The 121896-nt window shown below is 39.3% G+C and overlaps 2 protein-coding genes across 2 annotated transcripts; both read left to right on the forward strand.

The window, feature by feature from the left end:
• Positions 1–52315: 52315 nt before the first annotated feature.
• Positions 52316–74510, forward strand: LOC149300336 (neprilysin-like). The gene is made up of 23 exons (XM_089485297.1): positions 52316–52410; positions 53747–53904; positions 54643–54678; positions 55635–55796; positions 56276–56356; positions 56446–56541; positions 56852–56967; positions 58035–58100; positions 60441–60575; positions 62104–62205; positions 63664–63800; positions 63885–63978; positions 64773–64901; positions 65055–65153; positions 65423–65500; positions 66878–66981; positions 67822–67880; positions 68635–68754; positions 68931–69064; positions 69495–69560; positions 70525–70620; positions 71765–71841; positions 74312–74510. Exons 1-23 carry the CDS (start codon positions 52316–52318, stop codon positions 74508–74510), a joined length of 2439 nt encoding a protein of 812 aa, XP_089341423.1.
• A 20339-nt stretch (positions 74511–94849) lies between these two features.
• On the forward strand, positions 94850–116119 carry LOC149300337 (extracellular calcium-sensing receptor-like). Its single transcript, XM_089485298.1, has 7 exons — positions 94850–94935; positions 107132–107305; positions 109184–109469; positions 110145–110951; positions 111622–111834; positions 113291–113414; positions 115209–116119. Exons 1-7 carry the CDS (start codon positions 94850–94852, stop codon positions 116117–116119), a joined length of 2601 nt encoding a protein of 866 aa, XP_089341424.1.
• The last annotated feature ends 5777 nt before the right edge of the window (positions 116120–121896 follow it).

The raw sequence follows: 121896 nt of genomic DNA on the forward strand, positions 1-121896 counted from the left end.
CCGTATATAGGCCGCACCCTAAAAGTTTGGTGCTTTTTTAAAGAAAAAGTTTTTTTCTTTAAAAAAGCACCAAAAAAACATGCTGCCACTCTGCCCCCCCCCCCGAGATATGCTGTCACTGTCCTCCCTCCCCGAGATATGCTACCACTGTCCCCCCCCCGAGATATGCTGCCACTTTCCCCCCCCCGAGATATGCTGCCACTGTCCTCCTCCCTCCCCGAGATATGCTGCCACTGTCCTCCTCTGCCCCCCGACTTACCGGAGCTCACTCCCGGGTGTCTTGCGAGGCCGGCGGGGGACATCTATGCAATACGCGTATACAACTTCCGGTGCCGGATGTGCTCCGGTAAGTCAGGCGGGGGGCCAGAGTAAAACGCATCGTGCGGTTAGACAACCGCACGATGCACTTAGACAACCTCCCGTGCCGGCACCCCCCCCGTGGGAAGTGCTGGCAGGGGAGGCTGTCTGAGCGTATCGGGGAGTAGGATGCAGGTCCCCTGCACCGCTGCGGGGGATCTGTATCCTAACCCTGCTGCCTGCCCGGCGTCTGGGACTGCATGTCCCGGGCGTCGGGCGCTAGACCCCGAATATAGGCCGCACCCCCACTTTAAAGACTTAAAGTGGGGGAAAAAAGTGCGGCCTATATCCGAGCCAATACGGTATATACCATATTGGCTTGAATATAGGCCGCACCCGATTATAGGCCGCACCCTTATAGTTTGGTGCTATTTTAAAGAAAATGTTGGGGTTTTTTTTTTACATTTAATGTATGGTAGGAGGCTCCCACCCTCCTTACCTAACTTTAGTTTTGAAACGTTTATGTAGATGCGGCAGACGTGACCTCCACTTCCTGCACCAGTCTGCCTCATCTACATGAACTTTGAGAATCAAGAATCAGGGCGGATTTTTTGCTTGCGTTGTCGGGGGACTTGGTTTGAATGTGATTGGTTAATTCTGAACACAGCCCCAGTTATAAGAGGGTGTGCACACTTATGCAACCAGGGTATTGTGAGGTTTTTTTTAATTATTTTTCCCCCTCAAAGATTTCAGCTTGTTTTGCAATTGAATTGCTTACGTTATAGGTCACATTAAAGGTGGAAAAAGTTGTGACATGATTTATCTTTGTCTCATTCTTTAAAATCACAAGAACCTGGCATTTTAACAGGGGTGTGTGGTCTTTTTATAGCCACTGTGTATGTATATATATTAGTCAAACTATTCATAGATACCTAGTTCATGGCAAACTGTATATCTCATTCTGTTACTGATCCCTAACTTCTCTGTAAATGGGCATTTGACTATAAACTTGAGGTGTTTCCTCTTTAACGGAATTCTCATGTGAACAAAACATACAAGACTATGAGCTGATCAGCATTCTCTGGTGGGCTTCAAAAACAATGTTTCCAAAATGTCTTTACTTGATCACAGAATAATGGCATCCTGGCTCTTTTTTGCCAACCACTTAGTTGGTGCCCAGACCTTGATTAGCAGATAGAGTGCTGCATAAAAACATAACGTGCAGCCAAGGGTGACTACATGTCATGGCCATGTTTTCCAGGACACACACATAATTTTTACATATTGCCGACCAGCCCATATAAAATGCTGCCCTGCAGTATGAGGGATGTATAGACTTATGGAAGGGGACCAATTAGTTAGTTATACATCCCCATTCTGCAGGGGAGCATTTTATTTGGGCTAGTCGTCAATTTGTGTAACTTATCCGTGTCCTGGAAAACATGGCAGATGTGGTCACGCTAGTGTAGCCGTGTATATCTAGCCAACGGCTGCACCTACGTCATCAGACTTGCCCTACTAGGGTTAGTACACTAGTTGGGCCCATTGGTTCTTTGTGCTTTCTCTATCAATGTATCCATTTATCTTTTTCATCAGACAGTATTAAGCATTTAAATAACTTCTTTGTTACTGTATATAATGGAATTCCTAGATTATTTCAGAGGCAATATACAGCCACATTACTGTTTACATGACCATGTAAACATACAGGGAAGCTTTAGCTGAAACTGGAAATCATTGTAACAATGCAACCATCTTTGTGTGTATATATTCTCCTATAATTTCTACATATATATATATAATATAGCAAAAGACTCTAGAACAAAATATGTACAGTAATCAGCCTTGAGATAACATGGTAAATGTTAATTTCAGACAACGTCCTTGGTCCACTTAATCTTCATCTTTCTTACGCAAGGATTCTACTTTTAGCTATCAAGATCAGTGACAGTTCCTATTTCTTATACTATAAGTCTTATTATAATGCAAATTCTGAACATGAGAATGGATTTTGTCATATTGGTGCCAGAGAAAATAATCTTTAATTCTGAAAAAGGTAATTTTGATTCACGGAAATTTTATGTTTCTTTGATGAGCATGTCAACAGGCTAAGTTTCACAAATTGTACACATTTTGTATTACATCCCAAACTGAGCCCAATATGTACAGTTATGTGAAAAAAGAAAGTACACCCCTCATAAATTCTATGTTTTTACATCTGTTCCTTAGCAGGTGTAAAAATCAGGAAAATACTATAATTTATTTCCCAAAAATAAAGCCAAAATGGAGAAGCCATGTGTGAATAACTGAGTACACCTTATGATTCAATAGCTCATAGAACCACCTTTTAGCAGCAATAACTTGAAGTTATCATTTTCTGTATGACTATCCGTCTCTTAAGGTCCTGTCAGCATTTCAATCAGGTTGAGGTCTGGACTTTGACTGGGCCATTGCAACACTTTGATTCTTTTCTTTTTTCAGCCATTCTGTTGTAAATTTGCTGGAGTGCTTGGGATCATTGTCATGTTTCCTGACCCAATTTCGGCCAAGCTTTAAGTGTTAGACAAATGATCTCACATTAGAATACTTTGGTATACAGAGGAGTTCGACTTAATGACTGCAAGGTTCTCAGGACCTATGGTTGCAAAACAAGCCCAAATCAGCACCCCTCCACCACCGTGCTTGACAGTTGGTAAGTGTTTGGCATACTAACTGAGGCCTGTAGAGTCTGAGATGTTTACAATTTCTCTGAGTATTTTACAGTATGACTTTGAGGGGCAGCAAATTGCTTCTCTAAGATCATTTCATATGTCTTTCCTCCTTGGCATAGTGTTAACACCAGCAAACTACTAAAACTTTGGCTTTTATAGGGATAGTCACGCATTTTAATGATCAATGAATCAAGGACATTTGATTATCAGCGCATGTCTGCTGCTTAGCATCCTAATTCCTATGGAAGCAGTAAGGGTGTACTTAGTTTTTCACACATGGCTTCTCAATTTTGGCTTTATATTTGTTGAATAAATCATGACACGGTGGAATACATCACAGGTTGTTGTTCATCTGAGGTTGTATTTACCTAATGATTGCTATTATGCCCTGATATGTAAAACCATAGAATTCAAAGAGGATGTACTGTCTTTTTCACACAACTGTATGTTCTGCAAGAGCACAGATCTCCACCTATTTTACACAGCATTTTCCCAGTGACAATGAATTCACTGAGCTCTTCAGAAAGACCCAAATGTTAGTAAATACAGACTCCATGGCTAGGTAATTGACTTTATACACCTGTGCAATGAGTCTGATTGAAACACCTGAATTCAATAATTAAGAGGTGTGTCCCAATACTTTTGTCCATATAGTGTACATTTGGTTTCTAGGTTTCTAATACATATGTATTGTAATAATTAAACACTATTATTCAGTAATATATAATTTGGGAAAACTTTTATTGAATTATGATAAGCTAATTCTTCTAAAAAGGGGACAATAAAAACCTTTGTCCATATCGTTACCACACTTGCACATTTCTTGACACCTATAAGAGTTAAGCACTTTCATGTTCTTAGCTTAAAATAAACATCTTGAAGCATTATCGCACACTAACCATAAAATCCCTATAACTTGTCTTTATACCTTTGGATCTTTTTAATGGCATTTGCTTAAAAACGACAATTATATCACAGATATAAAGTGCACACTTAATGCTGCGTTCAAACAAAAGGAAGAATAATCTTGCATACAATTAACCCTATGAGTGATTTGTGTAATAGCTGTTTTATGCTAATCACTAGCTCAGAGGTTTTTGTAACATCACCTGACATTTCTTCAATACCGCTGAGCATTTTGATTGAATAATTTGACATATAATGGATGTAACATTTTCATCTTTGGTTGTAACAGTAATAATGTAGGGATAAAACATCAGAATATATTTCTTGGCCTGACATGAAACACAAGATACATTAAGCTTGTAAGATGTTTTCCATAAAATTCTGCATTTGGCCCCCTTTTTATAATATGTTTGTATACATTTTGCTTCATTAATAATGTGTGTATTGTTGTGCACTTAGTCACATTGTTGGCATTTTGCCAGACAATGTAAATTTTAGACATTTTTGTGTATCAAGGGGTATGTTGTGTACTACCAAATTTCAGAACCCAAGATTTCTTAATTATTTTAGAATATGACATTAGAGGAGGAAGATATTTAGACGTTACTTGGAGGTGGCTTACACAAAAGTAGTCATGTTTTATATGTTACAAACATCATTTTACATTTGGTTCTTGAATAAAGGGGAAGCTAAGAAAGAGAGGAGCATATGTGAGAACTTCCCAGGGAAGGCTACTGGAGTTCTCCCCTTTCAGGGAGAATGGTTTCTTGAAGAGGTCGGGCTAGATAGTGTTTTGGGGCTGGGCTGGACTAGACATTATAACCAGCCCCTGAAATAATAGAAAACCAAGCCTATATTTCATGATGCTATTTTGGGCATGTATGTGTATGATGTTGGAATGGTGTGTATATGTACAATATAGGTAAGTATATGATGTTTGCCATGATTCCAACATCACGCCAGAACTCTGTTAGATGTTATATCTCTTGCAACCTCTAGAGGCCACTCTTCTGAGTGTAGAATCTGAAACTACGTATTATGGCAGCTGAACCTGATTATCGTGGTGTAGGTTTGCTGTTAACTACCTGCTGTGCCTTCCAGTCTAGTCTAGGCCTTTGCATTGTAGTGTATAAAGCTCTGCTCTCACTCTGGGTTTGATTCCTGTGTCCTGTTTGCGTCCAGCCCATTGTGACCTGGCATGTTCCAACTCTGCTCTTTGATTCCTGGTTTGGCCTGCTCTTTGTGATTTGTCCCGGCTTCTCGATTACATATTCTCATTCCCTAGCTGAGGGCTTCCAGATGTGTAGCTTGCCTGAGGGCTTCCAGCCATGTACCCTGTTCTTGCCTAACCAACCACAATGTCCTGTCAGTGGGCTGTTTGGCCACAGAGAGTGGGCCCTCGTCAGCACGACCACAGTACCCCTCACATTATGGTCACAGCTGTCTGTCTATAGACTTTCCAAACTATTGTTCTTGTTTGAGGTCTGTGTCCTTATCCTGCCAAGGTGTCTGTCTAATGTCAATATCAAGGTCTTAATCCAAAGTCTTTATCCTGCCTGAGTAAACCAATACAACAAATGTAAAAACACACAAATTACACACACACTTACTCATACTCACTAACACACATACCATCTCACCCCACTTACACATACATGCTCACACACACCCACACCCAAATATGTACATGTGCATGCTCAAACACACAAGTACACATACGTGCTCACACCACACACACAAGTACACATGCATGTTCACACCCACACAAGTACACACCCATGCACACACCTATATACATATATATATATACATATACAAATACACACATATATATGTGTATATATATATATATATATATATATATATATATATATATATATATATATATATATATACACATCATGCCCCCACTTACCTCTCACCGCTCCGCAGCTTCCTCTCTGGCAGCTCACACACAGTGCAGCCTCAGTTTCGCCACCCCGTGCCGTTCAAAATAGTTTAGAAAGGGCTCTTTCTAAACAATTTTGGAAAGGCACAGAGAGACAGGAAAAAAGGGTCCCACCGGGCCCCCTAAAGGCATGGGCCCCCTGTAGTTATGCCAATGTGTCAAGCAATAACAGGATTGCCTAGAGAAAAAGAACAAAATGGGCGTAGTCATGATTAAATTGCATCAAATGATCTCTCCATACGGTCAAACCTGGCATAAAAAAAATATAAAAATAGCTCCCCTTTATCCAATTGCTGCTCTTCTTGCTGGCCTTTCTCTGTCATACCATTGTATATATAATACACAGATGTCTGTTATGGTGAGTTCAGCAAATGTTCTTAGTTTCACCTCCTAGTCAAGTTCTGTCCAGTTATAATAAATCATTGTGTATATACCATTCACTGGGTATGTATTTAGGAATTATCACAGACGATGTGCACAAATAGACGTAGTCAGCTTAGTATGCATAGGCAGGAAGAATAATGTGACAATAATAATGTCAGATTGATGCAACTAACAAGTAAGATGTATGCAAGCACATGTAATAGCTATTGCATACACAATAATTTAATTGCAGACCTTATGATATGAAGCTAACACTGTATATTGTACAAGCCTTAGTGCTTATATCAGACTCATTCTGACAAAGTACTGGGCCTTGGGTATAGTTATCGCCTCGCTAAGGTGCTTTTAACAGATACCTAAAAATAATGTGTTTTACCAGGGAAGCCCATTTATGAGCTAAATAAAACATTCTCTTTGAACTTTATTAAACCTCTGTAAAGTTGGGATGTCATTTCCCACTTACGTGTGTTATTTTGAATGTATGTTCACGCATGGCTGGCTCTCCTACATTAATTAGGAATTGAGCTTTCAAATTATTTGATAAGATGAAAGGATGTAGTAGATTATAAATAGATCAAAGGCAGCTGATGGTCTGCTCTCCAGTCATACTACCACATATTCCTTGACAATTTTCTTCCTTTCTGGCATTTTGTTCTGAAATCCCTGATGACAAGATAATTTCCATGAAAGTGATGACCAAATGTTTGCTTTAAGAAAAATGTTCTATATCTTTTTTGAAATACCATTGTTAAATAAAATTAAATTGGTTGTTTAAAGTTTTTAAATAGGAATTATACTGCATCTTCTAGCATTGATATAAAACCAGTTCCAAACTTCCTCTGCACAAGCACTGTTGGGAGCTTCATGAAATTAGTTTCCATGCCAGAACAGGTGCATATACTTCCCGAAGATCACTATGCGCATCGGCTAGAGTTGTGTAAAGCACACACACCACTGGATCTTGGAGCAGTGGAAACACGTTCCCTGGAGTGATTAATCACACTTCATTAAACGTATGATAGTCAAATCTGGGTCTGACGGATGCCAGAAGAACACTACCTATCGAAATAGTGCCTACTAGACTTTTTCAGAACGTTTTGGACAAATCTTTTGTTTCGTTTTTGGTCACTTAGTTTTTAGACAACACATTTCGTTTCCTGATGTTTCGGTTAGGATAAAGATTAAAAACGGCATTTTACATTCAGAAACAAAATTTGTTTCTTGGTGCAAAAAAAGGACTGAACATCCAGGCCCAAGCTCTTTCCCATTCCTCCAGTTGGGGGTTTCCCCAGAAGCTCCGCTATTTTGCGGAAAGCAAATGAAGCAAAAACAAAACAATAGTCTGAATTGCTTTTGGTCCATTTGCACAAGTCTAATAAAAACATCAATATAAAATGGACATCTTTTTATACATAAGCTATCATATAAAATATTTTTTCCCTTTATTTTAGCAATGAATAAAGTGCAGAAAATTCTTGTGGTGTACAAATGGCAGATGCACACATAAAAATAAAATAACAAATGTGATAGGTTCCTTCCTTTAATTCTCAAAATGAATCAAACTCCATATTTTTGACACCTTCTTTTATTCTATTTTGATTTTAATAACAATATAAATGTTCTGAGGTATGCAGTCATTAGATTAAATTTTAGAGAATTGTTGTTTAGAACTGGATTTCATACATATTTCATTGTACCAAACTACCTCATCATTCTGAAAGCCATTATGGATACAATTACAGCTGTAACAATTAGTTTCCTTGACAAAATGCACTTTTCAGTCATTTCTGAGTACTTGTCCATACAAGCATTTTGGTTGAGACATTGAATTACATTAGATAGTTATAATAATACACATTAAAAGCAGAAGTGATATAGAAATATTTGGATGATGACAGTAAAATACAATTTGGCTTACTTTTAAAGTGTGCTCATATGGGCTTTCTATAGCTTCACCATCAGGATCTTAGCATTTGGGAAAGAAGTTCTATATTAAGTTTAATATTATATCTCAACAGACATATTATTGCATAGTGAGATACCTTTGTGCTAGTTGTGGAGGTGGCCTTAAAGTCGACAATAAGGATTGTGTTAGCGGGCACCATATCAGTGGTAAATTTAGTTAGGGACTGCCCTTGTCTGACCCAGGGCAGAACCTACCAGACCGTTTCCTTTTCCTCATGCTCAGTTTATTAATTTCTTTATATTCTTGGTGATAGGTTTCTAGATGAACCAGAGAGCGATTTTATATTAGCTTTAATTAACACATGATTTGTATCAACATGAATGTCTGTTTTAGGTATTTGTATCTGGAATATATGTATAAAAAGTAGTTTTGAATGATGATAGTGATCAAATATTCATTACAGTCAGCTTCACTTGTTTGCACTAAATCATACAAGAATTGCTTTTTATACTGAACCTTTGAATGTTTACCATCACAGGCTTAGCTTGCAATGTAACATTGATGAATATGATTTGGGTGAGGCTACATGATGCATTTCTACACTTAGGGCATACTAATAGGGGTGTTAAATTGTACCCCAGGCCCAGGTAGATGATATGCAATCTGTGTCACACCAGTGCATAGTTAGAGAGTAATAGACAATTTACTTTGAATGAAAAGTGAGGATTCAGGTCCTGCACATTTTTAAAGCTCATGAATTATTAATAGTGCAGATTTTACTTTTACTTGCAAATCAATATTTTAAATGCAGCTGTTCATCTTCAAAGTTAGTGTAAAATTAAACTCTTGTGTGCCGTTCAATGCCGTTCAACAATGTTCTAGATGTAACTGTTGCTATGGTATCGCTGGTGCAATATTACATATTCTCCAAAAGTCACACAGTATAAGGCCCTATCTCCCAGTATAACGAAAGATAAGATAATACTTAAAGAAAGATTATTTTCATCAGCTGTACTGACCAATTCATTGGGTTATAGTAGCATTTGCTGTGAGACATATACGGCATGTCCACATTGCCTGTAGAGAGAAGATAGATTCCAGGTTTTCAAATTTTCTTCTTTAAAACGTGGAATAATGACAGGCTAACATTACCAAGGACTTACGTGCATCTATTCGCATATTTAGACAAGGAAGGGCAGGCACCTTGTGACCTAGGGGCAGGTAAAGCTGAGTGCTCTCGCCCTCCTCAGTAACTAACATATTCACTAACACACACACACACACACACACACACACACTTTTACACTAACACACACACATACATACTCACTGCATCACACCTTCCCTTAAACATCACACTCTTACTTTGCCTGGAACTCTTTCTTATATTTGCCTGTACACTCCTTACATGATCCCAATGCTTTCCTGCATACTAAGTGGGTCGGTCCATATTGAACGGCTCTGCTTAAAAGTTTTGGCTGGCCCCTGATAGTAGACATCTAACAATGATCCATGCTCTTTTTGAAGTTGTATTAGGAATTAAATTTAATGTGGAATGCTTGCCACATAAGGAAGGTAGAGCTTAACTGGGGGCATCACGATAATGTATTTAGATTAACTAGTTTGTGATAATATTTACATTGTTATAGCCAGGAATTAAACATTTTTTTCAGTGATTGCTATTTCCATTTTGTTGGTATTTTTTCTTTTGATAAACTGAATCAAAAGTTAAGTTTGTTTTATTTTGTTTTTTTCTTTTGATGGTAGTGTTATATATAGTTTTCAGATGTTACAACAAATACCTTTGTTCAAGGATGATTTTAAGGCCTTAAAGTATGACTCATTTTCTCTTCAGTTTCTTTTCAGGGTTTTATTCGTATCAAAGTGAGAGACTGTGGTTCTAAAAAAAACAGTCTACTGAGGATTAGCTGCCTGGACTGAAATAAAATGAATTGTAACTTGGGGAACATTTTTTTCATATATCAATCAGTCAGGCTTAAAAGAGTGATACACCAATTTATACCAAAATGTATTTAAGTTGAGCCAAATAAATACTGGTTATTACCATCCACAAAAGTCAACGTCTAATTCTTTGTTATACTTCATCCTATTGCCTGGAAGAATATAGGCACTATGAGTAAATGATGAATAATAGGAATTTGACAAATAATGTGAGAGAACATGCTTTTGTTTATAGTGCTCGCTATTTTTGCAGCCTTCCCTCCCAGTAAATGGTCCTGATAAGCAGGCGCTGTATTTCCTAACAAGCAGTATAAGTATATTAATTACCTAAAAGCCACAGAATTTATTCAATAAAGTAAGTTTTAAGTTTAAATTTACTAAACAGGAAGAGCTTGACTCGCCCTGTATATTGTTGCATTGGTTGAATATCTTGATTCACATCAATGGCCGAACTATGTATTATAAAGGGCCATCTTGTGAACAAGATTTGTACATGAGTTCACTTCAGCATATAATAAAGCCTCTTCCTCAGAGGATAACATAAACAAGAAAACATTTCCTATATGGATGTACAAGCTTAACTTTTAGTTAAATAAAATGACATTATAGTTAAAAAAAAAACCAAAAAACAAGGTGTCATGGTCCCTGTGAGAATTTACAGGAATTCTCAAATTACAGATAATGAATCGACATTGATTGCAGAAAATTTTCATATTGTACAAAGAAAGTATAACGAAAAACGTTGCTTCTCATTAATTTTTACTTTTTTGTCCCATTGCTCAGAGCAACTAATTCAAGAGGGATAAAATAATTTTCAAAGAGGCTCTTCTGAGAACAGGTTAATTACAATGCCCATCAAGCAGGCAGTGAACCACAAAGTGCTAAGATTGACAAGTATAAGGAGTTTCCTCTTTCATTTTAGTTCTAGATTTCTTCTCTGAGCTTAAGTCTTCAAAACTTTTTAAATACAAAACATATTATAGCGCAAAGAGAAATTAAACATGGCATACTACAGATTAATATGTTTAAGTGGTACAGAAAAAGTGGCATTTGTAGCTTAAAAATATATATTTTAAAGGAGAAATATATGAAGTATATTATGCCCATGGAATCACGCAGTATGCAGTAATTCTGAGCGTATATAGATGGACAATTTATATAAAATCTAAGCTATATACCCGCGGTGCTTATTTGATTCAAAAACAGACTAAATCTGTAAATTGCAATGAAAATATCATCAGCTCTTACAATATATACAGTATATATAATCCTATGAGCTTTCCCTCATCTGTCATAGTCATTACATCTGAGTAAGACTCTACATCTTACTCTGTGAAAGTATCAGAAACCTATTAGAATTCTATGTTCTTGGTGACCAACAGAGCAGAATCTAGTTTGTTCAAAAATACTTTACTGTATATCAAATACCCAGAAAAGTCCCAGGGTTGGCTACTTGGTGTCTTCCATCTCCTATGGCCTGGCTTCATTGAAGTGATGGGACTAGTCCCAGTTAGACTTCACTAGGCAGTAGTAGCAGGTGGTGGGTGATGAGTAGGCATAAACTGGGCAGTGGGGTGTAGGTGTTGCCTGCTGTTCTGCCTGGATATTCTGTGTAAGCTCCGTGTATAAGTATATCATACTCTATGACCGGTTGTCCACTAAAAGGTATCATAAACCTTAGTGTATATATACAACCTATAGAAGGAGTAACTCTCAAAGATGGTCCAACAGAAACTAAAGCGACATCTGAAGGGTATAACAGCTACAGTAAAACTTTGGACAGAGAGCTAAGAAAATGACAACAAACATTTGGATTCTTTACACAAACTATACCTTGCGTAAAGAACACTAAAAAAAACACTAGAACGGTTGAGTGAAGATTAAAATAAATATCATAAATAAATAAATAATTATTAATAAGAAATTAACAGGGAGCATGTTGTGATACTTATCCAGCCATAGTCACCAGTTTTTAATGTTTGCAATAAAAAAACAAGAAACAGAACAAGAACCATGATTTCTATAAGAAGGAAGAATGGATAAATAAATATATAATATGTGCTTAATAGAAAGACTGACTGCATCTGAATCACTGATAAAACTAATTAAAAGCGCCAAGAATATTCATTTCAGGAACCAGTGAAGTAAATATGTCACACACCTGCCTTTTCCGACAGCTGGGTATCTGTGCGTTCACAGACACCCGGTGCATCTCCCAATTACAGATTCATTCTGTTCAGTCAATACCAGTATAAGCAAATCTGATTTAAATACAAATTATTTAAATACAATATGACTGTTCTTTAAAGAAAACTAAAAAGAAAGGAAATAAATATTGTGGTAAAGTGTATGGGAAAGTGGTGGATGGGGTTATTACTCACCTGGTTTTCTCAGGCAGGCATGGTAGTAGACATCCAGGAGGATGCATGCTGCATTGGCAGAGTGTAGTCTGCTAGGGCTCTTTTGTTTAAAGGTACATGGGCTGGTTTTCTTGGACTGGAGGACAGGTTGGAAGTGGGAGAGCTCCAGTCCACACCCCAAGTCCACTACGGGTTTTCCTTACTCCCAGGGGTCCTCAGGTGAGGCTTGCTATGCTTATTACTGGGGAGGAAGCCTTAAAAGAGAGGGCTGTTAGGTTTGCAGTGGGTAGGAGAGACAGAGTCAAGGAGCAGCTACAGCCAGCGCTGCAGCCCACCAGGTATGAAGCTTTCCCCATGGACAGCTTGTTCTTTTGCTTGGTGCCAGACCTTAGGCCTGTAGTGGGATAATGAGGTATCCTGATGTTTAGTTAGAGCCGGGCAGGCTTCGAGTTTGTTTTGTTTGCATGGCGCTCTGTGCCTAAATCATTTAAATAACTTTTGAAACCTGCTGCCTGTGTGAATGCTGTTATTGCCGCCCCATGTGTGAGCTGTTCCCTACAATATGTATAAGTATTAATCCATATTTAAGGGGTTACAAGGAAGGTATTACATTTTTAGAATGCTACATAGCTAAGGTTTCTTTTTTATTCTCAATATCCCATACGAATAAAAAAAAAGGTGTCTGCATAGATTTGCATTTTAACGATACATACCAATCATGTAAAATTTTAATTAACCTATTTCAGCTCTCCATAGATAACAAGCTATATGGACATATCCAAAAATATTGCAGTAGAAAATTGTTTTGAGTGTACCCTCTGCTTTCTCTTTAGTGAGTATTCCACTGTTGCTCAATAATGAATCATTGAAAATTTGTTTCCATTTGCTGCTAACTACATATGACATAGTTTGTGAAATTGTTTTCTTGAGAACACATTCTAACATACTTTATCATCTGCAAGCTCCATCATGTTTTCTCCTAGAATTATAGTAATTACATACATTTTACTTTGATGAATAAAATATATTAACAATGTTGAGACTGAATCTTGCAGAACGACTTTTTGATATGGATTTGCATACTTTGGGAACTATCACAAAGAATTCTTGGCATAGATTTGCATTCTTCAAAATATCAGTCTGGTTTAAATGTTTAAAAAACAGTCTTTAGTGACTTTACTTTGAAAAAGTAAATATTGTAATTTTGTGGAGTTTAACCTTCTTTATGAAATTTACATTCCCTACAGGCTGTACCTTTTATGGCATTTTCACCAAATGTTTGTTCAGCCATAATTCCCCAGTAATTTATATATTTTTTTAAGGGCAGGTGGGGCTTTCTACTTTCATGTATACTCCAACAAACCATGCATTATATGTATAAATATGTGTAGATTGCATAAAAAGCCCATTGAGATGACAGTACAAAACATATCACAGAGTAAGTGCACATATGATAAGGTTAAATGCCATAAGTAAACTGAATAAATCACATCTAGAGAGACATTACAGTGTTACTTCAAGAGTACAAATATATGTATGTGTTCATATTTTTTGCAGAGAGATCGCAAAAAGATTGGGAATTTTACACATTTGGGAGGCACTTGGTATGGGACAATGAATGATCCCCACATGACGGCAGTGATCAGACAATTTTTTCTGCAAGTGAGCAGTTTCTTCCATGCTCCTCTTCACCAGGTACTATCACTTTTCTAAAGTCAGATCTTTTTTTGATAACCTTGTAATATTTTTTCATGACAATATGGAATGTCATTAATTTTTTCAAGGATTTAAAGTCCGTAACTAACACACATCTTGGACTTGGGTTTTGTGGACCTCAAGCTACTGCTACATGTTCCCACCTTTGAGATCTCCAGGCCACAGACGCCTCCACATGACGCTTGCTATCAAACCATCCTTGCCCAAACAGTCCATCACCTTCTGAGTCATCCACAATCAACCTCCAAATAAAATTTAGATTTCTTATCGAATATACTGTTATCGTCTTGATCAACAATGCATTGATCATTGATTGATTAAATTAGTGTGTTGTGGTTAGCAGGTATTGAGAACACAAAAAATATTGGAGAAGAAACCAGCTGGACTGTATAAGCAGAATGTGTAGCTTTTCTATGCTGGTGAGCACTAAGATCTGAACTAATTCCTTCTGCTGCCAGCTATTGCTTTGAAAAACAGTGATTAAAGCTTGATTTCATTTAATCAAACTCTAGGGTTCCAGGAAAAATGTGAGAAACAAAAAATAAGAAACTGTCAATTTATATAACATATATCTGAAAGAAAGCCATCAACTGAGATAATTCCATGCACAAAGTAAGCAGTGTTTTGCATATATTACTGGAAATTTGGTTTCAATGTTTAAATATACTTGGAAATTCTGTTGCAACAGCTCTCGGAAGACACGTTTTTTTAAGTGTGCTATTAACGATTCAGTAAATTAGCTAAGTATGGGCTTGTAATTTCAGATACAATATCAGAATCATGATGGATGTGGACTATGGTGGCATAAACACCAATTCTGGTAACACGTGGTAGAAGTGGTTCAATCACCATGGGGTCTGTTCACTAAAATCACAGGACTGGCTTTAGGACTAGGACATCATGAAGTTCTGAGCTTGCAATTTTTCCCCAGTCTTTGGTGCAAGACTAGGCACTGTGCATAGACTGTGTTGTGTGGCTTTACTTTTTATCTTGCACATGCCAGTAAGCACTTTTTCCACTTCGGACTCCTCTTGCAATTTTTATTTTTGTATTCACTAGCCTCAGCCTTACGGCTACTATACTGGATACATTTTTTATCACACAATTGCACTGATTTTTGCACAGAGCATGTGTGTTTCTTTTTTTTGTATTTTGAATTTTTTTATCAATACAAACAACCAATACAGTAGAAGGACATGGATTTTTGAACAAATGACACTGAAAAGCCGGGTCCCCTAATGCCTGGTTTTTCTGGTGATGAGCACCCCCCACTCCTCTAGTAATTGTTCCAGTAGTCCCGACCATTGCAGGAAGGAATCAAGAAGATCCGGCCCTCCTGCAGGCCTTATGGACGGTGAGGGAAGGAAGGGGCCGCATATTCTTTGTGGAGTGTGACCCCTGAAGAAAATTAACAAGGTGACCCGGTGTCCAGAGTAACCAATCGGTTGATGCCAGAAGAGGCCCCTCCAGGCGACCAATAGACTCACTCGCACGGCCATTTAACTCCTCACGGCGCAACTTGGCCTGGGGAGACCATGGCCTCCCCACTCCAACAGTTAAAGGTCCATATAAGCGAGTCTATTGGTCGTTTGTACGGACCTTAGAGTTTAAGGTGACCAGTGGTCTCTCCCAGCCAGGTTGCGGCACCAGGATCTTATAAGTCTGTACGAGCGACTCCATTGGTCACCAGCAGGGGGCTCGTCTGCCATTAACCAATGAAGTACAAGTATACTGCCGGCGACCAATAGAGTTGCTCGTACAGACATTTTAAATCCTGGCGCAAAAGCTGCTGCGTAGTGCGAAACATGTTAACTCTGTATTAACCCCTTCTACAAAAACGGCAAAAACCGAAGAAAAAAAAAAAAAAAACCCTAAAGAATGTACACAAATATTCGCCCGAACCGAACACAGGAACAGGTGAATATTTGTGGAATACGAAGATTTGTTTTTCCTCCATGAAGACAAACACGAACACTAAAACGAACACGAAGACAAACACGAAGAGTTGGCTGGAGCCCAAGTCTAGTTAACACATACACAATCATTATAACATACATACATACGTACTCACTTTTTCCGTTCACCCTTTTAACTTCCCGAAGGGTTCCTCCAGGTGCCCATACATTGTGTATGAGCAGCCATGCTTTCACTTCAGGGTCACATAACATAGCGTTATGTAACCATGCTGCATTCTTGCCTCCGCAAGTGGGTCAGTCCAAGTCGGACTTAAGATTTAAGAATCATTTAACAGTCCAGTGGTAATTGCTCCCCTCTTGCATGAACAAGACCGGCTCCAGGACAGGCCCAGGACTGGGATACTGGTAAATGTTCCAGTATCCTGGTAGGCTAGCCTGGCCCTGGTGTTAGAGTGAGCGTGTGCATATTAGTGTAAGCATGAGTGTGTGTGTGTGAGCATATGCTGTTACGGTGCCAGGTGACACCCTAGGTGAGCCTAGGGTTAGGGAGAGTATGTGTGTGTGTATATGCCATGTGCTATATGGTGTTAAAGCCCCTAGCATGCAATCACTCCCTCCGCTACCACACCAAAAAAAAATTGCCACACTGACTGCAGATTAGGGGAAGACTGAGAGTCAGTGCAGTCTTCCCTCCTCCTGACCCTGATTTTGAGAGGTCCTCTCCCCTGTAATTATCCCCAGAGTCCCTTTGTCCCCTCATTCACTAAGCATTACCTCTGTTTTCCTTCCTCCCTGTGAACTATAGATCAAATAAACAACACATATAAATAGCACTTGCATGCATAGATCTCATACAAAACAGAATCAACACAAAAACCTAGCTTTGCAGGTATAGATTAATTGAAAATCACATGTTAACTCAGCATTGAAGGTATAGATCAAATAAACAGAATCAGCTATACAATAATAATGTATGGAAACAGCATACCAGATACAGATCAACAGAATAACACACACCCAGCTTTGCAGGTATAAATCAAATGGAAATCACACTGTGCATGTGCCATATTTGCCTTTCCCCAAATCACTTAAACATCCATGATACACATTAACACTTACACACTCACTTATTCACTTTCATTCACACCAATCATTTACACATATTCACATTCTCACATCACATGATCTCAAATCATTCATGCGCACATTAATTAATTCATTCTCACTCACTCACTCTTTATTTATTTCAATATTCTTACTATCCCCTTTCTCACTATCTATTCCCCCTTCTCACTATTTACTCCCTCCCCCCTTCTCACTATCTACCCCCTCTCCCCCCTCTCACTATCTACCCCCTTTCCCCTTGTCACTATGTATCCCCTATCCCCACTATCTATCCCCTCTCCCCACTTCTCACTATGTACCAGCCTCTCCCCACTTCACACTATATACCCGCCTCTCCCCACTTCTCAATATCTACCCGCCTCTCCCCACTTCTCAATATCTACCCGTTCACTTACTTTGTTGTAGGAGTCCTGCGATGGGAGCGCGAGGCGTCTGTCTCCCTGCGGTGCACGATTCACTGCTGAGCGCTGGAATATGATATCATATTCCGGGGCTCAGCATGAAATGCCGGCACCGCAACCGAGCTAGATGCCTCGCAGGGGAGAGTGAGGGGCGCCGAGCGGTGGCTGAAAACTTCATGAGCGACCGGGTCAACCCTATGGCGCCCCTGCTGCCATGGCGCCCTGTGCAGCCGCACAGCTCGCACACCCCTAAGGCCGGCCCTGCGTGTATTTTTAGAAAAGAGTATGTTAGGACAGAGTTGCCGTTGCATTATAAAATATATACCCCACTTAATTTGTTTTTTTAAATGTAAAATTAACTATGTTTAGAAGTCTCTAGAATCATTCCACATTAAGATTTATATCAGATAATGACTATGCACTCTAAAAATACTGTCATCTCTTCATCTAATTAGATTTTGAAAAAACATAAAAGGATTTCTCTTGCCTTGTAAATTTATGCTAATAGATTCAGTGAATAATTACAGAAAAGGAGGTGTCATAAAGTTAAGCTAGTACACAAGAAAAGCTATGTAGTTGTTTTTGAGTGTTTGCCTCCAGGGCCTTTATATGTAATTATATTCTGCATTTAATTTATCTGGAAATTTTGTTTTACCCATGTGATAACCACATTTAAAAAATATTGTCTATAGTTTTTGTATTATTTGGTGCATGACAGAGCCATTCAGTAGTCCACTGGTTGTGGCATTGCATAATGTCAACCTATTGGAATTCACAGGCTATAAAAGTGCTTTTCCACCTATCCTGCTGACTGTAACACTTTTATACCTAAATGGAGCATTAGAAACACCAAACATTTCCCCAAAATAATATCATGTTTCCTCATTCATGTTTTTTTACTGGGTACATTTAATTGTTATGTGACATCAAAGTAGGCATTGATAGGTTATTGCCACAAAAAGTGAAAAGGCTTCTTAAAATTTTGGGTTTCTGTGATTAAACCTTCAGATGATTAAAATGTCAGATGTGCTTAGGTCTATTTGTTTAACATAAACGTTTAATGAATACTTTGAGTGGAATAGTACATTTAATTCAAGTTATCATAGGATAGTGCTTAAAATTTTGGAGCTGTAGTGCAACAGCTGGAAGGCTACTCTGGATTATATGATTTATTTCATGATATAATATTACCAAATGTGGTCGCTCTACAAATCCTGTTTTTGTAAAACTGTTGGTCCGCTTATACCTAATATACCGTATATATTTTTTGCTCTTGTAACACATGCATTGTTTTGAACCCAAATTATTTCTATAGAAGCAATTCTGTTTTAACCACTAAAGAGTTGTGCCAGCTACAAAGCAGATGCATAGCAGACAAACTGGGCTCAATAGGTCAGCCAGGGATCTCCTAAGTAATGGTACTCTCACTGCTGTAAAAAGCAATCAACTTCAGTTTTTGTAGGGTAGTGTAAAGGGGCCAGAGCAGCAGAGGGTGTGCACGGAAGCTCCACGATTTTACCTGAAGATAACCTCCTGTGAATATCCACAAAAATGGCAATCCTTCCCAATTGGAGGATGTCACCTGAAGCACAGCCATTTTTGTGGTCACCGTGAGATTATGTCTGCGGAGATGCAGATGAAGAAAATAAACCCTCCCCTGAAACTAATAGGCAGGAAACGGGATTCGTTGTCCAAAAACAAATGGGCAAAAACTGAATCATTTGTGTGTGTGTGTGTGTATGTGTGTGTGTGTGTATATATATATATAGATAGATAGATACATACAAGCAAGTCCAAAAGGGAAAATATATGTTAAGTGTAAGCTGTTCATAAGGTTTTCTCTAACTTTTATTATCAAGAATTAAATGCAATTAGACATTGGATTGTTTACTGGCAGGCAAACATACATATATTACTTACTACTAATCACATATTCTATTCTAATGATTTTTACAGTAAAACATTTTGAAAATCTACACATAGTTCATGATAATATGCTATTACTATGTCACCTGTAATCCAACTATACTGTTTTGTTTTGTTTTGCAGAATGTTTTGATCAATAAGTGAATGCTAATATTAACCTTTTTTAAGAATTCTGAGTCATTGACCTTTTAAAACATTCAGGATACAAGATCCTGTGTTAAAGATGAATAAACAACATGATGCAGTTAATGTGTTTCTATACATGTGTACCCAGAATCCTTTAAGCAGTTTGTTTATGGGATACTTTTTGTCATAACTCTTTTCTTTCTGAAACAAATGGGTTTTTAAGAATGCTTTATGAAGAGATATGCAAAAAATGTCTATGCTCATATACACCGATAACAGCCATGTCCACTTCAGGTTAAGGCTTTGGGTTTGCGTGGCCCCCCTGTGAGAAAATCTATCTACTACCACCAAAATTGTGGCGTTACCTGATCAGGGAGGAAAAGCTACAATAAAAATCAAGTGATGTGACCAAGGATGGTTGGGTACGGGAGGGGATGTAAAAAAACCCTGAGGATTCCCATGTACATGTTTGTTTCTAAGATAGGTGGCACATAACTCTACAAAATCGTTAACATCTTTTTCCAAGGTGGGCCACCAGAAATGCTCCTCCAGGAGTTTGAGTGACCCCCCACAAGAGAAGAATGGCCCCAATAAAGTATAGTTTTGCTATAATGAAAAGACACAAAGAGTTTACCTGTAGGGGGTGCATAGTGAGTAGACTAGTCCTCTGTGGGTCTTTAATCTGTTTTAAAATCTCAGTGTGGAGAACAGATATTATTTTATCTTTAGATAGAATGGATTCAGGCTCAGAAACTTTGCATGGGGTCCAAAGATCTGTATAGTTTGTCTAAGATTTAATTTTTTGGCTGACTCCGGGTATAATAGAGTCTTGTGATAAATTAAGATCAGAAAGGGAAAGGAAGCTCCCTCCAGCAATTGGTGCCATGCTTTTAATGCTAACTTAATGGCCAGTCGTTCTCTTTACGTTGTAATTCCTTTCATGGGGTGTGAGGTTCATAGAGAAGTAGAACATTCGTGAAGCTTGTTTCTGTATCTCTCTCCGATAATACAGTCCCCTCCTCAGAGGCATCAACTCCCACAATAAAGACACTATTAGTATGGGTGTTTTAGGATGGGGACGAGGTGAAAGCAATTTTATCCTCAGATTGAAAGCCTCTTGTGAAGACTTTGTGGTATTGGAACCCTTCTTTATAAAGGACGTAATACTCATAATGTCCAAATCGAGTACTGAACGCGGTGTTCTCTGACCCTAATCAGGTTATAGGCCCCTTAAAGATTACATATAGTGAACATTTAGCTCCTGTTAATGATTTGGAGATTAGGGAATTAGGGGGAAGAAACTGGCTGTGGTGCCATAGCAGGACCTGTAGTAGTAAACCTACTAAATAGCTCTTGTTTGACATATTTTCAGGCAAGAAACCTCTTCTGCATCTATTAGTATGGCCTGTTCTAATAAAACAAATGGGTTCAAGGAGTGGATGCTCTTTGAAGGGATATGCAAAACTTTCTATACCAGCTGGGGTCTGAATAGGGGGAGATGTGCACTGAGGGAAATATGGTGATGCTTGCGGTGATGTCCTCCTCCCGATCCTCCAATTGGCCTCCAAATGTTGTTTCCGAATTAAAAAGGCCTCCAAAATGAATGGCCCCAAAATGAGCGGGAAAAACGAAACAAAAAATTTAATCTTAATCGATTTGGCTTGCCGTGCACAAGTCTATTGTGTACTTCGTCTACATGGTAGCAGGTAAGTTTACATTTGTTAGATTATTAGAAATCTATTTTTTTGTATTTAACACCAGTGTTTTCTCAGGTGGGTAACCACATGTGTGCAATGTATCCCAATCGAGAATTAAATGCTCAATTTTTATTTGAAATATATCTACTAGATTTCTGTAGTTTTATTTGATTGCCGCAGATGGTGTGGTTACTATATTAGCAGAGGTCATGGTTTTTTGGGGGTAATATGATGGTCATACATCAAAATATTTGTAACTAGAATTTAAAATGGCCTTGCCTTCCACATCTACACTAATTAGGCAGACGCATTCATTCTGTTTAGAGAAAATTCAGATTCTACGAATGAATGTTTTGTTTTATTACAAGCTCACCCTTTTGACCGCATTAAGGACAAGCTGTGTATGTACACTATGACTCATGTAATTGCATTATTTTTCTGGCTGCATGATTTACTTTGTACTGTACCTTAAATATGTACAGAGTGGTTATATGACTGTGCTAGAAACACCTGACGTGTGTTACCGATGCATTATTGATTAAAAAGGAAACGAGGGTTTACATTTTACTCTGGAGAGAGATGGGATATGTGCACATATTCAGTAAACTAGAAAGGCGGAAGAAGACTTGACCCAGTCCTAGGCAATTATTATTTGCACACCATACTGTTCTTTTACAAATTGTGTTACTGACAGTTTGAAATAAACATGCTGTGTTTCTGTTTCATATTATGTTTCAACTAGAGAAGCAAAGTATACAGTCCCATGGATCCATAGCTTGTTAAATTATATTACCATCACTATTGAACGATGTTAGTAGGGGTCTCTGTCACCAAAGCAAAGCTTTATTACCTTAAATCAAAAGGATTTATTCACTAAACTCTGAGTCTCTGAGCTCCTGCATAATGTAGTAACATGCAGAAGAAGCTCGCTGAGGTTATGCCTTCATAAAGTATAGAGTATACAGTGACATTAAATGTTTATATATTCTGAAAACTCGTTGCTTAATGAATATACTGTTTGGTTTCCACTCCTAGTCAGAAGTATACACTTGTTATGGACAAGGTTCTGTACCGTTTATAACCAAGAAATGGGGTCATTTTTTTATTTATACAAAATTGATTCTGGTGTAAAACTTGAAAAGTGGTTTTATCATCATAGCAACCAATAATATGGTTTAAGTTGATTGCCATGATGATAAGACCGCTTTTTCCCACAACTACTCTTTAGAAATAAGAAACTTCATAAAATGTAGTCTTAAGTGGTTATTCATAAAGAGAAAATTTGGTACAATGTTTTAAAACTGGGTTAAAACCATTGCAACCAATGATATTATCTTGCTTATTAGACTAGTCCACTATGATGACAAGACAACTTTTCATTTTAAATATCATGTCATGTTTTACTGTCCCTAAACCTAAATAAAGTAAAGATGAATTAATAGATAGGGAGGTACAAAATCATTTTTTTATACTTTTAGTGGAAATGCACACATGAATTTGAATTTAAATTGAACTAAGCTATGACTTGGCAATGTGGCACTGAAGTTCTTTTCAATTCTTATATTTTGAAGCTTTGGACAGGAGGAAGGGAAAATGGGACAATTCCCTATATAGCCTTGTAGTACCAAGGGCATTTTGTGACAATTACACTACGTATGGTCATTTCTATGCCCTTTTACCTTCTATGCAGTCCCAACTGGTTAAAGTGTATTAACTAGACTTGTGCATTCGTCTTCGGGCGAACATGAAAACGAACACGAAGAGTGCGTTTTCGTGTTCGTTCCGAAGACATGAAGAAGAGAAGACAGTGCCGGTAAAACGTAGGCGTAGACGAAGACTCACACACGAAGAATCTTCGCCTTCGTCTACTATTCTCCCCGGTCCCTTCCCCATCTAACTTACCTTATCTTCACGGCATCGCGGGAGTTGACTGAAGTGGAAATCCGCAGGTTCGTCGTCAGGGGTTACAGGGCAGTGTGAGTGAGCCTATTGGTCACCTGCAGGGTCTTCCTCTGGCATCAACCAATTGGTTGATGCCAGAGGAAGACCCTGCAGGTGACCAATAGGGCTCACTCGCACGGCCTTTTTAACTCCTGATTTCCGCCCCCGTTAACCCCTGCGATGCTGCGTTGGATAACGGGAGCAGAAATCCGTAGGGTAAAGGGCTGTGCAAGCGACCAATAGGCTCACTCGCACGGCCCCTTACCACTAGTTGCTAGGCAGAAAAAAAAATCGACCTGGGACCCTGCTGCCACAGTTAAAAGTCCGTGCCAGTGACCAACAAAGTCGCCGGTACGGACATTTAACTTAGCATAAATAACTTACTATAACTTCGGACACAATGCTGCCCTCTGTTGGTTTTACATTAAGTAGCATTGTTCCATATGCTTGAAAGAAATCCAGTTATTATGCTACTTAATGTAAAACCAACAGAGGGCAGCATTCTGTCCGAACATATATTAGCCATATGTGGCAGTGTGCTCATTTGCATTTATTCAAATAAAATATATTCCCATGATCCTTTCGTGTAATGGTTTAATACAAAAAAACCCCCAAAATAAATAGAAAAAAAGAGTTTGCAAGTTCGACAGAATTAATGTCTGCGAGTGCGGACATTTAACTGTTGCAGCGGTGAGACCAGCGGATCATGGGGATATATTTTATTTAAATAATTAATAGATGAAAATGAACACACTGCCACATATGGCTAATATATCTTCGGACAGAATGCTGCCCTCTGTTGGTTTTACTCTGAGTAGCATAATATTCTGCCCGAGAATATATTAGCTATATATGGTAGTGAGCTCATTGGTCCCCAGCAGGAGGCCCCCTGCTGGCGACCAATAGAGTTGCAGCAGAGCTGCTGCGGTACGCGTTAACCCCGTATTAACCCCTTAACCGGAAAAAATGAAGAAAAAACGAATATTCGCCCGAAGAGAAGACAGGAACGGGCGAATATTCGTGGAATACGAAGATTTTTTTTTTGACGAAGACGAGCACGAAGACGAACACGAAGAGCCCCCTGGTGCCCAAGTCTAGTATTGACTACCAATTGTGCCTGTCAGGCCCCTAAATTACCGAGCCTCCTCTTAAAAGCCTCGATTAAAAAAAACAATGTATTTTATGCCAAAAGCCATGTCTCCGCTACAGTGAGCACAATCACTGGTATCATTTCATCAACATTTTTGGAGTAGGTCCAATACCGATGGAATGGAAAAACGTCCCTGTGTAATATTGGGAGCTAGCTAGTGACATGGATTAGTCACAGCTGGTGTGATAACAATAAATCAATCTGGTGCTGGTAACGATGATGATATGTATGGTGCGCATAGCCAGATGCCTGTCTGTCTACCAAACAAGACAAATTAGTTCACATTGTACACAAGAATATATTCAACAGGTAGAAGTGCTAAGTAGAGTAAATGAATATGTTCTTATCTAAAATCTGATTATCATATTTGTCAATAAAAACTGTCAAATTATTTACAATTGTAATTAAATCTTCGGTTAATATTCATAGTTTATGAATAAGAAATGCTTTGCCAGATTATCATGAACAATGTTTGTTCACTAAACAATGAGGACATTTTCAAATTTTGTGACAACAATGACTTGTTTTGCTTATGTTTAAGTATAAATATAAATTAAGAAAAAATTCTGACTCCTCATGTAAGCAAGTGTTAGTCAATTGTTCCTCCATGCCAATAAACTGATCTAATAACTTACAATTGCTATTTTTTTTGTATATGTTACTATGGTGTTCAGGTTTACGTGGACCGGCCTCTGGCTACAGCCCATTCACCTGGAGAAAAACTAATAGAGTTTGCCTTTTAATGTATAGTTATTGTAATGGGGTAAAGCTTTTCATCTTGTAGTAGCGTGTCTATCTTTTCTGTTCACAAGAGACAACAAAAACATAAATCCTTTGACTTGTAATAAACCCCTGGATTGTTGCAACTACTACAATGTCCTACTTAGTGGCCTCTGCCTAACCTGCTGTTTGCTAATCTAATCCAGTCTGAACACCCATGCCAGAGTAATTTTCTTACCCCATCACTCTTAATCTGCTGCTTCACAGTGCTAGTTCCTTCACTGGGCCCTCATACCATCCATTACATTATTTACCCTTACCTACAGAGCCCTTAACAATACCCCTCTCAATCTGAGCTCTTATCTCCAAAACTTCTTCTAACTTCCCTCTCCTCACTTCCCACAATTTGTCTCCTTTCATCCTAATTGTGCGTTTAGGGTTTGACTGTAATCTATCATACTCTTCCCTACTTAATCTAACTTTAAACTCTCACTAAAGACCCACCTATTCAGAGAAGCACACACTCCTGACATGCATTCTGAAACATTCAATCAAACCATCTGCTACAATCAAACCACCCTCACCCAAGCAGTCCCTCTACTTCTGTGTCATTCCCCCTCAACCCCCTAATTGATCTTAAGTTTGTAAGAACAGGGCCACCTTCTACTTCGATAGCAGTAAGTCTTACTGTAATTAATATACAAAATTGATGGTAACATTATCTGTTTTAAAGCTATTGTTCATTTTCACTCTTGCCCTAGGGCAATAGTGTTGCAGAAACTACTGTGGCTCTGTAAATAATGTAACTCAATATTAGGCTGTAAGGGTCACTATTGGGCTGTAAGGGTCAGACGCTTCCTAATCTCTAACTTCTTTTTATAACATACCTTAACAATACCTCCTCTTTATTATATTATAAACTGTAAAGTTCTATATATATCTGTTAGCACTAAGTAAAAACGTACATTCAGTAAACTACCATGTATTCAGAGTATGCATTAAAGCACTCATACTTAAGCATTTAAGAGATATTTAAGCACATAGTCAAACTGATATTTTTCCTACGAGAATACAGCACACATACAGCTCACAATAGCGATTAACTATGAAATGGGTTATTATAGGGAGTGATGGTTTTTAATTAGCTATCCGCAATTCATTTGATGTCTGCTTGTTTTCACACTTTGTAAATTTTCCTATTAATTCCTGCATTTCAATTCTAACAACCAGCTCATGATGCATGCTTTAGCTTTAAACGCTTGTAGTATTTAGTGTGCTTCTAGTAGCTCCAGCTGCCATCAAGTGAAAAGTTTAGCATATAATTGATGTCAGATCTCTTCCTGTGTGCCTCACAGTGACGCACACAGCTGTTATGAAAGGTAAGCCAGATCCGTTTTCTTTTACCGGCGCTGAAGTGATTCCTCTCTAATTGAAGACAATTTGTTCATTTTTTTTTTTTTTTAGTGGAGAGAATTTATTGCCCTTTTAATTAAAATGTGTACATTTGTCGCGCTCAACATTTCTGCTCCAAGCATCTGCTGTTTTATATACTATCATACATTCAGTGCTTTTTGGCAGACAATTTCTTCAATTTGTTACTCATTTGTGACATTTCACCTTCCTTAGGCTAGGTTTCCACTTGTTTTTTTTTTTTTGCAAAAACGCCCATCGTAACGCCAATTCGGCGTTTTATTAGTGAAAAAAGCTGCGGCCAGATGTTGGCTGTTCTTCAATAGGAAATCGCACAATGCCATATCCACTTGGCGTTTTTCTGTTTGGCGTTTTTTCAGTCCTCTTTGGCGTTTTTCTGCTTTTTTGGGCTCTGTGGCAGTTTTTCAAAATCGCAGCATGTTGAGACTCTGGCGTTTTTTGCAAGGAAATCTTGGCGTTTTTCTCCAATAGAAGTCTATGGGAGAGAAAAAACGCCATGAAAAAGCCATGTGGGTTTTGCCTTGGCGTTTTTTATGGCGTTTTTTTTCCACAGTTACAATGCAGAGGATGGACCCAGTATCTGTGTGTCCTACGAGAAACAAAGTTCATATTGAATTTTACACCATTTGGAACAAACATGCCATTACAAACAAACATACCCGACACATCAACTGGATCCTGTGTGCCAAAAGCAACAGCAAACAATTTGCACCATCATTTGGGTGTCACGACCGCTATCACCAGGGCACTCACCGCAGAAGTTCTTCCACCTGGAGTACCGTTCCCAAAGGAGACCCTCGAGAGCAGCAACCAGGACTTAGACGATCCCAACAGTGAGGAGGCCAGGTATAGCAGATATAGTAGATATGAGTTGAGAATGCAAGGTGTAGAAGTCGGCGTGGAACAGGATACACAGATGACTCAGCAATGCCGGGGTTAACACAATCAGGATGGTCAGGATAGCCAGGTCGGTAAACAAATCAGGTAGTCGTACAAGCCGGGGATCAAAACCAGAGCGGGTAGTCAGACGAGCCAAATCAATAACCGGGCAACACAGGCAGAGGTACAAAATCGCTAAGCAGAAGGGAAGTCAGGCGAGCAACTGGTCAAAATCACAGGAACAAACTCACAGCGATACTGAAGCACGAAGACCACAACAGGGTAACTAGAGAGAGCACTTCCTGGTTTTTAAATCCACTGCCTTACCAAAAGTCCACCCCTCCGATGACATCACTTCAGCAAGCCTCCTGCCCTGCCTAACCACGCCCCCTCTGATGTCAGCAGGACCAGAGGAAGGCCGTGCCCTGGTAAGCATAGGTTTCTGAGACTGGCGGTACGAGGAGTAACAATAGGTTTCTGAGACTGGCGGCTGCGAGGAGTAACATTGGGGCCAATCTTCCTAGAGGAGCAGACATTCGGAATAAAGCATGCCTTACAAACCACAGAAAAGAGACAAAAGGGTCCGCCAGGGCGTGTTTAAGTAGAACTCTACCAAGGAAATGACATCAGGAGGGGGCAGATACTTGCCATTTATCCTAATCCCTTTTAGCTGGGTGAAAATTCTAACTTGTAAAGGCTGGCACAACTGCCTAAGGTCAAAAAAGCAATTTCCACAGAAAGGCAAAAACGCCAGAAAAACCGCCAAAACGTAGGAAAATGCAGTGGCAGTTTTCCTGGCGTTTTTCATCAAGAAAATAACGCAGGAAAAAAACCCCACGTGAAAATCTAGCCTTAGTAAGTTAATTGGAAAAAAAAAACCTCTGTTGCAGTGATACAAAATATACATTACCACAGTTTTGTTACCTACAATAAGTTGCATGGTGGTTAAATTCAAGGAAAATAAATGAAAGTTGTTTTTACTGGAAATATAAGTAAAAAAAATGTAATTATAATTAAAACTATAACTGAAGCACGGTCTGTTCTTGAAGGGTTTAGTGTGTTATTGATGTTAAGGAACTGTCAATACTTTAGTCGGTTTTTTGTGCAAGAACAGACACTTTAAAGGGATATTCCAACCATCATATGCACTTTAATCCATATGATAGCTGCGTGGTCCTTTTAATTTTCATGGTGTTTCCTTTGCAAGTTCAGAATCCCCCACATATGCATTTGCACCTTTCCCTGACCCCAGTTATTTTTTTCAGTTGATATATACCTACCACCAGTCAGCTCCAGTGCTGGCTCGACGATTGCTGCAGGGGTGCATCAGACCCCCGTGCGTGGCAAGCGCTCCCACTGTTTTCAATAAAAGCTATTTCCTTCCACTGATTGGGTGGTTCAAGCAGATTGGGTGGCAAGCAATGTCAAACCACTGAAGCGGAGGGAAGCTGTAGCAACTATGCAACTTCTATGTCATTTAAGTCATTATTTTTTTTTTTTCATTTTGTTTTGACAAAAGCATATTAACCCCTAAGGACCAGGGCAATTTTAAAATATATAGGACTAAAGCAATTTCTATGTTATTCATGTCTTTGTTCAACCATAATTTCCTCTTTTACAATTAGTGTACCCATACAAATTATATATTGTGGGATATTTTTGTGGCTTTCTTTTGAAACTATATACATACTCAGTTATTGCAAATGGTAAAAATATACCAAAAATATATTCTTTAACTAGCCCTGATTTGGGAACCACCCTATATGCTTACACGTCGATCATGGGAAAGTGCCAAGACATGGGTTGAATAGGAAAACTTTCCTCAAGTCCTTTGTTACTCTATGAATTGTATGTACTAAAGGAATGATAGCTTACCTTTGACACTGTAGCTGCCTCTTCTGAAGTTACCTTCCTGATTCCTGAGTGCCTGGATATGATGTCATATCTTATGGCTCTATCTATTAATACGTGGAGCACCGTGTAAAGCACTAGATCAGGGGCCCAATGATTGGTGGCAGAGGGACTACATCACTGGTTGTAGTAGTCATTTGTTTTTTTTACTTTTTGCCTACAATCTACATGGAGACTGTCATATGTGATTTCAATTTCCTGGCTTATCTTTAAAACACTTTATCTTTTCAAGATAATTAAGTTTTCAGATTTACAGGGAAATGAATGTATTCAAAGATATGCCTATGTTTACAAAGTACCAGAGAGGTTATTGACACTCTCTGATGACTTGTTTATTAACCCCTTAAGGACAATGGGCGGTCCCTAAACCCATTGAAAACAATGCATTTTGAGCCCGTACATGTAAGTCATTAAGGGGTTAATATAATTGTAAAAAGAAGAAGAAGTCATCTATCCAGACAGAGCCGTAGCTAGCTCCTTTTGCGCCTGAGGCAAGAATGGAAAATTGTGCCCCCCCCCAGCTATTTTTTTACAGAGGTTGTTTTAATTACACTGCCTTTACACACACCTGTCCATAAACACACATACACACCTTTACACACACCTGCCCAATAACGCTCATATATGCATACACTGCCCTTACACACGACTGCCCATAAAGACACATACGCACACACCTGCCCATAAACACGCATATACACATACACTGCCCTTACACACATATATACACACACACACCAGCTTATAAATACAAATACCTACACTGCCCATGCACACACCAGCTTACAAACACATAGGTACATAAGTTATAACGACATGATTAGCTTTGGCTTGTTGATGATGTTTTGAAATCAGATTGCCTTTTTAGAGTCAAGAAGGAATTGTGTCTCATTTTTTGACGTTCATGAGGAAACTGTGGGCTTTTGTTGCCTTTCTCTGGATCAACAGAAAGGTTGAAACTTGATGTACTTCCATCTTTTTTAACCTAAATTACTGTGTTACTAACTTTGCTTGCAATGCCTGCTTAAACAACAATTTCAAGCTTTTCATTAGAAAAACAAAATGTTTAAAATGATATCAATTATACGTTCTTTTTCCTGTAGCTAAGTAAAATGCAATATTACATTTTGCTGTCTGTTTAAATTGAAATTGAATGCTTGTCATAAAAGTGATTTTACCATCTTCTAATGTATTTTCCTAAGCAATGCATGATACTTGATGGTCACAGGATATTGTGTTACCTTAAATGAGATCATAACATCATGTGTCATTTCTCTAGGCTGTCCAGGCAGGATCCAGAGTGAGCTTCCATCACAAGTAGTGCCTGTTTCATTTCTGCATTGCTTTCATTTCTATATTTGTTTCCAAGCAGGGAACTTGCTTGCAATAAAACAGCCCAAGCCCATTTCAAAGGCAGGATGCTTAAATTGCACTATTAGCCTTGTCTAAAGCACCTTTACAGAAATGGAATGTAAGCAAAAAGTCAGAACCACAGAAAGGATCCAATGAAGGGTAAATGTAAACTATACACTCTGGTTGCTATATATGAAAGTCAAACATGTCAGGTTACTAAGTCCTAAGGCGGACCTAAATTATTTGGCACCTGGGGCGGATCCTGTCTGTCCCCCCCCCCCTCCCCACAACAAAAAATTGTGTGAAAGAATATTTATTTCACAAATTTGTAAACTCTATGTCTACTGGAGAAAACTAGAGATAAAAAAAAAATTATGAACTTTTAAATAAATTAAATAAGTATTAATTACTATTTACTAAACAGCTTAACTCCTATCACTATATAATGAGCCAGACATTGATGGTAGTGCAGCATAACCCCTATCACTATACACTAAGACAGACATTGACGTAGTAGGCCTCAGCCCCTTTAGCAGTCTACCTGTGCCACCTCTGCCACTGAAACAGCCTGTCTGTGCCAACTCTGCCCTGAAACAGCCTGTCTGTGCCAACTTTGCCCCGAAACAGCTTGCCTGCGTCATCTCTGCCCCTTTAGCAACCTGCCTGTGCCACCTTTGCACCTTTAGTAGCCTGCCCATGCCGCCTCTGCCCCTTTAGCAACCTGTTTGTGCCACCTCTGCCCCCTTGCATGCTATAATATGTGTATTTATTGCCAGTTAATGCGAGTACCCATTACTTTCACTTGTGTTTTGCAGTTAAGTTTATGAAATTTATTCTAGAACCCACATGTTCAATTTAAACTTGAAGGTGTTACCCCAACATCTTAAAAAAAAAAAGTTAATTAAAAAAAATAATAAATAGAAAAATGAATATTCTCCGGTCTACTGTTAATAAATAGACTCTCTTATAGCTAAAGCAATATTGATCAGTTTCAAGTTTTTAATTAGCCCCTCATGTAGAGTTTAAGTTTTGCACACTTTTTATTTGTTACTCCAAAAAAACCCACTACTTCTACTCCATTTGGGGGAAAGAATTATACCACAACATACCAGAAGTTTGCTTTAAATGGAAATTGTATCCTAAAATGAATTGCACCAGTAGTTAATTCTCAGATTGAGATTAAAATCATAGTTGTATTACTAGGAATTGTATTGTGTCTTTTTTTTAACGATTTATATGCCTTGGAGTTAAAACACAGCAGTGTGTATCTAACATTCACATATTATTAGGATGTCCCCAGGAATATTCATTTGGAGGTGATGCAATTATCCAGACTTTAAAAACGTCTGCTGTTCATCGGGAACATTCTCGTATTTCTAGAAGCTCTATAAAATAATAATAAAAAAAGTTTGCTATTATTGGAAAATCCTAATATTGTCCAGGGTATCCAAAGTTTTGGGGGAGAAACAACTTCCAAAACGTTAAACAATATTTTAAAAGAAATTACGGTAAGTATGTCTGTGGCCGAGGATAACATCATGGAAGTTGCTCTACAGCAGCTCCCCGTTGGCTTCATTTGCAAATGATGCTGAGCCCATACCCCCAGAAAATAAGATATGATTGCTAAAAATAAAAAACAGTCTTATTTATAATGGCCCAGTGTACAAATTCTTTTTGATCTGATTGCTTTGATGTGTTCAACATACTTTATTAACGCGCTTTGCTTCTAAAATGTCATACATCAGTGATGTTCATTTTGATAGGCAGAAAGTTGATCTGATTTGGGCTTTTGAAGTTTCTTGCAGATCAGATAGAATAACATCAATTAGGATGAATCATCAGATTAGTTTTGTTCTTAGCATTTTACATTATGATGATTAAAAAATGTCCTAAAACAAATGATCTGTATATCCATTTGTGTGTATGTATGTATATATATATATATATATATATATATATATATATATATATATATATATATTATTATTTATTGTTTTATATAGAGCCATCAAATTTCCGTAGTGCTGTACAATGGGTGGACAGGACACAACAAGTAGTATGTAACATAACAATTGGACTTACAGAGACAACAGGTGAGGAGGGCCCTGCTCAAACAAGCTTACAATCTAGAGGTTATATATATATATATATATATATATATACACACACACAATGTTTATATAGGGATTCATGTTGCAAGAGCTGTATGGATCTAAATGTACAGCTTGTTTAGCTGTTCTTTCTTAAAATGTACGTAAAACCCTGGTTTTTAACAAGAAACGAAAAGAAAGAAGACAGCAAAGGTACCAGCCTTATGGACTTTGTTATTCTTATCTGGACCTTTCATTTGCATCAGTTCATTCAATAGCTGCTTATTTTATCAGGTTCTGAGATGGGATGTCTTTGCCACCCTTTCTCATCTATGGGGTCTATGAGTAGAACTCACCCTGCAAACTGACTATTGACAGAAGAGCATCTTCACAAACTAAAATACCGTATTGGCTCGGATATAGGCCGCCCCCGTATATAGGCCGCACCCTAAAAGTTTGGTGCTTTTTTAAAGAAAAAGGTTTTTTCTTTAAAAAAAGCACCAAAAAGACATGCTGCCACTCTGTCTCCCCCCCGAGATATGCTGCCACTGTCCTCCACCCCCCGAGATATGCTGCCACTGTCCTCCTCCCCCCCCGAGATATGCTGCCACTGTCTTCCTCCCCCCCGAGATATGCTGCCACTGTCCTCCTCCTCCTCCCCCGAGATATGCTGCCAGTCTGCCCCCCCCGACTTACCAGAGCAGACTCCCGGGTGTCTTGCGGGGCCGGCAGGGGGACATCTACGCAATACACGTATACAACTTCTGGTGCCGGCACTGGAAGTTGTATATGCGTATTGCGTAGATGTCCCCCGCCGGCCCCGCAAGACACCCGGGAATCTGCTCTGGTAAGTCTTGGGGGCAGAGGTAAAATGCATCGTGCGGACGGTCACCGGCTGCGGCGATGCGGGTAAACAACCTCCGCAGCCGGTGACCGTCCGCACGATGCGCTTAGACAACCTCCCGTGCCGGCACCCCCCCCTGTGGAAAGTGCTGGCAGGGGAGGCTGTCTGAGCGTATCAGAGAGTAGGATGCAGGTCCCCTGCACTGCATGTCCCGGGCGTCGGGCGCTAGACCCCGAATATAGGCCGCACCCCCACTTTAAAGACTTAAAGTGGGGGGAAAAAGTGCGGCCTATATTCAAGCCAATACGGTAACTGTGAGGCCAAAGTGATTTGCAAGGTGGGTCAATAAGCAATGTCATTGGGCCATGGGAGTAAATTGTTAAACATGTTAAAGTTCTTACAAAGTACATCACCATGAATTCTTTGTTCAGGACGTTGTCTGAAAAACATTGTTAGTATGTTTTTTTTTTTTTAGTTTTTTTTGTAGCAAACATCCAAAACCAAGCACCCCAGGAATATAGAAAATGTATTCAACCTCATTTGGACCATTATGCCAGATCTGCAAGCAAGTTTATTAATTCATATTTTGTATTATTATGCATGTTTTCATGTAGATATACTAAATATGTATTTAAGGGGAATTGCTTCTTTTTGGCTAAAAAATCCACATTCCTTTGTCCTTATCCTCTCACCCTCGGACCTCCTGCAGTCATAACTGCTCCCCTTTCTAACTTAAAAAACTTTCTTTCTCTTTCACGTTCTTTAGCTTCTCTGAACCACCATAAGCGGTCTGCTAGCAAACATCCAAAACCAAGCAGTAACTCACCCCTCTCTTCATGTATGTGTTAACTGCCTCACTTTGTTTCTACAGCACTGCGTAATTTCTCGGCGCTTAATAAATAAAAGGTAATAATAATGTTGTGTATGGGTGAATGAATACAAATCTGGAAATATCTGGTGTGTGATAGTTCCTCTTTGAGAACTGAAGCTATTGCTAATGCCTGTTTTACTTGTCCACCAGATGTCTTGCTATCACGTGTTGCTGCTTGAACCTGCATACATATACGGATAAAATGACTGAACTGTGTGTGTGGGCTGAGTGTCCATGGCATGAATTCTCATCTATGCTTTAACCATTAACCTTCACCTTGGGGAAATTCAAGGAAGACTGATCTGTTTTTTCAGTGCTGATACAATGTGTACCATGACTACAGATAAATGCTCAACAAAGAATAACGCACATGCTGGAATATTCAAAAAGAGGTTGCTCTGGAAACTTTATTGTAACTCTAATTATAATCTCTGTCTTGGCTAAAATAAGAGAGTCTGAGCATCTCTTGAGAAAAAGCAATTCATTGTAAGCATATAAACTTAGAACGTTTCTCTGCCTTGATGGAAGACAAGCAGTCTTTGCAAAAGGGTTGATTTTTAAACAAACCAGTTTCTTTCAGAAAATGTGTTTTATAAATTAAATTGTATGTATGCAATCAATTCAACTTCAGCTAGGTGAGAAAGTATTTGTAAGGCCCTGTCCCAAAACAACTTACGGTCTGTAACCACATCCCTGAAAGAAAAACCATTTCAGAAAAAATCTGAAAATTCACTATATGGAGAATTGAGGGTGTAGATGCTATAGATTTGTTTAAGAGTAAACTAGATTAGTTTTTTTCATGGAAAGCTAGATATTAATTTTTAGTTAGATTGCGGTTGAGTCATTCTTTAAACTGACTGTCCCCTGAATTGGCATGACATTTTAAAGGCGTGTTTTGCTTTGGACTTAGCAGAATTAGGTATATTGTTAAAAGGTTGAACTCAGTAAACTTATCGTGTTTATATTCCAAAAATATATAGCTATCTTTTATGTAATAAAAGTTATAAATTAAATAGGATTTGAATATCTTGTTATTGTTCCTTTCAAGAATGCGCTAGTCCATTTTGTTTGTCTATATCATTTCCCACAGAAATCGCTGGTCAGAAGAGGGAGAATAACACAAGCTTAATATTGATATACAATTTTTAACAAGAAAGACACAAAGTAATTTATATGCAAATTATTTTCCTTCCATATAAGACATTAAGATTTTAACAGGTTTGGTGTGTATTATTTTTAGATTACACATAAACTGGTCTGTTGAAGGTTTTCTATGCATTCTCTCCAACTATGTGTGACATCGTAGTTTTAAGAATTCTAGCTAATGCACATTTCTTGTTTATTTCTGAACTCCAAACCCTTAGCTGTTGTGAGACTTAAGAAGCTTTCTTGAAAATATTGTGGAATTGAAATGGAAGACATTGTTTACACATTGTTATGTACCACTATATAGCAAGAGAGGTTTGAAACTGGCTCCTAAAATAGACAAGTTGAAGATGCCAGTGATGTGAATGATAAGGAAGTTGAAAGCTGAGCCATATGTTTTTGTTTAATGAAAGTTACATCTGTCGCTGTATTGTGTACAGAAGGAAACAATATATATTCTTTTAGACACATAAAACACATCTGAGTGTTTGCTTACAGAGTATTCGCTACCATATTAGCCTTATTGTTGGTTCTAGCCTATAGATTATGGAACTGGAAAACCACACCTAATGCATGTGCAGAGAATTGCTGTGGAAAAGTATTTTTCCGTTCCCGATTTCTTCTATTTTTGCATATTTGCCACACTTAAATGTTTGAGATCCTCAAAGGAATTTTAATATTAGAAAAAGATAACCTGAGTAAACACAAAATGCAGTCTTAAAATGATGATTCCATGTCCTACCTGGCTCAATGTGAAAGTATTAAACCAAAGGATTAACCAAATTCAATTCATAATAGGGTTAAATTTCACTAGGCACACCCAGGCATGATTCTGCCAGCCATGATTTCACCATAAAAAAAGCGGAGTGGCAAGGCCAAAACCACTGCTAACCAACAAGAGCGCTAATGGCTCAACACACATTGGCCGATTTTTGGTAGACATGGGTTTTGTTGCATCTGACATATAGCTAACACACCATTCCACAATAAGATCATACCAATAGTAAAACACTTGGTAGTGGGCGCTGGGCACTTCCCTGTCAGGTGAGAAAGCAGTGTGGCCGGACCCAGTACAGGCATACCCTTCTAATGGCAGCCCTGTTATTGTATAGGGTACTTACAAATGCACAGGGTATTATATTATGCATGCACAGAGCAACATCCTTCATTTTCACAGGAATGGGGGGTAGGAATAGGACAGAAACTGGGACAATTTTACAATATATATATGTGATCAAGTACTGGCTTTAAAAATATCTTCAGATAGATTGAGAGATATAATATACCTGCTATCAAAAGCAATTGCTCACGTGGAAGCTTGTACAGCCATACAGTCATATTAAAAAAATATAAAAAGAAAAATCAGTAATCGATACTAACCCAACAAATAAGCCGGGTTGCTGGCATAATTGGGTTACACAATTTCTCAGGAACCAGTGGACTTGGTAGTACTACCAAGCGAGCCATTTTTTTTACATAAGCTCTGGAGTGATGGTAGTAATAGGGTGGTAGATAAATGAAACAGACTCACAGTAGAATATAGTTTAAACATGCATGGGATAGTCATAAAGCTACCTTCAAAGTAAGACAAGAACAAGGACTAATTATGATCTGAGTCTTAACATCAGGAAAAATGGGCAGACTAGATGGGCCAAATGGTTCTTGTCTGTTGTCAAGTTCTATGTTTCTATGAAATACCCCTTGTTTTCCCTTTTTTTCATTTTGCATTTTATCTTTGCTTTTTATTGATTATCACATATGTCGAGTTGCCAGTTAAGGAACATGTGAATTGGCCTTACAATAACATGGATGATAACATGCCCAACAACCATGCAGCTGCCCTTCAAATAAGTTCAATAAAATGTTTGATTACAGTATTGTTATACTTGGCAGGATAATTGTCACTGTCCCGGCTCCGGACGCAGCCGGGAGTGTCTCCGTCACGGCTCCGGACGCCGCCGGGAGGAGGTCTGGCCGCGGGTCCCGTACACCGGCCGTTCGGGACGGCGGTCGGTCCTCCGCTCGCGGCACTAGTAGCGGGCGAAGGGTTGTCCGCGGGTCCCGGGAAAACATCCTCCCGGACAGCGGACGACCCTCCGCCCGAGGTAGTGGGACACGGGGAGGCTTCGGCCCCGGGAACAGTAGTTCCCGGAGCCAGTATACTTACCCGTCCTCCGGTCGTCGGTCCGCCTCCCGGGCACGCTGCAGGAGGATTGATGGACGGCTGGGGGGCGTGGTTTTGGTCCTGGTCTGGGAGGGGCTTGTGGAATGGCGCCAGTTTTAAAAGCCGGCTGTGCCTTTCACAAGCACCCTGTTGTGGTCTTCAGTTCGTGTATCTAGCTCGTGCATCTTGTTTCCTGTTTTTGACCTTCGGCTTGCCTGACTCTCCCTTGCTCCACGATTCGGTACCTTTGCTTGTTTTCTCTGGTTTTGACCCCTGGCTCGTCCGACTACCTGCTCCGTGTATCAGACCCCTGGCTCGTCCGACTACCCGCTCCGTGTATCAGACCCCTGGCTCGTCCGACTATCCTGCTTTGTGCTCCTGTCTCGTGCTGTGCCTTGCCGCGGCTGCTGCCGCTCAGAGTCTATCTCCAGCTGGTGGGAGGTTGTCCACTGTTGGGATCATCTAAGTCCTGGACTGCTGCTGCTGGGAATTCCCCTCTCAGTAGCGGTAGTTTGGGCGGAAGAACTTCTGCGGGGACGACCTTCCTTAATAGTCCAGCGAAACAGTGACAATAATATTGACAATTGCGACATTATGGTTAGTTTTGTAGCACTAGCTGTCCCCCAACTGACAAGGAGTTGTGTTATAATGCATTAATAAAATGTTTATTTAATTGTGGATAGTTATTTGAATTGGATTTTACGTTTTCCATCAGGGGTCAGGATATTTCAACATATAGTTTTGGGATAAAGTTTTTGCTCTTGGATGGATACTCTAGTCAAAACTCAATAACAACAGTTGTGGTTTAATTGAGTTCAGTATTAATTGTTGCATTTACCAATAGCTTTGGACATATAAATGGCATTCCTATCCTATATGTCAAAGACAGTCTAGATTCCAGGATTTAAAATCATTACTGCTAAATAGCACTACCACCTTATTGTCTGTTGTAAAAGATGGTGCAATTAGAGCTGGAAGAAAAATTACATTTGTGGAACTTACTGGGAACACTGCTTACCCACATTCTCAGTAACTCATATTTCTCTTGAATGAGCTGCAATACATAATTTGAAGAAAATTACTCAGAATCATCTTCTGAATTGCATTGTTTCTATGCAAATGCAGTTTCTTTTGCCACCTAACTAGCTAAATTTATAGCTTGTTGTTACACAGCTTTTGCTCAGAATTAGCATTGTTTTGCACCCAAAGTGCATGTAGATAATGGGCAGCAGCTATTTTACTTTAGGAAAATAAATTAACTGAAACGGCCTCTCCCACTCTCTACATGTGTCCTACAAAAGAAGACATTAACGACCAAACTGGTGGAGAATTGCAAGAACTGAAAATACAAAGAGTTTAAAGAACAGCCAGATTCTTTCTCAGCTCAGCAGCTAGTACCAGGATCTTCTTTATGCCACACAGGGCTGTGAACAGAGTTAAAGGGCCGCGTGAACGACTCTATTGGTTGCCTGCAGGGGCCTCCTCTGGCATCAACCAATACAAACTGGCGGTTAAACGTATACGAAGACGAAGACACACAACACAAAGAATCTTCAACCAATTGGTTGATGCCAGAGGAGGCCCCTGAGACCAATAGAGTCGTTTGCACGGTCCTTTAACCCCTTCAGGACCGGGATTTTGATACTAATGTGTCGCTAAAGGACCGGAGCCGTTTTTGTGTTTTTGCCATGTCTTTCTTCAACTGTAATTTCTCTCCTATCAATTGGTGCACCCACACAAATCATATATTGTTTTTTTCAGCACAAGTAGGGCTTTCATTTGAAACCATAGTAAGCTGGGTAGTACATTGTTTTGTTTGAAATAAACTGGAAAAAGTGGGGAAAAAATGAAAAAAACGCATTTTTTTACAGTTTTGTATACATACAAATTGTACACACATTGAACCAATGGGAAAAAATTATCCCAAATATATTCATTAAGTTGTCCTGATTTGGAAACCACCCAACATGGCCAGGATCTTTATCTATTTTGACCAGTATAGGGCAAATATTGCAAGGCATGCATCACGTTTTTGAAATGTAATTTTTTTCAAATTTGGCATGGTAGTCTAATAACTGCAATAGTTGTCACAGATACTGATTATCCCCCCAAAATTATATGTTTATGAAAAGTAGATAAGTCAAGGTGTACAACTAGGGTCATTTTGACACTTTTCAAACAGGGATTTTATCGCCAATTGCTGCCAAATTTTGAGGTATTTTTATATTTTTTTGGTTTTTTTGCATATGTTGCAATGTTGCTTTAGATTTCATATTATATTTTGTATAGAATATGTGCAACTGCAGAAAAAAAACACCAAATTGTGTTCACCAACATCCCCCGGTTCCAACAAGGCCTCACATGCATGGTTCATGCATTTTTTGAGGAAGCTATGAGGGCAAAACTGGAACATGCGCATTTTCGTTTTCACATTTGGAATTTTCAGAAGTTGGTTTCCTGGGCCCATATCCCATTTGGGACATTTTTGAAGCCCCCCACTGTAAATTACCCCATAAAAGTATATATTTATGAACAGTAGACAAGTCAAGGTGTTCAACTAGGGTAGTTTTGACAGTTTTCCGCTAGCCATTTCTTCACTTATGTCTGCCAAACTTCACAGGGAAATTATTTTATTGCGTTTTTAACGCATACATTTCAATGTTGCACTGAATTTCTTGCACACCATAAGTGCAACAGTGGAAGAAAACACCACATTTTGTTCACCAAGATCCCCTGATTCCAACAAGACCTCACATGCAGCACTTTTTGAGGAAGCTATCAGGGCAAAACTGGAACATGTGCATTTACATTTTTTTAAATTTTGTTTTTCATCAGATTACTTGTAAGTGACAGGTTTAGGCCGCTGACATCAATCAGGGAGACCGATCCATAATCAGCGACTTAAAATGTCACCGACAAGTGATCAGGTAATAATTATGATTATTTCATTTATTAATAATTTGTGTTTTTTCATTATTACCCTAGATGACCCCTCTCTCTTTCAGGTCAGTGCTGTTATTTATTTTTTTTATTATTATTATTATTTTATAAATTTTTTTAATTAATTTTTTTAATTATTATTATTTTTTTTTACATTTTTTTTTAACTCTTTCAATGCTGATGCTCCATTGAAGCACAGCATTGACTGATATTTAGTCCCCACAAGCTTGTGGGGACTAATATTAACCCCTGCAATGCTGCGATGGGGGTCATACACAATCGCAGCATTGAAGGGGTTAATTGAGGAAGAGGTGGGGTAGGGGTTAACTGAGGAAGGGTGGGGGGGTCTGGTCTCCACATGAGACCAAAGAACCCTGTCTCCCTGTCCCTGAAGCTGCCTCTGGCAGCTGGGACACAATCTCCAATAGACTGGAGATTGTAGGGGAGGAGTCTCCTGATCAGAGGACTTCTGGGGGGTCGTTTTTGCTGTTGCTGGTCTGCCTGGGCTTCCAGGCAGACCACCAGCAGCAGAGCCTCCTACAAAACGGGAATTAACCCCTTCAATGCCGCGGCATTGAAGGGGTTAACGCTGCACTGACGCTCTCATGGAGCGATCAGGCAGCAGGGGGGTGTTGGATCAGGTCCCCACACTTGTGTGGTGACCCATTCAACACCCCCCCACTTCCCTGAAGCTGCCTGTGGCAGCTGAAACCGCGATTGCAGATTTTTCTGCAATCGCTGTCTCTGCCTACAAAATCACTCCGTGGGAGCGATCGTAGGCTTGGGGGCGGTCTTAGACAGGCAGACAGCAGCAGCAGCGCCCCCACGATCACCGCGATTGTGGTGATGTGGGGGCGTTTTTTGGAGGAGACGTACCTGGTACGTCCCGGTCTACCAGTGACTGTTAACCAGGAAGTACCAGGTACGTCCCGGTACTGAAGGGGTTAACTCCTGACGGATTTCTGCTCATGTTGCTCAGCCCCTGTGATGCTGTGTAGATAAGGTAGGGTAGATGGGGAAGGGGCCAGGGAGACATGCCGCTGCCATGCTCAAATGCCGTGTTCGTTTTCATGTTTACCCGAAAAAGAATGCACAAGTCTAATAAAAAAAAATACATGATATATGTTGTCCTTTTTCTACTTGCAGATGAAGGTGAAGGGGAGAAACTGGTGATTGAAGGTTGTGTCAACAGCATAGTACTATATTTCTATCATGCCTACAATGGATGGGATTCCAAGTGTTTTGCACCCTCTCTTAATTTGTTGGTAAAAGAAACGGCTTTTGTTTGTCTAGCACCTGTGCCTCGCATTATACAGACACCCATGCTCATAATAGTTTGATGTCTCCAAGGCAAGCTTCATAAAACCACCTTCTCTTACATTCAGTCAACGCACATAGAGAACTAAGGTTATGCCATCCTAACGAAGAGCTTCCTTAGTATCTCCTAATAAGCAGGCCACATGAACACTATAAAGAAAGGAACTTTGATTCATGACTCACAGAACCCTTTCACCAGATCATGGCCTATCCAGCTTCCTGGACCATCTATATGGTACTTGTACATACATTCTATAAACATCCAATGTTAACTGGGCTCTCTATACAAAGATTGTAATACTTTCTCATTGCTGTTGTGTTCATTTGTGCTGCTTCCATAGCCACCAATAAATCCACTTTTAGGTAAAGCCCCTCTTTGTTTGGTTATTGCCTTTGCCTTCCATTCTAATGGCATTTATACATGTCTCTGATTTTCTATGAAATCTAGCCTTTTTATTGCAAAAGATATACACTTTATACGTTATCAAAAGTGGCCTTGATGAAATATGTAAAATATATGTTTTCCCCAGTTCTAAGATAGACAGCTACCTCTCAGGAACTTGGAAGTTCTGACTAGAACCTGTTACTTGATGTGCAATATTGTCTACCTAACAAGTCGCCTAGAGATTTGTGTTCTTTTCTTTTTTGTCTTAGGTCTGCTTTTGATTTGGAGAACTCTAAGCTAATGTATACAATGTAAAATTTATCATTATTTTTTTCCCTTCCTAAAAATAGTTACTCTTATTAAGACAGTGTCTTTGGGGTATTAAATTATTGATGTTATCTGATGTCCTCTTGAGTTGAAATTCTGCCCAGCTGCTATGAGCGTTTACATTAGAAGGGTTACTTTAAAATGCGTATTCCCAATGGTAAGTTAAAAGAAAGCATTAAGAGCTGGTGAAGCACAGACAACTAAGAAAAATAAACAAACTGTGTTTCTTTGCATGCATTTCTCCAAAAAACATACCTCCATTTATTCCAGAACCATGGAGAGGTTTTCCAAACATTTAGAAAAGCATTACTCTGTACACACCATTACTGTGAGAGTTTCAGGTACTATCATACTTAGATACACTGTTTATATTTCTAATCAGCCAGATTTTTGGGATGGCTATAAATTCGATTTATAAATAAATTATATTCTGGTATGAAATTGTGTTTAAACATTTTTTTCAGCATGCTAGCTACCGATTAGATTTTGTTCCATACATTAGCAAATCTCGCTATATTGTATTTGAACTAATTACAATCCTGGTAACTTTCAGGGTTTGACCTAAAGTCATATGGTTTTCACACCTATCACAGGCTGAATGAGAAGATTCCCAGGGTCACACTCTCTGGAGCTGACACATTCATTTTCTACTCTAATATAATGATATCTGAACATCCCAGAGTTAATATTTTTCTCACCGGTGTATCATAGCTCAAATCCTTATGTGAATACAGATGACTTTAATCATTTTTTTTTACCTCCTGGCAAGTAATGGACTATATAGCTATAATAGAATATTTGTGATGGACTATGAAATGGCTAATGTTTTTCACTAATTTAGAAAGTTCCCATGTATTAATTAATTGTAATTTGTTTGGCTCCATTATTCATCCATAATTTGTTTTGAAATGCTCCCACACAGCTGTTATTTTATGTAATGTATGGCTTATTATTAGATTGTGGACCATTAGAAGTAGCTACCCAAATATACACCTGCAATACCTTGAACAAATTGCCACTGCAGTGAGGTCACTATCTCTATGGTTGCCTTGTTCCTATGACACCCGCAATAAACAGAACTAGACAATTACATGTAAGTAAAAGATGGATCTGGCTACTTGTAAGTTTCTTTTTTTTATCTAAAGCGTTATGTGATGTTAAAGGAACAAGCTAGACTGTGAACGTCATGTCCAGACACGCTGATATTTAGCAGTTAATACATATATATATAGTAAATCACATTTACACTTAATGTACTTCCTCCCAGTGTTGCTAGTGTCATTAGTCTACTTTCGACCATTTCTGTTATCCTCTTGTGATCTTACATTTATTGGCAGTCTATGCAACTGGATAGATAATAAAATCTTATTTTCCTCCATCTTAACTTTTGTAATAAATATAGCGGTATTACCAGGAAAACTGGTGCCCAGTGGTGTAAACTATAGGGGTTGCAGGCCCATGCCTCTAGGGGGCCTGGTGCAACCCCTACGACCCCTTGTTCTTGTCTCCCTGTATCGGTTCAAAATTGTTCACACACACAATTACACATCCAAGTTCACAAAATTGGTACTAATGCTAGCACTAATTACAGTGTCTTCACATTGCAGTGCTTTGGCCATAGGCACAAGTATAATGTTGGCATGGTGTGACATCAGGGGCGTAACTAGACGCCTCAGGGCCCGGGTGCGAGAATCTGTTAAGGGCCCCCCCACCCCCTAACGTTATAGAGCAACAATGCATATATCCCTTTCCCTGAAAGGCTGGCATTATCACTGTAAATTTAGGAGAATGAGGATGTCACGCCACAGTGGCCTCATTCATTAATTGAGCAGGGATGCAAAATGGAGCAGAGCATCATAACCAACACATCTCTACTTACTAGCCCACCATGAACTGGTTTACAGATTGCATCAAAAAGATTGCATGAAATTTGACTATTCCAAAATGTATATAATACATGATGTGGGGGTGTTAAACTTTGCAATCTGTTTTAAAGCCTTAGTTACCTTAGCAAAAAATTACTTACGTTAATTAAAGAAAACATAAGCCCTCTGATATGAGAAATAAAATGTATTGCTTAGCAGGTTATACAGTACATGTGTTTCACCTTGGGGAAACTAGACTTGTGTATTTGGATTTGTATGACTTTTTTTAACAAAGCAGAGATTTTAACAAAGCAGAGAGCTCAGAATTTTTGTTTGCATTTCATTGTTTTTATTCAGTCTAGCTCTCTCTCAGTCACACTTTCACAGTCCATGTTTTTTACACTCTCTTACACGCTCTCTCTCACTCTCTATTTCACACTCTCTTCCGCGTATCCATCGGCAATATTAGGTAGACATTAAGAGAGGATGAGAGAGAGTAAAAGAGGACAAATGGAAAAAGCCCTCCAAATTTTGTCCGAACTGAAGGGGCAAAAAAAAAACCTTATTCGAAAACAAATGGGCCAAAAGCGAAATAAAAAATGTGTCTGAATCATTTTTGCTACATGTGCACAAGTCTAGGAGAAACCAGGTACCGCTGATTTTATTTTATGCTTGCACCAACAGCATCTTCATAATGCGGCTGGCACCTAACGTGTTAATGCAATGGACAACATTTCAAAAGGGGTCCTTATAATACACACCAAGTAGAGATACAGGACAGTGCATTAAACTTCAAATCGAGTAAATCAGATTTTTTTATATTCAAGAGGAATTTCATCTTGTTAACAACATATTCTTTTAGTTGCCTTGGATACACTGATTGAAGGTCATGAAAAGCAAACAGGACAAAGACATAAGATTCCAAAATAGAACCTGACTACTATTATAAATGTTATTTTTTATTATTAGAGAAAAGTTACATATTTCATCATATTCTTTTTCAATGCAATGCTCATTTTCCAAAGGATGTTGTAAAATCTTTTTAATAAATCCTAAGTAAATTTTGTTAATGGAATTTGTGATTTCTGTATGTATCTTGGATTTTATTGAACTGCAGCAGGTGTGTAAATCCAGCTTTTTCCAAACTAAATTCCCTGTTGATGCCAATTTTAATTAATATTAAAAACGCATATACAGTTTAATTGCCACATAGATTAAGATTTATAAAGTTTTTGATTAGCAAAAAATATGGAATATCTGTATTTCCACCATGCGCTAAACACTATGGTTTTTTCTATAAAAAGCTAAAAAAAATGTACAAAATAGTATAAAAACCTTCCCATTCCAACCAATAATGAAGAGTTGGTAAATTTACCCTTTTAACTACATTTTAAATAACATACTATACATAATTTTAAGTTGAGTACTTTAAGACTTAGTTTAAGTATTTCACGAACTGGATTTCATAGATAAATAATGAAAATCCTTGCTGGTCCCTAGTTTCCTGCTTATTAATATAGAAGAGAACCTCATGCAACATGCTCAAACCCCCTGCCTAGTTTGCAGCCTTGTTCAGTGGAAACATGCCTACATACCTTTAAATTGTTCTGCATTTTGCTAGATTGTACCATGTACCGTTGTGTCAAGCTGCTCAATTGTCCTACTTTTGAAGGCAGTGGGGATCATGGACCAGTTAGGGAGATCCTCTGATCTCGTCTGAGTGGCCCAGGAAGTTGTAAAATCAATGGAGGTCTGTGCTGTTGTTAAAATCAATCACAGCTCCCACTTCACCACCTCATGACGCTCTTAAGCTAAGTGGCTCTTCTGTAAGGTAGATGGATTGTCAGATTTCTAGCCCTTATGCTTCTATGACCCAGCACTCCTTGTCTCCTGTTAGACTACCCAATAAAGGTTCTTGATTTGGGGTTATGATATAACAATCAAACATTCAATTGGCTTGTATGTTTTTATTTTATTCCGGAAACATAAAACGTTTTAATGGTTTTGATTACCTTCATGTGCACAGTTATAGCAGTACCATGCCTTGGCTCCAATATTGCTGTGGTCACCTGCCTCAGATCTTTTTGGAATCTACACCCTCATGTAAACATTTCAAAGACCCTTACTTAACAATGCAGTGCTTATGCTGCACCATGCAGTAAAACATATGAAAAACATACACGATCAGCCATAACATTATGACCACCTGCCTAGTATTGTGTAGGTCACCCTTTTGATGCCAAAAAAGGCCTGACCCGTTGAGGCATGGACTCCACTAGACCTCTGAAGGTGTGCTGTGGTATCTGCACCAAGACGTTAGCAGCAGTTAGCATTCTTTAAGTCTTGTAAGTTGTGAGTTGAGGCCTCTTCCTTCTTTCCTTGCTCCGTGGTCTGGATCTTATACTCATGTGCGTAGGCGCTTTCGGCAGTGGACCGGGGTCAGAATGGGCACCCTGGCTGGCAACAAACTGCGATGAACTGTGTGTTTCAACACCTTTCTATCAGAACCAGCATTAACTTTCTCGTTTCTCGTTCTCGTCTGTTTGATTTGACCACACAGGCCAGCCTTTGCCCCCTCACATACATCAATGAGCCTTGGCCACCCATGATCCTGTTGCCGGTTCACCACTTTTCCTTCCTTGGACCACTTTTGATAGTTACTGACCACTGCAGACTGGGAACACCCCACAAGAGTTGTAGTTTTGGAGATGCTCTGACCAGTCATCTAGCCTTCACAATTTGGCTCTTGTCAAAGGTTCTCAGATCCTTACATTTGCCCATATTTTCTGCTTCTAACATATCAACTTTGAGGAAAAAATATGCACTTGCTGCCTAATATATCCCACCCACTGACAGGTACCATGTATACAGCCATGTATACCAGCCAAGATTTATAAGCTACACTTGCAAAGTTGCAGATCTGATGCAAAGTATCCAATAGTATCCAATGGAAAGGTTTGCTCAACATTCCATAGGTGACATAAGACCACTTTTAAAACTTCTACCAGGATTGATCTTGATTGATATAAATATTATTTCTTGTTCCATATCTACATACTCGGGACTGTTCATGATTTCTTTCTACCCTTGGCAAACCGTGTTTGTTAGAGCTCCTACGTATTTAGACTACTCTTTACATGGACTACACCAAGACCCATCTCGTGATACCACAAGCACCCGTTACACGTTACTAAATACTTGGGGTTTTACTAAGCTCAATGTACACGATGTGATCCTTTTTTTAAACAATAGATATTTTTTTCCTGTCAACATAAATATATACTATACTTTTAAATCAATCATGTAATATTGCAATCTGAACACAAGAGGGAACTCATAATGCATACATCAAACTGTAAGAGCTACTCTTGGACATCTAGTCTTTAATTTACAATTTTATTTATCCCACTTTATTTGAAACAGAACATGTAATTGTCATAGATTCAGGGCCTTGCATGTTTCAATTCCCTTACCGTATTAACACCTTTCTTCCGAGAGATTGTTCTATCATTCTCTCAATAAAAGAGAATGAACTACCAGAATTGTTTACTTATAATTTAGTATTAATTTATTTGTTTAAACTCTCTTGTAAGGAATATTTGCCAGCAGTTCTGAATTAGCTGGGACAGTACCGTTTTTTGGGGTCCTGTTGTATCAAATCTGGGTCTGTCCCACCATGAAAATACACTACACTGTACGCAGGCAGCGTTTAAACTGTATATTAGAGGACTGCATTGGGAGGCGGGTCGCGCGGGCGGTCAGGCACTGTACCTGCGGGTCCCGGTAATCCCGCGCAGTCCCACAAGGCTGCCCTCGAGCTGTTCCCTCACAGCGTCTCTTATCTTGCTCCGCCCAGGAACAAGGCGGAGTCACATGAAGTGACGTCACATCACGTGACTCCGTTTTGTTCCTGGGCCGAGCAAGATATACTGTCAGGTAAAGAGGCGGGCGTGATTGGCCACGAATGTGGCGGGAGCGGGCGGGATTGGCCACAAATGTGGCGGGAGCGGGCGGGAGCGGGCGGGAGCGGGCGGGAGCGGAACACCCACATTGCGGGAGCGGGCGGGATTAAAAACAGCGGGAGCGGGATTAAAAAAGCCGTCCCGTGCAGGGCTCTACTGTGTATGCCTAAACGCTGGTAAATCAGCTCCAGACACCCAGTATCTTTACCAGGTAACCTGGAGCTCAATGCTGCAGGGTAACGCAGCACCAGTAACTCTATTTACTTTAGGGTTTGCATCCGGTCTGCCTCGTGGCATCTGAAGCAAAATTTGGCAAGTGTGGTAAAGAGAAGAAAAAACATGACATGTAGAATGGATCCATGTTGCAGAGGTAGAAAATAAATGGGACACAAGGTAGATGAAATAAAACAAGTTAAAACAGCAGGGGACAAAAGGGTAAAGATAATGGGATATAATTAAACAAAAAAAAGTTGGGGTCCACAAATACACTGGCAATCGTGCACCCCCCTGTCATACTCTTTCAGTGTGACTGGGACTTCAGTGTTAACTAGACTAGCTGTACTTCAAAAAAGATAGCTAGCCCATGCCTGATCCCCTGCTATTTTCCATGCAGCAGAGGTGTTTAGCTGAACAAATGTCTTGACACTTACCACCTAGTAGCTCCAGTGCCATAAAGACATCAAAATCAAGAAAAGAGGGCTGATTGCTTAAAAAAGAAAACCTCTGTCAGGCGAGCTGTAGGAGCTATACAACCATAGCTGTTAAATACATAGAACTAGTTATTAGTAACAGTACAGGAATCATCAGAATAGTAGGCTTTAATAATTCAGTAGGATATACACAGAGTACGGCTTGGATTAAGTAGGCTGACCTGGAGAGTTTAAAACAGGCCAGTAATTAGCATTAATATAGGGCTGCCCCATTCTGCCAAGGTAAATTTAATAAAAAAAAATTTTTTATTTCCAACCTCTGTGAAATATGCAAGTCTATCTGATATAGACATTTTACCTCTATAATGTGTACATAAGGATTTACCCCACACCCAGATTGCACCCAGAGTGATCTTCTCTCAGGTCTCCACTTGATCCTCCCCTTTCTGATTTATTTTCTCTTCCATTTTTATTTATCTCACCTCTTCCTTTGCTCTTTACAACTCCTCATCTTTCCCTTTATCTTTTATTTTTTCTCTATTTCTCCCTTTTTCTTTATCACTCTTCTTTCCATCTCATCCCTTTATGTTTATCTATGTTTGTTTACTTTATCTTCCCACCTTTCTCCTTACCTCTCACTCCTTTACTCCCTCCCTATTCATCTCTCATCCTGTTTCTCTCTTCCCTAATACTTTATCACTCTGTTTTCTCCCCTTTTTCTTTATCTCTCATCCTATTTCTCTCCTCTTTCACTTTATGTATCTCTTTTCTCACCTTTATCACTCCACCTCTTTATCTTGACCTCACCTTTTTTCCTATCTCACAACTTGCTGGAGATCTCCCCTCCTCTTTCTCTTGATCTCTCCTGCTCTTTATCATACCTTTTTTTCCCTCTCTCCCTACCTGTCAATGTTTCTTTTATCTCTCCCCTTTTTCTTTGATATCTCCTTTTTAACCTCATCTCTTCCAATTCTCTTTATCTCTCCTCCAGTTTCACTTTCTCTCCCCTTTCTCCCTATCTTCTCCACGTCTCATTATCCCTCCTACTTCTTATTATCTCTCCTCATATCTGCACTTTGCCCTGGGAATAAGGAAAGTATTCAGAAATTGGGCGGACCAGATGGACCGAATGGCGACACATTCTATGTTTCTATATATGCACACTTTTTGCTGTTACTTATATTTAAAAGAAATAAACATTTTGTTTCTTTTCTCCACAAAACTATACTGAATATTCCCATTCATATTTTTGTTATTTGATTAAAATACTAGTGCAATTAATGTTTCGCCTAAAAGGAATAAACCTTCAAATGAAAGTTGCTGTATTCAGTACTGATTTTAAATGCATTTAATTGTATTTCATATCATGTTTTCCTGTGGGCTCACTAAGTTTCAGCCAACGTACGTTATCATTCAAGGCGTGTTTACACAGTGATAGGGACTGGAAAGCTAGAAGCTGGCTAACTGGTGCATGTATGTGAAACTATTGCTGAAATCAGCTGAATTCCTGCTGTGCAGAAGTGTAAGTAAATTAGACAAGATTACAGAACAGCATCAGAGGCGTGTGATAGATACATATTTCCAAATGCTAGCAAACTTTTAGCACAGTGCATGTGGATCCAGACTGATTGAAACATTGAGAGTGAGGTAAGGTTATTTGGTAATTAGAAGTGATGTAAAATTTGTTTCAAGTGTCACAGTTCTATGAAATATTAGTAAATACCAATCTGTTTGCCTTTTTCATTGAAGGTTATCCATTTTTGCTATTTCCTTTTCTAGTTTAATTAAATATTTAATGGCCTTCCATCTTAAAGCATTACATTATGCTACATTAAAGGTATACAAATATAAAATATAACAAATATACCTTAAATGTTATAAGTGTTTATTGATAGTGGTTCTAGAAATATAGATTTCTAGATTCTGTTATGGATGATGTTGAGTTAATTAGTTTTGTGTGTGATCGTAACCCCAGCTGCAAAAACACTGTCCCAACTGAGACCTTAGACAGGTTTCAAATGATATACATATCAAACAGCATCAAATCTTCAAAATATCATATTATCACAACATATATTACAGTTTTTTGCTTTGGAATGTTTTGCCTTCCTCTCTTTTTTATTCTTATTATGCTTGATTTTATTTCCATATCCTTTGGGTTTTTAAATGTGATGATACTCTTTTATATTTGAAAATGTAGTTATATCTGTTATTCACTCCCAGTATAGTTATCTTTGACGGTTAATGTTTTCAGTGCTTTCTACACAAATGTTGATCTTAAAATCATGTTTAATAATACTTCTACTATTCGTTTGTACATGTTATTAAGAATGTTAACCTGTGGAACCTCAAGTTGACCTCTGCCTGCGGGATTCACAATTCATCCTTTGCTTCCCCATTTATAACAAAAATCCACAGATATTCAGTTTAAGTCTCCCGGTTCCAAGAGTAAAAGGTCCGTACAAGCGACTCTGTTGGTTGTTTGTACGGACCTTTAACTCTTGGCGCGGGGAGACCAGTGGTCTATTCCTGCCAAGTTACGGCAAAAGGATTTTGAAAGTCTGTACAAGCCACTCTATTGGTCGCCAGCAATTGGTCTACAAAAAAACGCTAACACTAACAATGTACACGAATGTTCGCCCGAACCAAACACAGGAACGGGCGAATATTCATGGAATAATAAGATTTTTTCCCCCATGAACACGAAGACCAACATGAAGAGTTGGCCGGTGCCAAAGTCTACTAATAACTGGGACAGACTGTTGTCTTCTAACTATGTGAATTTATTAATATAATATAATTAAATGACTGCACCTTGAGAGATTGGACTGCTTCTATTGTACATGCCATCTTTTTGCTTCTCCTGTGGGATGATTTTAGATGTTTCGGTGTTATTTAACAAACCTATAATTTTCACAGCAGGGCCATTTTCACAAGCAGATTCTGCACAGTTAACCCTTTCAAACACTTTAAGAGAAAAAAAAAGCCATGATTCCTGGAGACTTGTCTAATGTTACTGAAGATGCTGGTGAACCCAGGGAAACGCAAAGCAAGACTAGACCAGATTCACAATTCCAGCCGTTGTAAGTCATTGCCTTAAAATGGGATGCGCGTTTTACAAAGATATTCATGTAAAACATACCTACCAATAAGTATTATTGTTGCCATTAATATTGTTTTGGTGGATGCAATGTATGTATTAACCAACACCTATAGCACCTGTTTCCAATTATGGGCTGTGAACATACCTATATTGGCCCATGTTAATGAAAGGTATAATGGTAATTTTCAATTAACAAATAATTTTGGTTGTAACATTCTATACGACTGCATACTAAGCCATTGTGAAAAGTCTGCTGTTTCCATAAACATTGTTGTGAATTTTAGGACTCTATAACATATACCTAAGTCCAGCTGACCTTCTGAGTTGCTAGAAATAAGCGTGGAATTTGGGAATGGTCCCTTCTAACATGTGACACTTGGAATGAACAGTGCCAGTAGATGTTGGATAAGATTGCAAGAATGTAATATTGGGAAGCATTTATGTCACTTCCATTTCTTGATACATTAGCTATTGCTGCCATCTGGGTACGGTGCCTCAAGCTGTGAATTAGATCAAACAAAAAAAGTCCCCCCAAAAAAGCTTAAGATAAATTGTTGATCCTAAGAACAGTGAGAGAGACCATATGTAAGATTAAAAACCGTTATACCTTTTATTTCTAATTCTAAATATAAAAATACTCAATAGAGTAGCGGTCTCCTATTGGTTGTCGATTGTTTTGTAGTTGGGGTTGCTGTGCTAGTCTACTGATGTAAAAGCAAAAAAATAATACATTTTTGTTGTCTGAAAAAAAGATAAAGTTTTAGCTTATCAAAAGAAATGATCTATTCAGAAAAATTCTTGAGATAATATTTATGGAGAGCAACTATTTTCTACAAGGCCTATGCTGATTCTCCCTCAAGGCTACATGTAAGAGGGAGAGTAACAAGCCAAGTTTCTGTAAGAAGTTAATTAATCTGGCATGCAGTCAACATTCAGATAAATCCTTGCATTTTTCTACTGATTTTAGTAAATAGATCTGCATTTTACTTACTTAGGGATACAAGAAACCTAGGGCTAACTCTGCTTCCACTTCTGAATTTCTGCTAACATTTGTCACAAACATTAGGACTCAGATGTCATGTGACCACTCATGACTTCATGATGTACATGAGGTTTAATGCATGCGTTGCGTTCTAATTGGACAGAAAATGCCTCATCCTGCCCGGTTTTGTGCTTTTCAATGGCTGCAGAAGTTACCATATAAACAAAAAAAATATTTGTTTTCTCTGTAGCTCCCATAGATCATTTTTAAAAAATATTTGCACAGCTATAATAATTATCAATGAGGTGAATCTGTTTTTTATTTTTATTTGCAGAAGCAAAGACCAATATTCAGTTGATGTAGTGGACATAACACATTTGAAGACAAAGAAAACAATTGCTTTAAAGCCTTTGGTAATAGCTCTTATGATACTTTTAGCTCTCCTGGGAAGTTTTGCAATTGCAATGACAATTGTATATGTAACATATAACGGTGAGTAGATATTTTTGCCTAAACCCCTTATAGACCAAAGATGGCCAATGCCTTATTAATAATATGAGACTATTTGATGACAGGAAAACCCTACTTATTTATTGTCAATAGCTCTGCAGCAAAGTCAGATGTGTCTATTCAACTTACCAGACTCAACAAAGGTCCCATGCCCTTGTTTGCTTACACACACACACACACACAATACAACTCGCAGATTCACTATACTGTGATTTGTTAGTGCTGTGATATGCTAGTGCCTGCAACATAAAATTTTGTGAGTTACAGACAATGACAACAATGACTGACAACAGTTCTCAACTTGCATGTCCTCTTCTGGAACTCACAAAATTAGCCCCCGGCTATGTTAAAAAAAAACAAAAAAACTTTTAAAACTAAAAAATGGAAGGGGAGCAATGCTTACCCCGTCCTATATGTCCCCTTATAGACATTCATTCCCTGCTTATAGGGGATGGAGGATTAAATAATATAAGAAAGCCCTACAGGAGGCACAGTCCCCAGGCAGGCCCCAACCTCATCCCTATCGTATTCCCAGTGGGATTGGGGGGTTAAAGTATGCACCTTGGGAGTTAAAAAATAATAATAAAATTCCAGTTGGAGGGATTTGGGCCTTGGAGGTGTGGTACAGGGTCCACTATAGGCCTTTTTATATATTGTTGGCTACAGAATTTTAGATTCCATATTTGGAATGAAAACATTTTGTTTCTTTTTTCCTTCTAGATGGAATCTGCAAGACTGCCACATGCGTAAATGCAGGTTAGGAATGAGTATATTTGAGATAACCCCTCAATATAACCTCAAGGAGAACTGCAGCTCTTTTTTTTGTTTCTACTGAAATTAATGATTTTTATTAAAAATTTTTATTTAACAGTATATACCGGTAATAGAATCTATTTAAAAGGAGAATAGATGTTTTACATTAAATGCCAATGAAAACGATAAGTTGATTCCACAGACTAGCTAAAAAAAACCAAGAACGATCGTTATTATTTTCTATGCTATGTCGCCATTGCCCCAAATCCTTCTTTTGACAAAGGGTAAAGCTGAAGCATTTACATATATAGATAACAATATGATAATAAATCATAGCATTTCTTTGAATTACACACCATCATCCAACAACTAAAATGGGAAAAAATCAATATAACATACTAATTTAATGAATTGTTCCTGAACCTAACAAAGACATTTCTTGCAGTTGCCACCCAGGGGATAATATGCTGTAAACACTGCATGCTTTTTTTCAGTATCAATTTATACTTTAGAAAGCATTTCCTAGAATAACTTCTAAACTTTCCTAACTTATCAACTATAGTCACGGTCAGCATCTTTTTTATGGTTAATTTCTGGGAGCTTTGTAATTTTAAAAAACTACAGTTTTGTCGTACTTTCTACACTGATTCCATTATAAAAGCAGAAGATCTACACAGGTATATTTACATACTGAAATTTCTTTTTTAAAGCAATTGATAAAAGCAATTTTGTTTAATTGACTTGCATGGAGCATTGGTAATGTAGTACATTAGTTATAAATCAGATATAAAACCTTGGCTATGGACATAAATATTAATTTTATGCTTATCAATTGATAGTGATAGCTTTTAACTATATAAATTACATACATACTTCCTGGCATCTTAATAATTTTATAAATGCTAAGAAGATATGTATTTTGCAATATTACTTGTAGAATCACCTATTTTATGTTACAGCATCTAGAATTATTTCCAATATGGACAGCAGTGTAGAACCTTGTACAAATTTTTATAAGTATGCATGTGGAGGATGGCTTAAGAAGCACGTCATTCCAGAAGGCTCCGTTCGACATGGTACAATTGACATTCTTTCTGACCAAAGACGAATAATACTTAAAAGTAAGTGATGCCAAGCGTTATCATTAATATTGTCCAAGTGGATAATTGTCATTGATTCAGATGTGGAAACATAGAATTTCATAGCAGAGAAGCATTTGTCTGTTGAAGACAACTGTTGAAGACAACGTCAACATGATTGAAGCTGTAGGAGATTACATGGAGTTGGGGGAGGAACACAAGGGTATCAATAAGAAAGAATACCCAATGAAAGATGGGGGCATTCAAAAACAGAAGGACAGAATATTGTCACAAACGTACAGTGAATAGAGAGACTGTCAAGGAAAACAAGGAAGATAAAGGAAAAAATAACACACATACAGGCAGTGGGAAATTTATTTTATTTTAGAAAATGTTGGGTTAACTCCATAAGGTAAAAAAGGAGATAAAAAAAAAAAACAAAGGAGAAACAAATAGCACATAGTTTGTGGGCAATCAAAAATATACTGATTGTGTTGATTGCATACTATGATTACTTTAAGGTGCACTAGAAACGGAGAATGATAATGACATACCTGCAGTAAAAAAAACAAAAATCTTTTACAAGTCCTGCATTGATGAAGGTATGTTTTAAAACTTTACACTTAACTTTTTAATGCAATCTGTTTAAGGTTTGTTATGATTTAAAAAAAAACACTTTTTGTTCTTGAAGGCACAAAGAATAGTAGAAAAGGACAACCGTTACTTGCCACCTTGCCAGATATCTTTGATTGGCCAGTCGCAGCAGAAAACTGGAATGTAACCTATGGTAAAAGGAACAGAAAATTAGGAATTTAAGATTGTTCTTAAATTTAACTAGGAAATCCAAATTTGCTTAAATCTTCAGATGAAGCGTTAGAAGTTTAACATTTATGGAGAAGAATAGTTAGCCGAAATATTTGCTATGCAGGTTTTGTCATTGATCAGGTAATCGAAATTAATGGTACTGATAAAACAAAAACACAAGTTATAATTTGTTTAGAAAAAATAGTTTAAAGATGATAAAAGCTGTGCGTATGACATGTTTGTGTTTAAGCAGTGTCATTGAAGAGACATCTACTGCATTTATTATTTTACAGGTGCGTGGTCTGCAGAAAAATCAATGTCACATCTAAATGCCAGATACGCAGAGGGGAGCATTATCAGTGTTTTTGTGGAAAAAGATTTCAAGAATAATACAGTTCACATTATTTATGTATGTGTTCAACAATATCCTATGAATCCTATTACAAAATATGCTTGGCAAAGCCTAAAAGTGGCATTAAGTAGAAATAGCGTTAGTGTGCGTTTTCAAATGATTTTCTTTTCTCTTTGTATGAATAATCTTCTAATGCTTCTAATATTTATATATTGTTTCTATATTTAGTTACTAAATATATTCCAAAGAGTAGAAACAGCTCAATGTCTTAATTTACTGCTGGTATCCTACATATGTTTGGGTGAAACCACCAATCCTGTTTAAAGAATGGAAGAGGAAGTGATGACAACAAAACAGTGTGTTTTAATGGTCAGTGCGTTAACTGTGGGTGAATCTGGTGTGTTTGGATAGCTGGACTGAATGCACATAATAATTCTCAGGATTTAGAGTGTCTTCAAACCATGCACAAGCCTAGCCAGACATGCCTACAAGGTAGCAGATGTCCTCAAGCATGTCTTTACGGACACTCCAAAGGACCAAACTACCATATAGGAGGCCATTTATCCTGCTTGACTCCGCTTTGCACATTTATCCTTTTGATAGGCTAGCCAAAACATGTGTATATATATATATTCAGGCAAAATACATCTTTATCAAAAGATATGCCCCAAAACGTCTAAAACTCTCATCACAGACGAAGGGATATTTTCCAAAATGTTGGATAAACCTCTAAAGTGTGTTTTCTCCTCTTTTGCATTACACATGTCTTGTTATGTCGTATTTGTTTGTGTGCTACATGTCTTTTTTTGTTAACAATAAATATTGTATGAGCTACGTTACTATAGTGTTCTTTTTTTAAGCATATTCTGTTTGCAGTCTTATCCCACGTTAGGATGCCATATTAAACAGGGTATTTTTAAGCATCATTTTTAGGGGAATTTGGGTGGTAAGCAGCCATGGCTTAATTGCCCCAAAACCCTCCTACCAACTCTTTCTCACATTGAAATGTTTTATATAGTCATTTTACATGTTAAAATTAATTTAGCTGCCACTGTAGTGCACATGTGTATTGTTTAATCATTAAAATATTTACTTTGATGTAATTGTATGTATGCTTTTCACAGATTGATCAGCCTGACAATGGACTATTATCACCTGAATTTTATGAATGTACTGGATCCAACAAAAAGGTATATTACTTCCATTGATGGACTTAGATGTATACTATACACTTGTAAGGCTAGCGCTTCCACATTTTTATAACTTCTGGCTTACTGTCCTTCTTGTCCACATATGTGGCGCACATATTGAAGGAGACAATTTTTTAACTAACTATAAGCAGAAATATCATTATACTCAGGAAGAGGTACAATAGCCAGATCACCACTCATTGACAGCTGTTTCGTCCTTCATGGGACTCGTCAGCATGAGGTTGTGATACTGGCTTAATAGTTGAGGCTTGGGGTAGCTAAGAAATATCATTACATAAGTTATGGTGGGTAAAAGGTGATGGAAACCCTTCCACTTAAATTTAAGGGGTAGTAGAAGTATTATTAAACACTCATCTACAGACACCAGACAAGCCAGAAGGCTTGCTTTTCCCTCAGAAATCTCATGGTGCTTTCACAACCACAAGGGATTCTGGGTAGGCACATGCAAATAAGGTTAACAATTATCACCTTTGCCTCTCCCATGAAGGACGAAACAGCTGTCCATGAGTGGTGATCTGGCTATTGTACCTCTTCCTGAGTTTTGTCAAAAGGCTGTCTTGTACAGCGGGCAATTACTTTCAAGGGATCCATGTATAAAGTGGATATAGAGGCAAAGGTGATAATTGTTAACCTTATTTGCATGTGCCTACCCAGAATCCCTTGTGGATGTGAAAGCACCATGAGATTTCTGAGGGAAAAGCAAGCCTTCTGGCTTGTCTGGTGTCTCTAGATGAGTGTTTAATAATACTTCTACTACCTAATGTGACGAGTATGGGGTGCGATTGAATAAGTTAGTATATTCAGTTAGCCAAAAGGATAGTAACTAATATGATTCCCCGCTGTTATAGTCAGAAATATAGAGGTTAATATAGTTCAGAACTTGTTGTGCAGAACCAGAATTCTGACTCATAATCTCATGATTTCCTATGTAGAAAACAACTTAAATGCGCATGATCAGCATACGTTGATCATGCACTCAAATCTTCTAGAATGTTATACTACGCATGTATGCGCGTGATACTCATAGGATACAGGTGTTTTTATTCATTCACTGCGCCAGATCGGAAACATTCTTGTCAACAAGGTAGTGTATAAACTAACAGGGATTTGCAGGAGAATCCGGGACTTACTGAGGCTTCGAGCCTGCGTTTATCGGTCGACCTTGCAGTGATTTCCCGGATTCCTCCTGAAGACAATCGCTTGTGAAAGTCCCCCGATTGAGGAGTGATGCTACAATATCCGGTGATGTATTGATGTTTACTCTTTATTGATTAATTTACCATGTATTGCATGCTTTAATTGAATAAACAAGATAAAGAATATGTTTTACCACAAAACTGTTTCAGTGTGCTTGACTTGTATGTCAATGAGGGCGGGACAGCTAACATACTTTGAGCTGGTAAAACATCATCATATAGCGATCCAGACACTCAGGCTGGTACATTATATCCCCTATAGTTATATAGTGATACAGAGATAGACCATGGCACAGCATAACTCCCACCATTATATAATGATCTAGACACTGAGTTGATACAGCATGACTTCTATTACTATATCGTGATGCAGACATTGAGGATAGTACAGCATGACTCTTACCATAATATAGTGACCCAGACACTAAGGGTGATAGAGCATGACTCCTACCTTTGTATAGTGATGCAGACACTGAGGATGGTACAGCATGACTCTCATCATTATACAGAGATCAAGAAACAGACAGTGGTACACTACAACTCCCATCATTATATAGAGATCCAGACACTGGGGGTGCTACAGTATAACTCCTATGATTATATAGTGATCCAGACACAGATGGTTATGCAGCATAACACCCAACATTATTTAGTGATCCATACACTGAGGAACAGCATGACTCATATCATTATACAGCAAGCCAGACATAGATGGTGGTACAGCGTGACTCCAATCATTATATAGCAAGCCAGATACACACGATGGTACAGTATGACTCCTATCATTATATAGCGAGCCAGACATAGATGATGATATAGCATTACTCCCGTAACTATATACTGAGCCAGACATTGATAGTACAGCATACATCCTTTCACTATATACTGAACCAGACATTGACAAAGGTACAGCATAACTCCCGTCACCCATCATCATCATCATTATTTGCATTTTGTTGCTTTTTCCCTCTCATTTGCTCTTACTCTCACTCTCTCATACACAAACTCTCTCATAAATACATGACATATTTTATAGTAATATATGCATCTCAGAAATGTTAGTAATTCCCCAGGATTTGGATTGTAATTAATTTTGCCATTCTTTTTTTGATTTTCCTTGTAGATATGCTCCGCATATGAAGAATATATGGTTTATTTGGCTACACTTGTCCGCAAGGAGAGGAATCTCACCATTAAAGATGATCACATAAGAGTGGAAATGAAAAAGGTTTTTGAGCTGGAGAAAGCAATTGCTAATGTGAGTGAAATTTGTTTGTATTGTTTCCAGTGGGGTATTTACCTTCAGTGCTGCCCTAGGCGAGATCCAGGGCAGTGCCCCCAACCGCCCTCTCCGCAGTCGCCATCTGGAATGCATTAAAAGGGACATGAAAGCCTCCGTAGCGTAAATAGGCCGATTGGGGAGAACAAAGATCTCCCATTAAACCTGCCCATTGTACAGCGAAACACGGATCCTGCAGCGCGCGCCATTGGCTGGAACACTTGCAGGGGGCGTTTGATGGGCTTTTGGGGTGGCGTTTTTTGCCGCCCCCCTGAAATGTGCCGCCCAAGGCAGTTGCATAATAAAAGTTGCATAATAAAAGTTACCAAATACACTTCATACCCTTGCCCTTAAGCTCTGGGAATTGAGCCCCCTAAGTCCAGGTGGTTATGAGACTTTGATGAAGCTTCATATAGAAACAGGACCTCTGGGAAAGGTGGAAAACTGTATCTAGACAGCTCGAAGGTTCTACATGTTTAGCACAGTATCAGAATCAAGATGGAGTCTAAGATTGAGCTTTAGACAGTGTGTTTGGTTAAAATGTCTGCGCACAGGAGTAGGCAGATATTTCACTAAATGCTCTATTTGCATCAAAGACCTTCAGGCGCTTTTTCATAGACCATCTTTGTGTGGACATTTTATGTAGATATGTGCATGTGAAAGACATGTGCATGTGAAATTTCAGAAGTGAGCTAATATGTCAGCATTGTGTCACATATGATTTGCATTTTCAATTTATATTGTTCTATATTAATGCCTTGGATGTTTTGGGGATGTAGAAGCTAGCTGGGAAATATCTGTCCAGACATCTGTGTTATTGTTTGATCTTGAGTCTAAGGTGAACAAATAGATTGTCAGGGCAGGACAGACTAGAGCTGACTCCTTCATACTCTAGTTTGAATTGTATTTATACCTAACCAACCCAGCTTGTGCTTCCCCTGTTGGAGTACTTTAAATGCCCTCTTAAATACAGATTAGCTAAATCAAAGTATCATTATCTAGTGACAAATAATGATTTTCAAGGACCATTTTGTTTCCACCATTAACCAGTCAATATTTGTTATTGCTATGAAATGACTGATATTTTAAGTCTGAGGATCAGCTCATTTATAAAGTTCTCAGATATGGCTAAATTGTACACAAAACTGATCAACATCAGTCTTCAAGTACCCATAACAGGATAAATTCATTATGTCTTTCAGACATGTGCAAAGTCACCTATGCTCACCTGTGATGATAAATAGTAGGAAATTCCCTGCCAGAAGTACTTGAGTACTGGTGTTGTATCACGTTAATACATTGTCTGCCATGAACCATGAAGGAATTCTGGAATACTTCCCTTTAAATAGTTTACTGCAAAAGTATGATACAAACTGCAATGAGTCATGCAGGATATCAAGGAGAGGTACCAATATGTGTCAGGAATATCTGTTTGCTACCTTTTCTGAAAACTTTGCTCACAATCATGGTTTTAAATAATATTTAGAATATATGTATGGTATTACAGGCATCCGTTCCAAGTGACATCCGAAAGGACCCCAATAACATTTACATGAAGATTCCAGTTTCACAGATTGAAAATGATTATATTGTAGTTATAGGTGGCAAGGTAAGTTTTTCTGAAGACTTATGTGTACTAATTAATCTTGATACTTTTTGAATATAATGCTTCATTTCTCCATAAGAAATATTTATGCCTGTGCACATAGTTACAGATTGTTTATAAATGCCCAGCCATGGAGGACACAAGTACCAATTGTTCATAAATGCCCAACCAATATGTGGTATAGTGTAATTTTTTCTCATAATAAATGCAAATATGGCATATAACATTGGGTTTGGTACTTCTTATCTTCTCCTAAGGTTTGCTAACAGAAGGATGAATGGCTACAATGTTTCCTTCTCTTTACTAAAGTCAGTATGCCATTTAGACACAAGCACATTAACGCCTTCATATTATGCAGGCATGAAAGGCATTTTTATAACAATGCTTGATTCATTACAGACTTTGATAATGGTTATTGTGTTTACAAGTCCGATCCAAAGTGTTTCTATACTACCACAGTTTTTTGGGGTCTTAACCATTGCTGATAAGTATTAGGGCAAGGATTGTTATTTATAGTTGTTTTTATAAAAAAGCATCAATGTTGACAGCAATAGATACTTGTTCTTTATTCAAAACTCAGGTTTGTGTATGGTGCCTCTCAGGGAGGGCTGACACTTTCTGGCCAATGGGTCAGTTAAAGATAAATGGCATCAAATGCTGGTGCTCAGCATCAGCAGGCGGCACTCTTCGTAAGCAGTGAAACAGAGGTCTGTATGAACAGACCTCGCACTCCCTTTATTTTGGCAGATTTTAAAAAACAACCGGTCAGTCGGCAACCTGGCCGCGTGCCACAACAGAGGCCTTGACGTGCCCATGGTGGCACATGTACCATAGATTCTAAATCACTGGCCTAAGCTTTCTTTACAGTAGGTGTTTAAGGCATCCATATACTTGGACTGGGTCCTCCTATTGTTGCTGCCAAGCATCCTCACCTACTCTGTTTTCCCCGTGTCAGGCAGGGGAGTAAGGAGATCTGTCTCACTGTGTGCTTTTTAGTGACTGTGCTCTGATATACCAGCCAGGTTCACACTGGCCATTTGGCATACCAGGCAAATACCCGGTTGGTCTGGTGCTCAGTGGTGCATCCCATGGACCATTTTGTCACTCATGCGGTCTTTTAATTTGTGGCCACCTGTGAGATACACATGGCTGCATGCATGTCACTTATTGGTGGCTTCAGCCTTAAACCGCAATGACTGATTTGAATTCACATGTCCATTCCTGATGCCATCATATTCTCTAGCTGCTAGGTAGTATGTGATACATGCAGTAGCAAGGATGAATTTGATGCCCAGGACACAAGTCACATAGCAATTCAAGCAACTATGGCTACAGTGGAGCCCAGTCTTATTGGCGCTTCCTGTGATCCCAGCGGTCAAGCCAATATTTATTTTGTCATTTCAGTTTGCAATAAAAGTCATTATTTTGAACTCTGTGTGCTTATTTTTTTTCTTGTTGCAGAGGTTAAACTGGCTGTCATTTATCAATGAAGTAATTTCACCAGGTGGCATCGCTATTAAAAAGGATGAGGAAGTTGTCATGCTTGCATCTGGTTATATCAAGAAAATTACCAATTTTATATCCAAATTTAATGCCAGGTGAGACTACAGCATGTAGTAGAGATTTTTTGTTGTACTATTATTTTACATTGGCAAACCACTGAATTGTGACTTGCCTTATAGAGACATTCAGAACTACCTTGCATGGCAGTATGTGAAGTCTGTTGCAAATAGCTTAAGTCAGGAATACAAGACTGCCGCCAAGCCCTTCAATCAGGTGCTGTATGGTTTGTTTGACGTGAAATCATTAATCCAGAGCCTAATATGCCTTTAATACAGATTATACTATTTTGATCGCTATCTCTGTAATTATTAACCACTAACTTAGAATACAGTACAATATATTACATACAATACAATATATTTGGTTTAATCAACCTCTCCTGCACGAAAATATATTGATATATTTTACTTACATTAGATCAAATGGAATGGTGTTTTACTTTACCAAACGATAAAGTGAGGGAATTTAACACAAGGCAAATGACTGATTAAAGATTCAGTATTTTACGTCAGAAGAAAAATGGCAGACTAGATGGGCTGAATGGTTGTGATCGGCCATCAAAGTCTATTTTTCCGATTCCCAATTTGATGTTCAAGTGTGTTAATGAAGTTGCTCTTTAATACTAATACAGTGAAATCTGATATAGTGTATACAGTTGTTGAGAGATGTTGGCCAACCGGGGATCTTCTATCCGAGCTGGATATTGAGTGTCAGTGTTAGTTAAGTCATTTTTGCAGGGGTTTCTATGTTTCAACCACATACCTTATGTTGGGTTATTTTTTGGATTCCATGAGATATGCCACATTGGTAGATTTGCAAGAGAACAATTAATTCAATTTAACAGGTCTTTGGTGCATTTTTTTACACACTCCAAAAAAATTTGGGTGCTTGTGAATATTTTTTACATTTACAGAATAGTTTACAAAATAGAAACAGACTATAATACCATAGTACTATATTTCTTATTTTAAGTAGTTGTCACATCCAATGTATAATTATTTTTACAGCTCTTTTACGGTTTAACTACAGACGCTCCAATTTGGAAAGTTTGCGTTCAATCACTTCTTGAACAATTTGATGATGTTATTGGGAGATTGTATGTAAATGAAGTATTTTCTACAGACAGTAAAGAAATGGTAATGTATAAAAATCGATTTATGTATTTTTCCATGTAATTACAACATATGAAGGTAACAATTTCCAGAAGACACTATTTCACATTTTAAGTGTATGTTATATGCAAAAATATAGGTATTCATACACTAACTTAATACTTCTTCACTGAAAAGGTGAAAGGGATGATTTCTGAAATACGCCAAGTATTCTTGGAAATGTTGGAGGAGCAAGAATGGATGGATGAAGAAACAAAAAAGAAAGCAGCTTTAAAGGTAGTAAATAGATTCATATAACATTTATATTTTCTCTCGCTGTATAGTGTAACTCCTAAATTATAATAATGCAACATGTTTAATTGTAATAAAACATTTGGCTCAGTCTCCTTTGCCTGCACCAATCTCTCCTCTCCTGCCCCTTTGTGCTGTTTGGGTCCCTAGAAATAATAAGGCTGTTCATGTAGGGAAGTTTTTTTTTATTATGTGCATTTTTAATCACTTTGAATATAGTATCTTATAATTTAACAAATACAGTATATCCACAGGCATTTAACATGGTGGAGAAAATTGGCTTTCCTGAGGATGTTTTTGATGATAAGAAGCTCAATGAACTATATGCGGGGGTAAAGTTCATACATAACATTCACATTTTATAAATTCTATACACAGTTTGTTGCTGTATGGATCATCACTGTCACCTCTGTAATAACATCTGTCATACACACACATGGACTGATGATGTTCTAATGCAGGGGCGTCCAACGTGCGGCCCTCCAGCTGTTGCAGGACTACATCTCCCATAATGCTCTTTCAGCTAAGGGGCTGGCTGAGGAGTATGGGAGATGTAGTCCTGCAGCAGCTGGAGGGCCGCACGTTGGACGCCCCTGTTCTAATGTAATGGTTTTCAACTTAAAACAGATCAAATTCGAAACAAACTAGTTTTGTTTCTGTTTTTTTTTGTTAATATGTTGGTATCCAAGGCAGGGCATTTGCAAAGAAGGGCATTTCAATGCTCCACCATTTTCTCAATGACCAACAAACACTAGGTGAGGAACCAGGGGTGTACTTAAGGAGGCTGTTAAATATTTTTATTTTATATTTAGTAGAGGAGGGTTTTGGAGTTGCAAGATTGAAAGTTTGGCTGCACCTGGTAACTATGGTTTGGGTGCTGCTCAGTGGAGAAGTTCTTTAGGAGTGATCCAGATCCTCCTATCTCCTGCAGGCATGGTGGATGAGGGAGCAAGCATGGGATGGATCATTGCCTCTTATAGGAGCTATTATTATATTTTAACTCCCATCCCCAATCAGGGTGTGGAGGTTCCCTTTTGTTAATAGGTGGAGGTGGATTTGCTACTCACGAGCAACTCAAAGTCTAATGAATATATCTTCAGGTGCTTTTTTTCCACCTCTTAGCAACTTGACTCCTCTGTAGTCAAGTGTATGTGACTTCAGACGCTCATGCACTGGTAGTTTAATGAATAGGTTATTTTTGGACTGCCAATTTGTTACTAAGATGTTGTGAATATAGACTACAATAATCAGGGCCATCAGGGGGGTACAACCATTACCTATGAGTGAGGCTCAGGCAGGTGGGCATAGGACCTGTGATTTTCCACAGACCTCTTTAATGGCTCTTCCAGCCTGGTACATGGGACTGATCACCTGCGGGTTTTAGGGCCTGGTTGCCATTGCAAGCATGGGGGCAGTAGGAGGAGCATGGGACAGAGCAGTAGGAGGAGCATGGTTGGGTGGTGAGAATAAAAGGAGGTGGGACCAGGCAGAGTGGCCTGTTCTTACAATTGCACTGGGCCCCAAGATTTCTCATGGCCGCCCTATCATTATAGATTGTAGTACTCAAATTTACCTAACATGGCACACACCAAAAGTATTCCAAAACATGTGTAAATGCTACTCAGTCAGCATCTCTTTATAAGTATGCTTACATTCATTTTGTATGTCAGCCTTTATAGGCATGTTTACTTGCACAGTTATTATTATAGTTGCAGTTTAAAGAAGAAGAATACTTTGAAAATAGATTAAAATATAAAGCATATGTCCAAATGATAAGGTCAAAGATGCTGAGAGAACCGACAGACCCAGACGAGTAAGTGTAACAATATATATATATATATTATTATTATTATTATTATTATTATTATTGTGAGTTGTTAACCATCTCTAGGTTAGGGGTGAATTCATAAACGGTTACAGTTTACTGGGGTATGGTTAGTGAACTAACACAATCATTCTTGTATGTCTGAGTTGTGCTGAGGTGCAACAATTCAGGCAGAAAATTCAAAATATGCATGATCGATGTGATCAATCCAGGATTGATATTTTATAACGTTTAATAAAGAATTTAAATTACAGTCTAATGAATTATTCCAGTAGGTCCCTTAGCAACATTGCAATCAATATGTTTATATATTTTTACTTTTAGTGGTCAATCAACACACAATTCTTTTTTGCTTTTTTCAACCATTTACATTATTCTAGCAACAATTCTTATAAACAGCTACATTTTTTACACTGTTATTACAACCAGCGCCTTTTATATAAATATATTATGAACCAATAACCGAAAACATATCTACTCTGTACAATTTTTTAATTATGTATAGGCTCTTAAATACTGCACGTGTAGCTTGGGCATCATTTATATGCTTATGATACCAACAAAATATCACTTATTACATTTTTATTATAAACACAAAATGGCCAAGGTGTAGATTAACATATTAAATGATTACCTATCATCAGAGGCATACAATGAGGAAGATTTGGTTTACATTATTACATTACATAATCACATAAATATCTCCATTTACATGTATGAACATTAGACTATTACCATAGCATTATTATGACTATAAATAAACCTGTTTTTTTAACCCATGGAATGTTTTAAGTTACTTATATTATTATTTTTTCATTTTCTTCTTAGATGGACAAATGGTGCTGCAGAGATCAATGCAGAATATGCTATGGGCAGTAATCAAATAGGTAAAACCCTACTTATGCATCTAAAATGCAATCAACATTAATCAGAAGAAACTGGTATTTCCAATGTGAGTTGGCTGAGATCAAAGACTTATTCTGGGATATCAGCCAACTCAATAATAATTATTAAGAGGCCAATTCTTGAGTTGCCAGAGTTCCAATCATACATTTTGATGATCTGAAATCTGTGTAAAAAAATGTATCCATTTCTTGTACAGTGTGTACTTCATTGAATAGCTTTCAGGGCAGGATTTTTGGTGGTTCGTATTCTAAGTTTAGTCAACCCATTTAATTGCTTACTGTGTTTTTCTACCATTGTTGCTGGAAATTACACTTTAGTCTGGTCATTGACTCGACCCCAAGGTGTCCCAAATGATCTTTGTAGGAGCTACACATCTCCTGAATCCTAGATTAGATTAAAGACTGATTAAGGTTTGAGTCTTTACACTTTACAGAGCAAACTGGATGGATCAAATGGTATTTATCTGTTGTTAAGTTCTATGTTTCTATGTTTTAACAGCAAAGCCATACCCTTTTTTGCAACCTTATAAACATGGCATTCTAGGCACACGTGCCATCTGCCTAACGGGAAATTCAACCAAGATTACAAGCCAGCACTTGTATTGCTCTCTCCACATAAATTATTAAGTGAAGTTATAGATTAAATACTTACTTTAACAATATGTGAGACTATTATTGTAGGAAAAGCATTTCTGGATTATTGTGTTTAACATTAACTTTTTTATTATTATGACAGTCTTTCCTGCAGCCATTTTGCAGCCTCCTTTTTTTCATGCTATGGAGCCCAAGGCATTGAACTATGGTGGGATTGGGACTGTGATTGGACATGAATTCACACATGGTTTTGATGACACTGGTATGAATTTGTCATTTGGTGTTATACAAAAATTATACAGTACATAGATCTTGAGGTTTTAGGCCTTCCCAGATTGATGATTTGTTGAACCCATTATGTACATATTTAAACCCATATATGGGAATTGCTGTCTTCTCTTTTAATATTCTCCAATTCAATATTTACACATTTTACAGGGAAAGACCGTGATGAAAATGGAAATCTTATTAACTGGTGGACTGAGGAATCCCTTAACAAATTTAATGAACTCTCAGATTGCTTTGTAGACCAGTATGGCAATTTCTCATGGAGTTTAGCTGGAGGAAAGTATGTAAGTAGAATAATAAAATAATTAATTAAATAAAAATACCCAACATTGTTCACAATTCATACAACAGATATTTTCACAAATCCATTTTCACAAATTTCCATGTATAAATATAGAATTTAATAGCAGATAAGAGCCATAAGATCCATTTTTCTCGAAATCAGTCCTTGATTGTGTTTTAGAGTAAGTATGGGCATATGCCATGAAACCATGCCATTCAACTCCAATCAAGGTGGATCTTTCAGTGATATATTAAAAGATCAAATGAATTGTCTTGTCACCATATAACTCAATCTTGCCCCAACAACTTTAATGATATTTTTACCGCCAACACACTTGTTTGTTTATTTACTTTTTATGATAAAATGTAAAATAAGAGGGCATTGAAGTTATCATCCATTTAAGAGGTAAATAATGTGCTTGTTTTTTGCAGCTCAGTGGCACTGGTACGTTATCAGAAAATATTGCTGACAATGGTGGACTTAGACAAGCTTACAAGGTATAAAAATATTTTATTGATCTGTGTGATAAAATAATACAGTGTTTTTCCAATTTCCCAACCCATGATCCATTGCAGTAAATCAGTAAAGGCAGCAGAGTGAATAACACTGATAATCTTGTTATCATGGAACCTGTCAGTTGGTGGGATATATTAGGCAGCAAGTGACTATTTCGTCAAGTTGATGTTAGAAGCAGGAAAAATTTGCAAGCGTAAGGAGCAACTCCCAAACTGCAGCTCTTGTGGGATGTTCCTGGTCTACAGTGGTCAGTATCTATCAAAAGTGGTCCATCAAAGGAAAAGAGGTGAACCAGTGACAGGATCATGGGCGGCCAAGGCTCATTGATGCACTTGGGGAGCGAAGGCTGGCCTGTGTGTTCAAATCAAATAGACGAGTTACTGCAGTTCAAGTTACTGAAAAAGTTGATGCTGTTTCTGAAAACACCTACAATGGGCACGTGAGCAAAGGAACTGGACCACGGAGCAATGGAAGAAGGTGGCTTAGTCTGATGAATCACATTTTCTTTTCCATCAAATGGATGGCTGGGTGCTTGTGCATCGCTTACCTGGAGGACACATGGCACCAGGATCCATCCATGGAGGCCTCACCTCGCAATTTATAGGATTTAAAGAATCTGCTGCTAACGTCTTGGTGCCAGAGACCACAGCACACCGTCAGAAGTCTAGTGGTCTGGTATATATATATATATATATATATATATATATATATATATATATATATATATATACAGAACATAATTTTCTCACACTCTTAAAAATAATAATAATCTTGTTTATTGCTTAATCTAGCTTTCTGTTTGAGTTGCTGGTGGTTGTCATTGCCTTAAAGGGACTTTATTATTATTTTCCAGATTCACCTTCGTTTGCCTTAAATGTGATGTTGCATAAGAACTAAACTGGACTATATATTAATTTGAAATGTACATAGATCTTTATTTTACAGGCCTACCAGAAGTACTTATCAAAGAGTGGGAATGAACACATTCTGCCTGGGCTAGACCTGACCAGTAACCAGCTTTTCTTCCTTGCATTTAGCCAGGTAATATATCATACTAATGACATTGCAACAAAAGATGATATGTAATTTGAACATGTTGTAATCATGCCAATTCCACATGAATAAGGATGGGCTCAGTGGAACTGACCTCTTAGTGGCTGGGTTTCTAATGGCCTCATCCTAGACTATAAGCTCATTTGTACAGGACCCTCCTCACCTTTTGTTTCTGCAGGTCCAAATTGCTATGTGATGGACTATTTATCATTCTTTGTCTGCCCATTGTGCAGTACTGCAGAATATGATGGCACTCCTATACAATTAATAATAATAAAACACTTAAGGAATAAATTGGCGAAGAAAGAGGGGTACAGAAAGGTTTCTATTTCTTAGTGAACTGTCCTCATTATTCTGGCCTCTTGGTGCACTTTGGCAAAAGGGTGGAGCCTCCAGGCACACCCTCTCCACCATTCCTCCAATCGGTCGGGGTTAGAGAGCGAGTATAAACTAATGGATTCTTTAATTTTTAACCATTTCTGTGTGACATGTTACATGACCAATTCGGCATCTGGGAGGGTTAAACCAGTGTGCCACAACTAAGCTGTCTGGAAGACTGGGGGTGTTATAATGTTTAGTATTGGAGTAAAGATGTGTATCATTTGCTGTTAGAGCTAGAATCTGTAGTGATTTTTTAAAGGAGAAAAGGCCATTTGATCTCTGGGCAGTCTCTGTTGTCTCAGTGGAATTTTGTATTTATGAAAAGAACCTCCTGAATGCTAATTATCCTAAAAACACACCAGGCTGAAACAAACTAAGCAGTCATATAATATGAAATATATAATATAGTATTATCAAGAATGAACATGATTATGTGTACATAAGGACACAAATGTTATTTAAGATCAGACAAGGATAATAAGGCTGTAAAGCTTATTTGCTAATTAAATTAAACAAAAGCAATATTGCTGTATAGAGGTCGCTGCTTTTTATACGCCAATAACAACAATTTTGTTATAATGGCTGAAAGCCTGCCTACTGAAACACACAAATAAGTTTAGATCAGTGGTTCATTTTCTTAGCGTTCCTCTACCTGTTATGAATTTTATTATTTTTTTGTTTGGCCCTATACATTTAAATGCTATGAACAAAAGACGTAGACATTAAGTCATATTTTTTTACCATGTTTTAGATATGGTGCTCAGCCTACACATCTCATTATGCTCACACTTCCATAACCGAGGATGAGCACAGCCCGGGAGAATTCAGGTGAGTTCATACTGTTTCTTGTAGGGCGTCTCTACACCAGATGAGGCTAGGACAATCCTCTCACCGCTATAGCACAGATAACAATCATCCTATTTCCCAATTTAGGTGCACAGAAAGCACAAGAGATTAAAATGTTATTAAAAGACTAAAAATAAATTTTACCCAATTTATATTTTTTCCATGAACAGTGAGTTACAATATGAAATTGGCATACTTAAAGTTTCTATGTTTGCTTTATGAAATTTAAGACAAAATAAATATATAAAATAACTTCTTGATGTCTTTTTTTTTCAAAATCCAAAGTTTATTGTTTTTTTCAAATTTTTTTAGAATGAGGGAAGGGGGGGATACAGAAGGCAAAAAAGGAAGGGGGGAAGGGGGTAAGGAACAGAGTGAAAGGAAGTGGTACAACATTGTCATTATAACACAGCAACAAGGCACAGCGTACAAAATTAGCATACCTGACACAGCGAAATACAAAAGTTACAGGCGAAAACAACCCGAAACAAATATGGAAATGCGCCCATCCGAGCACGGGCAAGGCAAATAGACAAAGAGAAACGCACTTCCCGAACGAATGAGGCAATCACGGAGTGTGCCTACCCATGAAGGAGAGCCAGTGGAACCAGGTAGCGGTGTAAGCCTCCCTCTGTTAAAGAGAGGTCATCAATCACCCTAATGTCCTCCACTTTGGACATCCAGGCGTGCAGTGTCGGAGGGCGAACAGACTTCCAGCTGAGAGGGATAAGGCACCTCGCTGCGTCAAGTAAGTGACGAATGACAGATTTCTTGTATCGCGAAACAGGGAGCGACGTGTGGTGTAAAAGCATGGACAGCGCCTGGTAAGGCGGCGGTGAGTCAGTAAGCTCTACAATAACCTGGTAGACCTCCTTCCAGAAAACCTGTAGAGCGGGACAGGCCCACCAGATGTGAATTATAGTACCCACATCGCGACCGCACCTCCAACAGCAAGCGGAGGCAGTCGGGAACATGACATGCAACTTCTCGGGTGTGCGGTACCAGAGAGACAGGATTTTATAATTAGTCTCCTGTATCTTGGTGGCTCTAGAACTCTGGTGGCTGAGGGAGAATATCTTGGACCAGTCCGCGTCGGAGAGTCGTACGTCACAGGCAGCTTCCTAAGTCAGGCAAAACGAAGGGGGTGATTCCGTCAACCCAGACAGTAGCAATGAATATAGCATGGAGATGGCCCCCGCCGGCGGGCGCTTCTGAGTGCATAAGGTCTCGAAGACCGTGAGGCCCCTATACAGGCACTGCTGGTTATGAAGGGAGGAGACGTAATGCGTTATTTGGAGGTAAGTGAAGTGATCCAGCCAGGACGGTGTGCGTGGAAAGCCGCAAAGGGCAGTACCCTCCAATCACCCAGAAGTGTGTGCAAGCGGACAGGCGGAGGGACCCCCAAGAAAGCCAACCTCCCCCGGGTTCGTCCCGGCGCAAAGTCCTGGTTCCCACCGAGGGGCAACATGGGAGAGGGCGACGAGGAGAGCCAGGCCCGGGAACCCACGCACCTCCAAACCGCCAGGGTAGCGGAAATCAGAGGATGTCGCTCCACGCCGCAGCCGAGCCTAGGACCCCATCAAGCATGAAGGACACGACCCCTGGGCGCACCCAGCTCCAATTCGACCCAGGGCTTAGCAGTCGGGCCAGCAAAATTCCATTCTAAAATTCGCAGCAAGTGGACAGCCCGATAATACGATTGGAAATGGGGAAGATCCAGGCCCCCACCGGGACTTAGGGCGAGTGAGTTGCGAAAATTTCTGTCGAGGGCTCTTATTGCCCCAGACAAACTTAGTGACAGACGAGCGGAGCGAAGCAAAGAAAGTGCGCGACAGCCGGATCGGGAGGGTTTGAAATAAATATAGCGCTCTCTGGAGCAGATTCATTTTAACAACATTGACCCTACCAATCCAGGAGAGGAAGAGAGGCGTCCACCTGCGTAGGTCCTCGGCCAGCGCGGAAAGTAACGGTGCAAAATTGGCCCGGTAAAGGTGCGCAAGGTCGGCAGTAAACCAAATCCCTAAAGGAGAAGCTAGACACGAGCGACGGGACCAAACCAGGGGGGACGGAGATGTTAAGAATCTCGGACTTGGCGTAGTTAATCTTGAGATTCGATAGGGAGGGGTTGGTCACGATAAAGAGGAGATCATCTGCATACGCCGCCACCTTGTGGTGAGCGTCCCCTGCGCAAAATCCCTGTATGTCGCGTTAGCTCTTATCGCCTCCAAAAAGGGTTCGAGGGACAGTAGGAAAAGCATCAGGGACAAGGGGCAACCCTGCCTAGTGCCGTTCCCAATCACCACCGGGGGTGATAAGGCGCCGTTAATACGAATACGGGCGGTAGGTGTAGTGTATAGAGCCCCGATCCAGGCCAGCATAGCAGAGCCCAGGCCCTGATGCTCCAAGGTCACCTGCACGAATGTCCAGTCCACCCTGTCAAACGCTTTTTCAGCGTCGGTGGACAGGAGCAGGACCTCGCGAGCCTCCTTCTTCGCCCTGTGTATAACGTTAAGTACCCTGACCGTATTGTCACGTGCTTCACGGTGGGGAACAAAACCCGCCTGGTCAGGGGGAGAAACTGGCCCAACCTGAGGGCCATCATCTTGGCGAACAATTTTAGGTCAGCGTTAAGCAACAATATGGGCCTGTAGCTCTGGCACAGGCTAGGGTCCTTGCCCTCCTTGGGGATAACGGCAATCGTGGCAGACAGAGCCTGGGGCGGCAAACAGAGGCCCTCCTGGACGCACAAGATAAGGTAGGAGCCGGGCAGAAAAGGTCTTATAGTACCCCAAGGGCAGACCGCCCGGTCCCGGGCATTTGCCCCGTTGGCTGGATTTCATTGCCAGCGACAGTTCCTCAACCGTAAAAGGGGTAAGCCGACGACGAACGTTATGGCTCAGGTACTCAGAGACCCGCGCCATCACCTCAGGCCGCCCCTCCCGGGGGTCCCCCGCCCGTATGTTATAGAGAGAGGTGTAGTAGGCATGGAAAGCCTCTGTGATCTTGGCCGGGAAAGGGGAGATCTGACCTCCCACTGACCGAATCTTGTGAATATATGAGCGACGGTCGAGTGGACGCAGCATTTTAGCAAGCAGGGTACCACATTTGTTGCCGTGCTCGTGGAAAAAAAGTTGGCCATAAAGGGAAGCCCTCCTGAAGCGGGAGTGGAGCAGATCAGAGAGTTTACCCCTTAACGCCGTTAACTCTCGGTAGGACTCAGTAGAGAGAGAGTGTTTGTGCGCAGCTTCGAGAAGGGAGATCTGCTTGGTGAGCTCAGTAATCTCACTATTACGCGCCTTCTTCTGTTGCGCCCCTTGCTGGATAAGAAAACCTCTGATCACACTCTTATGGGCCTCCCAAAAGACCAGCGGGGACATCCCCTGCGTATCATTGCTCTGGAAGTAATTTTGTAATTCAGTCTCAATCTGGGCCACCATAGTCTCGTCCATCAAGAAAGAGTCATTTAGTCTCCACGTCCATTCCCTGGCTCTACAAAGTGGCGACGACATGGTCATGAGCACGGGAGAGTGGTCCGACCATGTCAGCGGCAAAATAGTAGCAGACTGTAAGAGGTCAAGATGGGTGTGGGAGAGGAAGATATAGTCCAGTCTGGAGTAACGATTGTGGGGGAGCGAGAAGAACGTATAGTCACGAGCCGTGGGGAATAGGGTACGCCAGCAGTCAACCAGAAGGAGTCATGTCAGGGTGCCGCGGAGAGAGCGCAGGCGACTATCAGGAAGGCAGCTAGAGCTGGACGACGTGTCCGACTGTGGAAAAAGGGGGGTGTTCAGGTCCCCTCCAGCAACCAGGACACCCTCCCAAAAGGCCGACAGGGAGGCCGCGATGGATCGCAGAGCAACGTCTTATCCCGTATTGGGGAGGTAAATACTCGCAAAGGTATAAACGACTTCCGCGATTGTACCCTTAACAAATTTGTAGCGGCCCGAGGGATCTAATAGGGTGTCCTTAACAACAAAGGGGACCGTACGAGCTATCAAAATGGCCGTGCCCTTGGACTTAGCCTCTACGTTATTGCTAAAGAATCCCGTAGGGAAATAAGTATCCCTAAGGCTGGGGGCCTGTCCCGCTTTAAAATGGGTTTCCTGCAACAGCACGACAGAGGCCATGTTAGACTGAAATTCCCGTAGGGCCCTGGAGCGCTTCTCGGGCACGTTAAGGCCCTTGGCGTTAGCCGAGTAGAACGTTAGGGGCGAGGGTCGGTAGGCCATCGTGTGGAGTGTAGTGGAGGAAGGGTGAAGGGGAGGGAGTGGGGTGACGAGGCAGGAAAGGAACCGGAGGGTGGGTAAGGTGGAGGGACAGCGGGGGAGAGTGGGAAACGTGTCAAGTACCGGTAAGTATACCGCGCCCCAGGAAGTAGGAGCGGAGACCCTGGTAGGAGGAGTGTGACACCAGGTCCCCGAGGGGCAGGAGAGCCGGCAGGCGAGGAAGAGGAATCAACTACCGCAACGACGCGGCAACAGGTGACTTAACGTAACAATGTAACAAAGCCCCGCCACCCACCCAAGCATAACAAGGCAGACTAGCAGCACCAAAGTAAATTCACATGTAGTTAGATGTAATCGAACCATATCATGTCAGAAAAAACAGAGAGAAAATAATGCAACAATAAATGAAAGTAAATTAACCCCCGTGAATGGTGTGGAGAGCACCCAGGTGTATCATGAGAAGAAAAAAAAACGGAGGCACCTCAGCATAGAAGCACTAAGCTCCCCAACGGCGGGAGAGGCACAGAGTGTACCACCTATTGGACAAACATGGAGAGAGGTCAATCGAGGTCACGGGACCCGACCGGAGCAAGTAACCGAGGCAGCCAAAGGCTGTAACAAGGCAAATAGACAGTGCAGACCCAAAGGTGGACATGACCTAGGCTGGTGGAGAAGCGAGTGGGGAGAGAAAGAAAAAAAACAAAAAACACTGGCGAGTGCTAAGTGAGCGTATGCGATGCGTTATGTAATGTAGGGCCACAGGGCACGGACAGTAAACAAAATAAAACAAAACCATGTATCTCACGTGAGCAAGGAACGTGCTGGCGTGTGAAGTGTCCAAGTCTCGTGGGGGCAGTGAGCCCGCAAAACACGGGAAAAAACGCCGAAAATGCAGTAGGTCCCGGAGGAATCCATCGGGGAGGTCACCCCTCCAGGTGTCCTCTTGCGCAGTTTCACGGGGAGAGCGTGGACGGCCGCCTCTGATCCTCTGATCCGCTAGGTCTTTGCGGTCGGGGTCCACGGATCCAGTCGAGCCAGTCGTCAAAGGCCACCTCCGGTAGTTGCAGGATTCTCAGGAAAGGCCCCACATCTGCGGGCATACGAACCGTGGCCGTGGTGTCACCCCTGCGCGCTATCAGGGCAAACTGGTGGCCCCATCTGTAGGCAATTTTGTGTTCCTGGAGTGCAGTAGTGATGGGCCGTAGAGCTCTCCTAGCCTGTAGGGTGTAGCGAGAGAGGTCTTGGAAGAGGGATACTTGCTGACCCTCAAAGTCCCAGAGTCTGCAGGCACATGCCTTCTGCATGATAGCATCTTTCAGTGAAAAGCTGTGCAGGCAGCAAATGATGTCCCGAGGGGGATCACCCGAAGCAGCAGGTTTCCCCAGAATCATTGAAAAAAGTCTATCCAATATCGTACGGAGGTCCTCAGGGCGCTCCCCCTCCGGCAGGCCCCGCACCTGTATGTTGGACCGGTGGCCGTGGTTATCAACATCCTCTAAGTGGTAAAATAAGTCGGCTATCTTGGCGGAGAAGGACCGGTCAAGAGTAGTAACCCGGTGTTCAACTTCCCTCAGCCTGGTCTCTGTAGTGGTGAGCCTCGTGTCCATGCGCCCCATGTCGGCGCGCAAGGCCGTGACCTCCGTTCTGACCGTCTGTTTCACCTCCGCCACCAAAAAACTGAAATCATCCTTGGTGGGGAGTGAGGAGAAGATGCGTCTCCAGTCTCTCGAGGTAGGTTCCGGAGAGCCCCCCGAGTGCTGTTGTGAAGAAGCGTCCTCCTCCGAGGCCTGGGAGTCAGCGTGGGTCGGCGCCATGTTGGAATCGGCACGCTGTGATTGCAGCAGCGCCGGAGTGTGGAAATACTCCCTCAGGGAGGACGGTGTAGGTTTGGTACTGGTCCCCGGTGTAGCAGGGTCGGCAGGCATCTTTTTATTCCTGCCCATGGTACAGTGTGCGGGTGTGCGTGCGGTCGATTAGAGTTACTCAACAGTTAAGCGACCATCTTCGTCGCCAGGCCAGCCACGCCCCCCCCGACTTCTTGATTTCTTAACGTACTAGAGTACAATTAATGTTTTCTCCAACGGAAACATTTTAATTACCATATTTGCTCGATTATAAGACGACCCTGATTATAAGACGACCCCCCAAAATCTGAATATTAATTTAGGAAAAAAAGAAAAAGCCTGAATATAAGACGAGCCTATAGGAAAAAAGTTTTACCAGTAAATGTTAATTTATGTAAACTATTACATTTTTTAATAAAAGCTATGATTGAGAAAAATATTTTTTTGTTTTTATTTCCTTGTATTTTCCAACCTGCCCCCCAGTTACACACATCTGCCCCCAGGCTTGCCACTCCAATATGGCACTGTGGCCCATGATATGCCTTTTAACCCTCTATATGCCACTGTGCCCCATAATATGTCTTTTAACCCCCTAAATGCCAGAGTGGCATATAGGGGGTTAAAAGGCATATTATGGGGCACAGTGGCATATAGGGAGGTATAAGGCATTTCAGGAGGCAGAGTGGCGTTCAGGGGGTTAAAAGGCATTTCATAGAGCACTCTGCCTCCAGAAATGCCCTATGCCCCCATTTAACACTCCCCCCAAACACACACACACTTACCGGTGCTTCCAATTTCCTGCTGTATACCGGGGCAGCAGTCTTCCTTCTGTCTCCCCCCATTTAACACTCCCCCCCACCCCACACACACTTACCGGTGCTTCCAATGTCCTGCTGTATACCGGGGCAGCAGTCTTCCTTCTGTCTCCCCCCCACCCCACACACACTTACCGGTGCTTCCAATTTCCTGCTGTATACCGGGGCAGCGGGTTGACGTCCACGCGATCCGCGTACACAACTTACGCTGCAGCTGGAAGGAGGTGTGGCTAGCAGCGGGGTTGTCTGCGTCCATCTCGCAGACCTTCCCCGGCTGTCAGAGATCAGAGTTCCCCGCACCGGTGCCGGTGCCGGTGCGGGGAACTCTGATCTCTGACAGTCGGGGAAGGTCTGCGAGATGGACGCAGACAACCCCCGCTGCTAGCCACACCTCCTCTTCCGGCTGCAGCGTAAGTTGTGTACGCGGAGTGACAGTCCGGCTGCAGCGTAAGTTGTCTACGCGGATCGCGTGGACCTCAACCCGCTGCCTTGGTATACAGCAGGAAATTGGAAGCACCGGTAAGTGTGTGTGGGGTGGGGTGGGGGGGGGGTTAAATGTGGGGGGAGACAGAAGGATCCAGGTCCCCTGCAGCGGTGCGGGGGATCTGGATCTTAGTCTCATAGTCAGACCTCTATTTGAGGTCTGATTATAAGACAACCCCGATTAGAAGACGAGGGGTATTTTTCAGAGCATTTGCTCTGAAAAAAACCTCATCTTATAATCGAGCAAATACGGTACTAATCTTCATTCAACCTAATGAAGCTAATTGAAAATAGTATGTTTTACAACATCTGGCAGAAAAGAGTTGCATAGGGTTCTAATCTTTTAATGCTCAGATCAAGTCCAAACCTTTTTGCAGACTATAAAAAACATTAAACTGTATGCATATGAAAGCTTTTGTGGATATTGTGGATAACACTGGACAAGGATAATGTGAAGATTGATCTTGCCACTCTGCTGGATAGTGTTGTGTGGAGGATGGGGAGAGAGGGTTATTGAATCATATTGTATACAAGGTGGTGGGAGGAACTGACAGATCATTTTATGTGCATGGAGGAAAAGAGCTGCCAGACCATGTTGTGTGCAACGAGGAGAGGGACTGCTGGATGAGAGGAAAAATAGAGAGACAGACAGGAGAAAGCCTTTGTCAAAGACAAAAAGTGCAATTTTAATGATGGGTACAGACACAGGTACACAAACATAAATGGTAGGTATTTTAACTAAATTAATGTAGTTATTAGTTTATTAGGGGAATACGTGTCCAGTTTTGGCTGGATGTGCAATTGCTTCCCCTTATACCTATGTACTGTATACCCTCACTTACCTTATAGCCCTTGTCCATGAAAGAGCTATATTTAGTCTTCCAGTTCCTTTCTCTGCCATGACCATGAGCTATCTTATCCTGCTGTACTTTGGCAATTGGATACTGGGCTGCATACCAGACCTCTGCGTTGCTGTGTTATCCCTTTGTACTGACATCTCTATACCGGAGTCCTGTTCCGTTATACACAACCTTGGCCTGCCTTGACTAAGATTCTGCCTTGCCCTTCTGTATTACGTCCCTGCTGTCGCTGTGTCCTGTTTTGCCCATCAGGTGATACCAGCTCTACATTGCAGATCTGTACCCTTACTCTTATACATGGCTTATACATGGCTCAACAGTTTTGCATGGGCCAGAACATGGATTACATGGAGTAGCATCATGTCCTTTCCAGGCAGGACCAGATCTCATGACTCCCAGCTACAAGCCATCCAACACACACCAATATGGTCCACCATATGGCATACATCTAAGCCCTGGTTTCTCCATTGTCTGTCATACCTGCTGTCAACCACGATTCCTGTGAAACTCTACAGGCTTTCAAGCTGCCTCTATACTGGTGATCCAAAATAGTGCAGAGGTTTTCTTAACCAGTGTTGTCTTCTCTTTAGAGTGGATCGTAGCACATTCAGGTCACCTTCTGCATGGATTACTTTCATCATTTCCATGTCTACAGCTGAAGCCTAGGCTAACCCCTTAGCAGAGGAAGATTCATCAAATTCTATGAGTCAGTCTTTGGGGCTCTTGTTCATAGAGACTTGGCTGGCGTTGCCCTCGCAAACTTCCTTCAAGCATCCCTTCAGTGCATATGTGGTGGATACACTATTGTGGCTGGTCTATCCCTAAGAGTAGGAAAATTCCCAGTTGTTTCTGTGAATCAAATTGTCATGTTATATACTATTTGTTATGTACAGCACAACAGCATATGCTGGCTCTATATAAAATAATAAATAATAATAATTCTGTGCCTTAGCCTCTGGTACTGTGTGGAACAATGTCGCTCTGATTACTGCCTTTCGGAAACTTCCAAGCTAAGCGCAAGATGGGGAAGTAACTCTAAGCACATAGCATACCATTCCTCCCCAAAATTAGATTATGGTTCTTGTGACCCTCTCCTGGCATGGTCATATGACCACCACAGAAGCTTTCCTTGATTCCAGTGCTGCAGGTATCTTCATTGATCAACCTGAATTGAGCACCTTTTGTACCCAAAGAACTTAAGGTTTTGGTCACATCCTTGTATGGCAAAGCTATCAGTTCCGGCTCTTCGTCTCTTAGTTGGCGTCTTGCATCAGGAAGGTATCGTGCTGGAAGTCATCAGCAGCCGGGTTAGATTTAGACATGGGGAGAATCCTGTCTAACATATTAAATCTAAAGTAGTCTTGTTGGAGACACCTCTTTAAGACCCCAAGAAGCTGGTCGCGTCTGCCTACTGGAATTACCTTGAAGTGACACTGCCTCCACATCGGCCTTAGAATTGCTGCTGGGTACTGTGCCTCCTAAAGGAAGAGTATATCCTCTATCCATAACTGAGAATGAGTTCCTCTCATAATATATCATCTAAGCATTGGGTTTCATTTGACCATCCTCTTCTCCAGATGGAGAAGTTTTTTTTGTTTGTTTGTTTTTGTCTCCAAGAAGAAGGGCCCTCTACTTCCCTGCATCGGGGTCTCAACATGATCACTGTAAAGAATAAATATCCAGTATCACTCATATATGAAGTATACTACCAACTCCAGGGATCCAACTACTACTAAATGGATCTTCGAGGGGCGTATAATCTGGTTCGTAATAATGAAGCTCAAAAAAGGAAAACTGTATTTCTTGGCAATAAATCATGTTGTTTAGTCTATGTAATGCTCTAGCATTTTTTCAATCCTTCATCAATGATATCTCTAGAGATATGTATACAGTTATAGTATACATTGACAACGTTATGTATGACTTATTTAGTCCAAGCTCCTAGCAGAACATAGAAGTCAAGTATGTTCTACAATGCCTCCTAGTGAAATCCCTCTATGCCAAAGTGGAAAAATATTACTTTGAAAAGTCTTCCATGTTGTTTTTGAGTTACATCAAAGCAGTGGTGGATTGACCTCTTCCCCAGAACCTCAGAGGTGTTCTCACACATTTCCTGTGTCCCTGTTGAAATGTGTAATCAGGAACCATTTCTCCACAGCTCCTCCAGTTTGGGTCCAGGACATTATGTGGCCTTCAAGATCCTTGATTCAAGAAGGGTCAGAGGCTCCCTTAATTGACTTGAGGGGATTCAGCCCAGAAGAGCGGTATTTGGTGCCTGCCTCTGATGTTGCCAAAGTACACTCCTTTCATGGGGAACATCATGACAATCATGCTCTTTGGCTCTCACACCTGCCTCCAGTCCACCTCTCTAGAGTGCTAGTGGCAGGTAACCTGGGGCATGGTCTCAATGTGCCTGTTGTGCATGTCAGGGCTGTTTTTACCTTGTCCCTCTGTGCTGCTGGTACATGGCAGGGAATCCTCTTCTCCTGAGGCAGACATAGGGTGATTATCACCACTATATTGTGCTACTCAGTAAAGATTTAAAGGGCAAGGTTTGCCCTATATTTTTAAAGGGGAACACACACCTAGTTTTAATTGCTGTACTTGAGTCCTGCTCTGGTATACCCGTCCTTGGTGTGCCTTGACTAAGACGGTGCCTTACCTTTCTGCACTGGCTGTTCCACAGGCGTTTTTGCCCATCAGGTGACACCAGTACTATAATACAGATCTGTACTCCTATACCTGACATGACACAGGATACACAGAGGTACCCTGTGATGCAAAAAAAAAGTATTATACTTATGGTAATGTTTAATTTATAATTATGACCCATGTTGTACCATGCAATATGTTATTTGCTGTCATCTACATGGGCTTCATGAGCATGTGTACAGTATGTACAACCACATATGCTTAATAAGTTCACTTAAGGCGGTCGGGGCTTTAAAAAATATTGTTTACAATATTTCTCTTTTTTGTGATGTATAATGAGAAATAAATATATTACTAATACTAATAATATACATGAATATACAGGATAATAATATACATGAATATACAGGAAAAAATAAATGTTTCAATACTTAAAGTGTAAGGTGTAAAGTGTTTATCTAAATAAAATTAAAGCAAAATCACTTGTCCACCATCCCAGGGGTCAACATGTGTCTATGTTTTGTAAATGTCCTTAGTTAAATTCTACCCATCTTAATATAAACTATAAGGCTATGCCACTTTAACAAATATTGATTTTATTACAGAGTCATTGGAACATTACAGAATTTTCCAGCGTTTTCAGAAGCTTTCTCGTGTGACACCAATGACTACATGAACCCTGCACAAAAATGCCGTCTCTGGTAATGTGGCAACACTTGAACTTGGACTTCTTTTCTTTTACCTCAGAAAAGTTTGTATCAATGGCAACAACAATATTGCTAGATGGGACAAAAACAACGTGCTCTTTACTTTGTGGATGATTGAAATTAAGCACAACCTTTTCTGCTTCCAGTTGTCCATTTCTCAGCTCGGTCACAACTCTCCTGTACTTCATAAAAAATAGGACAACAGGGTTCTGTGGCAAGCTAAATGTCCTTTGCTCCCCATGAATGTCCTGGTACCGCAATGAAGTAACACAAGATGAACAGGCTTTCCACAAACACAAAATCTATTTAACTGATCAATACCGCATTCTTTTTCTGATTACACTTTGCCAGTGTCTTTTACCTTGTCTTTTAGTCCTTTTGTTCTATGGTGTAGCAAACATTGCATTTACTTAAGGGAAATTGCACTGGGAAAAACTAAAGGACACCCATACAAAACTTTTTGTAGTTTTACCTACAAAAAAACAAAACATTGGGAGTTCCTCTTCACCCCAATACATTATTATTATTTATTGTTTTATATAGCGCCATCAAATTCCGTAGCGCTGCACAAAGGGTATACAGGACATAACAAGTAGTATGTAACATAACAATGTGGCTAGCACTTTCTCCTTAACCCAAGCACATTAAGGTCTAAGGTCTGAAGAGCACAAACCACTTCTCCTGCTGCCGCAGGATTGGCGCTGTATTGCGAGCTGATGCACCAGTATATTATGTTATATCCTTGTGCCCTCCTTCTCAAGCAAAACCAACTTATTTTCCTTGGAGACACCAGTTTGGTTTCTATGATCTCAACGTAAAAAGTTATGATAAAATCTGCTCTGTCCAATTCTGCTTACTTCCCTTTATGACAAGGCTACTGACTAGAATGGTAACATGGTAAAATGTTCAAAACAATTTACATTTCTGAATAGAACAAGTATTTAAACCAAACAAGATGACCAGAGTGGGGCATGTTTACTAAAAGCGAAGTTGCAAATGTATTCTTAGTATTCAAAATGCATAATTGGCATGTTCTGCTTATTTAGAACTGAGCTGTGAGAAACTCACACATTTGTATTATTTGACATCTATCTGCTTTAAGTTCATCTCATTAAATTGGTCTGACCTTACAAAATGTGTAAGGCAGCTCCTAAGGGTGCTTCACTATCTTATTTTTTGTCTGAATAATTAATCTTGAAATGTATCATTTACCATTCTTCTTCCATGCACTATCCCTGTGTTACACATGCACACAGTGACACATGATAGGGGAGATTTAAAGTGTTAGGTACATGGTAACACAGTGTCAGTATCTTTCCAAACATTTACAAGCGTCCGTAAAGCGTTGAGGCTGAAGCCCAGTAAGCAAGGTACCCAGTGGGGTCATGTAACTCCCTTTGCTGGCAGCGGTGCGGGGAGAAGGGGTGGGAGGACAGGGAGATACAAGGGTATGAGCTGCATATATTAAAGGAGAGGGAGAGAGGTAGCGTATGTTTATATATGTATGTGCAAGTGTATATTGTTAGAGTGAGTGTGTATCTATGTGTAAGTGTATGATGTTATTGTGTGCATGTATGTGTTAGTGTATTGTGTTAGAGTGTGTATGTTGGGTGGAAGTTAGTGTATGGTGTTAGCACGAGTTTGTGTGTCAATGTATGCTGTTAAGAGTGACAGGAGTGAACCTGTGGTTAGTGACATGAGTCAGAAGAAGGATAATGTGTATGTAAGTGTATGGTGATACATGGTGTGTGTGTGTTGGAGTAAGGTTGCGTGATAGTATATGCTAGGCTTGCCGAACTTTACCACTTCAACATTGGGTGAAAGAAGCGAAAACGAACGCGTGAAATATATACAAAATCTTCATTCAGCTGCCATTCTAACTACAGTAAGAGGAGCAGAGTCTCACCATTTTAATTCAACTTCTTCTACCGGTTTATTTATTGCTTCCACCCCGATGGATGAATGGGATTTCTGAAAATTAAAATGTTGGATGAATTTCGTCCTAAAAGAAGACGGAAGAATAAAAAAAAAATGTTTCCCTAAAAATCTTTACTGGAAAACAAACACCAAAGAAATACTGCACCATGACACCACTAACCCAAGGTTTATCCTTGCAAGTATCCACCAAAAAATTGCAGAGCACATTACTTACATTTATTACGTTACTGGGGCCTATATGCAGAACTGCAGCACGCACAAAAATGGCCCAGAATCTTCAAATCAGAGCTGCCCAGGGAGGAACTGCTCTCCTTTGAAAATATGCCATAGTTTTATGAATACTAATACATTTCTTTGTAAATTGCTCACATGACTTTGAGTACAGTGAATAGCAATCAGTATTCTGTGTGTTGTAACCAAATATATTTTTGCGTAGTTTGAATGGAACATTAAACTATACTGCCATCTAGTGGCACATGATAAAATTATATACTACAAAAGCTTTTTAAAAAAAAGTGGTTTGCATTGCTTAAGTATGCAGATATTAACATATTCTATGGTTGTAGTAAATGATGATTGTTTTTTTGGTGGTTGGTGGTTACACCACACATAACACATAGGTTGGCTTAACCTTATTATTGATAAACTACAGGAATCTTGATGAATTTCCTTCCAGCAACCAGTGAAAATATTCCTTTTTTAGAAATGGGCTGTACTGTGGGTACTATACATCAACTGTTTTTAACAATTTATTTCAACTGGTGTATAGCTATACTGTCTCATTAAAATACAGTCACAGTACCTGGATTGAACATGTTTGGTGCCTGACTTGAGTTTCACAATTAAACACATATTGCCCTCTTTTAAAAATATTAAAAGAGCAAAAACACACAGGGCTGCCATTAGGGGGTATGAGCAGCCTCTGCTCGGCCCTGGTTCATTTGTAAACAACATTCAAGGGGCGTTCCCAAAAGGGGGCACCGTCTGGACCCTTCACCCATAGCAGCACTGTACCAATCAATACACAGGTGATAAAGCAGTAGTGGTAGGGCACTGGGTAAACAGTGACCCTGGCAGATAGACACAACTAGCCCCACTGTACCGAGGACACTGAGGAGCAGCAGCGTCAGTAGAGCACTGGACCCAGTGGCAGACACTGGCAGATGCATTCCCTTGCTGTAGGACTGTAGTAATTATAAAAGCTAACTTTTGAAACGTGTAAGCAAATTTTAAATTGTATGTTTCACACACAACATTTTTATTAAATATATTTGAAATAATATCAGCCGCAATCAAAAAATACAAGTAATTCTAATCATAAACATATAAATGCAGAAAATCAATCTGAAAAATTATATATATTTACATTCATGGGGCAAAGCATATCTGTCATCAGTATATATTGTGCCAGACACTGATGGTGGTACAGCATAACTGCCATCATTATATACTGCGACAGACATTGAAGGTGGTACAGCATAACTGACCACTATTTACTGAGCCAGACGATAACAGTGGTACCACATCAATGCCTGGCTCAGTGTACGGTATAGTGATAGGAGTTAAGGTGCGGTTGTACACCTTAACTCTAATCACTTAATGCTGAGCTAGGCATATGTATGCTAGGCATATGTATGCACAAATACACTTAAACATAGACATTCCTGCTCACAGGCACTTATACATAGACATTCATGCTTACATTAACATTAATGCTCACATGCATTTAAAGATCCATGTCAATAACGCTTTCCTCCACAGGTAGAAGAAGGTGTGTGGGGTCATTGTATAGTGAGTCCATTGTCTAGCCAAGAAATCAAAATGGGCTTAGTACAAATCAAATGATAGACCCATTTCTGAGGTTCATCAAAAAATAGTGAAGTCACAGTCTGGACCCTTACTTAATCAGTAGCATAGGTCCAAGAACACTGGTAATTGTAGTAATTGCTATACTATCTTGCTTCTGCTGTTTTTCTCGTTACTCACCCCTTACTTCTTAGACATTTACACTTTACCGTGTCTCAGGAAAACATTTGAAACTCACTATATGTTATGCCCCACTCTTCTCAATATACAGCACATTTTCAAGCGTGCAAACTACTAAAATATCGAGTTTGTATCTGAACATGGGTGTTAAGCAGGATATTGAACTAAGCTTAATGTAATTTAAAGGGAAAACTTCATAACTCATTTATATTTGAGTTTTTTGGATTCCATATTATTGTTTAATCTCTTAAGTGAGAAAATAACAAGATGCATTTGGAATAACAAAATTTTATATTAATTGTAGTAATTAATAATCATATTCTTAATTTTTACAAAAAATAACCTGATATTCTTGATTGGGTAGCATTCCACTTTCCATATGACGTTGTCGTCATTTTCCTTTTCCTAACAGTATGACTCACAGTATGACAAACAGTTTGTCCCCTGTTTTTTATATTCATGCCTTCCATACTGTGGAATAAAAATATATATATATTAGTTACAGCAGTGATAAATATCTTCAGTAATATAATTTCTAATTTTTCATAAGTCCTATTATATGGCTGATATACAGGTGATAACTATTTTGTTAGCAGGCACATCTTACAACTGCACTGTGTTAAAGCAGGTGGAATTGGGAGAAACAGAAGGTGGCTGTTAAATTCTCCAGTCGGACAAACAGTTTGTGTGGAGGACCATTTTTTTTAATAATCTATCAACATTCTACTTTTTGCAGATCAAGCAAACTATGCGAAGCAATTCAATCAGAAATTAATATAATCTCTCTTTAGAGATATTTAAACGAAACTAGACACAGAAATTAATTTTGTCAAATTCTGAACCTGGGGAAAAAAAGAAGAATGATAATCATACATTAAATGGCCACTTATTATGAACATTTTCCAGGAGTATTCATCGATAACAGACTTTCTAGTGGTTCATAATCTCAAACAGGTGCTGAAAACCAAACAAGTTATAATCCTGTATTAAAAGAGGAATATATGCATAGTATGAGAACATAATGTTGCTTCTATACATGATTGGTAAGACCAAATCACATATGTAGAACAATTTTGAGTACAAGTTCATAAAAACATCATCATGTAACAGGAAAAGATTCAGAGACGGACAAAACAACTAATTAGATGAATAGCAGATCTCAGTTATGAAGACAGTTTCTAATTGTGCTTGAGAAAAAGCAACTAAATAGGGATATGATCACCATATACAAGGATATTCAAGTTTATATAAACCATATAATGTTTTACTGTCATGGCGGGTTAAGTGGTTATGGTAGGCTCAGTTGGTAGTTTAAAAACTACCGAATGTATCGGTTTGTCTTAGTCTGTCCATTCTTGTCTTGTCATATCCCTTGAATTTATGTATTGTATTAAGCGCTGCGTAAACTGTTGGTGCTATATAAATAAAAGATAACAATAATAATAATAATAATATTGGATACTAGTCTCCCTAGGTTTTATTGCCTTCTTCTGGATCATTAGGTATGAGTAGTTGGAATGGTCTTGAAGTTTTTTTTCTACGTATGTAACTTACAGGTATCATGAGAAAACAACATATATCATCACCCCACAGCCAATGATCCATCCAGCTATAAGTAGTCCTGGAACAATAAGATGTCAATTTACTGCCCACCATGCTGAAATAAAGGACGTTGAATGTACAAGTAAAAAAGGGTTTGTCAGGCTTTTCTTAAGATACAGGTTAGAGTGTAATGCAGAGCTCTAATAAGAGGTTATGTCTCAGGCCTCACGAGAAAGCAAGTTATAGGGAAAGTCAGTAAGGTTACTCTCTAAAATCGAGTAACTAGAGTGCTTTCGAGGTGCAAACTTACATGATTTGGACAAAAGTGGAACATGCAAATTCACTAAAGCCAATTCCCATTTACATCCACAAAATTCACTCTTAATTTGCATACGCTTGACTGGAGGAGACTGTAATTGGCGTGTTGACAAAAGCATGTTACTTGCAGATTCATTAACAAAATTTCCCCTAGCATACCTAGAGGGTTGCAAGGTGACATGGAAAATGAAAGAGGGGGATGGATTATTCTGCTCCTGGTGGGCTATGGCAATTAAAAAACAATTAAATACTGTGATGTTCCTAGGTTCCAAAAAGATGTAGGACAAAAGTCCAATAGTACATGCCACACCATCATTGTTTAGCAATAGAAATATTATCTAAGCCCTATAAACCTTTACCCATCTGCAGTTCAACTTACTTGCAGAGCGCTAGCATTTGTATCATGGGCAGCCTCCACAAACACACTTACACATTCATGCTAACATGGAAACACACACATATACATCCATGCTAGCACAACAACACTTACAAGTACATATCAATGCTAACACACAAACACTTACACATATACAACCCTACTAAAAAACTTACACATCCACATTCATGCTCACACACAAATGCTTACAAATTCATGTTAACACACATTCTCATTCGAACATGCTGTCATACATTCATAGGTACATATATATATAGTCCCACCCTCTCGTACCCCCTTTTCCTCAATGGCAGCTTTCTCACTGTCTACTAGCACACTGTCCAAGCAGCCTCACTCTCACCCCATAACCTTATGTGACCCCGCTATGTTCCTGCCTCCCTGTGACTGTCCAAAGTTGTTCTGGGCCAGCCTGCCTCTGGTAGAGGTTGAAGTTAATCCAGCTGACCACTCTTTCTTGGTTAATACCCCTAATACAATAATGTGTATCAGACAGGTTCTAATTGTCTCACTTTATGAAGCTTACACTCTACATTTATTCAGTGATAATAGGACCTCACATTTTTTCCCCCATGTGTTTAGCTTGAATGTTACCACAAGCCCAACTATATACTAAAAGGTGGAGAAAAAAATCAGTTTACAACAATATATGTATGCTGTGTAAAATCAAATACAGTTTAGACTGTAAATAAAGTATAAAATTACATACAGAAACTTTGTGTATTACAAAAGACTAAATACTGCTCAGGGGTGAGCATAGGGTTAGTGGTGCATGGATTTCTTAAGTGCCATCTCCATCTTGTAACAAAATATGCACATACAAACACCCGAACACCCACTCACTCTAGCACCATAAATGTACACATATACACAATATCTCCCTCCTCTTCCTCATATCAATAACCCTATGCTCACCTATAACACTCTAACATCATATGTTGACACACACATTCACACTAACACTGTACAAATAACACACACACACACTGGCACCATACATTGATACACACACTTAACCACCACACGGTATCCTGTGCAGTCTAGAAGGTTTATTAAATTATCAGTAATTAAGCAGCCTACAGTCCTCGTTCATTTGGTGTGTTTAGAGTAGTCATATAAATAATCTAAGATGAGTAGAGTTAGTATTTAGCTTAAATAAAAGATTTGGTAAATGCATACTAAACTTTAGGATGTTTTAGACTCAGAAAACTTTGTACTATTATTGTAATGTTAAAACAGTACATTCATATAATGGGGATTTACTGTATTTTGCGGGTATAAATGGATATAAAGGTAATATGCAATATTTTATTGTATAGATATAATTAAAAATTAAAATAAACAGTATGATACTATTATCTAATAAGTTATTATTTGTACACATGTGGTGTAAGTGCATTGACAAAAGGGCAACTTGCACTTCTTACAAATGCCAAACACTTTATTATGTTTCTGTTAAGGTCATCAATTGCAGGTAACATTAATGAGCATCCTGTCGGAATAATAGCAATAGAACAAACAAAAGCCAGATAAAAGCTTTTTTTAAAATTTTTTATTATTATTTATTAGATCATAATTATTAGACCCAGATGAGCGGGGTATTATCTTTTGCACCAACTTTATTTATATTTTATAGTTCACAGAGTGAAGACCACTATGTTAGTGGCTGGAGCATGATGAGTTGTGTTAGATATTTAGGATTGTTTGACATTTCTTATATTATACAAATGTAACTCAGAAAGAGTGATTGTGTTGGTTACAAATCATGTACTTAACCTCAATAAAATAGTAGCCTGGTGTGGGTGCCAATTGAAGATGCCCTTTAAGTAGGAAAGCTTTAGAAAAAACATTGTTACCCAGTGATGTGGATTTCTGTGCAGATATTGTGGTCTTATAAAATAAAAAAACAATGGAATTATAAAGTCAACAGGAACGTTCCATTGGTTTCTATGGTGATAAGGCTCCTTTCCGAGCTTTGCACCAGAATCCCTTTTAAGGCAATTTAATTTACATCCTCAATCTGCTGTTACATACATTATAAATTCAATTTTTGTTGTTTTCCATTTTGCCCTTTGGAGATTGACTGTTTATCAACATGGTATTTTCAGTGCATGAAAATGAAACTTGTATTTTTTTTTATAAAAAAATAAATCAAAACATTAAGAGGAAAATAATGAGGTATTTCATCTTACCTGGTACTTCTATGGTTTTTTCCCCCATGGCTATTGTTATACTATAGGATTTGCTCCAGCTGCTGTCTTTGTTTGTTAAAGGATTTAAATATAGCTAAAGGTGGAATGCATGGCATCCTGTGATGCCAGTTCACATGATTTGTTGTTAATAGCTATGGGGTAGACTTTGACTTCTCTTGTTGGATACACACCTACAAAATGAGATCTTTTTAAAATGGGCAATATTAATACAGTTTTTAATCTACATTGTTAAAGGCTTTACTCAAAGTTGGTATGAAGGACTCTTTTCAAGGTATTCATCACTATACATTATCATGGCTATGGCTCTAGCAAAAGTTCACCTGGCTCATTAATAAAGCTAAAAGTCCTCCTAGCCAACTTCAAGGTCAACTTGTAAGACATTTAAAAGGACACTCCAGCCGTCATATGCACTTTAATGCATATGATAGTTTTGTGGTCCCTTTATATTTGCATGATGCAAATTCAAGGAGAATCTGCAGAATCCCTACAAATGCATTTTACCCTCTCCCCACCCAACTGTAATTTTCTGTGCAGGGGATGTATCTCCATGAATGTGATACACTTCTCACCAGTCAGTTTCTTTGTGGGTGGGTATCTGTTCGAACCCCCATACCCAGAAACCGCCCCTATTGATTTAAGCAGCCAATCATTGGCGGGAATCATCAATGAATGGAGGAGGAGGACGACGATTTTTACCTAAGGAAATTGTTTGTTTTTAAGGAATTAATATTAAAATACTCATGAGTACTTTCATCTGCATTCTTTACCGGGGTATCAGCGATAGGAATGTGTCCCATTAATGCTTACATGTGTGCAGCCAGGTTTCATAAAGTTGAGCTACTGGGCAAAATCCATGTTGAAATCAAAGTTGATTACATGTACACATACTAAGTGGCATCTAGAGCAATACTTACTTTACAAGTAGTGATGTGTTAGGGATAAAACTGACTTATTTAAGCTTGAAGCACAATAACAAAATTGCCTTATATGTTTATTTTTAATATGATCTCAATTTGGTTATTCTGTTAGAGTTGCAAGATACTTACCAGAGATAAGGAAATTTAGGGGTATGATACGCATGCTGACCTTAAAAAACAAAAACTGGGATGCTTCTAGACCAGGGGCGTCCAACTTGCGGCCCGCGGGACTTCGAGGTGCGTAAGATCGGCAGCCAGGGCAACCGATCTTACGCGGGCCGCACCTCGAGCCCTGCTACAACAAGAGCCCTGCTACTTACCTGTGGGAGGGTCTTTTGTACTGCACAGAGGAAGTGGAACCCAGCAGAGTTCACGTGACATCACATGACTCTGCTCCAGTCCTGCTTCCTCTGTGCAGTACCAGAGAACGCAGAGGGAGGCCGCACCCCCTGCTGAAGTCTGTGAGCGGCATCGAGGAGCTGCAGTGCAGGTAAGGGGGTGGGGATGGTGTTTGAATGAGTATGCGTGATTGACGGAATGAATCTGAATAAATGAGTATATGAATGAATGAGTGTGTGTGTGTGTGATAGCATGGATGTGTAAGTGCTGGAACCTAGGCATGATGGGACTGATTGCTGTCAGCAATCACACTCCTATCATGCCAAGTCAGCCAGTACATGCTGAAACCTGGCTAGCTGCCCCCTTGTGTATTGATGCTGCCAGCAGTATGGGGTCTGCACATCACTTACAGCCACCCTGTACCAGCATGTACTGGCTGACTTGGCATGATAGGAGTGTGATTGCTAACAGCAATCACAGTCCCATCATGCCTAGGTTCCAGCATTTACTGGTTGGATGTGTAAGTGCTGGAACCTAGGCATGATGGGACTGTGATTACTGTTAGCAATCACACTCCTATCATGCCAAATCAGCCAGTACATGCTGAAACCTAGCTAGCTGCCCCCCTTGTGTATTGATGCTGCCAGCAGTATGGGGTCTGCACATCACTTACAGCCACTCTGTACCAGCATGTACTGGCTGACTTGGCATGATAGGAGTGTGATTGCTAACAGCAATCACAGCAAGCACAGTCCCATCATGCCTAGGTACCAGCATTTACTGGTTGCCTGGGTATGATAGGAGTGTAATTGCTGTTAGCAATTACACTCCTATCATGCCAAGTCATATTGCTATTTTTTTTTGTCCAATTGTGGTGTGTTACCTACTTTTATTAAAAATGTGAGTTCTTATTATAATTTTTAAAGGTGGGGGTCATTTTCGGTTTTGGCTAAGCGAACCGTGAATGTTTTGGTCCAGAATTTTCATTTTGGTGAATCCCTAGAATAAATAGAACTATTTCATTTTTAATTATCCTGAATCCTGAATTTGTAGTCACAAAACTTTCTAGGCCCAGAAATCAGTAGGAGGAAAATGTAAAGGTTTTGTGTTATTTACTTTATTTGAATCTGCATATTTTATTAAAGGCCATATTTTCTCACAGTGAAAAATGAGTGCGGCCCGCGCACGTATACAATTCTGATGAAGTGGCCCACTGCAGAAAAAACTTGGACGCCCCTGTTCTAGACCTTGTGGTTTCAACCAAGGTCAGTAACAATGTGTCGTGGATAACAAAACCATGTGGAAGTGGAAGCGGAAGCAGAAGTGGTCAGCAGAGAAGGTAGGGAAAGAGAGCGTGAGAGTAAAGCAGAGTGGGAGAGAGTGGGAGCTAAAGGGCCCTCAGATTTTGGACAAATATTCAGAGCTTTTTGCTTCATTTTCATCAATTTTTCGTGGGGTCTGGCATTGTTTGTGGCTTGACAAATTGCAGAATTTGCAAAATTTAAAGCAGAGAGAAAGGGAAACCACCTTGAATAATAGCTATGCCAAGGGGCCTAGAACAGCAGTTTATTGGAGCCCCTCACAAGACACCCATGGATGTGCTAAGGCTGCAAACTGCTTCAGATGGTACAAAAGTCAGTGCGGCTAGAGTGCTCCTTCATGGTCTGCAGGGGACCCCTGCAACCCCTTCTTCTCCTCGTACCAATCTAGGTCGGAAGGGCCCTTTCTACACTATTTTCAACCAGCACAGGGAGACATGACCTCACGTGACCCCGTGGTGAAACTGAGGCTGACCGCACAGTATGTGAGCAGCCAGAGAGGAAGCTGCAGGAGCCGTGACAGGTAAGCGAGGGTGAGATGTATTTATATGTGTTTGTGTATATATATATATGTGTGTGTGTGTGTGTGTGTGTGTGTGTGTGTGTGTGTGTGTAAGCATGGATGTGTACTTGTGTGTGTGTGAGGATGGATGTGTAAGTGGGGTGAGGATGGAGTGTGTGTTAGTGAGTATGAGTAAGTGTGTGTAATGTGTGTGTTTACACATGTTGTATGTATATGTAAATATATATTTATCAAGAGAAAAATATAGAGAACATGTGATAAAAACATTTAAATAACTTTAACACTTCCAGCAACTGAAAGGTTGGATACCGGGAGGGTTTTCTTTCTTGGTGCTGGTAGCACTCAAGTAACAAAGGTAATCAAACATAGTGACTAAAATGTATCAAGGGTACTTATCTTGAGTCTTCTATTGTGTGTCAGTTAATGTACAGCTTCAGCAATATTCATGTTGCAGGGTTTTCAGCCATGTGGAAGTAATCTCCCAAGAAGGAAAAACAGGTATGCTCAAACTCAGAATAGGATAAAAAAACTAAATTTTATTGTAATCCATATAAAATGTAATAGTATACAAAACTACACATCTTCATGTGCAACAAGTTATCATCATCTAAAACTAGAAGCTTAAATGTAATGTAAGGAAAATTTACTTTTATGAAAAGATGGCAGCCTCCCAGCAGAATTTGCAGAGCCTAATACAATGAAGGAAATTGAACATGCATGGAATTTGGTAGCATGGCTGTCCTGAATAAAAAGTGGGACCAAGCACTGATTAAGTCTTTACATCAGATGTGGGCAGACTACATGGGCCAATGGTTCTTATCTACTGTTAAAATCTATAGTTTAGATGCTACACAGACCTTCACCTCTATTGCATTGTACCACCAGGGAAGAAGCTCCATCACTGGTGGGGTGTACAATTTAGTTAGAGTTAGTGTGGCCCACTGGATAGGCTTCTCCACAGAAGTATAATCATACCTGGGCATACTCCGCGTTTCAACACCTGAACCCTCCTGGTAACGGCAGCGGATTCTTACATGCCCCACTCCCCGCTCATGTCTCCTTTAAATGGGGTGTTTCCCTTGATGTCAGAGGGAAAGCCCACTGATGTCGGCAGAACCACCTATTTACATTAGCGGGACTGCCTACTTACGTCATTGGGCAGTCTTGGCTGTGTCCTGCAAGGATAGGCTCTGGAATAACAAGTTCCCAGGGATGCCCATGATTTGCAGAGACAGCTCATTTATTTATTTAACTCCTAAGTATCCCTGAAACCTAACCCTATCTAATTCCCCACTAACTAACCCCCACCACACTACAAAATATAAACTTGGGACCCAGGAAAATACTGTATTATTAATGGTCTCTGCCACTCCCCACCTCACGATTATCTTGAGAAGGAGAGAGGCAATGCCTTTGTCACTTAACTGTATAAGTTGTAGACTAACTGCTCCATGACAGGAGTGTTTGGTGCTAAATTAGATTATTATTTATGTTGATAATTAATGTTAATGATAAAATGCAATTTTCTTAGAAAAAATATTTGCTTGAATTAATGTATTGAGCAATTAGGGTATTCAAACCACCAGATGGCATTCTATGACTACACAATGTAAGCTCTTCCTCTAAACCGTCATGCCAATAAAAGGAGCTCATATTTTACTAATTGAGGGAACTCAAATTAATAACAATATTACTGCCCCTCTCATACTTAATTTTTATATTTTAGTACAAGGATCGCTCCTCAGCAAACAAATCTCCTGCAAAGCAAAGGAGCTGGGGCAGGAAAACAGACCTAATGTATAGAAAGGATTCTGAAGAATTTTGTTTTTTCAAGAAAACACTTATCACAAGGTGTCACCCAGCTATTATACGCATTAAAATATATATGAAGATTGAAGACTTTACGTACCACTGTTTGTAACTGCCACTATACAGCCCTACGTACTGCCTAAAAAAACAATAATAAGAATAATAAATTCAACATAAATATTTCCCCTGCTTTTTAAACTCATATGTCCACCTACATATACACATTGAAAATATTACATTGCTTATTTTTATTGGCTATGCTACTAAAGTATTTCATATTTCTAAACTATAAGTTAATAAATTAATTATTTAAAAATGTGAAACTGTTAGCAAGACCATTATATCAGTTCCCAGTAATCACTCCCAGAAATACTCCTTACAAACTCGCTTTGGAAGCAGGAAACATGATTTTGGGATGACACCATTATGATGGCTGAGTGTCCCCTTTAAATTATGATTTCTCCTCCTTTTTTTCTGCAGGTAAAGAAAGCATATTGAACTACTTTACAACTTAAATCTGAGCTACTGCTAGAAGCCTTCCGTGTCTTTTAATTGCAGTTCCATATACAGCCACCATGGTGTCAAGAGCTTTGGGCAGCATTTGTACCTTAACAACGCAAGAATTTACCTCATACCCTGTGAATACTATTAAAAAAAAAACGGAGGCATTGGGGACTTCGTCAGACTATATAGGCCATATATCAAAGTACCCCAAGTGAGTCCTATCTAATTATCCATGGCTATATTGCTAACAAACAGCTGAATCAGTGGGACTGCTTTGCATTTTAACCCAAATGAGACTCTCCAGCAATGTAAAGTCCTCTCTGGACACCATTAAAAAGACACCTGTGTGGCAGGAGGGGCTCCTCAACCCTAAGGTTTGGTTAGAACCTGCAAAAATGTCCAGCAAAAAAATATACAGAAAGGGAGTGCACAACACCTGCAGATTCCTGGCTTTCTGCTAGAATAATAATGACCAGAGCCGGCCTTACGTGTTCTGGTGCCCTGTGCGGACTACTCCTCTGGTGCCCCCTTCTCACTACCCCTCGCCCCTTCTCACTACCCCCCCTGCCCCTTCTCACTACCCCCCCTCTGCCCCTTTTCACTACCTCCCCCCCTCTGCCCCTCCTCATTACCTCCCCCCTCTGCCCCATCTCACTACCTCCCCCCCTCTACCCCATCTCACTACCTCCCCCCTCTGCCCCTTCGCACTATCCCCCCTCTGCCCTTTCTAACTATCTACTCCCTCTCTCTACTTTTCATTATCCTCACTTACCTTGTTGCCGGAGTCCTGCGGTGGCAGCAGGAGGCATATTCCGTCGCTCACCATGAAATGCCGGCACCGCGACAGAGTCCCTGCCCGGGACTTAAATTAAAGCATCATTTAAAAAAAAAAAAATTTTTTAGTAGCTAAGCACAAATATTCCCCATCAGGGTAGCCAGTAAGGAACCGTATCCTTAAACCAATATTATACATCTACCTTGTAACATTTGCTATAAGCACATGCTCAAATATCCCTGTGAATCAACCCAGGCCATCCAGCAGCATTATACAGCCATAAGAAATGTTTATTGTTCCACACAAATTACTTATTACCATAGGGATTGACATAAGAACAGTGAATGAGAATCTTATAGCCCAAGGAGGTGGTGCAGAATTATTAATCTCTTCTTTGAAGCAATTGGTAAAAAAATCTAATTATGAAGTTTGTAATAATCTCTTTTGTAGTCTGCCAACATTTCTGTTTGACAAAAATACAATTTAAATTCTATGCTATTAGCAATGCATTTGTCTTCAAACATGGAGAGCGAAACATTGCTGCACGCTGATATTCATCTGGGGTTAGTGTTGAGAAGTACTATGTATTTTTTATATAAATTATCTTTATGCTAGAGGGACTGCTGAGCTGTCAGACTGAAGTGCTTGCTGTGTGTGAAATCCCAGCAAAATGACAAATAGGACAAATATAGCCATTCAGTTATGAAAAATGAGCTATAGGGTTATTCGGTACGACGTGTGTTTAACCTGTTACTATACAGTACTGTCTATTCTGTTCAAGTATCTTGAAACCTGATGAATAAGGGAATTATACTAGGCAGTATACTTGTGCATTCCGATTCGTACCAATTTCAAATTTACCGAGTTTTGGTAAATTCGTACGGAGCCCCGAAAGCAAGGCCAGACCCCCCACAAATCGAACCAAAACAAACCAAAAAGCTCTGAATTTTCATCTGAAAATTGTGGGTCCACATGCACTCATTCTCCTTCACTCTCTCACACTCTCTAAATGTTTCCCTACCTTCTATGCCAAACACTTCAGCATCTTCTTCTTCTTTTATCATCCTCCTTCTATTCTCTCTGTTCTTCAATCTGCTATCCTTTCCTCATCCTTCCTGAAAGTGCAGTAATTTTGCCTTAATGTGAACCTTGATTCTTTCACTCTCACTCATGCTCTCTCATACTTTCTCACTCTCTCTGTGAATGTCTCCCTACCGTCTCAGCCAAGTAGACAAAGAAAGAAGAACAAGAAGATGCAAGAGAATAAGCATGAATGTGTGCAAGGAGACACGAAAGTGGTGAGTGGAGAAGGTAGGGACACATTCAGAGAAAGCATGACAGAGAGTGAATGAGAGAGCGTTTGAAAGAGCATGAGAGAGTGCATGAGGTTGAGTGACAAATAATTTCATTTCCGAATGTAAAATACCCTCCGATTTTCATCCGAAATTAAATTTGTTGTCCCAAAGTAAATGCACAAGTCTATGTGTTTTTGACATATTGTTCGCAGCCACAGTCTTTATGCAAACCCAACAGGACCGACTAAAAAAAAAGCAATAATTCCAATAATCTTTAATGATGATATGAATATTTGAGAAAGACATATGTATAAATTCTGTCAGAGGTCTGGGTGAGTCTCTAATTTTCAAGCGTGTCTATTCAGTCTAATTTTATAAAGCTCGACTATTGCAATTCAGCACTGCACCATAACATTGAACAAAGCAGGCAAACTAGCAAAACACACATTAACCAAGTATGAGATGAATTGCTATTAAGCAAATGGTGAACCTACAGCAGTCTGGTGTTTGAATTCAAGCTGGTCATTTTGGTTGATTTGAGAGTTTGAACGATTCCTCTTAAGCAGTCAAGCTTACTTTGTCAATGTTAGACTCTTGACTGCCAAGTCAATCCAACCTTCATTTAATATAAGAGCTGCCATGATTTATTTTTTTTTCAAAAAATGGATGTAAAGTGAAAAAAAAAATAAGATTCACAGCAGACACTAGTACATGGATCCATACCTGGGAACTTCCCAAGGTAGACTACCTGGAATGCTCCCTACCAGGAAGCAGCTTCATTAGGGGGTTGGTGTAACCATGTGTGAAGGTCGACCAGCCATGCATGGGGTGAGGTTAGCCCTAGAAAGGCTTGAGTGAGCTGGGTGTAGGAGAAGGAGATGACATAGCCAAACACTGCTCTCCTGTCTGAAGAAAAAGTAAACTTCTGCTGAGGGGCTTTCCAAGTGCATACCACAGAACCATTTTGGTTTTCAAAAATGACTCATACTTCATTTGAATGGTAAAGTATAATTTTTATGACTGACAATAATGTTACAAGCTCATATAGCTACGTTAGCTTGTGAATATCAATCTGCTGTATTTTATGTTTTTGTCCAATATCTAAAATTAGTGTACTGTGTGTCCCTGGTAGATCTCCCTCCAGTCAACATTTGTATGTTTAAATAGACAATAACAACCATAAAAGAGCAGATTCTATTATCTGCATAGCAGGGACTTATCAGGGTTTTATGCTGAATCTCAAAGCAAATGGCCAAACTCACAGGACAACATTTCCACACTAATATGGAGATGATCATTCTACATTGACATTGTATAATCCCAATTTGCACTTTCCTAAATTTTATGTCATAGCTCAATGGACTACTGGAGGGGGTATACAATTATCATAAGCGTTATATAAGATTTTCATAAGCACGATTAAGACCAAATACTAATAGCATATCCATAATGTTCCAGAGAGTGCATCTGAAATGGAGTCCCAAGGAGCCTAACAGTCTTATGCTTTTATATTCCTCTCCCTAGTGGTCTAGCATTGAAGCAGATGTGAGATTAGTGTATCTTTTGTCCTTGGTCCCTTGAGTATTTCGGAATTAGCAGTAAGTATCATCGGTGACTAAAGGTACCCTAGAGTGTTTTCTTATCCCAGTATCCACAGCTACTAGGACAGTAGACCCACATAGGAGCAATGGAAGCAGCTGTGCCCTCCCATAAGTTATGTCTCTAGATTAATGGAACCATCTGTGTGTGTGTGTGTGTATATATATATATATATATATATATATATATATATTGACAAAAGTATTGGGACACCTGGCCATTACTCCAACAGGTACTTTTATGAGATCATACTCTAAATACATATGAGATTAATATCTAGTTGGTCCCCCTCTTTGCAGTTGTAACAGCTTCCACACTTCTGCAAAGGCATTCCACAATATTTTGGAGTGTTTATGTGGGGATTTTCTTCCAGAAGAGCATTTTGTGAAATCAGGCACTGATGTTAGAAAAGAAGGCCTGGCTCGCAATTACTGTTCCAGTTCATCCCAAAGGTCTTCGATGGGGTTGAGATCAGCACTCTGTGCAGGACAGTGAAGTTCTTCCAACCATGTCTTTATGGGCCTCGCCTTAGGTTTATATAACATCCTGTTGTGAAAGATAATTGCAAGTTAATTATTAAATGTTTAATTAAAGAAGCATACAGCTAGTTATTGCTTTGAAAATTATTATAATATTGGGAAAGCACAAACACCAGAGCTTTTTCTTCCATTTTTTTCATACCTTTGTTCAACCCTTTTTCCATGTTTAGTGTACCCACAGAATGTATGTATTGTTTGTTTCAAAGGATATAATTTTCTATTTATTTTACTTTTTGTATAGTCATTTAGTATAAAAAAAACAGTAAAAAAAAAACCTCCCAGATTTATGTTCTGTGACAACCCCTGAGTAGATTACTACCCCACATACAAAATGTTTTTTCTTTCTTTCAAGTATAGATTTTTTTATTAAATATGTTTTGCTTTCATGGAATACAGAATAAAGAAAAGGGACGGGGATATTCAGTCATGTAAAAAATAAACTATACCCTATGGTTTTACATATCTGGACATCATATGTTTCTAAAAAATAGGTAAAAACAATCTCAGATGAAGAACAAAACATGACATATTACATTTAGTCAACAAAAATAAAGCCAAAATGGAAAAGCTATGTGTGAAAAACCTGTCGCTTGTAATTATAAAAGTAATTGCTTTCCGTATAACTTTATCAGTCTCTCTCATCGTTGTGGTGGAATGCTGGCCCACTCTTCTTTATAAGGTTGCTTCAGTTCATTGAGGTTTGTGGATGTTTGCAACACCTCAATTCTTTTCTTTTTCAGCCATTCTGTCGTAGATTTTCTGGTATGCATTGTCCTGTTGCAAGCCAAGCTTTAGCTGTCGGACAGATGGCCTCACATTTCACTGTAGAAAACTTTGGCATACAGAGGAGTTCATGGTCAACTCAATGATTGCAAGGTTCCCAAATCATCACCCCTTCACCATGGTGCTTTACAGTTGGTATGAGGTGTTTGTGCTTATATGCTGTGTTTGGTTTTTACCAAACGTGGCACTGTGCCTTATGGCTAAACATCTCCACTTTGTTCTTGTCTGTCCAAAGTCTTATGGTTTGTTCAGATGCAACTTTGCAAACCTAAGCCACGCTGCCATGTTCTTTTTAGAGAGAAGATGCTTTCTCCTGGTAACACATCCAAAAAACCATATTTGTTCTGTCAACTGTACTGTACTGTACAGTCAACTGTACTGTTATGAACATTAATATTTAAGACACTAACTGGGATGTAACTCTTGTGTTTTTTTAAATTTCTCTGAGCATTGCACCGCCTGAATTTGATGGGACATCCACTCATAGGAAGATTGACAACTGTTATAACCCTTCCCATATTGATGGGCATCAACAATTGCTCCTTCAAGATTATTGCTGATGTCTTTCCTCCTTGGCATTGGATTAAGACACACCTGGATGCTCTAGACAATAAAATTGCTAAAGCGTTGGCTTTTATAGGGGTGGTCACACTTGTTGATGATCAATTAATCAAGGGCATTTGATTAGTAGCACCTGCCTCCTCCATTTTGGCTTTATTTTTGTTGAATAAATCATGACATGGTGTAAGCTGTCAGGAACCGGGTAAGCAGGTCGGGTAGGAGCCCAGTCGCAGGGGATACTTGGTGTTCTGTCTGTACCCCACGATGCATTTTAGCTGAGGGAGGGCACAGACAGGTGCAAAGAAAGACACCACGGGCAGAATATTATGATACAGTCTGTATTGTGGAAGATGGCAGGACAAACAAGTATAAGTAATAAGTCTCTTGGAAGGAAGCCGACTGCCAGGACGCATGTCAGGAAGCCCACTGGCGGGGCGCACAGCAGGAAGCGCAATGGCAGGGCACACGGCAGGAACAATACATAGTCAGGTACAGGGCCATAGCAAAGCACATTAATGCAAAGGCCCTGACTGAAGGGCAGGGCAGGTTTATATAGGCAGGCTCAATCCAGGTAACAAGGCACAGCTGCTTGCAATAATGAGGTCTGGGCTCTCCAGAGTGAGAAGGGCCGACAATGGTATTACATAAAGGACATGGCTGTCTCTTCAAATAAATGGAAAAGATAACCATGGATGAATCTGACCCTTGACTACACCTGTAGAGTCATGATAATATTCACCCACAATGAATAAACATCACAACCTTGCCGAACACAAGAAAAATAAGTATGTGTAATTAAGAACTGATACATTAAGTAAACACAGAACAAAACAAACAAAGGGATACTAACTGCACTTACTGCAAGTGAGGATTACTTATAGCGCAAAAGGGTGTGTTTGCTCAGGGTGCTGCTATCCCCAATTGACCTATGACTGCTTTGCCATTTTATCCGGCACTGAGCACTTAAAGAACCCTAAGGGTATTTCTCCTTACGCTGCACAGTAAGGCATATGAGAGTGGAGTAAAGGGACTGAGCAGCTATTCCTTGAGCTGAGAAGCAGCTTCCTTCACAATGAGTCTTGTGAACCAGACTGCGGTACATTCAAGTCCTGCAATCAATTTATGCCTTTTTAATACACTATTATTTTTGCTACCCTATAATAAAAGAGAACGTATATGAAAAGCTATTCATCAGATGGGGAATTCATAATCTTTAAAATGAATCAACAGGGGGTACCTACCCATACCTTCCACCTTCAATGGTTTTCTACAAGTACTCACCTTTAGTTGTGCTTTTTGATTTGTCTGAATTTTGAATTTGTTATGGCACACTCCACTTTCTTACTTTTTTTATGAAATATTCACCAGGACAATTTTTAATGCAAAAGTTAAAATGGGCAGTAGCCCCAGGCCTGGGGTTACCTTAGGGATTTGCCGTTATATCTTGACACCCAGTAGCAGGCAGAGGTTCTGTATCAGTATAGTTAGGCTGGGGGGGGGCACATGACAGCCCTGACTTTTAAATTAGTGATCACTGGAAAACCAAATGTGTCGTTTTATCCCTTAGTACTTATGTGAACTAAAGTGACTTTTACACGTTGTACGCACAGAGAAACCACAGACACATCAAGGTCAAATTGTGTAAATTAATTGTGAAGCAACTCACTGTAGAGAATAATGTGGCTGTAATTGTAATCACTCTTAACATCATAATAACTGGTATTCCTTAACTCCCTGCAGATTACAATTTCATGCCTACTGAATAGGTGAATGGGCACATAAAACAAACCATTGGGGCATTCCAACATTTAAAGGACATTATACACAGTACAAGAAATAAACGCAGTGATATGGAAAATCCTTCCAGGACACAGGCATAAAAATAAAAACAGAACTCAAACACTATTTTTAAAAGCATTGTCCTGCAGGGTTATATTCCCAAGAAGAATCTTAATGTTTTAATAATAGTGTTGGGTAGTCTTATGCTTGTGGCTAGTCTCTTGATGTGATATTTAGACATTACTCTTTAACTAAGGTTAAAGTGAGCAAAAAATAATATTAATAAGTGGTGATTTCAGGTGGATTCACCTATAATTACAAAAGGCTTGGACCTTCAGTTAGAAATAAAAATTTATTTATTGAGAACAATTGATACAGAATCATTTTAAATCTGGAGGCTCATATGGAATAAATATAATTATTCACTCATTCTTTCTTCTATCTTGTAATGTTCTAGGGAGCCCTTACTTTAAATATCATTCCATTGCTTCTGTGCCCAAGACCAAACAGTATTATTATTACTACTTCTTGTCTCTTGTAGCAGGGTTGGCCATGATGAAATATATAAACGTGTTCTGTGGCACATCTGTATCTATCCGTTAAGAAAATAATACACCAGTCGTTAGAAGTAATGACCTAAGTTGACAGGACATTACCTCAAACATCAACAGCACCAAGGAGTGTTGTGTGTTAAGCGACTGCCAGCTTTTATAAAAATAGAGAAAAAGTTAAATACATTGATAAATACTATGCACACAGCAAAATTCTTTTCTATATCTAATCAAAAGAGGTTTCAAGTAATTTCTGAATCTTTAGGCTTTAATGAGTACACGATACAGAAGTACGAAATTTCCACTTGCATGGAAAAGGAACTTGCAAGGAATAGTGGGTATTTCTTTTACAGAAGTCCATAAAATGAAGCAGAGGGTTACAGCAGAGTGGATGGATAAAACTGGGCATCATTTTAACCTAGACAGATGCAAATAATCGTATTTAAAACCTTAAGGGATGCCGTGTATTTGACTGCCAGGAAATGAACTCTGAACGATAAGTTGATGTGAATGTCGATTACACTCCTCAGTTTATTCATGTGGAAAAAAAATCATTTTCACAGCAAACGCTGCTGCTGGGCTTCCCTGCAGAGCTGTCACCTTTTCAATCAGTATGGACAGTAGGAAATGCAACTTACTAACGAGAGATTGAAGAGTTTTATACAGAAACACTAGGGCTCATAAACTATAACTCGACATGTAGAGTTACAAAACTGGGCATAACTATTACAAACCAAACAATGCAATGGTTTTCCCATACTTTGACAATTGTGGTACTGGTTTGGTTACGTTGCCTTTCTGTCTTCATGTCACAGTTTCTTATTGCAGGGCTACACGTACCGTGGCCCTATATAACACTCCTGACAATTGCTATAATTTAACTCCTAGGATATCTTCTGATTTTAGGGACAATTGAAAAATACTATTTATAATGCCTTTTAAAAAATAAATCAATCTATGTGTACTACCACCTAGCCTAAGACAAATGAAAAAGGATAGTGCCATATTTTTAAAAAAAAATTAATTCCCATCATCCACTCTGCAAGATATATTAATATTTTCTATGTGAGCTGACCCTCTATTCTTCTGCTTCTGGCTCACCAGCCTGTTTACAAGGGCAGGGCACTGATGGATAATGTAGAACAATTTGGTTAATTAAACATAACTAATATTAGTTACATGTGTGAACTTCCATTCAGTTCATGCAGAGGCTAGAGGTGGAGTGTCCACAAATTTGTACTCAACAAGGATAAATACTTATAACGTACCTTATCTTGAAGGGGTCATTATACCCTAGATGTTTTTCAGGTATCAATAAAGTAAATAGATTTTGTCTCACTGATGTCCTGCAGCTGCCTGTTTAATTTACCCATCTAGTAAACAAAAAGGACAGCGGCAGGACAGCCCCACTAGGGTCAATTGTGCATATTCACAGACTTTGGGGCATTTGTGTGTCTCCATTGCTGTTTTTCACTGGCTGTCGTGTTCCGGATTGAATCCAGTCAATCCATAAAGCCATTCTTAGTAAAACACTCGGAAAATCATAGGGGCCTGTGGGGGACTAGTGTATCTTGCACAAGAGAACATTTTCATCTTAAAAACTGATTGTATTTGTTACCAACCACCTACCTAAGTGTGCCTAACATAACTCTGAATGTCGAAAATGAACAAAAAAATTAAAAGAATAATTTTACATAACGTTATTATGTGCAGTGTTATGTAGTTCATGCAGGGAACCAGCTCTCCAGCTGCATAAACTTAATGAAATACTATTCATGCTATGCCTAGCTTAATACATGAAACATCCATAGGGAATGCGCTTTAGCTCATTAGTTTTTCTCAGAAGGAAAATAAGCTTCACCAGGCATGAAAAGTTATCTATAAATTGTAAGGGTTTCGGGAGAAAAAGAACTTGGCCCTTTTGATCTGGCGACAGAGGCTCCCAGTCAGAATGAATTTCAAACAGCTATTGTTAGCAGTGAGATTTTTCTTTTTAATAAGGATTGGAGCTGAAAGACAACTCCACTCACCATGCACAGTGGATGGACACTTTGACCTTCAAGGTATAATTAGGAAGGGAGATGTGGATATCGGGGGGATTTTTACTATAAACTATGTGGAATCAGAGCCAGATATTTCTTTCAGAAAAGTACCCAATAGAATGGTATGCACTGGGTAAGTAATACAACTGTTACATTTCCATGAGGTAATAATCTATCCAGATTCCAAAACTCCTTACCAACAGGGTTTCGCTGGTTTAATATCATTGTTTCACATTACTCTCTCTATGTTTATAGATTGAAATGGATTGAAAGCTGACAAGAGCAACGCCCTGTCAATGTGTGTTAATGTTGCTTAATTTATTGTCAGTTTTAATACTATTCTTAATTTTCATGTCCTCTGTTGTAATATCACATTGGAATACACTAAATAAAATTAAATAGAATGTATTTTATTTGTTCTTTTTTCCAGTTTCTGGGGTTTTATTGCACCTTAATGTTTCTTATTTCTCTTATCCTCTTAACCCAAATATTTCTAATGATAGACACTCACTGTGTCTACTCTGTGATGAGGCGCACACACATTGTCACAGTCTATTTGCTTGCCTATGGAGTGGAATTATATTCACTGAAGAAACCATAAACGGTATCTAGCTGGGGGGTAGTCACAGCAGGGCGTATAATTTTACCATCTAAATAACCAACTATACATGTATGTGTGTACATGAAAAAATATAATCTTTAATATTCCTAATACTGATTGAAACAATAATCCATCATGATGTTTCTGCTGACTTGTGGTGATTGTTTTCAAGTCCTGTATAAATAAATATTTTGTATGACCCGCTTGTAGAAATATCTATCATTATTTCTCAAATAGGGTTTTTATTAACAGTAAATGTTGAGTGTGCTAGCTTCCAACAGAGGAATCATTACATACTATGTCCCTGACACATTGACGTAACATTAAATCCTAGGGCCCCCTGCAACCTGTGTTGTGGGAACCCTCCCCATATATGTATCCTGCTTTGCATCTAAATGACTCTTGGAAGATATTATCGAACACGTGAAACTTGTGCTTTTATGTGCAAATAATTAAAATTTTGCTTAAAATACAGGCCAGTAACATTTTAAAAAATGCCTTGTGGATGTTCTGTAGTAAAATATTACATAAATAACAGAAGATTAGGAACTGTTGCACCAAGAAGAAGGGCTGGCACATTCTGGCCCAGGGGACAGGTAAAGTTGAGGCCTCACAGTCCTGTGCCTAAACCTGGTAACATACATACACACACCTACAGACACTCACTCACACACACACACACATTTACTGTGTAAGCTGACACACTACCTCAGGTTCATACAATATTGTGTTGTGTATTGTGTATCGCATTCCCACCTCTGAGTTTGACCAGTTAGAGTGTGTCCTTTTTGGAGGATTTTTGACCGACTTGAGGGGAGTAATTGCCAAGAAGCCCTAAGACTCCACACACACATACCACATAGGCTGCAGGAATCTATCAGTTATGTTTGTTTCATTCTTAAAGGTCCTTTTCACTCCAAAAAATCTAAAACCTAGATAAAACATGTTGATTAAAATACTTGTTCTATCATTTTGGCAATAAGTATCAGTATGCAGCTAATATCACATTGGTCGAAGGGAAAAAAGGGTGCGGTCGGAGGAAGCAGCGGGCAGCCCCAGAGACTTGGATCTGAAGTATACTTCTGCCTCAGAGTCTCCATTTGCCATTGCCCACGGAACCTCTTGGGGCTTAAGCTCTTTAGCCAGCCCTAAGAGACACCCTTCATAGTTATAATTTATTGATTGCTTTAGCACCATCATATGCTGTAGAGTATCTAAACAGGACATAACAAGTAGTGCATCACATAACAATTAGTAAATAACAAAAAAAAATTATAAGGAGGGCCCTGCTCAAATTAGCTTACAATCTAAAATATACCATGGCCAGCCTCTAAAATATTGTATGAATTTGGTACAATTTTGCATTTTATGGAAAAAATTAAAAAAAGTGTTGACACTCCCTTCTTTCAGTTTTAGCTTAAGGGATTTTCAGTTTCTACAAACAATGGTCTTTGCCACTGAGGAAATAAACCAAAGTGATACCCTGCTTCCTAATGTGACACTAGGATATAGAATCTATGATGTGTGTTACACCCACTTCCAGGCAATAAGAGCAGCTCTATCCATGATGACCGGAGTTGGTGACAATGCAAACAGATGTGTCCCGCATCCTTTAGTTGCTGCGATCATTGGAGGCTCTTGGTCTACTCAGTCTATTGCTGTTTCACGGCTGGTGGGAACTTTCAACGTCCCAGTGGTATGATTCATATATATATTTATATAAAATATAACTCCTTCTGCAATCTCCTAATTTATCCCAATTACACCCAATTACATCTCTAATATACAGTATACAAGCAAAGAGAATTTATTTTTTAATTTCCAAACCTTTATCATAATTTTGTCTATGTATTAATGGATTTTAGTCAGGGATGAGCAAACGTCTCTTTAGTGAATAAAGCCCACTGGCATTAACATGCATTAACATTCTCCTTACCTGTGTGTCCCAGTTATAGCTATTTAACCTGTAGATTTTTTTTTGTAAATTTAACTTCCCATCAATGACATATTTGATTTTGTCATTTGGTGAGATAAACTCAGGGTGACATAATGTATCATTGTCTTCACGGGCAATAACTTCTACAAGATCACAGAAGTGCAGGCTGCCTGACTAGTTTGTTTTCCATTAAAGAAAGAGACAGCTGTGATTTTGAGCATAAATAATTAATAAAGCAATCCCTAACAGATTTTCTATGTTAAGTATTATGAAATGTACACAAAAACTTCTCTGGCTGTCAAATAAAAGTTTATACAAAAAACAATTTTTGTTTTCTGAAAAAGTGCGGATGAAGCTAGTATTCTTCTGCTTGAGTTGTGCACATATTTAGTATCTGCTTGATTTTCATTTTGACTGGAAACATTCTCCCCACAGATCAGTTACTTTTCCACATGTGCTTGCTTAAGTGACAAACACGATCATCCAACATTTCTGCGCACAATCCCAAGTGATTTATTTCAGTCTCAAGCGTTAGTACAGCTGGTTAATCACTTCAACTGGACATGGATTGGCATTATAAGTGAAGACAATGACTATGGGCAAAGTGCCACAAGCTTGTTCAAAAATGATGTTACAAAATTAGGCATATGTGTTGCCTTTACTGAAATTATCCCAACTGTGCCCGTTCCTGGAAAGATCTCCCAGATTGTAAGAAATATCTTGCTATACAAAGTTAAAGTTGTACTAATCATTGCTACTGAATTTTCTGTAGGATTACTTTTTCAAGAAGTATTTTATCAGAACATAACAGGAATTCAATGGATAGCCAGTGAAGCTTGGTCCACGTCAAGTCTTTTTTTTACCGAACAGTCTTATAAATATTTTGGTGGAACAATAGGGTTTGCCATTCGCAGGGCAGACATTACTGGCCTGAAAAGTTTTCTTCTTGGAATCCATCCATCCCAGCATAAAAATGACCCTTTGACTGTGAAATTATGGGAAGAAATATTTAATTGTTCATATGACAATTTTACAAAACTTCCATGCACAGGCCTTGAGGAATTAAATGCTACAGACAACAACATATATCTGGATATGACAAACCTACGGATTGCAAATAATGTGTACAAAGCGGTCTATGCTGTAGCCCATGCTTTGCACAACCTGATGGCACTAAATGGAGTAAATACTCATTCTGTTATAGAAACACTAAACAAAGTATACACCACAAGTCCTTATAAGGTATGAATGTAACCTAATCTGAAGAAACAAGTAGTTACATTCACCTCATACATGTTAAATTCATCTGTGTCCTAATTTTCATGGAAACACTCATGATCCCTATAAAGTAATCCGGTATGTACATCTCCACTGACCCATAACAAACATCCCCATTGCATCATTACATAGTGATGAGGTGACTAAATATTAGAGCTCCAGAATTTGGGTAGCAGAAAATAATTGGGCTACCATCTGGAGAACTACATTTGTGCCCATTTTTCATTTATACTAAACAAATTAATCTACTATGCAACATTTAACATTGCTGTAACTAAATGAAACATTAAAAACATATTATTTATAGAACTGTTGAATACAACCTCATGAGATATAGAGCTGTCATGAGTATAGCAGAGTAACTGAGGGTAGAATAAAGGAACATAGTGCTATACATTTGGGTGTAGGTAGCCACTATTCCCCACTATTTAGTAATTACAGTAGCTCGATAGCGCTATTCTAGAATATCCCAAATAAAATTGAATAACGAAATACAAGCAAAAAAATGTATTTTCCTTTAGTACTGCAGTTAACAGTTTTCATATCACTGCTTTGAAAATCGTTCAAAAAATATTTATCTTTGGCACAAACTAATTTAGAATAATTTTTTATTATTATTATTTTGAATACTCAGCTGCTGCGGTACCTGAAAAGTGTGAATTTCACCACAAAGACTGGGGATAAAGTCAGCTTTGACCGGAATGGAGATCCTTATCCAACCTATGACTTGGTGAACTGGCAGAGGGGAGACAATGGCTCCTTCTTTGCCCACGTGGGAGAGTTCAGTCCTGATGAAAACTTCAGGCTAGATGAGCATATTATAATGTGGCATGGATCACAGAAGGAGGTGCTTTTATATACATGTTAAATATACATTAACGCAAAATAAGATTTCAAAAGTATATTAATCAATGTATGCATGTTTAACCTTCCATAGTTACATTTATAGGGTATTGTCTAGAATAAGGCTGTGTTCTATTTATGTAACTAATGCTGTCCCCAAAAAATCCTGCTTTCAGAGTGGACATGAAGTGTACGTTAAGTGCTGCTCTTTCCCAGTTAGTCATATAGCCACAGAGGATTTAATCTTCCCTAATTTAAAGCAAATACCGTATTTGCTCGATTATAAGACGAGGATTTATTTACTAGTAAAACTTTTTTCCTATAGAGTAGTCTTATATTCAGGCTTTTTTCAGGCTTAAATTAATATTCAGATTTTGGGGGTTCGTCTTATAATCAGGGTCATCTTATAATCGAGCAAATACGCTATGTTGGAAAACCAATAATAGTAAACCATAATCTTAAATAATGATGACTCACTGTTTAAACCCGAAAACCTACACATGCCCGTTTAGACAAAGATTTTAGGGTTCTTTTGTTGATACATATATAAATAAACATGTATGAATAAACATTAAGCAAATTAAAATATATGCACCTAAATGAACAATGGAAAAAAGTAATAAAAAATATGGTTGTATCTCTTCAGCGATCCTTGTAGACTCTTTAAGACTTCTGGTCTTTATAATCATAACTTCACAAGCATAAGATATATAATGATGAATACCAAATAACAAACAAACATGAATTATAATTAGCATTATGTTTAGTTCTCAGACATTACGTACACCCTTCTAAGCATCAGTTGCAAAGAAACACCATTAATTTAGGGTTGTCCATGATCATACACAAATACATGTTAATAACTGCTTCAAATATTGGGAACTTTTTAGACCTTTAGGCTGCTACAGAACAACTGCACAACAATTGCCATCACACTGGCTACTTAACCCCTTTCTCTTCTAGGAAACACACCTACTAAATGTGTGGAGACTGCCTGCACTGCCATCAGGAAACATGCCATATTGGTCACAAAGAAGATATCCCAAAGAAGCTTCTGCATGAAGACAGAAATTCAGGTCTGGAAAGATTGTAAGATTCTACTTCTTACTCTATAAGTCTTTGCACTATCTTCTCTGGGACCAATACAGCAACACCCATTTAGATAATTTAAGATGAATGATAGCTCAGTCTAGCATACCATATTACAATGAACCCACAGAAGAAATCCAAGTCCATGTGGAGTACACACATTAGATAAAACATGATACTTAAGGCTTATATCTGAAGAAAGAACCACTGAAGTCTTAAAAGCCTATGAAATTCAACTTCTTAATCTTCAAACATTGCTCAATGAAAAGGTATTACAAACATCTTTTAGACTGCTCTATGGAAACAAATGAAACAATAACCAACAATATTTAGTTCTGGAGATACTTATTTGATTGTTTTGTTTGTTCTAGGTCCCAATCTCCATGTGCAGCCCAAGTTGTCCTTCAGGAACCAGGAGGAAAGCCCAACCTGGCAGACATTCTTGTTGTTTTGACTGTATCCCATGTGAAGATGGAAAGATCAGTAACAAATCTAGTACGATATCTAATTTCCTCTTTAAAATATACCTTATTAAGTTCTAGATTGTAACTTTAGTGCATTTAACAAATGATATACTGCTTCTCACATGGCTTCTATTGGTTTTCGCCATTTGGGTGGTGGTGCAATAGAAACGAATTAAGAAGCTGTCCAATTCCTCAAACCTCATGTCTTTTCTCTTAAAGGATGATGCTGAAAGACTCATATAAGTGGACATTCACTCCTCATAAAGCTATATCTTTCTAAAACATTTCTTAAAAGCAAATCTTAAAACATATTGTCATAATGTATCCATGTATGCTTAAAAAATCTTTTTGTTTAGCCTCTAAATGTGCCTTGTTCTGCTTAGGCTGTTAATTAAAGAAACATTAAAAGGAGAAAGGGCAAGGAAGTTGGATTTGGGACAAGGAAGCAACTAAATATTCCATACTACTGGACTCAGATAGGAAATAGCCCCTTACGTTTACATCAAATAAACAAATTTAAGATGATAAAAATGTATATTTAAAAAGACAATTACATATTGGCTCCCATTTACAGGAAATATTCAATTCATATGGTTTGATTAAATCAGCATTCGTAGTTATTATTTCATCTCTTTGGTCCTAGCACACTTCACTGGTTTTAATATACTGTGTAAAGTAATTTGATATTTCTGACATTCTGTTATAACTAATGAGTTTTAGAAAACAGGCAGGAGAAAAAAAAATGGTACTTAGCGGGAAATAAAATATGACAAATACATTGCTATCATCAGAGTTATAATGTCCTGCGCTGCATAGTATGGTATGGTATCAATGATATTGAATGATTACCATGGGATTAAGAAAGATCTTTTTTCAGCTTTCCATAGAATTAGATGACTGTTTAGAGGACAGGCTAGGCAAAATAAGAAGTCGAACCAAATATTTATTTAGACTTTCAAAATAGAGAAGAGTGTGCCAAATAACTAATTTTAAATGTATATTTATGTGACTGTAATAGGGGACCAAATTAACCAAGGAGCACTTGGAGCAATTGCGGTTGGGGAACCTGAGCCCCATCCTGTTACAGACTTACTTGATTTTTAGTAGCCTAAACTACTCCATTGTTGTCATATCCTATGCTACCCATATACTCTGGATTAATGAGGGAATGTCAGACAGCAACAGAGAGAACCCGGCTCTACAGCAGGTATGTATATAACCTGATTAATCTGGTGGAGAGCCGGCTCCTCTCTCCCAGTGCCCATCTGCACCCAGGTGGGAAAAGTGGGAGGGCTTTGGGGTACAGAGTGTGTTCAGCCTCCTTCTGCCCTTGCTTCACTGCCCTCCCTTTCCTTGCCCTGTACTTTACATGGGCTTGCATGCCCGGTCACGGACTGTGCAAAAGATTCTGTGTTGCTCAGGAAGGGCCTACAGCACACAGACAACAGCCGATAGCAACTCTAGATCCATTTAGAGGATCTCAAGGACCTAGTTTTTCTTCCACCTCTGTGTTGTGCAGTAAAATTATGTTGTGCCCTATATTATGTTAATATTACATTTATATGAGCAGGGTGTGGTATCATGCAATAATGTAGAGGAATCTGAAGAACTATCTTTGGTTTTTTTTACATTCATTATGTTTTATGTGTGTTGACATGGAAATATAGTTGTGTCCCAGTGCCCCAAGCTCCATAATCTTGCCTTGGTGTGTTGGATGCAATTCTCCCTTGATTCTTGGTAAACAATGGTATACTAATGGTATGAATGCAATGTATTATCTTTGAACCATAGTTACATAAAACCTTGTGTAATTTACTGTTTACAGATTCCTTAGAATGTATGAAGTGCCCCCTTGAGTACTGGTCCAACCCGTCGAGAGACTGCTGTGTCCCCAAAGAGCTGGAGTTTATTTCCTTTAAGGAAATCCTGGGTTCTGTATTACTTGGAGGAGCCCTTCTTGGAATGTTCTTCACAGTCTGCGTTATAACTGTGTTTGCATATCACCGATATAGTCCCATTGTGCGGGCAAACAATTCAGACCTCAGCTTCTGTATTTTGTTCTCCATATTCCTGTGTTTTCTGTCCTCAGTTACCTATTTGGGCCAACCAACTACCTTGTCCTGTATGCTGAGACACACAGGATTTGGCATTACCTTTGCTCTCTGTATGTCTTGTATTTTATGTAAAACTATTGTAGTACTAGTGGCGTTCAATGTACAACATCCAGATAGGAAACTGGCCTCGTTTTTTAACCCAAGAAAGCAAAAGGTACTCATTTTTCTGTGTACTACATTTCAGATTATTGTCTGTGCATCATGGAATATAATTTCACCTCCCCGTCCCGTAAGAAAAATCACTGATGATAGTTCTTCAATTACTTTAGAATGTAATGCTGGTTCAGTGGTCGCCTTCTCACTCGTCCTTGGCTACATTGGGATTCTAGTGAGTGTGTGTTTTACTTTGGCCTTTTGTGCAAGGAACCTTCCAAACCATTACAATGAGGCAAAATTTATAACGTTCAGCATGGTGATAGTCTCTGCGGTATGGATATCCTTTATTCCTGCCTATTTAAGCTCCCCTGGTAAATATTTGGAAGCTGTTGAAATGTTTGCAATATTGTTTTCTAGCTATGGCCTCCTGATTTGTATCTTTGCTCCAAAATGCTACATTATTTTATTACAACCAGACAAAAATAACAGAAGACATATGAGGGCTAAACCTGGTTCTAGGCATTAGCCATACAGTTGTGGACTATGTTGTTTGGTTGGGACAGCCTCTGCAGAAGAATATTTGTCCAGTTGAACAGTTGCCCAATCAATGTCCCAACAGTCCGGTACTGCCATAATTGTACATGTCCAATGTCCCCCTTTTGTAGCAAAGCAAGTGTTTCGTAAATTCATTTTGTCCTAGAGATCAAGGGAAAATACCGTATTTGCTCGATTATAAGACGAGGTTTTTTCCAGAGCAAATGCTCTGAAAAATACCCCTCGTCTTATAATCAGGGTCGTCTTATAATCAGACCTCAAATAGGTCTGATTATGAGACTAAGATCCAGATCCCCCGCAGCGATGCAGAGGACCTGGATCCTCCTGTGTTAATCCCCCCCCCCCAATTTACCGGTGCTTCTGAGTCCCCGGTGCTTAGTCCGGGCTGCGTGTAGAGCTCTACGCGATACAATCGCGTAGAGCTCTACACGCTTCCCGGACTAAGCACTGGGGACCCAGATGCAGGGGACCTGGATCCTCCTGTGTTAACCCCCGACCCAACTTACCGGTGCATCTGAGTCCCCGGTGCTTAGTCCGGGCTGCGTGTAGAGCTCTACGCGATTGTATCGTGTAGAGCTCTACGCTCTACACGATACAATCGCGTAGAGCTCTAAACGCTGCCCGGACTAAGCACCGGGGACTCAGAAGCACCGGTAAGTTGGAGGGGGGGGGGCATAACACAGGAGGATGCAGGGGACCTGCATCCTCCTGTGTTATGCCCCCTCCAACGTACCGGTGCTTCTGAGTCCCCGGTGCTTAGAGCTCTACGCGATTCGCGTGGAGCTCTACATGCTGCCCGGACTAAGCACCTGGGGCTCAGATGCAGGGGACCTGGACCCTCCTGTGTTATGCGCCCCCCCCAACTCAGAAGCACCGGTAAGTTTGGAGGAGGGAGGGGGAGTGTTAAATGTGGGTTTGAGGCATTTCTGGAGGCAGAGTGCTCTGTGAAATGCCTTTTAACCCCTTTAATGCCACTCTGCCTCCTGAAATGCCTTAAACCTCCCTATATGCCACTCTTCCCCATAATATGCCTTTTAACCCTCTAAGTGCCAGAGTGGCATATAGGGTTAAAAGGCATATCATGGGGCACAGTGGCATATAGGGTTAAAAGGCATATTATGGGGCACTGTGGCATTTAGAGGGTTAAAAGGCATATCATGGGGCACAGTGGCATATAGGGGGTATAAGGCACTTCTGGGGCAGATGTGCATAACTGGGGGACAGGTTGGAAAATAGAAGGAAATAAAACCAAAATATTTTTCTCAAGCATAGCTTTTATTAAAAAAAGTGTTTAAATGAATTAACATTTACTGGTAAAACTTTTTTCCTATAGGGTCGTCTTATATTCAGGCTTTTTCTTTTTTTCCTAAATTAATATTAAGATTTGGGGGGTCGTCTTATAATCAGGGTCGTCTTATAATCGAGCAAATACGGTATGATATATTTTCATAGACATAAAGGAAAATAATGCTGTGTCTGCAGAATGCATAGCAGTTGTGTTAAATGCCACTAGTAAGGGATCAGAGAGTAGTCTTAGTGAATTGGTATGTTTCTGCTATCAAACTATAAACCAAAAAAGCACCAAACCAGTGCGTCCCAATAGGAGGGGAAAAAACCCTGTAAAAAAATGAATTAATTAAAGCTTAAATACACAATTAATAGAGAAAGAACTGCAACTGTCAACAAATAGAAACAAGGTCCCAATAATAATAAATTGTCCACTCGGTGCATTTCACTTGATTGGAATATTCCTCAATCCATAGATATAATCATACTAAAATATAAAAGCACAACAAGAGGATGCACTCATAGTGTTGTATTTATTAGTTTTAAAAAAGCCTATATGCCCAAATCCACATGATTGAGTCCACAGCTGCTATCTGCGCTTCAGGGTGGATGTCCGGTATTCCTTGTGCTTCTACAGCGGTCTAGCAGCTGCTATATTAACTTGCACCTCGTATAGATATTGTTTCTTTGGATATACTTATCATGAATTACCAGTCTGTAAGTACCCGTCTGGGCATAGTGGCTGTTTTTTTTTTAACTAATAAATACCACACTATGTGTGCACCCTCTTATTGCATATTTGTGTTTTAGTATGGTGCTATGAAACCAACTGGGATAGTAAATACATTTAAAAATACATACAGTCTTGTTTAATGTTCATTACATGATGCTACTGATGAGACTCATCTGCAGGGTTATCCCTTCCATATAACCAGATTAAATCGTTGCTTAGGGCCTGCGGTGGTATAAAGGGTGTCTTATAGGATGATCGGAAGAAATTGACACAGATTCCTTAAAGATAATATATCTGTAATGTATTTCATACATATAACTAGAGCAACACAGTGAACAAAAGATCTAATTCATCTAAGGTAGTTGATAAAAAGGGCTGTGTTCCAGACTTACATATGAAAAAAAATATATTGATGCCCCAATACATATTAAACAATTATTTTGTATATCATCTCCATTTTGAAACTAATATAGATTATACTGTGTTCTATTTAATATTAAAACAATGCTGCTCTGACTCGGTTTGCTGATTTGGTTCAGAGGGAACACGGTATCCCAACCTTCCATAGAGATCTTGTTATTTCATAACATTTTATTTGCAGATAGTAGAATTTACCCGTTTTCACCCCATCATGTGCCTGATCTGGCGGACAAGCAAACTATTGTGACATCAAGTCCAGCATTTGATACAATCTGAAATGCAAAAAACAAAAATGATAAAAATGGGCTGTCAACTTAATTACAACACGCAATACACAGACAAAGCAGTGTTGGCAGACAATCAGACCACTAATGTTATAACTGTTTCTTAGGTAACCGGCTGTGCATTTTGCATTGTACAGATAAACCAGAAATGAATTTCAAAATGCTGTTTTAGGCTAGGTTTCCACTTGGGTTTTTGTCCTGCGTTTTTTTTCTTGATGAAAAACGCCAAGAAAACTGCCACTGCATTTTCCTGCGTTTTGGCGTTTTTTTCTGGAGTTTTTTCTGGCGTTTTAGCCTTTCTGTGGAAATTGCTTTTTTTGACCTTAGGCAGTTTTTCCAGCCTTTACACGTTAGACGTTTCACCCAGCTAAAAGGGATTAGGATAAATGGCAAGTATCTGCCCCCTGATGTCATTTACTTGGTAGAGTTCTACTTAAACACCCCGGCGGACCCTTTTGTCACTTTTCTGTGGTTTGTAAGGCGTGCTTTATTCCGAATGTCTGCTCCTCTAGGAAGATTGGCCCCAAATGATGGTGCAAATTGTTTGCTGTTGCTTTTGGCACGCAGGATCCAGTTGATGCGTCGTGTATGTTTGTTTGTAATGGCATGTTTGTTCCAAATGGTGTAGAATTCAATATGAACGTTGTTTTGTGTGAAACTGTTTGTTTCCAGCCTATTTCTCGTAGGACACACAGATACTGGGTCCATCCTCTGCATTGTAACTGTGGAAAAAACACCATAAAAAATGCCAAGGCAATAAACCCACATGGCTTTTTCATGGCGTTTTTTCTCTCCCATAGACTTCTATTGGAGAAAAACGCCAAGATTTCCTTGCAAAAAACGCCAGAGTGTCAACATGCTGCGATTTTGAAAAACTGCCACAGAGCCCAAAAAAGCAGAAAAACGCCAAAGAGGACTGAAAAAACGCCGAACAGAAAAACGCCAAGTGGATATGGCATTCTGCGATTTCCTATTGAAGAACAGCTAACATCTGGCTGCAACGTTTTTTCACTAAAAAAACGCCAGGTGGCGCTATTGGCGTTTTTATGGGCGTTTTTAGCAAAAAAAAACCAAGTGGAAACCTAGCCTTAGGCTAGGTTTCCACTTGGGTTTTTGTCCTGCGGTTTTTTTCTTGATGAAAAACGCCAAGAAAACTGCCACTGCGTTTTGGCGTTTTTTTCTGGCGTTTTAGCCTTTCTGTGGAAATTGCTTTTTTTGACCTTAGGCAGTTTTTCCAGCCTTTACAAGTTAGAAGTTTCACCCAGCTAAAAGGGATTAGGATAAATGGCAAGTATCTGCCCCTGATGTCATTTACTTGGTAGAGTTCTACTTAAACGCCCCGGCGGACCCTTTTGTCACTTTTCTGTGGTTTGTAAGGCATGCTTTATTCCGAATGTCTGCTCCTCTAGGAAGATTGGCCCCAAATGATGGTGCAAATTGTTTGCTGTTGCTTTTGGCACGCAGGATCCAGTTGATGCGTCGCGTATGTTTGTTTGTAATGGCATGTTTGTTCCAAATGGTGTAGAATTCAATATGAACTTTGTTTTGTGTGAAACTGTTTGTTTCCAGCCTATTTCTCGTAGGACACACAGATACCGGGTCCATCCTCTGCATTGTAACTGTGGAAAAAACGCCATAAAAAACGCCAAGGCAATAAACCCACATGGCTTTTTCATGGCGTTTTTTCTCTCCCATAGACTTCTATTGGAGAAAAACGCCAAGATTTCCTTGCAAAAAACCCCAGTGTCAACATGCTGCGATTTTGAAAAACTGCCACAGAGCCCAAAAAAGCAGAAAAACGCCAGAGAGGACTGAAAAAACGCCAAACAAAAAAACGCCAAGTGGATATGGCATTCTGCGATTTCCTATTGAAGAACAGCTAACATCTGGCTGCTGCGTTTTTTCACTAAAAAAACGCCAGGTGGCGCTATTGGCGTTTTTATGGGCGTTTTTAGCTAAAAAAAACCAAGTGGAAACCTAGCCTTATACTGTTCTCACCAAGTGGAAACATTTTTCACAGAGCTTAATTTTACCCCACTGTTTTTATGTTAGTACTCAAAAGCTTTACAGTTTATCAAATTTTATTTGATTAATACCACAAATGTGCAGTTATGGTTTTCATGAACATTCAGTTAATGCTTCCATTAACCCCTTCAGGACCGGGATTTTTAAGCTAGGGTGTCGCTAAAGGACCGGAGCCGTTTTTGTGTTTTTGCCATGTCTTTCTTCAACTGTAATTTCTCTCTTATCAATTGGTGCACCCACACAAATCATATATTGTTTTTTTCAGCACAAGTAGGGCTTTCATTTGAAACCATAGTAAGCTGGGTAGTACATTGTTTTGTTTGAAAAAAACTGGAAAAAGTGGGGAAAAAATGAAAAAAAACGAATTTTTTTACAGTTTTGTATACATACAAATTGTACACACATTAAACCAATGGGAAAAAATTATCCCAAATATATTCATTAACTTGTCCTGATTTGGAAACCACCCAACATGGCCAGGATTTTTATCTATTTTGACCAGTATAGGGCAAATATTGCAAGGCATGCATCACGTTTTTGAAATGTAATTTTTTTCAAATTTGGCATGGTAATCTAATAACTGCAATAGTTGTCACAAATACTGATTATCCCCCCAAAATTATATGTTTATGAAAAGTAGATAAGTCAAGGTGTACAACTAGGGTCATTTTGACACTTTTCAAACAGGGATTTTATCGCCAATTGCTGCCAAATTTTGAGGTATTTTTATATTTTTGGGGTTTTTTTTGCATATGTTGCAATGTTGCTTTAGATTTTATATTATATTTTGTATAGAATATGTGCAACTGCAGAACAAAACACCAAATTGTGTTCACCAACATCCCCCAGTTCCAACAAGGCCTCACATGCATGGTTCATGCATTTTTTGAGGAAGCTATGAGGGCAAAACTGGAACATGCGCATTTTCGTTTTCACATTTGGAATTTTCAGAAATTGGTTTCCTGGGCCCATATCCCATTTGGGACATTTTGGAAGCCC

This window comes from Sceloporus occidentalis, unplaced genomic scaffold (assembly GCF_023333645.1).
Source record: "Sceloporus occidentalis isolate IW3139 unplaced genomic scaffold, rSceOcc1.0.p SCAF_25, whole genome shotgun sequence".
Taxonomy (NCBI): Eukaryota; Metazoa; Chordata; class Lepidosauria; order Squamata; family Phrynosomatidae; genus Sceloporus; species Sceloporus occidentalis.

What these genes read in the sequence shown, in the direction of transcription:
- LOC149300337 (XM_089485298.1), top strand. Translation starts at nt 94,850, where the DNA reads ATGACCTCACGTGACCCCGTGGTGAAACTGAGGCTGACCGCACAGTAT. An exon ending in AGCTGCAGGAGCCGTGACAG is followed by an intron (nt 94,936 to 107,131) that starts GTAAGCGAGGGT and finishes CTTTTTAATAAG; the next exon opens with GATTGGAGCTGAAAGACAAC. An exon ending in GGCATGGATCACAGAAGGAG is followed by an intron (nt 111,835 to 113,290) that starts GTGCTTTTATAT and finishes TGTTTGTTCTAG; the next exon opens with GTCCCAATCTCCATGTGCAG.
- LOC149300336 (XM_089485297.1), top strand. Translation starts at nt 52,316, where the DNA reads ATGATTCCTGGAGACTTGTCTAATGTTACTGAAGATGCTGGTGAACCC. An exon ending in ATACAGTTCACATTATTTAT is followed by an intron (nt 56,968 to 58,034) that starts GTATGTGTTCAA and finishes TGCTTTTCACAG; the next exon opens with ATTGATCAGCCTGACAATGG. An exon ending in CTACAGACAGTAAAGAAATG is followed by an intron (nt 64,902 to 65,054) that starts GTAATGTATAAA and finishes TTCACTGAAAAG; the next exon opens with GTGAAAGGGATGATTTCTGA.